Raw genomic sequence first — 107,485 nt, forward strand, 5'->3', positions numbered from 1 at the left:
GTAACATAAACCTTTAATATTTCGCATACAAACATTTATTTATCATATTAATTATCTCCAAATGAAAAAAAGTGGTATATTTATTAGAAAAGGTACAACTTGCACATTGACTGCAATCAAACTCCGATCTTTTGGTGTGGCAGGCAAGAATTTTACCACTAATGCACCAAACCAAAAACACACCACATTAAGCATTCACTGCTCAGTTCAGTCCTGCATCAGATTATTTGAAAAAATAAAAAGGTGTTGGGCATTATCATGCAGTGTAATGCAGCATATGCTGTACTTTGTGCTGTGGTGCATTATGCCTCGAGCATTCTGAGTGGCTCCATCTGTAAGTTCAGTAAAAAAGGCAGATTCCTCAAAATAGTCTTTAAACAAATACAAGTTATTAAACATACAATTCTTTAAACACATACAATCCCCCATACACACCATAATTAATCCAGGCAATACTGCAATTTGTGGACTCACTAAAGGCAAAAATACAGAACTGTCCTGTTTACACTGTATTTTTCATTAGGTGCTGTAAACTATGATTTGATTTCAAGACAAATTTGGCAGAAAAATATGCACCACAGCTATTTATGACGAATTCTAGGACATCTGTTTGCCAACTGTAAAATGTTTGGAATAGTTTGGAAATTCAATTCTGAGTGACCTGAATGCATCATGTCAAAATTATTTTCCAATAAAGTATAAATTATACACCTCTCCATCAAATAATCAGCCCCATGCAGGTCTAGCTTGTTCAGCCACAAGTCTTGTAGCCACATACAGTATGAGAGAGTGTCCCCTGTTCTGCCTGTAGAGGTTATACCAGGGATGGTCAGTGCCATGACAAATTCATAAAAAAGAGAGAAAGGTCATTTTCAGAACTTAAGTTTCCAAGTACAGAGAAAAATATATTTGAAGTCGATTGATTATTAAATAATAAAATCATTTATGACATCTTTGTTCAAGCTTTGTTCTTAATCAAAGGTTTGATGCAATTGTTGTTCCACTATGGACAAACTGTCCACTTCATAGTAAAGGGACAAATGGACAGTTTGTCAGTAGTTTTACACTAAGAAAAATAGGAACCATAATCATCATTGTTCTATAAAAGAAAACTCTAACATTGTTTTAAAACTCTAACCCTACATTTTTTTCTTTTTAACAAATGTTATTCTTCTATTAAATACTTATTCTTACCCTACAGCTGATCTCATAATTCAGTAGAAACTTTCAAGTATTTAAAACATTCAAAGTAGCTGTAGACTCAAAGGTTCATTTGTTTGAAAATTAAGGGAAAAGGTCAGAGGAATAGTCAGCAATGGTTTTCTGAAGTGTCATTCTGATAATTATGTTCTTGGTGTTCCAGGGTTTTCAGCAGTTGCCATTTTAGCACGACAGTGTATTCAATTTATGTTTTGACTAGTTGCCATGGAGAGGTGTTTGGAAGTAATGGAGTCAGAATAATGTCCTTGCAGTGATTCAGTATTCTCTCATTTAATAGTTATTTTCTAAATGCCTCGCATCTTCTTCTGCACAGTATATAGCAATAATCAAATATTCTCCCCTGAGCTTTGACTAGTCACAAATTAGATGATACAGTATAAGATACCAATGTCAGAGAAAGACAACGTGTTAACAGCATTAGGTAGATGAGGAAATTGCGAACAATTATGTATTCCAAACAGTGAATACATATCTGCCATTTATGATATGAAGGGTATGACAGTGACAATTTTGTTTCTACAGCAAAGCAGTTAAAAGTCTAATCATCTCTTCTACTAATACTCAATAATAAAATTGTACCTTACTTTACATCTGACCAAATGGTCTGAAGGAAATATACAAGTAGTTAGAAGGAAAGATACAAGTCCTGAAATTGCATCGAAGGCTAGTAACAAGAATAGCCTTTTGTTTCTGGAGTGGTAAAAGCTCTTCTTTAGTAGGCAATTTGAAATTATTTTAGAAAGCGGATTGTGGACTCAGAGAATAATGCCTTTTCATCTTGTCATGTCACAGCAACAGACATGGCTTTGACTTCAAATAAGTGTTATCATGTCCATTTGCTCAGGTACATTTCCATAATAATCTCTTACTCAGATTTCCATAAACCTAATGTATTTGAATCTTTAAATACATTAACTACTAACAAATGTTTCAGTGAGGTAAAGATTTTGATAATGATTTAGTAATAAGTCATATACATACATATTTTGTTTTTCTCTTTTTATCTATCTTTTTCTCTATTTATCTTTGTTTCATTTTCTTTATATTTTGTCTTTTTTGTGAGACAGTCGGTCTCGTCTTTCAGGATGCCCACATTATCGCTTTTCCTCAACATTGGAAAGAGGGTTTGAATACGCTGTGAAACTACATCATAAAAACATGTGATGGGGATTCCATTTATTGTATCACTATTCATTTCCTTAAAAACTACTAAAATAGTAGTCTGGCTCAGATACTGTACATGTACACATTACATACAATCAAAGGACAAATGCAAGCTCAGACCAAACAGAAGTATTCCAGAAACAGTCTCCTCTTCCTTGCTCTGATATGTGCCCTATCAAACAGATCACATCAAACACTTGGAATTTCTTGAGGCTTTGAGAAGGTGTCAGATAAGGCCTGAAACAGCTTTTTAATTAGATGACAGTTTCATCCATCTACCAGTTTTGTCTCTTTTGCCCAGGGCTATGACTGCATTGTAACCCCCTGTAGACCACATATTGCATATCTGTAACAAAAAATTCTGAAGAAAAGGTCCCCTGCTATTTAAGAAGGAGATATTGAAAATAGAAGTCAAATTAGATATAAATTTTGGGTATACTTGACCCATGAGGAAATAGACACAATTCTAAAAGGGATGTCAGCCAAATGCACCTGAAATCTTCTCATTTGTAATCTATATCTGCTATCTCCACTGTAAACTACTAAGGTCTTTTGTAAACTTTTTTTATTATAAGCATAGCTGCTTTGTGTGCATGTATTATGTTATGAAAGAAGCCATGTCTCAGAGAAAGAATTAATGTCTGGATAGAGTTTTTGTAAGAGTGTCAGAGGGAGACTTAATATTGTGTAAAGTCTGAGAGAGACTTATGTTTTGGAAGCCAGTAAGCAGCTTAGTTGCCTGGCAGTGTTGGTAGAGAGGGACTGAAGAAGTCATTCAGTAGCTTAAAGAAGAGCATGGGCTTTTCTTCTGGTTTCTTTTTTGAATTCCCTACACTGGTTTATAAACATTGGCTATGTGGGTCTGTTTTCCTGAGAGCCAACTTTAAGAAAGATCACTTGCTAGGGTACCCCAACCCCTATTGTGTCCCAGAATGAGAATACAAATAACTGAATGTAGAAAAGTGGTATTTATTAGTCTTAGAAAGTGTAGAACAGCCAAACTATTTTATTGTATAGTGTCTGCCAAATCATCCTCTTTCTGTGCCTGCCAATTCATACTCTTTATGCAACTTGGTGTTGGACACAACAGTTGGTGGGTATGATTGAACTGTGAATATTGTTTGAATACAATGTGTATAACTTTAGTATGTCAGATGTTTGTTTAATTGCACATGTGTATAAACAGTAGTGCTGTTTTTTTTCACAAAGATACCAGGTATGTTTACTATCTCACATTATTCGCAAACCTACTAAATAATTGTGTTGTGTATCAAAGCAGATAAATTGCAGGTGCATTTTAAACCCCTCAAAAGTTGAAGGATGAAAAGCCCTTTTATATATCCTTGTTTATGTATATAAAACCTAAATGCAATTTATAATTACTGTGTACAGCATTTCACATGTGTGACATGAAGAAGTGATGAAGACAAAGTGACAACTGAAAATTTGACACAAGTACTACAGGTATGTATTACTTTTTATAAAGCTGAAAGTGCTAACCACAGTACTGGCAAAAATCTTGAAAATTGTAATAAACCATTAATGTTTAAACAAGAGCTTTGGTAACCCTTTGTAGTTTTGCAGCATTACCAAGTGTCTGCATTTTTCCAATGAGTTACATTAGTGCAGCTTGCAGGCTGTGGAAGGTTATGGTCAGTTCTCCCCATGTTACACTAATCTAAATAAAACCCATCACTGTAGTATTCTAAGAATGATAGCTTAAAGCACATTATAAAATGGTTCTAAAGATGGATTCTCATTGGTGATGTCATTTGAAAAATCATTGTTTGCATCTGTCATGGACTGAGATATGTGACAGCTGATAATTAACCAGTGACCTTAAGAAGAGAAAATACACTCTAAAGAACAATGTGGGATGCAAAAAAGCAAGCAATGTCCCATTGAAAACCATAGTGTTTGTTATGTCTGTCTGACTACACCGAAGATATCTTGGTTGAACTGTACACTCTGAAATCGCACATTCTGTTCTGATTATGTTCACTCCCTGACCATTCATTGAAATACACAGTCACAAACCCATTATTCTTTTTTTATTATGTAGGGTGTTCAGAAGAGGAAAGAAATGAGTCATACAGTAATAGGCCTTTCTTTTTTTTTTTTGACGATAATGTATACCATATAATTCATCCATTTTTGTGTTTCGTCTTACGCAATACAGGGTTACGGAGGAGCCAGAGCCTATCCCAGCAATCAACAGGCGCAAGGCAGGATACCATTGCAGGGCATGTAAACACACAAACATCCACACACTCACAGAAGTGTTAATTTTCCTAGAAGCCAATTAACCTACCAGTATGTCTTTAAAGGGAGGAATCAGAAGTGCCTGGAGAAAACTCTCAAGGACATGGGAAGAACATACTATACAAACCCCATCCAGATAGCACTCCAGAGCTAGCTGGCTATATCTTATCTTAGATATTTTATTTAAAAAATATGTAAAATATTAACCAAAGACCAACTTAAATTATCATGCCAGGAATTACCCTTTTAGAGATCTGAACAGTTCACATACCTGTAAATCAATCAGATCTTTTGTAAGTGGTTTAATTGTCATGCCTTTTTTAAAAAAGCATGAATGACAAATGCAGACAGAAAAACACTAGAATGCTGTATCCTAAACAAACTGAAAAAACCTGAGCAAGAAACAAAACAGCCAAGCACATTTGAACAAAAAAACATTCTGTCATGTATTTCCATGACAGATAGGGGGACAGAAATTAATGGCTATGGATTTGTTCTTTTTTTAACTTTAGCAACTCTGTAATGTCTTTAAAAGAACATGTAATTACTGATAATAACATGAGTATGGAGCGGTAAAAGAGATAATGTTTTTTTTGAAAAAGCATTATTATCCAAGAAATCACCACAAGCAAAGATTTGTTTGATAAATTATGTATATGTTCTCCCCCTGTGGTGTCTCACAATTGTGTCGCTGTGACATTTGATGTGCTTTTCAATGACAGATAGCAGGATCATCAAAAACAAGCAAACAAGCCAGGCAGCTCCTTCAGTCTATTATTCAGTCCTCTGGTAAGTCCTTCACCCTGAGACATCAGGCTGACCAGGAATGGATCTTTATACAGCCATTTAAATTTCCTCTTCAGAACAAACGGTGGCTCAGCATTGAATCTGCTGAGCTGCCAGCTGGCTATGCTGTGGCTGTAGAAAGGGATCTGATTAATGAGGATGACGTCAGGGATGCTTAATTAGCAAACTCCTCATCAAGAAATAATTGGTTTGCTGTGGTCCACAACGAAAGCAAATTGCCAAATTTATATTTAAGGCTGGCTGGCTTTGTTGGACTTTGTAGTTTCAATCTTAGAAAACAAGGTTCCCAAAATGTAGTAGAGTGAGAGGTGTGTTCCAGTATCTTGAGAGAGACAAAGATTTGAAAAGCATAGAACAAGAAAAAAAGAAAGCATAGAACCACCACTCAGATTGCTACTGTAGATCACTATACTGGGGGATTCATCTTAGAAGATAAGATCACTTTATTAGGCATATACAATTTCTTGCATTAGGAATTTGTCTTTTCATATACCCCAGCTTGCTCTCCATGAGGCACACAGACAGGGAGAGAGAAGCTTGGGGTCAGAGCACAAAGTCAGCCATTGACACAGCACCCCTAGAGCAGCTGGGGTTAAGGGCCTTGCTCAGGGGCCCAACAGAGTAGGATTCCTCTGCCAGCCACAGGATTTGAACGGCAACCTTCCAGCCACAGGCGCAGGTCCTTAGCCACAGAGCCACTGCTCCATCTGAAGATCATACTGTACAAGTGAGCACAGTGAGACCAAAAAAGCTGCAAGCCTGTTCTAGAGTTTGTGTGAAAATGAAATTATAAGTGGGTATAACTATGAGTTGACTATGAAACTAGGAATGGGAATGAATTATTCCTATCAGAAGTTACATGTCCAGTTAAAAGGAGGAAGTGTGTCATCTTGGCTTGGAGCTTCAAATGTTGGGTCAAGGTGTTGACCAGAGACCAGCATTAAATACTAGAAGTAAAAGTAAAAACTGGTACTTTGCCCGCAATTCCTATACGACAACAGCCAATGTCTGGCTTTGTATGACAAACATTTTCTTCTGAATGAAGAATGGACATTATAAATAGTTAATGAAAAACTAGAAGATAAGTAGTACTAAGGCTGGGGGGATTTAAATCTAAGCACAGAATGCAAATCCATACATTAAGAGTTAAGGAAGTCCATAACTAGTTAAAATAATGAATGGCGTGTTTAAATTCTTTAGCCCATAACAGTACAAGATCCAGGCACAGATGGCAGAACCACCTTAGCTGAACAAGGACAGCAACTCATTCGGTCGGTTTAAGAATGAATCATGCAGTGTCTGAACTGGGTTTTGATCTCACCATTGTGATGGTATGCTACTGTACTGTATGCTGTGCATGTGCCACTGAAAGATTCTCTTTGAATGTCCTTGTCTTCTGAATACATGTACTGTACATACAGCCCTAATCTTAACCCTATCCTAATCCTGACCTTAAGCATACCAAAACCAGTCAGTGTGCGGAATGCAGGAAGTATATGTGCTTACTTCTAAAGAGTTTGTAAGTGGATTTACTGGCTACTTGTAAGTCACTGACTGAAGGCTGAAAATATATTTTTATTTTATATATATAATATTTTATATACAATATTGTAATACACTTGGATTGTCATTATAACAAATACTTGACAATTAAGTACCTAAATAAAGAAGAGGGAACCCTGTACAGTAGTGTAACTTTACCAATCACTGATAAATAAATCTTGCATTCTTTAGATTTCTTTTTAATTCCTTTCGGCAAAAATGTTATAATCTATTTTTTTTTGCAAATATGTGTATTATACACCAGTCATAACATACAATACATATTATTGCATTATCCCAGCAGCTATATCACCCTGCAAGTCACCACTGGCAAGCTACTGCTACTAAGCAGGTGTGAGTGTGGTCAGTATCAGGATGGGAGACCTTCTGAGAAAGCCAATGTTGCTGCTGGAAGAGGTGTTAGTGGGGACAATACTGCAAGAAGGTGCTGTCCTTCGGATAAGACATAAAATTGAGGTCCTGGCTCTCTGTGGCATTACTCAAAAAGGGTAGGGGTGTATCCCTGGAGTCCTGGCCAAATTTCCCATGGACTTTTACCAGTTATGGCCTCCTAATAATCCCCATCTATGAATTGGCTTCATCATTCTGTTCTCCCCACTGATAGCTGATGTGTGGTGAGCGTTTTGGTGCACTATGGCTACCCTCGCATCATCCAGGTGGGTGCTGCACATTGGTGGTTGTGGAGGGTAGGTCCCCATTACCTGTAAAGAGCTGTGAGTGGATTGTCCAGAAAAGCACTATGTAAGTGTAAGGAAGTATTATTATTACATTTTCCATTTGCCAATCAAAACAGTTCACATTAGGAAGACAAAAAGCACCTTGGACAATTAATTTTGAAAAGCATTTACATTTGAGGCATTAAAATGTACAGCACGTCAGCAGATGTGTAATTTCATGGCTCTTTTTCTTGTCAGAACAGAAAATGTCAGAGGAAAATTATAAGAAAAACATCCCCCGCATACTAATTAACCTGAATTGAGAATAGGAAATGTATTGCAGGGAAATCAAAAGGTCATCATCAGGAAAACTCAGAAAATAGGGAGACAATACTCTGGACAAGTGTGTAAAGCCATTCAAAACCTCATTTCTTTCAAATGTGGAAGCTTCAATTTGTTCTGTTTCACTCCTTCTGTTGCTGTTCAGTGACTTTCTATTTATTTTAATTCATTCCTTAGAACAGCACTGCAGTGTAGACGCAAGCCAAAAACTTGGATTATCAAGTGAACCCAGAACATAAATGCTGAACATTTTACTGACACCACTTACCAGAGTAGAAGTGGAACGTTAGAAATAAACCTTCCAGCATTAAAGCTACAAATGAAGAAAATTCAATGTTATTTAGATCACTAAGGATTGAGGCTCAAGGACTGTTTGAAATTAATGTTAGAACTGTTAAGTCTGTGCTTGTTTATTTTAACGCTTAAAAGGTATAAATCTCAAGCAGCAATGTGATAGGATATGATCATTTATAGATAGTGTGTAAAAACAGTCTGGAAAGGCATTTAACTGAAATGAATTAGGTAAAATTACGGTTACAATAACTGTATCTGATATCTTTAAAGAACCCCTGTCTTTATAGTCCTTCAGCCATTCTGTTGGAAAATGTATTGAAGGCTTTTACGAAAGATATATGTTCACAGACCTCTCTGTCTTAGTCATTGGTAAGGACTATGACAGTAACTACTTTGGATTTCTGTTGGTTTTTGAAATTGATATTTACTCTTTAACCATTACCACTAACTTTGAGATTTCTTGTGGACATTTCAGTTTTTCTGTGCATTTTGACTGAAATGCACCACATGTGCTCCTTCTTAATCCACCACATGGCATTATCATTAATCCTCTTTCTTATCGCAGGCACTTATATCTTAAAATCCTGCTTAAGGCCTTGAAAGGACTAGGAAGTAGCAGCAAAAACGATTGTAGATTAGAGACCAGAAAAAGGTTAGCATGAAAAAGTTAATGGCCATTTAGGAATCAGATGAGATTAAGTACTTGCAAAACAGAAGTTTTAAAACATAAATGCTGAGGTCTATAACTACCTGCTGTAACTGTATTTTATTTGTGATATGATACAGGTTTGAGCTGCTGCTTCTGTTTTCGTACTACTGTACAATATGAACAAGCATAGCACAGGATAATACAAAAACTTTAAAGCTTAAATAAAGGACTGAAATAGACTCCTTCTTCCTGTACTTCTCACAGTTCTTCCTCCTTCCCCCACAATCCATACTACCATTCTCTCAATCAAGCATTGTGTCAATATTAATCAATGCCCGCTATATAGGTTAGCATCCTGTACCCCATAAATTCAAAATATCTACCAATCACAGAAAGGAGTCACAAACAAAAGGCCTATCCACTGCTTGCCCTACTCTGAGCAGGCTCTGTCCTTGACAGCTGGCCTATTGTGGGCCACACAGCTGCCTAATTTATTTCACCTAGATGGTTCAATAACTAATCTCAGTTCTCCAGGGTGATTTGAACTAGCAGCCGCTATTTAAACCTCTCCCACTATAAACAGAAAGACATTTCTGTAAGAATTCAGCTGGCACTTGGACTTAATCTGTTCTTCACAGTCCCCCCAGAAATGCACCAAGACAACAGGATTTAAATGCAGCATCTATTTTAATGTGGGAACATTTGTTTTTCAAAGTGAACAAAAAAAGATCTATTTTTCTTAGTGTCTGTAATGTTATTACTTTGAAAAACACAATTTGACCGATTATTTCTGCTGAAAATTGTGTACTTAAAAAGGGTAGTTAAACTGGATTGAAAAATAAAAATAATTAGGACACCTTATTTTTAAATGAATAATAAATTAGTGGATAGTGGATAAGGTCAATATTGCTCCGAGCAAAAGAAAGCAATGTCTATGGTTCAACAGGGCAACCACATGTAAGTTTTGTTTAATACTGAAATCTGTGGCAAGTACAGTAAAATCCTCTTTTGTGTTTAATTGAGTTCATAATGAGCCACTGGAAAGCTAGCAGCTTGTAGTATCACAGACTATAAACAGATGGATTTACCAGGTGCTTGTGTAAGGAATGTCTTTATAAGTGTGCTGTACTGTATGTAGTTTATATAACATTTAGTTTTGCTAAATAAAATTTTAAACAAGAAGATATGATCTTTTTCACTATGTTTTAGTTCTTTTTTACTTCAACAGAAACAGCAAAATGTTTTCTTATTTCTTGGACTGCTAATCCTGATACAATCCTGTCTATTTTTTCCATCAGCAGATATCGGAAATATTGAACGAAACAATACTATTTGAATATTGTGATATGTTTGTGTCACACAGACAATATGATCACAGCAATAATAACCAAAAGATCAAATTAAAACAATTTCACCCAAGGGACTGCAGGATGAAACAGAAAACTTGTATTGAAGAATCAAGGTTTCACAATTCAGTTTCAGATCTCTGGTATTCTGGCCTGCTTCCCTCTAGAGCTGTGGTCTCTTCAATAAAGCTGTAATCCTCTGCTGCGATGTGCTGTAGAACAAGCCCTTGTTACAGTTTACACTTCTTTACTCCTGGACTGAAAGATGAAGCCCCCCCAGCTGTCTTAATGTCATAAATGTTCACCAGTAGGCCTTTGCAGCTTTTGGAAGAGGGGATACAAAAAAAAACACTTCATTGAATCAGAAACAGCAAATTAAATTCAAAATGGAGTACTTAGGAAAGAATACAGAGTGCAGAATGTTTTTGTGTCGCTTCCTTTGTGTGGAATAAATCACAAGTGCCAATTATCTGTGGACACGTACTGGTAATTAACAACCAGGTTGCTGGCCAGAGGAAGCTGTGTGTTCTTGCTGTTCTGCCTGGCCTAACATCAACAAAGAAGGCACGTCTGGAGTGCTTCAGGCCGGGGCCTCAGGGAAGGCAGATGGTGCCCAGAAGCTACGCCAATATTAGCATAAGAATGGGAGGCTGGAGGGGGAACGGAAGGACTCAGGTTGGTTTTCTGAAGCCTTTCCCCCAATTCTATTACTGGCCTTGCCCTCACCAAATGAGACCTAGTCCCACCACAAGAGCATGTGTAGCCTGTAGTCAATTTAACAACAATGACAGACATGGTGTCAGTCTGTCGACACGTGCTGTATACATACAATTCATTAAAAATCAGGGCAGGAACAAAACGCACTAAACGACTCATAAGATTTTATGCACAGCTGCTTTTTATCAAAATGGCTTGTCTTAATGTGCAGAGACCTGATATATTTAAAGTCATACAGGCCTAATAGCTTTACTAGAGGCAAATAAATAAAATCATCCACCCATTATCAGCAAGCTGCTTATTTCCTATTAGGGTCATGGCAACAAGGAGCCTATCCCAGGATTATAGGGCATAAGGCAGGTCTACCACCTGGGTGTCAATACACTGCAGGGTGTGTACACACACAAGCAAACCAATAAATACTAATAAAACTGAAGAGCTTGATTATGTATCAAAACCTCTGATTTAAAATTTCACAAATCTGCTTGTGAGGTGAACTAGGGCTTGTGTGAGTCATACTGAAGCAGTATCCCAGCTGCCTTTATCATTCAAGAGCTACATTTTTATTTGTAGCACTTTATGTGACAAAAGCCAAAAAAATGGCATGGCCAAACCAGTGCTATCATTTATTATTACACACTTCTGAATCTGAGCTAGCAATACTAACATTTCTTGACTGTTGGCATCACTCCTCCCATTCTCAGTGGGCAAGGCAAGCACACCTAGAGTCTCAGGCATATATTATACTAATCACAAAATCCTCCACCTCTAGCTGTTAACATGCTGTATACTGTAGCTCAGTACTTAATTGCAGCCACTACCTCTGATATCACTGAACAATTATTAGTGCTGTGATCTGCCCACAGCAAAGTCTTCCACAGCAGAAAAGTAATGAATATCCTGTAAAAGTAATGAACAACCTTATTTTGTTCTGTTGCTAATTATGCTTACAGAGGAAGGAAGCATTTAGTACTCTGTATGATCAAAGCAAACACATATAACACAGAGCTTAGCTAAAGAAATGTTATATATAAGCTGAAAAAAGTTTTATTAGTATGGAAGCATGTTATGTCTTAAACCAACTTCTCATACAGTATATTTAGCAATAATCATTAATAATTATTCAGATTTGGTCTCATGTAATGAAATGAGGAATGTATGCATACCTAGAGGTATTAAAATTCAACATTAGCATTAGAACCTATAGTGTGTGTTGCATTTTTGCTTCCCGGTATATAAAGGAAATGATGGTTATTATGGAAGGTTTTAATTGTCCTCATATAGACCAGGAAAAGACATCTAGGACTTCAACAGCTTCAACAAAGTCCCTTTCTTACACAGGTTGTTAAAAAACTAGCAGAACTGCCTGTATTATCTAATCTTTTCAAACTGGTGAGATAAATCACTAGGGAACTTGATCATAATAAGGTATATTGTTCTAGGTAATTCTGAAGTATATTGTGGGACCAGGCCTGGTAGAGCAGTGGTAAGCATTGCTACTTCGTAGTCCTGGGTTCAATTCTGGACCTTGGGTGATGCTGTCTATGTTGTGTAGTTTGTATGTCCGTGTGGGTTTCTTCCAGCCCAAAGAGATTATGGTAGGTTAGTAGGCTTCTGGGAAAATTGGCCCCGGTATTAGTGTGTGCGTGTTTTGTCTGTGTGTGCTCTGGTGTTCTGTCCAGGGTGTAGCCCACCTTGTGCTAGTTGCTTGCCAGGATAGGCTCAGCCTCCCTCACAAACCTACATTGGAAGAAGCAGTTATAAAACAGATGAATGATTAAACTTGGTGACTGCTGCCCAAATTACAGTTGCAGCAAAATTATTTTATGTCTTTTTATGTCTTAGTCATTGTTTGATTAGGTTGTTATAACTGAATTGGCTGTGTCAAACTTAATGGTACTGATCAATTACTTCTTCTGATCATTAAGATGTGTTATTCAATGCCAATTGCCCATTACACTTTGTTAAACCCAGACAGTATCATGCAGTCATTGTACTTTTGCCATACAGCTACACTGTATATGTAGTGGTGTGCATCAGGGGTATGTTTTGAGCCCTCTATATCTTATCCTTTAGGTAAATACTTCAAAAGCATACTTTTGATTGTCATTTCTCTCACAACACTTAAATTTACCTTATTGTCTAAGACAGATACTCAAAACTGCAGTTTCCTTACCTTACATCATGCTACCAATATACAGTATATTCAAACATTTTGAGTTACTGTAAATATTGATCAAACAGACATTCTGGTAGGTGGCTCTCTACATCAGATTTCTAAATTGAAAGCTCTGAGGTTTTCACTTCCTAATATTCCAATTTACTGCAAATGCTCTAATCAAAAACCTTCATCTGGTCTGCTTTTTATTCTACTCTGAGCTTTTAATCTCTTATTGGGAATACAACACTAAAATAAAGCATCTTTTTGAGTCAGATCCTGCCTCTCTGTGTCTCATGCTGAGAAACTTGTTAATGCCCTTGCTTTATTCTTAGACAGATAGTAGCATTTTGACGTCTCAAGACAAAAAAAACTGGAAGACTCCAGTTTGTGCAAAACAGTGTGCTAGTGTCCTCACAAATCTAATTCAGTTTCCTGTGCCACCCCTTACTGTATCGCTAACTGAAATCTAGGGAGGATTTATTTTTCTGGCTTACATTTAGCTCCACAAACCAGGTTGAAAATTATAGGTGTACTTTTCTGTCTATGCACAGACTTGCTTTTATTTGTCTACCCTTTTTATTTTGTTTTCTTTTTTATTTCATGTATTCTTTAACAGCAGCTTTACAATGCAAGCCATGAAAAGGCTTTTATTTTTTATGAATAATGAATGGGTGATTAACAGAATGATTACAGCTGACACTTAGTAAGAGAAAAGAAGGTACAGGTACTCTAAAATTAGAAAAGCCAAAAGAGGGATAAAAAAGAACTTTAGAAGGTTAAAATAAATAATTATGCATTTGACAATATTTTTTCCAATACAAAAAGATAATGAATGGTAAAGGATTAAGTAAAATGTTTCATAGATAATACTGGGAATTTTTTTGAAGAAGATAGGGAAATGACTTAAGCACTGAGTTTACAATATAGATTGGTCAAGAATAGAACTGACAATACAGTATGTCCCAGCCTGAGAAAAGACAAACTTCTACATCACATAGTGTTAGTGTAAGAGAGGCAGAACTGCTACAAGTACTAGAAGCACTTACACAAGTCTTGCTAGTCTGATGTTCTACTAATTGTGCTAAATGAAATAAGAACTGTTATTTATACACTATTAACAAAATTATCCCAACAGGCACTCAGAAAATAGTAGTACGATGTGACAGGAAAATCTCCCATGTACAGTACCTGTAGCAGCCATCCACAAAAGGGCAGTAAACAAACCTAGAAATTATAGACCAACACTTCTTACTTCTGCAATAGGTATGATAATAAAATGATAATTAGAAGTTGGAAGATTACCTATTTTGCAATAGGATTTATAGCATATGTTGATATTGTAACTATCCCTCCTTAATTCCTCCTGAGCAATACTTCAAGGCCCACTGGAGCTGCTAAGTGCACCTGGTGATCGGGGTCAGGCCTGGTGCGTGTTTCATATGCAAACTCAGATATGCTAATAAATGAGGAGACACGGATTAAAGAAACAATATTCCAGTGGATGGCTTCTCTTTAGTGTACACTTGCTGCATATTATTATATATTCCAGAAATTATTTATTATATAATATTTGTTGACTGTTGTTATGAGGACTTGGTACCTCCAGTACAGCATATTCTGTGTTTGATTGGGTTTTCAATATGAACATGCTCTTAAAATCTAATTGTTAATCTCATCATAAAAATATTGAATTCAGACATATTAAAATGACTTCCATCCATCTACACATCTTCTAACCAACCCAATAGGATCCAATAGGGTCGTGGGGGAGCCAGGGCCTATCCAGGCAAGCCACAGGTGCAAGACAGGATACACCCTGGATGGGATGCCAGTCCATCCATCACAGTAAAACTGACTTGTGGCAGTGAAATATCTTTAATATTCAATATTATTTTAAAAATATCAAATACGATCTAAAAAATATCAGGATTCTGTAACATATGTGTAGCTTTTGTTGAAAGGTAGAGTTTAAAATATGACTCCTAATTAGGATTAGCAAACCAGGAATTTGTGATGTCTAAATTAGGACCATAAAAATACCTAATGAAATACTGTTCATCAGCCTGTTTCAAATGCTTAAGAATTGATTACTGTTCTTGCAAGTAATACTTAGTTTACTGTTCCCTTCTCTAAAAAAATATCCTTATTTTGAATATTCTATAATTTATATATATATTAATTTTGCCATTTATCTTGTTCTATTTGCTTATTTTGTTTGAGTATTTGACAAGGTTAAATTTGTTGTTGACTGTGCTGGCTACAATTTTCTATTGGTCTTTTATTTGCCAGATACTGTATACTGTAGGACATCTGCAATCCTTTTTAAAAGTGACTGTTCTGTAAAAAGAATGCCATATAATAAAGACAGATAGACTAATTTGACTTTGCACTAACAGTTAAGTAAGTTTTAATATTACGGGAACATGACAGAAGGTGTGGGAAGGAGCTGGGAAGCCTGCTGAGAAGGAGGACGTGCCCACTAATGACACAGAAAGAGGCTGCCCTCTTCAGGCTCCTGGAAGTCATGACTAAATTGTCTGCGGCACCTTTTTCCATCCGATTTGAAAAATGTAATTAATAAAGGTTCTCCTGATTCAACAGTCCTTGGTACTTTTATCCTTACACTCAGTACATCATTAGTAATCTGTTCTCTGTAATTGAAAACATTATAACAAACCAGATTAAATTGGGTGCAAATCAACTTGAAACTTGAAACATCAACTGTTGTACTTTTAAAGGGAGCACCACATATAGTCTCTGCTTATAGAACAGCTTGTGTATCAAACATATTTCAGAAAGTTCAGAATGTTATCATTATGAAAGTGACTGTACTATATACAAGAACATAAGAAATGTTACAGATGGGCCATGCAGCCCATCTAGCTTGTTTGGTTTGAAGTAGCAAACTGATCTGAGGGTCTCATCCAGTCTTCAGTGGATCATCATCTTTCTACATAGCTGCATAGTTTGCTCCAGACTCACACAATCCTTTATGTAATAAAATGCGTTTTTAAATCCACTTCTCTTTGGTTTAAATTCTTGTACTCTGGACCATGTTTTCAATGTCTTTGAAGATTTTGATCTCTTGGATCAGGTTTGTCGTCTTCCCTGTTTGTGAGTAAAAACATTCAGTTCTTCTAGCTATGCAGGGTAGGACATTCCTTTAGGGCCCTAGATCGTAATGCTGGAATGAAAAATCCAGTCTTTATCCTCCCTTCTCTGGACTGATCAAAAAGCAGCAACATGTAACATGGTGGCCACAATTACACACTATATATTTTTGTATGATACTATATGAAAGTGTTGCAGGAAAAAGGTAATAAACTTAACACTATCGTGTTTAATGCTGCATTTAATAATTGATTCAAACACATCAATTAATTCAATACTTACAAAACTATTGGCAGTAGTAAATGTACATGACAAACATGGGCTATATTCCTGTACAATTAAATTAGGAACTATTAAAGTGAAACATTTTCAAATTAATTTCTATGATGATTTCCAAAATCTGAAACTATGGGATGAGAAAAAAAAAATAGGAGGGTTTGGGGAATTCTAAGCGGATGATGGACTAGACGGATGATGGACTAGACCTCCCCCTTTCCTTCTTACACTCTCAGGGGACAGTCAGGCAGCCCTTTCCCCTCTACCTCCGTTTCATGAACCTCTGGCATCTCTGCCTCTTCCAAAACCCATAAAAGAGGAAGATATGGGAGGTCCACCTCTTTTTGGCAGAACATGGAGCCAAAGATAATTCCTCATGTCCCTCCTCTAGAGGTTCAGACCAAGGCTCATCATCATCTGCTTCTGACCCCTGTGAAGAGGAATGCTTCCTCACATCTGGAGCCACAAGGCAGCTCCTTCTGCATAAAATATTGCCTGACTAAAGCCATCTCTTCACTCAGCTTCTACATGCCTTGCATGGCTAGTTCCAGCTGGCTCTTTGACTCTGCAATCAAGCTCTTAAGGGGTGCAACCACTTCACACTTGGTTATTTTAACTTTTAACTTGAATTTCTGCAATCAGCTATCCTGTTCTGTGTCTTTGGAGATCTGAGGGAACCGAATCTGAAAAACCTTCTTCATCTCCATCTGTCATTGTCTGAGATGCTGCCCCTCAACATCATTTGAAGTCTGACGAGAACACAATTTCCTTGTGCACTGTTTGTTTTGTTTTTTTGGTGAATACAATTTTTCCAGACAACATTGTGGTTCGCCATTTTTTTCATTCAATTTTGTCTTTCATTTGGAAAATCTCTTACTCAAGGGTAAGACTCTTCAGCCATGAGCTGGCTCGGTTGTGACTGAAGACCCTCTACTTGTGTCCTCTTCTGCTGGGTGCACTAGACAAGCTGACCAGAGTTCAGTCAAGGAAGTCATCTCTTGCCTGTCCTTTTCCAGCTCTGCTTGGTGTGTGTCAGAACTACTCTAGTATTTCCTCAGTTCTTTGCTCACTGCATTCAGACATTTCTACAATGCATGATTGCTCTCAGCCTGGCTGGATTGCAGTTGGCAAATCTCTCAAAGTCAGCCCTTTATTCTCTTGTCTCTTCCTCTCGTGCTTATAAATCTGCAGGGCCTCACTCTTCTCAATCAGCCCGGTGCATTCTTGACAAAGTTTGCTCAGCAATTTGCTTGGCCAGGGGATCTATTAGTACTACCACCTCTCTCAGTACTCCTCGGAACCATAGAGTCTTATTTTCTGCATCTCTCATTTTGGTACCTGTGCGGATATTTTATCTTTACCCTGTTTCAGTTTATCAGGAGAAACGACTGATCCTACTTCCTACGTTTCCTACATCTCCTCATGCCCCGAACGGGGGGCAAACTCTTTCCTACAGTAGCCTCAGGCACAGTCTGTTATTTCTTTTCTCTTTTTCTTTCCTTTAGAAGGAAATTCTTGAGCCTCGGGCATCGCCATCATCAGGCCCATGCTCTGAACTTCTCCTGTTTCTGACTGCATTTTCTTTTCCCCGTTTTCTTTCCTTGGTTTTCTGCTGGAGGGCATTTTTTTAAGCTTTAGACTAGATGTTATATTGGTTTGGATAGCTGGCAGTGGAGAAACATCAATACTACATGATGTCGCTGTGCTTTCTGTGACGTGCTTTTACTTCTGTTGCAACAATGCATTAGTCTCTGCTTTACCAACAGGGTTTAATTAATTGTCTGCTGATTCAGGGTGCACTTGCAGCAGTTTAATCAGATCCCCCTAAATATATATTTTTTGCTCTCCAAAAATTATTTGTACTGTTATCTTCAGCCCCTAGAGGGCACTGTACAACAAGACCACAATGCATTCTTCACCTTATTGGTACTCCCATAATATGTGACATGCATAAGTTCCATAATAGATATTTTTAAATAGGGCGAGACTCTGTACAGTAGATGCACAGATGCAGCCATTAGGGAAACAATGTTGTTCTTTATTATTGTATTATGCAAAAATCAAAACCATTTCTTCTTTCATCCTCTCTACTAAGAGGTTTTCTACTAATATCTAACATAGTTTACAGTTGTAAGAAAGGTTGCCATTTTGCCAGATGCTTTCAACAGTGAAGCCTGTGTCCTTTACAAGATGACTGTAGTCAACAGTGTATTGTCTCAACCATGACTCATGTGTTTGGATAAACTAATAAAAAACATGAAGTACGTGAAGGAGATAAATCCTTGAAACTGGCACCTTTGGAGATTCACTAATACTTACATTCACCTTATCTAGCAAAGAGGAAAAAGCATTTGTTGAATAGATCCTCTCAGCACACTTCATCTACGTCAATTACCAATATCTGAGCAATGCATTTACATTAAAGTTATGGTAATCTTATTTTGTTAGCTACCAATCAGATTAACAGAAAAAAATTCATACCATTTGACCCCATACCATTATTAAAATAAAGAAATTATGTTCAGTTCATTGACACCCTTTTCTTTATGTGCACTTAAGAACTGTTGACATGAAATTGTCTTTAAGCTAGACTTGGTGAACTGAGTTTACATTGTGAATGCAGTTAAGTCACCCTAGATAAGGTGTCTGTTAGGCATATAATGAAATTACCAATAGTGCGAGGTTCCTAGTAAACTCCATTGAAGTAAAAATATTCCACCTTGCTGCATACAACAAAACAGCACCATATGCCTACATTTAGTCATGACCAACATTTAAGACTTACATATACAGCTGCATAATAGTACAATGTTTTATATTATCCAGAGCAATTGGAGAATTCCTCACAAAACAAAATCTATGTCAAGCTTGCCACTCAAACATGGGATACTATGGTGTTTACTGAATAGAATTACAAGTACAAAAACTACTTCAGGCACATGATCAGCTTTACTGTGGGAAACTCCCAAAACAGAGAAGGATTCTATTACAGCATAAGGTTGTATTGAACATTTGTAAAGGGCTTGCATTTTTTGGATCATAAACATTTGACACTAATGATGTACTTATTCAGACTAATGACTAATAAATTGCAGGCTTGATCTGAGTGTATCCTCTGTGGGACTTCAAACATGGAGAAATATTCCTAACAGCTTTAAATGTGCATTTCAAGAATACATCAACGAGAAAATGACTATACTCTCTTCCAATCCTAGGTGGCTCTAACACTGTTAAATTCATTACAGGAAGGCATTTGCACCTCAAATCTCAGGTCAAGCACAAACCACAGCACATGCAGCCAGAATGACTGCCCAACGGAAGCAATATTTCAGAGATGAAACTGAAATTCTCTTGAGGTACATACTGCAGGACTCACCTCCTTTTTTATACTGTATATTCTTGTGTAGCATTACACCGACCAAACATTTTATCATTTGCTAGAGACCTACTTAATCAGTCAAAACTGCATGCGGGTTGGAGTGGCTGTCTGGTTAAGCTGCCACTTCAGAAAGTGTCTCCTGCAATTTCCAGCAGCAATTGAAGCATCATATAACAACCATTGCAATCAGTGTATCATTGGAATTCAAGTACTGTATTTCCTAACTTCCTATTTATACAGAAAAAATAATGTGTATAATTTCATATGATAGATTTCCTGTTTATGTCCCTGCTGTATGTATTTGCTTGTACTGTAATGTATGTAAATAGTAACCTTTCCCTGGTTGCAGATGTAAATATGCCTTATCTTTATTACCATATACCATTTTCTAACCACTTCATCCAATTCAGGGTAGTGGGGGAGCTGAAGCCTATGTCTGCAAGGAAGACAACGGGAGGCCAATCCATCGCAAGGCGCACACAAACACAAATACACACACACTCACACCAGGGCCAATTTTCCCACAAGCCAAGCTTTTCAGACTGTGTGAGGAAACCAGAGCACCTGGAGGAAACCCACACGAGCATACGGAGAACATACAGAACAAACTCCATGTAGTTAGCACCCCAGGAATTGAATCCAGGGCCCCAGAACCGCAAGGCAGCAATGCTAACCACTGCACCATGGTGCAATGATCAAAACTAAAGTAGGGAACTGACTTCAGCTGGGTAAAGCTAGTGTGGCAAATGGCAACTGCAGTGAAAACTGTCAAAAAAGGCTTTCGTTTTAGTATGGACTAAAAATGTAGCTTTCCAAGTGTTCTACCAATAAGGAAAAAAGTAAGAGGTCCCACAACATATGATTTGATCCTGCAAACTAATTAGATTTTGAGAGTGATAGATTTTTCTAACAAAAAGTTAAAGTGTAATTAATAACATAAAATACATTTTAGAAGTGAAAAGAGTTTATAGAAAAACGCATTCAACAGCTAAACAAAGACTGTTAGAATTGAGTTAACAAAAAAATAAAATAAAGTTTCTGACAGTTAAACAGATTCAAATAAAAACCGCCCCTTTTCATAATAAAATAAAATGAACAGTAGGCGGCTTACAACGGTATTTTGTGCGCACCAGAAATATAAACCTGCATTAATACCAAACTCACATGTCAAACGGTCATTTAAAAAGTAAAAATGCAATACCCTCAGTTTCAAATTTAGAAAAGCTACGTTTACTATAACAACTACTGCTATATATCATCCCACCCCCTGCTGCTACGGTCACCTGAAGCCTGATTGATGACTTCCGCCAGCGTATTTGCGTCAGGACGCCCTGGCAGTGTGTGTCTGTGCTCGACGCCATGGCGTCTGGCTCTCATTGGCTCTGCAGATTGGGGCGGACGATTTGAAAGTGGCGGGCGGTTGAAGTCTATTATACAGGAGCGTACGGGATTTAGGGAATTAAGAATAACAATCTTTTTAGCAAAGGTATTCATTCCAGGTGCTTGTCTCTAGATGTTTCAGGAGAATCATTTTTGATGGTCTTTTTATGGACGGTCTGAAGATTTTTCGGGAAGGGAACATCAAAGTCCGGGCTGAGTTTTAAAAAAAAGATCTCTTTTGGCAGGGCAAAGTTTAAAGTAGAGGAGGTAAGGTAAAACTCCGGAAAGGAAAGATGCTGGAATATCTATCAAATCGAACAGAATTTTAATGAACATATAGCTCTACATTTTGGACTGAAGTAACCTGGAAAAAAAAAGATGTTTCGAAGCTTGAATAGTTTAAAGTTTATAGTTTGCGACGTGTTAAGGCGCTGGGTATAGAAACAAAAGAACATCACATCTGACATTTGTACTAAAGATTTTTGTGTAACTCGACAGTGCTTATTTTGTGAATCCGTGTTTGCAGTAATGTTCTGTTGGGGAAGAAATAATCACTTTATAGCTCTTTTTTTTTCAAGCTTGTTTTTACCGTTTCCTTGTCACTGAGTCAGCTGAGATCTCAAAAGCACTAAGGCCTGTAGCGCCTGATTGCTTTTATGGGAAGACTTTATAGATATGCTTTTTTTATTCCTGTACGACAGAAAGCACGTAAGGCATTTAAAATGCGTCTTAGAAAGACGATAATCTCACCATTGGATTACTAATCTAAAACGACTAATGACAACGAATCTAAAACAAGCTGCATAATTTGCTTGAATGTCTGGGGCATAAATAAAGGCGTTTCCGCGTGAGGCCATTATTTGTTATGCAGCAGTGTAATGCATGATCCTATCAAATGTCTGTTATTAAACATCGGGTTTTATTGCAATGAAATCTTAAAAAAACTCGCTTCTAGTTGCAAATGTGTTAAGTGTTGTTCTCTTCCTGATGACTTCAGGTCCAGATGTACTTCTTCTGGGTAAGAGGTTTTACACACCTCTTTGTTCGCTTCTTCAATAGAGATATCATGTGCGCAAGTTCTTTTAAAAAGAAACGTTTTTCTTTTAATTCGTTAAAGCCACTTAATGTGCCTTAATGAAAACTTTGCAATTATTATACCCGGCCTTAATACTGTAGTTTTTAATCAGTGGAAGTAACCAGTTAGCCAGACGTTGAATGACATTTTGTAAATGTTTTAGTGTCTGATGACGCTGCTTTTTAGCTTTCAGTCTGTGCAATCAAAGTTATTTCAAAATAAAGATTGTAAGCTGAATTAAAAATAACCCGTCCTTGTTGTTGCTCCACATGGGCTCCAGGATGACAAGAGAAGATGAGAAGGTCATCCTTGTGCGGGTGGCACTGCGCTGTCGGCCGTTGGTTCCCAAGGAAATTAATGAGGGCTGCCAGTCCTGCCTCACCTTTGTGCCTGGAGAACCCCAGGTAGGTTTATAAATTAAAAGTTCTAAAATATGTTTCAGTATATGTGACTTGTACCTTGTGGAAAATTGACTGCCCCTCTGGTAAATGTTAAGTTGAGAGATGGTTCAGGTACTGTAAATGATTTTGGGTAGCGCTTATGACTCTTTAGAATCAATTTGTACCGATTGTGGTTTTCTTCTAAAACATTGTTCATGATTTCCAGTAGTGGGGAAAAAAATGAGCTTTTTGTATTTGGTCAGGATGGTTATAAGAAAAACCATGTTGCTGCTGTAAGTGGACCTCCGCTGTAGGTGGCACCCTTTTCTGTGGCCCAGAATTTCCAAAAACCTATGCCTCTGGTGGATACTGAACGACAATGGTTCCCAATATCTGTCTTGGGTGACAGCTGTCTGCTGTTTTTCCATTCTAGTTGTGTTGTAAATCTCATTTAAACTGTTAAATGACCAAATGATCTGCATGCTTTTTAAACTTTTCTGCACTCAGGTTCAAAAGTACTGTACTGTACTCCAAAGATACTATTTCCAACAACTTCAGCATACAAAACATTAAGCAGTCTCTCCTCATCTCATTATTTCTAACCAGCTGGCTTTTAATACATGACCAATGTATGAGGTACATACATGATTGTACATTCCCGTATTGCGGGGGGAATTGCAATGTATAGAACACCCACAATTAGCTTTTTTTTTCTCCCTGCAAATGTCCTGTTTCATTTCAGGTACTGCACCTGAATGAGGACAGTTCTGAAACTTGGAAATTGGTACAGAGTTATTACCAAATCTTACTGATCTTTAAAAACTGATAGCAGTTAAAAATGAAAATTGGTTCGCCTGTGGTTAAGAACTCGGGCAAAAACCGGATGAGTGATCCACCAGAACTAAAGCTGGGCACCTCTGCCTCTGGAGTTGCCATCCTTCCAATGAAACGTTAAAAACAAGGTCCTAACATCTTGATTGTTCAAGATCCTTTGGCACTCTTTGTAAGAGAATGAACATAAATTCTAGGTCATAGCTGAATCTTGCACATTGTCTTTTTGCACAAATTTCATACTTCCAGGTCATTATGCGCTTGTTTGCTCAGAAGTCTGAATAACAAATTGTAGAAAAAGATGCAGCCATTGCAGCAAAAGAATTTCGGGAAGTGGGTACAGTTATGCAGTGTCTATGATGTGGTACTATAAGTACTTATTCTTTCCTTCCTTTTTCATTTAGGTGATTGTTGGTAATGACAAGGCATTCACATATGACTATGTTTTTGACCCCGTTACGGAACAAGAAGAGGTCTTCAATGCTACCGTTTCCCCTCTTTTGACTGGTCTGTTCAAAGGTAAATGGTTTTGTAGAAATGCCAGCAATGGTTTTGCTGTGCTACCGGAGCAAAGTATTAGGACACAGTGATAATAGAAATTATTCAACTGCATCCTTATCATTTGTCTTATACAGTATAGAAAGCGTGGTTATTATTTTACTTACGATTGTTTTATTTTTACAGCATTCTTAATATGCCAGGGAAAATGGTACTCTGTTGGAAGTTAAAAATAAAAAAATCATTAATTTATTCCATCCAAAGTAGGTTTTGAAAATTCCTTTATATCTGCACTGTGTATGTAAACTAGCTTCAGAAAATGTTGTGTGCTTTTGAGGGTATTTGTTGGTACCATTTGCGAGAGCCTTAAGAAAAAAAACTTCTGTTCCCTTCAGGTTATAACGCCACAGTGCTGGCATATGGGCAGACAGGGTCTGGGAAGACTTTCTCCATGGGAGGCACATACACCTCTGCCCAGGAGAACGAGCCCACAGTGGGAGTCATACCAAGAGTCATCAAGAGGATCTTCCAGGAGAAGGAAAAGAGACAGGGCAGCGAGTTCGTCCTTAGTGTCTCCTACCTGGAGGTGAGATGGGCAATTGTCTGTCTTGTTACAATCTGTCGTTACAATTGCCTGAAATCAACAAATACTTTGTTTTTAGTCACATGATCCTTATATAACATTTGTGAACAATAAGACTTTTTTCTATTCTGCCATTGGCTTTGAGGATGATTTAAGATGTTGATGGTAGCTGTATTTTATTTCTCTGTGGCTTGTCTATCTTGTCCATTTGACCCCCTGACTGTCTTAAGGTCTTTATAGATTTGTTTAGTTATTTTGGAGATTTTACCTGTTTGTGAATTATGGGAACAATAATTCAACATTGCACAACATTGTTCTGCAACCCATAATTATACAGGGTTCATAGGGAAAAGGAAATTTGCTCCTTACTTGTTCTGTTACTAATACATTGAGATCTTACAAAAACTGTATCAAAGCTGCAAAATGAAATAACTTTGTGAGATGTCTTGTATTGCACTGTAAGATTATCTGCGATACTGTTATTAAGTGTTTTATCTCTTGGTATTTTAGATCTATAATGAGGAAATTCTGGACCTGCTTTGTAATTCCAAAGAAAAACCTACCATAAGCATCCGAGAGGATCCTAAAGAAGGAATAAAGGTGAACCCCTGCTTATGGAAACTTATGCTTTTTAAAAAGTAACGCTAAAAATAAAGTATTTTACTATGTGATTACTTTAGGTTTTCTTGTGTATGTCTTAAGTCTTTGTCCCTTTTTATTTTTGGGTGTATGGAAGCTTTATGATTAATGAATATCAGGAGTCAAAGCAGTGTTATAATAAATCATGCTGTAGGTTTTTGGAGAAAACTGTTAACAGCATTTAGTAGCTATCTTAATAAAACAGGGCTCTACATTACCTGTGCATGTTACTAATTGATGCTGTTTTTCTTTTTAAAAAAAGTGGCACCTTTTTGATTTTTCCATTCTTTAGATTGTGGGGCTAACGGAGAAGGAAGTTTTCAGTGCCCTGGAGATGGTGGGCTGTCTGGAGCATGGAAACGCTGCTCGTACGGTTGCCTCCACTGCCATGAACTCTGCTTCGTCTCGCTCCCACGCCATTTTCACCATCACCGTGCATCAGCGGAAGAAATCAGACAAGTAAGGGAAAGAGACCATGGCCCTAGCTCAACATTTTATAAAGATTTAATAATTCCTTACACGTATATAGTGCTTTTCTGGACACTCCAGTCAAAGCGCTTTACAGGTAATGGGGACTCCCCTCTACCATCACCACCAATGTGCAGCACCCACCTGAATGATGCAACGGCAGCCATAGTGTGCCAGTACGCTCACAAGACATTAGCTCTCAGTGGGGAGAACAGAATGATGAAGCCAATTCATAGATGGGGATTATTAAGGCCATCATTTGTAAGGGCCAGGGGGAAATTTGGCCAGGACTCCAGGGTAACACCCCTACTCGTTTCAAGAAACGCCCTGGCATTTTTAAAGAGTCAGGACCTCAGTTTTATCTCATCCGAAGGATGATGGCTTTTTACAGTATAGTGTCCCCGTCACTATCCTGGGTTATTAGGACTCTCTCAGTCCACAGGATGAGCACCCCGTTGCTGGCCCCACTAACACCATCTTCCAGCAGCAACCCTAGTTTTTCTCAGGGCAGGTACTGGCCAGGCTCACACCTGCTGAGCTTCAGTGGGTTATCAGTTGTGAGTTTCAGGGTGATATGGCTGCTGGCTTTTAAAAGTATCCATTCTTTTCTTTTTATCTAGTATGAGCTTAACATTATTCAGGAATAAAAATATTAATAGGTGGATGGTAGTGTTATTCACAAGGCTGTATTCTCCAATGTGGTCGGGCATTTTTTTTGCCCATTCGTGTCTGGTTTGTGAGCTCCAGAATCTTCCTAGGACCTACAGCTGGTTTCATAAATTACTTTCCAGGCCAAAGATATTTTAGTTTTAGCAGTTTGGAAGTAATTTGAGTTTGGCAGTGGTGGTATTTTTCTCTCTCGCTCTTCTAGAAGTGATTCCATCACATCTAAGTTGCACCTGGTGGATTTGGCTGGCTCCGAGAGACAAAAGAAAACGAAAGCCGAAGGGGATCGTCTGAAGGAGGGTAGGTTTCTGTTTGAATGGGGGATTAAATGGAGAGCGCTGCTGAGAGATGGGCGTTCTTAAAGCGCTCGATTGGCATTGCTTAATGGCGCTCTTTGTTTCAGGAATCAATATTAACCGGGGTTTGCTGTCATTGGGGAATGTGATCAGTGCCCTTGGAGATGAAAGTAAGAAGGGAAGCTTTGTCCCCTACAGAGACTCCAAGCTAACCCGGCTTTTACAGGGTAGGTGCCTATTTGCGATACTTAATAAAATATATATATATAACTTAAACATTCTCTTTTGTAAAATTTATCATCATGTACTGAATTATTTTTTTAATATAGGAGTTGAAAACCTTATCTGTTTTACTCTTGAGAATGGGTTTGTACTGACTGTCCTACTACACCGACTGTACTTAAAGTATGCATTAAAATCTAAAATTACTTTTTGGAGTACAGTTATACAGTTGTCCTGCTGAAGTAACTGCCTCACTTTGTGAAAAGTGTTTTCACAAAGTTTTTGTGATTTTTTTTTATTTCCCCCACAAAAAATGTGCCTCAACTGTAAAATTTCTAGACTCTTTGGGTGGAAATAGCCACACTCTGATGATAGCATGTGTGAGCCCAGCTGATTCGAATATGGAGGAGACGATAAACACCCTGCGGTATGCAGACCGTGCACGGAAGATCAAGAACAAGCCAATTGTCAATATTGATCCAAGAGCTGCTGAGCTGCAGCATCTTAAACAGCAGGTAGGAGCTCTGACTCCAGTATTGAGGTTACTGATTGAGTGCCCTTTAATCAGCACTTGGATAGCATGAATGTTTGCCGTTATAATTACTTTGCCTTTTACTGGATAAAAGAAATGGTATATTTCAAAAGAATATATGTATTGCATTGCATGACTCTGGACAAATAACTACATTTCAGAGTCATTAGTAGACTTATGTTCCAATATGTAATTGTTATTGAAGAAAGAACAATAAGCATTCTTAAATTTTAAGAATTTGATTCTTACATTTCTGAAAGTTATTCCCCTCAGTTGAAGGTATAATTGAATGTTAAATGCTTTAACGTGTGACTGATCTTCCTTTAGGTCCAAGAACTGCAAGTGATGCTACTTCATGCACGTGGAGGAGTTGCACCAGTGCTTAGTGGGTAAGAATAATGGTTTCCAGTTGTGAGCATTCGAGAGAGGTTTATGTCCTAAAATGAATACTGGTTTGAGTTCTACCCTCACACCTCTTGCTATGAACATATTGGAATTAGAGACATTACTGATGCATTCTTGATTTTCAAGGTACTTCATTTCTGTGCTAGAATGACATTGCCTTCCCCTCTGCCAACAGGTATCTCTCTCTGTGTAATAACCATATTAAGCTTGTGTTCCAGCATATCTTTTATTTTCCTTTTAGATTATTCATAAAATGTCTATAATTGGGACTTTGGCACATCAGAAGGATTGATAGAATTCTGAAGTAAGAACACACAGACTTTATGTAGTCAATTCTTTCATATCTCCTATGTGCAGCTGTGAGCTCAGTGTCCCCTCTGTCCCTTCCCCACTTCCAGACCGGAACCAGCAGGGAACGTGAAAGAAATATTGGAGAAGAACCGCTGTTTGCAAGAAGAAAACAACAAGCTGAGCCGAGAGCTGAGTGAGGCTGTGGGACAGACAGCTCAGATGTTTGAAAGAATCATTATGGTGAGGCATCTTCCAGTAGGATATGTGGTGTGATGTATTTGTATGAATGTTTTGATAAAGATAACTGCTTACCATCAGAGCTGCAAATAAGAATCTGTCCAAGCAGCTTGGTGTAAAGAATCCCATGAAATGGTATTGCTTGAATTTCCCTAGGGAACAGGTAAGGCTTTTAAAGATATTTAAAATAAAAGCTTTACTATTTTCTAGTCATGGGTAGTAGTTGGCAGATACTTAAAACTTGACTAACTGAAGTGTCCGACTGTTTTCTTATTGATAATTCTAACCTTCCACACGACTATACTTACATCTATACATACAACTACTACAGTGTGGTGTCTAGTACTTTAATAAAACTAATTTAAAAGGCATTGCAGTTATGTAACCTAGAACTTCATGTATCTTAATTACTAGTGTTGGTTTGTGTTTTCATTCTATTTGACCATAAAACTAGCCGAAGTATCTAGACCGATGCAGACACAGGATGCAAGCTGGAATTTTCCTGGATAGTAAAAAGTGATTTTGTGTTGCCTAATAGAGAAAGGCCCTCTGGTTAGTAAATGGTTGGATAATAAAGCTCTATTCTGCTCTTTATTGAGTAATCATGATAGTTGCCTGACTCTCTTTACTTGTTTTACACTATAATGAGGAGATGTTTAAATGTACAATTTTACCCTAATCTGTAGATCTGCACATAAGTGCTATAGTAAATGTTGAAGTACTTCAGTTGGTTAAAACTAGTTAATTGGCCATTTATATTACAAGTATATTCACATTAAGTTTTTTATGAACTGTCGCTTTCACTTACTTACAGTAAATCTTATTTGGCTGCAGCTTTTATCCAAAGCAACCTACATTTACACCCATTTATACAACTGGGTATTTTACAGGAACCTTTTTTGTACTGTACTTTGCTCAAAGATGTGACAATCCAGACTCACCTGGGATTCGAACCTGTGATTTTCGGTCCAGAACTGACCACTTCTTAAGACTAATATAAAATGTAACTTGAGAATCCTTCAGTTGTGCTGTTGTGAGGAGTCCCGTGTGTACTAATTTGATTAATTGGGATTTAATTTAACTCTTTCCCATAGACGGAGCATGCAAACGAGAAACTGCAAACCAAGCTTGAGGAGCTTAGGCAGCATGCTGCGTAAGTATAGAGCCTAAATCTGTTTGATCATCCCAAATACAGACCTTCAAGGGTGGATAATATGGAATTATGTATTTTAATCTCTGGAACACTGCAACAAGACCGGGAATTTGACAAGAATCTTATTTTTGCTTGCCTTGTTATCTAGTTTAGTTGGAATTATACTGATTTACATCGGTGTAATCGGATTAGACGCTAATAAGCACATAAGATTTACTTTACCTTATTTTATGTGAAATTTTATTACACTAAAATAAGCTGCTTCTTTCTGCTTGTTTAAGTTGTAAAATTGACCTGCAGAGGGTAGTAGAAACCCTGGAGGATCAGGAACTCAAAGAGAATATAGAGGTGATTCGAAGTCTTCAGCAGGTCATTGCACAGCTGCAGGTAAGGGCAAACGTGGGAAGGTAAAATATGCATGACTTCATGTCAGCTCGAAATGAGGAAATAGCATTTTACATTTGAATCTATAATTAATGGACTAGACAAAAAAGCCTTCATAATCATTTTGAATCATTTTATTGGCAACTTTGTAGTAGATGCAAATCAAACTTCACACTGCTTTTTTGCAGCAAAAGCCTGTCAGTATCTGACATTAAATTAGCAGTATGTTGTAGCGCACGGTAGTCCCTTTGATGATGATGTTAATTGTGCTTTCAAGAACTTTTAAATCCATAGTGCTATTGTGCTCGGAATTCTCAGCCCTGTTTATTTTCAAAGCCTTCAGTTGTCTAGAAACCAGAATAACTCCGCTATGTGCTTTTGCAACTGAGCCTTAAAGGGATTCTCAAAAATACAAAACCCATATGGTTACAAAGTGGTGCCATATTTTAGGTGCTTTAATTTGTTTTTTGTTCTGAAACAAGCTGGAACAGAGTGTTGTGCATTAATGCTTTGTTTTTCCTTGCAATATGAAAAAGGCATACAATATGTAAATTCTCAATTGATATATGTATATTTACATACATTTAAATGGATTTTCTATAAATCATAATCATAATGGTCCTGTCCAGTGAATCAGTCTACTAAACTATTTTACACCTTGCCCAGTTAATAAAGAGAACAACTCTGCTTGTGCGGGGTAATGTTTAAGTCTGCTCACAGGGCCTGCATGTTTTTTACTTTTGTCTTGCTTTGTGATATCTCACTAATAATGATGTTGGCGTCTTTCCAGGATGAAAGTGCCGGGATAGCAGCTTCAATTGAGGCTATTGCCACTCAGGAGTGTTCCTCCCCATCTGAAAATGAAAAACAAGGTCCCTCAGAAGAGGCTCAGAGCAAAAGTCCCACTGATTGCTCAACATCAGTGAGTACACCTATAGTCAGCAGCTCATTATAAGTTAAATTCGTTTGTGTTGTATTTTCTGCTTATTACTTAAGCTAAAAGTTTAACAGAATTTTTTAAAGTTGTGTTTTGTACATTTTTGAGTAGTACTACTGAACTAAATTTAAAACTTTTTTCAAAATTAATTGGGCAATTGTTAAAATGTTGTGTTAATAACAGGAAGTAAATTAATGTGAAAACTGAGTGTTAAATTTATAGGTTTAGATCACAGTGATTTGATTAGGGGCGGAGGCGGAGCGGTGGCTCTGTGGCTCAGGATCTGTGCCTGTGACTGGAAGGTTGTCGATTCAAATCCGCAGCCGCCAGAGGAATCCTATTCCGTTGGGCCCCTGAGCAAGGCCCTTAACCCCAACTGCTCCAGGGGCGCTGTGCAATAGCTGACCCTGTGCTCTGACCCCAGGCTTCTCTCCCTGTCTGTGTGTCTGTGTCTCATGGAGAGCAATCTGGGGTATGCGTAAAGACAAATTCCTAATGCAAGAAATTGTATAGGGCTAATAAAGCAACATTATTATTAGGTTTTTATTACAGGTTGCATTATATGGTGGTTAAAATTATAAGCTTAAGATACTATGATTCCTATTTAATTATCACTAAACAACCTAGAACAAATTATTTCTATCTAGTTTAATTTGAAAGGGTTAATAGCCACAGTTCCGGATGGTGACTTGGTCTTAATCCTAAATCTCACTCTTGATTTGTCAGATTGAGAGCTACTTAGATACCAACTCATTTGCTGACTCGTTTGACATTTGCTGAGTTGCAAACTGTTTTTTTCACAACCCTTCAAATTTTCTTAAACCTTTACTGATTTGTTTTGATTTTGTTGGATTTTTCCCATTATATGAATTTTAAGGTTCCTCTCTGCCTTTTGAACTTCTAGTAGACATGGGGAAGGGACAACTTTACACTTCCCCAGTGGCTGATGTGATTGTTTCTAAAATCACCACAAGGGGTCTATTCTATTTCATCTCACTCTGGCTTTCTTCTCTCTTCTGAAATGAATCCTTTACAAGTTATCTTTAGTCCTGGTTTTTAATATGCAGCCTAAGGCCATGCTTTGCTTTTCTAAAATAATGTATAATATATTTTAAAATTGCTCTTGGAGTGGTATGCAACACCATACTAGCAGTTCCAGATAAAGATCACTCCTGCCCCTTTCTGTTACTCAAGCATTCATGGTGTACGCTCTACCTACATGCACATATTGAGAGTGTCCTGTGATTTTTAGTTTGGGTGTATGTCACTTATGTGAGTTAGGTGTGACTGATAATCATTAATCTGAGAAGGAGCAGTGGAAGGCTTAGTGGCACAATTTTTAGGCATGACGTTGTATGTACAGTGCAACCAAAATCTTTTTTATGAGGCTGACTACAGACTGGGATGCGCTTGGCTGCTTTCTTTTTCGGACTTTGCTCTTACAGAAAGATTAGATTACATTTTTCTACTGCAAGAACTGACAGAGAGATAGGGTCACAAAACTAAGACAAACTTCAATTTTAACATTTTCCCAAGATGAAGGCTTAGGTTGGTTGTTCACGTTTGTTTGTCAACAATTTTTGCTTTTCATAGTGTCTAATTCATCATATTTAATTAATCATGTCACTGTAAACACCATATTGGCATTTTCTGTGTTTTGAGTGAATTCTAAGATACTGAAAATCTTAGTCTGGAATACCTTTCCAATTGGGTTGACATAAATTTCTCGCTTATTTGAACATACTCAAACCAGTTTTTTTCACTGTATTTTCAAATAAGGGCACTAAAAGGATAAAACAAAGTTATGTATTTCATAAAGACATTGTCCGTAAAAGCTGCTACTGCGTGTTTGTGTATCTTATTGTTTTTTTAGACATCTGCTACTCAAAGCAAATACATTTTATTCATTTTTGCCTTTTCAGATCCAAAAAGCAGATGATAAACGTTCATCTGAAGCTTTCACAACCCAACATGCCCTGCGACAGGCACAGATGTCAAAGGAGCTGATTGAGCTGAACAAAGTGCTGGCTCTGAAGGAGGCCTTTGTCAAGAAAATGTGCCAGAATGACAGCCACCTGGAGCCTATCCAGACCGAATACCAGGTAGGAAATTAGCATGGTGATGTAAGTCAATCAGAAATAGTCACTCCGACCTACTTTGACTTAACTGCTGTTAAGATCCAATGTTAGTGTGACAGCTGGGATTCACAAATATTAAAAATAAAACTTTTTTTCATTATGAATGAAAATGAAAATAGCTCTGGGCAAAATTGTAATAACATAAAGAATGAATGTTTGGGTGAATGCCAAATTAGCATGCAAGCCAATAGCGTTTATGCTAAGTGTACAGTTTCCTAGACCACATCTCAAATACTTCATATATTTTGGTTCTCCATTTGACAAAAAAAAGGGTTACAAAGGCTTACAGAAAGTCCAGAAAAGAGCAACAAGACTTATACCAAGGTTTAATGAGATGAGTTATGAGGATGGATTAAAGGGAACAGAATGAAAGAATTAAAGATTAAAAGATGTCTAAGTAGATTGTTTTTTTTTTTTCTGTTTAGAATTTTGAAGACTTAAACTATGTTATTTCAAGTTAAGTGAAGAAAATATAAGGAAAAAACTGGAAGCTTCACAATGCAGTTGCTTCAGTTTTCAAATGCTGATTTTTTTTATATGGTTATCTATACATGGGATTCATGACCTTGAGGCACGGTGTTTTTGTGGAGGAGACTGATATTTAAAATTTTCTTAGTCTGTAGCAAGGGTTGGCAACCTTTCTGACTGGGTGTGCTAAAAGCGAACTTATTCATTTCTGTTTATGGATCTGTGTGCTATTGATGCGTTGTAATATCAATAATAATCCTACATAGTTTAATTCAAAGTATATAATATTAAAATATATAAAATTAAAACTTGAAGATCTACAGTATATCTTACCATTGAGTTTAATCCTTGCCATTGTTTTTCACTGCTGAGTTCACCCTTAACTATGAGGTCCATAAGTCTGAGAATTGTAATTTAATTAGCTGCATTTCAAAATCCTTTACATCCATCGAACCTGTCAAATGTCACTGGTATAAAAAAAAAGGTCTGGTTTAATCAGGTAAGAAACCATTGGGCCAAAACATTGGAAATCCTGGAATCTGACAAAATTCTAATGAATGTTCTTGCAACACTATGTGCGATATTTGGTGGTTTTTCATGATGTTGGAAATAGCAGAAAGTCAAGGATTAACTGCTTTGCTGTGCTTGGATTTTAGGCAGCAAAGTTCTTGTCAAATTCCTTTTGAGTCACAGTGTTGCAAGTACTGCTCAGTGTGGCCCAGCTACACAAATTTCTTTAAGCTCAAATTTTGGTGCCATTTCACTTGTTTCTTCACTGGTATAGCAGACAAAGGTCTGTCCATTATTCTGTTGATGTGATAAACCAATGAACACCCAAACAACTGAGAAAATCTCATATATAAAGTTATATATTTTTTGTTGCTGTGGCCCACTTGATTGACTCAGCCTTGTTCGCCTCATACTTGAAATGCTTCTCATGCTTTGTCTGAAAATGTCGTTAGTCAATCATGTGACCAAACAACTTATTCTTTGTCAAACAAATCTGTTTTCAACAACAAGAGAGCTAAAATAGACATCTAACATTGCTTTCTGTGGAATCACTATTTTGTCCAAAACGGAACAAGTAATTTTTTTCATGCTGAAAAGAGAAGAAAAAACAACGTTCACGCCACGGAGTCTTCAGGTGTGAGCAAAATGTCCATTTGTCAGTTGTCCAAAATGTTTGGCTTGATGGTGGCATACATCCTGCAAATGAAGATAGGTTGGTGCCTCTAAAAGTAATGCAGTAAATGATTTAATTCTTATTGCTACAAGAAAGTGCTTTCCTTGTCAAAATGAATGGAGTATTTTCTTTCTAATATGCATCTCTTGTTCATGGGACATTTCACAGGAAAACATAAAGTCCCTCCAGGCTGATGTTGGATTTTTGCAAAAGGAAAAAGAGGATCTCATTCTGGCTCTCCATTCTGCAAAAAAGGACACTAACCAAGCCAAGTAAGTCTTAAGGTTCATCAACAAAAAAAGCACACCAGTGAAGCTAAAGTGAAAATGAACAATATACTTAATACTGTTCTTGGATGTTGCTGAGATAAGTTAGGAATATGACTCAAGCTGAGCTTATTCTTTCCATTATTTAAAAAGCAGCAATCAGAAGTCACTTCTACCTTTTTTTTTTATATGTGGTTCCATGTAATTCACGTTGTATGCAAACCAGAAATTTGAGTTTTTCTTTTTGCCCTTTTTTTAAGTATTTAAAATAGAACTCCTGTTCTGTCTGGTAAAATGTAGTACTTTGGAGTTCCTTTCTCAGTTAATATAGAGTCGTTGATGATGACTTGTAACTAATGAGTGTGATAGGGGTTGCCATTAATTTTTTTGACACTGAGGAAATGTCTCCTCTAGGCTCAGCGAGCAGCGCAGGAAGCGGCTGCAAGAGCTGGAAAGCCAGCTGTCTGACTTGAAGAAGAAGCTACTGGAACAGTCCAAGCTGCTGAAGCTCAAAGAGTCATCTGTGCGCAATGTGGCGAAACTAAACCAGGAGATCCAGGTAACACACGCTTGTCTGTCTTTATTGCGTCTTTAAACTAGGCTACCATAGTAGTTGTTAGATCAGGTTCAATAAAAGTTCTATAGAATAGTCATCATTGTACTACACACATTAAAAGAGTGCAGTTTTCTTAAGAAGATCAATTGCTGGTGGTTGCTTTCTGTAATCAATGATCATATCTTTGGTTTGCTACACATTAAGTTGAAGGAAGGCTTTAATACACCATTCAGTAAAATGGTCCAGCATGGGTCCATGATTAGTGTCGACGCCTTGGGGGAGACTGACAATGACAACAGCTAAACTTCATGCTGTGTCTGCCCTCAAGAGGGCTTCTAGAGCTGAGTATAAAGAATGCAGGATGGAACACAGCACATAGCCCTGAGGGGCTGCTGTGGAAGAACAAGGCTGGCCTGATATAAAACCATTTACCTAGACTGACTTCTTAGAAGTCTGAGTGAACGTTTTTTTTAAAAAAAGTTTTCAAGATGTAAAGTTACCTATTGCACAACTGTTTTCTGTGAATCCCTTTTGGGCTTCATTAACTATAGAATCTAATGAAGCACAAGTGCAGGATTTAGAGATAAGATCACTTTATTGGCCATATACAATTTCTTGTATTAGGAATTTGTCTTTTTGCATACCACAACTTGCTCTCCTTGAGACACAGACAGGGAGAGAAGCTTGGGGTCAGAGCGCAGGGTCAGCCATTTATACGGCGCCCCTGGAGCAGTTGGGGTTAAGGGCCTTGCTCAGGGGCCCAACAGAGTAGGATTCCTCTGCCAGCCGCGGGATACAAACCGGCAACCTTCCAGCCACAGGCGCATCTACTATTACGCTATAGAAGACTCTGCAGACGATCCCTGAACATCCTTTCCAGAAGAAGAATATTCCAGTTCGGAATGCCACCAATCTCTGTGTAAAGACGTAAAACCTTTGATTCTCTGCAGGCAATGAAAGCTCAAAGAGTGCAGCTCATGAGACAGATGAAGGAGGATTCGGAGAAGTTCCGCCAGTGGAAGCAGAAGAAAGATAAGGAAGTGATGCAGCTTAAGGAGAAGGTGAGGCTGAGGAATTCCTACTCTGATCTAGATATCTCATCACATCCTGGTTTCTACACATAAATATTTCAGGTTGTCTGCTAAAACGCAAGATTTCCCCTGGTATTCTTATTTTTGCTGAATTAATGCTTTGTTGTCTATGATATTCATGTCCAGAGAAATAAAAACAACTAAATTTTCCAGTATTTAAAATTTATTCTAAATTTATCCAGTATTCTTATTGAGGAAAAAAAATAGCTTTTCTTATTTTTAAAGGCTTTTATTCTCAAATATTTTGAGCATTTGGAAGTGTTTGATTTTTGTCCTTTATATTTTGATTCTCACTCTGCAGGACCGCAAAAGGCAGTATGAGATGCTAAAGCTGGAGAGAGACTTTCAGAAACAAGCCAGTGTTTTAAGGCGCAAGACCGAGGAGGTGAGAGTTTTGTGTACTCCTGCATGAGTGTGCTGAAATTCACTTAAATATATAGATCTTTACATCTTATATCTGAATCTACTTATGTGTTTAATTAAATGTCTGTGCTGCTGCTACAAAGCTTTGTCATTTTCCTGATAACTTTGAGTTTGTTGCCATCATAAGTCATAAAATTCTAAACAAAGTTGTGAATATTAATAATTCTTATTTATAATCACCACTTATTTTGTCTTATAAACACTAGTATCAAGTAGCCAGTTCTGTTATTTTTAAATCAGACTCCTCTGACCTGCCCATTTTAACACATAAGCTACCATGCCAAAAAGCCACAAGCATCCTTTTGTCTGTTGCAGACAGCCAACAGAGCCCTGGTAGACTAATCCCAAACCTTCCCCTGGTGGTGCTCAGCTGATTGTGCTTCAAACTCCACCTGTTTGAAGTGACCCAGGCTTGAACCCACAATGCCTGGATCATAGAGATTAACTTGCTCCCTGGCCAGTGCCTTTACCAGTTGAGCTACCCAGGACCTCCCTGCACCATGGTTTCAAATTTTGATCACATGGTTACAACAGTTATTTGCGAATAGATACCTTGTTCCCTCACCTAACGCAGCCCACTAGAAGACACAACTTTAAGTTATTTTACAATTCTTTAATGGTGCCCTTTTTATGCAAGTTTGCTCTGCTTAACTTTTGAAGGTTTCGTGGATTTTTCAGTATGAACTCCTTAAAATATTGCAGAGAATAATAAGTAATTTCTTAATCTACAAATGTATTAAATATTTTTAAGAACTGTTCTTTTTACATTTACACCTGGGGAAAAATGAAATTAAAGGAACTACTGTTCTACAGGGTTCTTTAACATTGGTTGAGGCTATACTAGTTTCTAGGCTAGGCTATACTAGCTGCCTGTTAGTAGTGTTTTGTTTTTGGTAATTGTTGATGTCTTTTGGGTTTAGGCAGCTGCAGCAAACAAACGCCTGAAGGATGCCTTGCTGAAGAGGAGTGAGGCTGCAGAGAAACGAAAAGAGAATCAACACCGGGGAATGGAGGGAATGGCTGGAAGAGTAAAGGTAATTTTCAAGGCTAAACCCTTAAGAAAGGCCAAACTTAGGGTTTCTGAGACTCTGGAAATTGCTATGAAAATCCATGATACAGAAATAATATATGTGCTGAGCAGCACAAACTCTTATGTCTAACACGGCTCAATTAGCTTCATAAATGGTACATTGTAGGAAGGGAATATTTAAATTTGTACTAGCTGTGCTCATGGCAGTAGATAAAGCATAAGAACAAGATGTTATAAAAATATATAAAGAAAAGGGAAAAAAGAAGGGCTTTCATATTGCTTTGGACATGTAAAGTATTTTGAATAAATTCTCTTTAAATGCTTCGGTTTAGCATTGTATGCTTCCAAACTTTCAAAATACAGCTGACTGTGTAGAATAGTATTGTCTGGCTCTGACGCTGCCGGCTGTGACCTTTTGTGACAGAGCTGGCTTCAGAACGAGGTGGAGGTGCTGGTGAGCACCGAGGAGGCCCGCCGCCATCTCCGTGACCTGCTGGAGGACAGGAAGATCTTGGCTGAGGAGATCTCTCAACTTAAACAGCAGATGGAGGCAGGGGAACGTCCAGCTGCCAAAGTCCGGGTAAGTGCCTCTCCTTTGTTACGATGTGCTCAGGCTTGTATATCATTTTGGTTTCCCTAAACTTTGAAGAGAAATGTTTTTAAGATAGGTGCATGTATTCTTGCTTAGTTTGACTAATTTAGAATCGGTCAAGTCTTTGATTCTGGTCCTGTTCAAGAATTTGCACTCCAATTTGTATAACCTAAATGATGTACGTGTGTAAAGTCCATGAACATTGAGTCCCTTATGCACAGAGTGCACAGTCCTTTCAGGCGGTTGTACTGATGTTTGTTTTTCCTGCAGCGACGTACTTTTACAACAGCTGAGTTGGCGAACCAGAGCGAACTGGAGGCCTCTCTTGGGAAGCAAGTGGAAAACCTGGAGACAGAGATGGCGCTCAGGTAAGGTTCAACATGTGCCTGCACAACTGAGGGAAAAAGTAGAGAGAAAAGACAACATGTTATAGGTCTATGTCCCAAATTGCATCTATCATCTCTTTAAACCTCTCAGGAGCGCACAGATTGCTGACCTGCAGCAGAAGGTGCTTGACGCAGACCATGAGGAGAGAGTAAAGCAGCGCTGGGAGACGATTACCACTATACTGGAGGCCAAGTGTGCCCTCAAATTCTTGATGGGAGAGGTGAGGCTATAGACCGCTTCCTTTTTTCACTGCAAAAAGGGTTACGCAATTAAACCTGTGCAATATTTCCATCCTTCTACAGTGAATTATACCCTAGTTTTTTGGCTGGAAAACAAAGGTTATACTTTTTGCATAAACTGGAAATTGCACAGAAACGAGGAGAGGGTGAGGGGATAGCAGTGTGTCTTCAGCTTCTCAACCCCACAAGCTACTGTAAAGTTAACCTCACAAAATCTGATTACATTTTTCTACAGCTATACATAAGCATAAGATACTTGTGCAGGTCTGGAAAGGTATAGAATTAAAAGTGACTGATTTCCAGGCCTGGAAAAGTTTGGAATGAGTATGCAAATCTTGGTATCAAAATAATGCTGACCAAATGAAGTTCACTACACACAAATATATTGGTGTTAAAAAAAAAAATACACATGACCTAACCTCCACTGTGCTTCAGAAATTGGCTTCCCGAAAAACGTTGAGCTATTATTCATTTGAGACAGCAATTGGCTGGGTATGAGAATGTGGCTCAGCCAAGACAACCCGGGTAACAATGGCAAAAAAGTAATGCTACCTAACAGGAAGAAATGTCATAATGACCTGGATAACTTTGTCCAATAGGAACAATTTTAGCAATCTCGTTTCGCATAGATATCTGGGAAAATATATTTAGCCATAACTAGGAACATGAGTGGATTAGAAAACCTGTCATAGACATTTGTCATCAAAAATCACAATGTAAAATGCAATCTATAGCTATATTCTGGCTATAGTCTTCTATCAGATCATGTTAAAGACATCTTAGCCTTTAAGTGGAGCAAATTCTAGTACTGTGGCGCAAAATTCTGACATAATGTTGCAAATTTGCAAGTAAAAGATTTCAGTAATAAAGTAAGATACAGTATGTCTGCGCAAATAGTATTCTACATCAACTTGTGTATGCATTGATAAATTGTAATATTATGCACCATTACCCACAATATCTAAGCCAAAGGGAGTTTGTTTTCTTACACTGTTCTGTTAGTTTTCTGGGCAAAGCAGCAGATGGTAAACTGATGGATAAACACATTTGGATTTTCATTCTGTGTTTATTAATAATTTGAGATTTTATTCCTTAAAATGGGCAATTAGTCACTAGGAAAATTTCAACTAAGCATGCTCATGTTTAACAGAAAGACAAAAGTTATAAATGTATCTTTAAAACCTAAAAATCTTCCTGGAAAAGGTTTTGAATTTGTCTATGGGAAAACGGCAAGCAGCCTGAAGCAAAAGAGTATTTAAAAAAATTTACATGTCTGTGCTTGCGTCTTATCTTGTTTCAAAATTCATCGATAACCAGGGAAAATAAATTACAAAGTCATGGGTGATTTACACAAGACAATGCCCACTGGCCTGAGTACTTATAATATACCTGATGTACATAAGGATCAATATCAATAATGGTATACAGTACATAGAGTTTAAATTCATGACTTGGGCCATTAAAAGGTCTTCCTGCAAATAGTGTGTATGTCTTTGCTTGTCTTTGTAATGAAGACTGGATTTTCTGTCTGCAGCTTGTTTCAGCCAAAGTGAGCACTTCAAAGCTGGAAAGTGATCTGAAGCAAGAGAAGACCAACTACACAGACCTCCAGAGAGCTCTCTGTGATGAGAGGAAAGTAATGTCTGATATGCAGATGGAGCACCAGAGCCATTTAATAGAGCTGGAGCAGGCTCACCAAGAGAAAGTAAGCTTGTCAGTTCTTACCTGGATTTCAAAATGAGCTTTGCAAACGCTAGCTGTGCTTTATCACACTGCAATAAGTCTTATGCTAGTTAATGGGTTGAGGCCTTGACTAGGTTAAAGACTATCAAACTAGTAAGCAAAAGTATCAAACCTGACACTACTTTATGATTTTGAAACTCATGATTCTTAAAAAGATGTTTTATTCTGTTTGGAGTAAACATTTAATTCAGTAAATATAAGTTGTAAGAAACGTGTTTTTGTTTAATTGGTTTTGAAATTCCATTAAATTAAACACGGAAACGTCTAATCTGGTATATGTTGCATTCAATGAAAGGTAAAATGGTTTGCTGATTTACTTGCGTTTTCTAGTTATCCCATTTCCACCGTTTATATGAATGAAAATTGGGGTTGACATACAACAAGCGTTTGAACGTATAGATTTAAAAAAAAAAAATTAAAACTGTTTAGATGAAAATCATGAGCCTTTATTGATGCATTGCTACTGCATGAACCCCAGTGATTCCCTTCTTTTGTCCCAGGTTCTTTATCTGCTTAGCCAATTACAAAATAAGTCCAAAGTTGCAGAGGAGAAGGAGGAAGAGTCTGCTAGAGAGAAGGAGCTGCTCCAGCGGTTAAAATTTCAGGTGAATTTCAAGATTGCTCAATTTGGTGGTCTTCTGTGTGCCGATTAAAAATGAAGTTAATATTACAAGGGGCACCTACAGTGTGTATAGAAAAAAATGGTCCTGAAAGATTAAACCAGATTTTTAAAAATGTTATCCTTTAGTCACATGCTGGATTATGGTTATGGATTCATGTTTTTTCTACAGGAGAGTTTCCCCTTTAAGCTGGATTTGTTAATAGATCCAGTTTACAGATACAAAATGCTTTTCTGGACTTGTGCCTTAAACTGTATTGATATTCAGTATCACACTCATTTGCAGATATTTTTTTTAATTTGCAGAATGGTTTATTTTTGGTTTGTTTACTATAGGAGGAAGAAATTGAGAAAATGAAGGAGCTCAGTGAAAAGAATCAGAAGCTCATGGAGGAGAATGAACTTTACAAGCAGGTGTGGCCTATGGAAGGGATGTTGCATGGCTATTAAGTGTTGTTAACCATGTTTAATCATAAGTCCAATCAGTCTTGGGTCTTTGGAAAGCCTTTAAATAACCTGATCTGGTCCCCTGTCATCTTTACTCAGTCGATATTAATCTAACCTTTAAGTGTTCAGTATCCTTAAGTTAACACCAAATCTTAGCAGAATCCAATGTATTAGAAGCACAGTAAGGTGAGCTATTAAGTCGTGTCTTATTTCTTTCATCTACAATTTAAGTTTATTTTGCTTTTCTTTTGTCTTGTGATCCACAGAAATTTGCCCTGCTGCAGGTAACCAGTGGCAAGAAAATGACAAGCAAGGTGACAGTAGCAGATCAGTCCCCAGACTCTTCCTTTGAGTATGTCCCTCCTAAGGTATGATTTGCAGAAACTCATTTTGATTTATTGCCCAATTAGTTTCAATCATTGAGTATCCCTACTTATACAATTTGAAAGTTGTTTTTTCTGTCAAGCCATGTCATACAAACGTGTATCAAAAATCGTGTAAAGATTTTGTTGCATGGAGAATTATTACTGCTCTTTGATTCCTAAATGTGGGTAGAGCATGCAGTGTGCTGGTTCTGTAGTGTTCCACCTGCCTTTTAAAAAGCACTGTAAATCTTTTTTCTCCTGTAGCCCAAGGTTCGGCGGTTCACTACAGCAAAGGCTGCCACGTTGGCTCCTCCTGTTAATCTGGAAGACCTGGTCTGCTTCTCCGATTCTGAGGAAGATGAAAATGATGAGTGGGTCCCAGAGAAACCTCCCACCAAAAACATCAAGAAAAACGCAGGGGTGAGATAGCAGTCTGGTGCTGTGTTGGTATAATGGATATTAAGTTATAAAGTTTCTTGGAAAGGACTTGTCAAAAACAAGTAGCAGCACCATCTGTTAACTTTCTATTTTTTAGTATCATGTTAAGCTGAACAGGCACAATTAAAATGGATTTTTTACCCCCAAAGTCACTTAATGAATACGCTAAATTCTTTGTATCAAATAAATAGGCAGGTGGAAAGAGATGGAGTGGTTTAAAATTTTAAAAAGGCAGATTCCAAGTATTTAAAGAAGTGGTATCAGGATTATTGAGCAACATGTTAAATTCTAGTAGAAAGAAAGCTGCTGTGATACATTTCATGGTTCTGGTGACAAAGCTGCTCTACCATGTAAAGGCATAAGTAATAGGTTTATTCCATGCTGAAAAAAAGAAAGAAAACGCAACGTTTCGGCTGTGGAGCTTTCTTCAGGTGTGAGCTCAGGTGAGAAGGCTCCACGGCTGAGACATTGTTTTCTTCTTTTTTTTCAGCATGGAACAAACCTATTACTTATGCCTTTGCAGCTTACGCATGCTGACGCAGCTACTGTACCCACCTGAACATGTAAAGGCATGTCAAATGAAGCAGACTTCTGACCTTGTTTGCAAAATGTGCCTCTTGTGTAGTGCTCCTGTAAGGGACGCTGTGGGAACAAACTGTGTGGCTGCCGGAAAGGACAGGTGAACTGCGGCGAGAACTGCCAGTGTGATCCTCAAAAGTGCCGAAACATGGAGACGGCTTCAACGGACAATGTAAGTGTACTCATTGATGGGATTTCTTTTCAAAACATCAAGCTTCCAGCAGCAACACATGTATATGTATGTATATTTTTATACAGTAGACTCATTTATAATTTGAATTCAGTCTATGTTACGGTCATGACGATTTCATTTATTTTCAATTTATGACTTACGTATGTGCTTTAAAAATCTTTGCTGTCATTCCATAGTCTTGCGTGGATAATTAGTGTCATAGGTTATAAGGCCCCTAAATGTCAGAGTAAGTGCTTATATTCATTGTGTCTTAAGGAAAACGAGCATTACTGTTTTCATTGTACACTGAAGTTAAGTCTTTTTTGCCAAAAATGTATTATAATCTGTGAATGTACTGTTTTTGTAAAGGACACTACTGAAAAAGAAGACACTTCTAGGGATTCTGAATCATCCTTCAAACCACAGGATCCAACAGCCATTAGCCCTGGAGACTCCACCTTTTTCAGACCCCCATCTATCACACCAACTAAGAAGGTAGCCTGAGAATTTTCATCTTAGTGTTCATGAAGTAGCCAGTTAAAGTGTCTAATGCTTCTTACCTCTGGTTACCAAGCCAGTAAGCTTGGATGATTTAATGATATGCCCCCAACATAAACTATTTTCTCATGTTATATTTGATTAAAATTACATATACCTAATTTTCATGTGAAGGAGCTAGGAAGCTAAGATGATGAGCTTGAAAGAAGTTTTTGGGTCAGTTAAGACATCGCTCATGAAAGTTTGTTGAGCACTAGGCTCAGAGATTGTCCTGTGTTGCTGCAGGTGCTCATGGAGATTGGCGACATGGGTCAACTTGTGCCGAACTTGAAGCTGGAGAGGAAGCCCCCTGCCGGGGAGGAGGATGACATTGACAGGAGCACGGCCAGCATCCTGAAGAAAAAGAAACGGGTTCTTAGCACCAACAGCAGTTTCTTCTCAGGTTGCACACCAATTCGAGAGGAGTTTTGAAAGCCTTCATCTCCTTTGCACCCCAGCCTGTAGTCTACTGGTTTGTGGGCCCCATGGGGGGTAGCTCTGTGTTGTGGTTTTTATACTTTGTCGTCTTTTGTTATTAAAAAATAAAGTATAATTCTAACTGTTTTATTAGATTTTCTTTTAATTGTTTTTTTTTATTTTAAAAACAATGTACTACTTTGTCAAATCAAGCTTTTGAAAGAGGGACATTGGTTTCCCATCGATGTCGAGTGATCTGTGTTTCAATATTACAGGTGCTGAAGTGCACAAGATGACAAGTCTAGCAATACTCAGAGTACTTGAAGTAGATGTAAATAGCTAGTCTGTAAATACATTTTGTCTTCAAATATTTCAGTTTTTGTCTTTGTGTTTAACTTACTAATCTGAATGCTGTTTATTCATTGAGACCTCCTAGTACCGTTTAATAAAAGATCATTTTTAACATCTGTGGTGTAGAGGATGTTGGCACTGGGCAATTTCTCAAGTTATGGGGTAGAGATTACAGATCTAATAAGGCCATATTATTGAAGTGTTTTTAAGACACCAACATGTGACTATGTAAAGGAGGGGTGCAGGAAGCTATCACACACATTTCCATTACTTTTGTCCCCTACATCACCTGTTACTTTTTTTAATACTAAGCTTAACACTTGAGTTCATCGTTTTCTAAATGCTTAAGGGAACAACATCGACCGCATTAGCTATCACCACTGTGAGCAAAGCATATAAAGAACTTCAAGTAGGTAGCTGTGTCAGCAAGGTTTATTCAATGCTCAAAAGAGAACGTTGTGGCTGTGGAGCCTTCTTCAGATGTGTCCTTTGGGTAAAAATAATGCAAGAACACCTGCTTCAGTCAGCTAAAGGCTTGGCAAAAAATCACATTCTAGCAGAACAAGTATCCAAAGCCAAAGCTACACTAGAGCAACTATAGTAGATGTCTGAGTGGTAATTGACTAGTTTAACGGGAAGAAAAGTCTTAAAATCCAGCTCCAAGTAGATTATCAATGGCTTTTGAGTATGGTTTTGTAATGCTTATGCTGCAGGCTGTTAAGACCTTTGGCACTTTTTATAAGTCATTCATGCAGTCATACAATCTCAACCTGCATTCTGAAACTCCTTAGCTCCTGTGTGTTTTACATTTTCATGGGTGTTCCCTCTAGCTAGTATTGTTAGATTTTTTACATTGGTGGGAAATTGGGGGGGGTAACTTCACTATCCAGCAGACAAGGTAGAAAAGAGAAATTGCCAGTTAAATTAAGGGGGAGTGTTGGATTGCTCCAATTGTGCAAGCTCCGAGTGAAATCTAGCCAAGACATGTGTTAACAATTTCTCATCCTAATAAGGGATCTCTTGTATATTTTGTAATTGTTTTAAGTTTTTTGGATCACAGCATTTTGGGTTTTAAATAAAGGCACACTCCAATTATGTTATTCTGTATTCATACATTTTTGACTAAATGTCATTTCTCTGAATTTTTATGACTTTGTTGTGTTTAGTTCTATTAGACTTGGCAATTTACAAACCATGCCAGGTTTGACTTTTATCACTTTCATGATGTTCCATTTTTTTCCAAACAGCAGTGATTGACAATATGGTATGCTTTTTCTAACGGCACTTGAAATTTCAAAGCTATGTGCTTTTTCCATTAATGCATGTGCTTATTATAGGAAATGGAATATATATAGCGCTTATTCAAAACATTAACCTAATTTCAAATACATGTTTCATTATAAATTTATGCAGTGTTCTTTCTTGGAAAAATGAGGTATGCAAATAAAATCTAAAAATTTTCTCATATAAAATGTTCCCTGCTGGGCAGTTGCCACAGTTCTATAAATTGGTTGTCCTGGCTGTATTCCAGCACTGATAATTTCACTGCCTCTGTATTTGGACTCTACAGGGTTTTCACACAGTCCAGGGTGCATGGAAAGGGGAGAGAACAGTGAAGCTGTTTGTTATGAGGGTTTATAAAATAAAAGGAACATTTATCCGATTGTTTTTCTTCAAGCTTGCCCCCTTTCCAGTCCTGTACAAGTCACATGTTTAATGGAGATTAATAGTCTCCAAAACACTGTTGAGTAGTATTGCATTTTTGGTGTGAATGTTGTTTCAAATAATTCTTTGTTTTCATTGGTGAGCCTGAAGGTGGTGGTTTATTGTGCATTGCATTACTGCTCTTTTTGACCCAAGTCCAGATTTACAGACTAATCTAGATAAGCATAAATGCTTCTCACACTGTTGTTAATTAAAATAAATTTGGGGGAATAATGAACTGAATACTTAGTACTTAATGTGTCTTGGAGATGCTACCTCTGGTTTTCAGGTGTTGCTGTTATGCATTGCAATTTCTGTGTTGCTAGGTGATGGACTTTAGTGATGGTTTTTCTGCATCATGGACTCCCTTATGAAGCACCTATAGCATCATAGTGCAAAATAGCAATTTTGAAATAAAACGTAGTGTGCTCCACATGATTTTGGCAGGGAAGATTTTCATAAAATCTGATATATTTCTTGAAACGGTATTTCTTAAAGCAGGGTTCTCTAATCTCCAATCCCGTTATTTTTATAGGTCACCCTAGATCCGGGATGAGCTGATTAATCTTCACACTTGTCTAGTGCTTTTCTGGACACTCCACTCAAAATACTTTACAGGTAATGGAGACTCCACTCCCCCAATACCAATGTGTGGCTCCCACCTAGAAGATGCGATGGATGCCAAAGTGCACCAGTACGCTCACCACACATCAGCTATCAGCGTGGAGGAAAACAGTAACAAAGCCAATTCATAGATAGGGACTATTAAGAGGCCATGATAAAGGCCAGGGGAAAATTTGGCTAGGACATCAGGTTAACACCCTGACTCTTTTCAAGAAACAGACTGGGATTTTTAATGACCACACAGAGTCATGACCTTGATTATGGATGTCGTCCAAAGGATGGTGTCTTTTTTACAGTATGGTGTTCCCATCATCATAATACCTCTTCCAACAGCAACTTTAGCTTTCCTTGGAGGCCTCTCATCCAGGTACTGGCCAGGCTTATGTCTGCTTAGCATCAGTGGGGTGCCTGTTGTGAATTATAGGGTGATATACAGTAGCTGCTGGCAGGTGTAATTTAATCTAGATTTAAATAACACCTAGATCAACTGTTATTTGAAGGTTAGGAACACTTGTTTAAGAAATAAATCAATTGAGCAAGCAATGTTTCAATGAAGGAAGCACTGGCTCTTGAGAACTGAAGGATATTCTGATTTTTGTTTCACATATTCTCTAAATGATTTTATTGAATACACTGCCTGTTTAATTGATCATAATTAAATTGTTCCACTAAACCCTGTAGACTGAGGCTTTCACGCATCTGGGTAGGAGACTCCTGCCTTAAAGTATTTCTATGCCTTCAGTACTTGATAAAGGTTAGGTCAGTGACATAAGCAAAAATAAAATTGACTCCCGTGTATTTCACTATATTCCAATCCTGCAAAAGAAAGAGTTGTATAACACAAGGAAGAGTGATTTTCATTCCTAAATGGCTTCCCACAAGTTGCTGAAGACTTGGATGATTTTACCTATTCTGTATATTCTTGTGATGAATTCCTGTACTTTTAAACTCCTGTTTGTATTTCAGATATGTTGCTCCTAGAAATATGTTTATTTCCAAAATAATAGCAGTAATAATGTACATTTATGTGAAGTTCATTTGTTGTTAAAAATCTATTAATAATAGCAATGAAACCTAAACATGTAGGACACTGGGCCAAGTTAGATATCCCAAGCTACAGAAGGTTCAGGAGTGCAATTTGCTTCTAAACTTTTCAGTCAAGTTAATGCGGCAGTTTTTCGTTTCCCCAGCCCAAGCTTTTAATTAATTTCTGCCATTACATGGTCTGTTGTGTCACGTCTATCTTTGGCTGAATGCAGTCCATTGTCAGGCAGGCTGCAGAGCTTCCAGATTGTTCCTCTATATGAAAATATGGGCTTTCAGAATGTGCCAAGAGGGTGTCAATGAAAAAGCAGCATATTGCAGTTCTCCTATTCCAGATCTTTACCTGCCCTAAACATCTTCCATGCAATATGCGATCAGTGTCCTCACAGATCTCCATGCATATATTCAGTAGTAAAATAACTTTTTGCACACCCAAACACCTGATATCACCATCTCTGGATTTATGTCCATACCTAAGAGTAATTTCACTCTGACTGTAACCCTATTAAATTGAATTGCTTGCCTTTTTAATGTATTATTCTTAAAATATGTAATATATCAGAGTAATTTAACTACTGGCTTGAGCATACAAACCTAATCCTTAATCAGATTAAGTGGGGAATTATATAACAGTTCAGAATCTGATTTCTATGACCTAAAGTTTTCGTGGCAGAAATGACGTTTGTATTGTAGCTTCCCCCACCCTCCCCTCCCATTTTCTTCCCATATCCGGTTGTGCAATTTTCAGAGACAAGAATGCAGATTTCACGACACTTCAACACAGCTGGAACATGCAGTCCCAACAGTGTCCGACTGCTGCATGTGTTTACAGCCTTTGCTGTCCTCTAGAGGCGGGATTCAGTTTTGAGAAAGTTCAGTCCATCAGCATTGCATTTACAAAAAAATACATTCCTCAATAGGCGCTGATTCACGTAACCCTGCCTGCTGAGACCTCTAAGGGACATTCATTAGCTACAAATAAAATAGTGCACTTGAGGCTTGTCATAATGCGGATCCTAGGTAACCAATCATAAATTGCCTATGCAAATAGGCTCAATAAACTTATCAAGAAGGTTGGCTCTGTGTTGGGGCTGAGCCTTGACCCCCTGGAGGTGGTGGCTGAGAGGAGAATGCTGACCAAGCTCACAGCCATCATGAACAACGCCTCTCATCCGCTTCATGGGACTGTTATTAGGCAGTGGAGCACTTTTAGCAACAGACTGCTCCAGCTATGGTGTTCAAGGGAACGTTTCAGCAGGTCTTTCCTCCCGGTGGCTGTCAGGGTGTATAACGCTGCCCTAGACTAGGACTTTAGCCCTTCATTTGCTCATCTACGGCCAGCATGTTGCACCATTGTATTTTTTTTGGACACTCAATCTGTATATACCTATGCACATTTTGCACATATTTTATTGTTTTTACAGTGACATTGAGCATATTTTGCAGATTTTTGTATTTATTTAATATTTATTTTGTATTACTGTACGTATTTTAATTTTTCATCTATTCTGATGTCTGTTTTTGCTCATCTTGGGCTGGGCTGCTGTAACACATCAATTTCCCTTTGGGATCAATGAAGTCTTATCTATCTATAAAGATGTACTGAAAATGTCTCTATCAGCCACATTGTCACAGTGTACAGGTTTAATTGAGCAAGTCAAGGCAGTAACACCATCGAGAATACTGTTTTTCAGTCTTGGAATAATTTCACTACCTTCGAATTATCAGACCGTTCAATTATGAGACCTTACAAGGGTTTTTACTACTGTAAGCTGGTAGTCCCCAGAAGTGTTTTGAGGAACGGCAAGAAAGTTAACAACCTTTGATCTTTGTACAATAGCAAAGAAAATAACACGAGGTGTTCGGCATTTTGTGAAGTCAGGTTTTTTATTTTTAGTTCCTGTTAAATCAGGTGTTAAACTCCCATTAACTGTGCTCACTCAGTGTACCGATAAATGACTATTAAATATAAAATTGTTAAAATATACAGTAGTTGCAGTTTCTGAATAACTGTTTTCACTGGTTTAATAAAAGGAACATGAGTACTGAATGAGAAGATCATCTTTCAACTGAGAGTGGACATGGAAAAGCGAATCCTGATAAAGACCTCTCCACTGGACAAATGTGATGTATAGGGTTTCAGAACCGATGCTGTGTGATCTAGTATGTCAGGTGCTAATATTTTTGTTTTATTGAAATGACAGATATTACTGCTAAATGGTGTTTAATATATATCAATCCATTTTGAATGTATACAAAAAGCTGAATAGAGGTAACATACAGTACATACAACTACAACAGATACAATGAAGAGAAAAGGCATAGAACAACATTGTTCCAAACATCTCTTATAATGTGATGTACAGTACTTTATTCTGGATTTTTTTTCCAGTAGAAATTATTTTTTCAAGAAATCTCAAGATGTTTTGTGGAAAAATGTGATACTGTACATCTGTTTGAAATGGCATGTACGCAATCATTAACTTGTTTAGAATCTATGGTATTTGAATCAGGTATAGGTTATTTATGTAGTTAAACTTTGTGCTAATGGGTGGCATGGTGGTACAATGATAGCATTGCTGCCTTGTAGCACTATGGTCCTAGGTTCCAATGTTGGGGTGTGTATGGAGTTTGAAAGTTCTCCTCAAGTTTGTGTGGGTTTCCTCCAGGTGCTCTGTTTTCCTCCCACAATCCAAAGACATACCGGTAGGTTATTTGACTTCTGAGAAAATTGTGTGTCAGGATAGGCAGTATTGTATTGGATTAGCAAATAAAAGGATGTTGTGCCAGTGTTTGGTCATATGGGCTTTTAAAAGTTATGCACTCTTGACAAATTATTTGTCAAGTAAAAACTCTTGATCTTATCGTTTGTTATGTGAGCTCTATGAAAATCACTGTTAAATATGCTCTGTGGAAATGTACTGATATCGATATCAGTCAAAATGAGCATAAAATCTGTGTCATATACAGTATGTGGTGTTAATTAATGCATCTATTACTACTAAGTAAATAGTGTACTGGATTGCCCCCTTGTTTATTTTAATGTTATATTTTTAATGAGGTCATTTAATGAGAGATTATTGTGATAGATATCTATATGTGTCAGAGGATTATTTATAGAAATGTTATCATTTTTGCTTAGCCTACTGAAGCTAAGCAGGTGTGAGCCTGGTCAGTACCTGGATGGAGACCTCCTGGGAAAGCTAAGGTTGCTGCTGGAAGCTGTGTTAGTGGAGCTAGTAGGGGGTGCTTACCCCACAGTTTGTGTGGGTCCTAATGCCCCAGTATAGTGACAGGGACACTACACTGTAAAAAGGCACCGACCCTCTGTGGTCATTAAAAATCCCAGGGCATTTCTCAAAAAGAGTAGGGGTGTTACCTCGGCATCCTGGCCAAATTTCATTGGCCTTAACCAGTCATTGCCTCCTAATAATCCTCCTCTATGATTCAACTATGTTCTCCTCCCTACTGATTGTTGATCTGTGGTGAGAGTTCTGGTGCACTGTGGCTGCCGTCACATCATCCAGGTGGGGCTGCACATTGGTGGTGGTGGAGGGGAGTCCCCATTACCTGTAAAACACTTTGAGTGTCTAGAAAACCCCTATATAAGTGTAAGGAATTATTATTATAAATTTAATGTATAGTAAATCTAATAATTAGCATATCTGTCAGAATGCTTGTGTTATTACTTGCCCCTAATAACCAAAATTAAAATCCCCTACTGCAGTTTGAATTTGTTTAGTGTAATTGTACATGTTCTTTGTTTTTGTTTTTGTTTTCTGTATTGGTTCTTCTATTTTTAGTAAATCAATGTGATCTGGCCAAATATAATGAAATACGAAGTGATATCTTTGACAAGGTTTATTTTTTGTTCTTTAAAAAGCTTTTGTTTTGCAACCAATTGGCACATGCTTAGACAGATGGCTTTAGTTAGTTTGGATGCCAAGGAAGACATTTTTGCCTGTAAGCCATAGAAATTCTTACAAACTTTGTGAGGTTTGATAAATAAAAAGTATTGCTTTATTAATAGACAGATGTATGCTAAAGTATGTAATGTAAAGCTAGCTTGTCATAAATACATTAGTTTGTCATCGTGGTGGAGAGAATATTTAGATTTGTGACGTGAATCTTGTGTCACCTCAAACAGACTGCAACAGGTCTTGAAAGTTAGGAAGACAGTCATGAAGTCCTAAAGATGATGCCAAGTATTTGCTGAAGCACTGCATGGAGACTCCATAATCTCTAAGAGTTATGTTTTAATTGTTTTATGGCAAACTGGAACTGGCAAGGCTACATGGCAGATGACTGGCTGTAAGAGGAATCTATCCTGATGGTATGGAAAGAGAATCATTCCTCTTTGCCCTTGAAAAGGACTGAGTATTGATCACAAGAAGGAAAGCCAATCTAACTGCAAACATCTGTTGGTTCATAATGATGTTTCAGTTCAGGATGACATTCACTCTTACAAAAGCAGACTGCTCGAGAGACAAAAATATTATCGTGAGATACTGGTCTGCAACACTGTATGATTTTAATATCAGTTTATACTGTACCAGGGATGAGACTGGAAATTGTGTTGTATCCATCAGCTCATCTGTACTTTCTAGTATAAATGCACAGCTGGTCCCTGCTCCACTGGATGGGAGGAGAATATTAACTCACTCTATCAAGTCCATGACAGAGAGCTAGACCCATGTACATCTGCTGTGGCACACAATGAAAAATGAAAAACAAAGACACAATTTCCTTACACTGTCTTGGCATTGTATACTATTTATTAACATTAACTACAGACAAGACTTTATTAATTGTTTAGGATCTCGATGTTCATTTTAAATACTACACATCATAAGGTATCTAAAGGTTTTGTGTGTTTTCTCTCACCTAGAAGATTTGTTTCCTGTGGCCCCTAACTTAAGGCTTGTAAAATCTCAATTAGCTCAACTCCACGCACAAGTAGTCTCTGTGGAAAATAACCAAACACCAAGAGTCCAGTTTTCTTTTAAGCAGATCTGCTGTTCTCAATCGGGATGTGAAAAAAAAAGTTGGCAGAACGTTTTCCCCTGACTTTTTTTCTTTCCTGCTGCCTCTTGACTGTATTTCACAGATGAGATTAGAGAGCGCCAGGAAGGAATATTTAGTTGTGCCTTACTGACAAGCCCTTTACTCATCCGAGTCAATTTGGGTCGGTTTTGGTCGAGAGTAGTCAGATGTCCCAGTCGAAACGTTGTTTTCTGAAGTATTTTTTTTAAGTTAACATTTCTTCTCCTTTTGTTAGGTGCTACTTCTTTTTTATTAAAAGACATATTCGTATACTCTTCGGGAACATTTTTCTCTCTTATCATGTGAGCTGAGTTTTGGAAATTTGAGAATCTGACAAAAAATCGAGAATAGCTCACGGACTCTTACGTGCGAAACTGTGCTGAAAAAAATTGGGAATTGGTACTTCATTGGCGTGTTGGGAAATAAGGCACTGCTTAAAAAAAAGTTTTGGTAAGTTTTCTTTTAAACCACTTAATACGCATATAGTACAAATAACCTTGCGTATTACTTTTGTTCTTCTAATATATTATTGCATTTGATTAATTTCACTGTCACCTGTAGCGCTAAAATGTTTTATTTTGTATATATGTCATCTATTTTAAAAAAGTATGATGATTATGATTTTTAAATAATTAAAAGTTCAGAACATCATAACACTATTTTAAGAATCAATGCGAATTCCTATTAAATGAACATATGTAAGACCTGTAGTTTGCTCTAAAAACTTTGATTTAAATATGATTAAGTGCAATCTGGGCTATTACTGCTTAAACACTTTAATGTACTTATATTGACGTTGCCTTTATCTTTAAAAACACAAATCTTACATTGACTTCAAGCAATACACAAATATATTGTAAAATAATAAACCTAGTTTTTATTGGTTGTATATTTTTAAAATTAAACTTTAATGATGATGCAAACTCATGTTATCTTTCGTCATTGTGAATAACAATAGTCAACAAATCATTTGCCGAATCTGTAAACGTCGTCGACCAGAGCCCAGTTCATGAGTTATTGTTATCATGCTGCTGTTGTACTCCAGAATAAACGGAATATAGAAGTCATCTTACCTTTTATTTTATTTTATTATAATTTTATTTCTCGCTATTCTTCAAAAACTATGTTTAAATTTATTTTTTGTGTGTGTGTGTACATAAAAGTTTGACCATTTACGTGACTAATATAACAACAATAGCAATGACAGTTTATTAAATTACGATATTGTGTGCCTTAAGAGATGGAAGGCGCACGAGTTTTATTCTCTTGAACTGTCAGAATGACACTCTAATTGCACGAATCCTTATACAATTGTCTGTAATGTTTAAAGAGCACCGTGAATAGCAGATTTGCTTAATGTGTGATAATGGGTTAATCCTAATGAAAAACGTGCCTTTCCTAATATAGCGTAAGACTCTTTCAATTTTAAAGTTTATTTTTGTATTTTTAAACTTAGTTGTTTAGATAGGAAACATTAATTTATTATGTATTATTTCTTTGTCCTTTGAGAAAATAGAAAGTCAATTGCATAAGGACACATTTTACTAATTAGAGATACTTCAAGATTAGATGTGTAAGGGCCTGAAAATATAACCGCGAAAATATTAGATTCCTACTCAAAAAGCGTCCAACAACAAACACATCTGAACAATAGTTTCTTAGAAATATGGGAAAATGAGCACATGCCCTTACAACGTTAACGTTTTTTATGTTACTGTACAGTATATGTCAGGCATACGAAAGCGTTCAACATTTTATTACGAATTTATCCATCTCCTACCATTTTGTAAACTGAAATCTTTTGCATACATCCTTGTTTCATGTCAAAGACAGCAAAGCTTTTTAGATGTGCAGGAGGTGTGCTAGGAACACTGAGTAGCAATAAAAACGGGGATAAAAGTGTTTTGTATTGAGCCATTATCATGAGTACACAAGGTATAAAAAGTACTGCCAAATAAATATCCTGGTATCCATATGAAATTCTCTTCAGGAGAAGTGGGGGATTGGATCATTTTGAAGACGATTTGTAATTGTATAGACAGTAGAAATGGAAGACCCCATTTAAACAGGACTGTACTCCATTCAGGAAACAAAAATACTCAAGAAGGAGCACAGAGAGCTGCTGAAAAAACAATCAGGCAGATTTCATGTTAGAATTTAAGAAAGAAAATCAAAGATTCTAAGATCATATTTTTACCTAATCCAATTAGCATCGCTGGGACTGATGTTGTGGTGTTGGTCTGGAAATAAATTATGATTTTGTCTTGGGTGGAAGTTTTTCTTGGAAGAGTTGGTTTCCAGTTGTAAGCCATGTTGGAGCAAAAAGATTGGTGACAGCGTTGGTAATTAAGTAAAGAAGCATGAGGGAATGGTATAAATATAAATATAACAAGCCCCTAAAATACAAAAAGAATAGACTCAAGTCTCCACTTCTTAAAATAGGAAAACACATATTTGGCATGACAGTCTTTTTTTCTAAAAAGAAAATACTGAGTCTACAGTATAGAAATCTTCACTTGACACCATTATAATTATTCAGTCCTTTTTTGAAATTACTAACTTACAGTTAGGTTTATTTGTTGGATCCTTTTTAGTAAATTCATTGAATAGTCTAAGACATAAGATGGCAAGGTTTTCATTTTCCACTGAAACTACTGTGTCCTCCTGCAGAACCATGTACTGTACCAATCAAATTGAGCTCAGCAGTGTAGCAGAGGTACTTCTAACAGGGTGTATTAATGAGGAGGATTCCCTACTGCCATTCCCTACGCAATGGGAAATTTTGTAGAGCCAAATAAAATTCTAGGATGCTTGTGAGAGATGGTAGGAAATCACAGTTCCAGGCAAAAATTGTGCAAATACAGGCAGAAATGTAAATTCTACAAAGAAGTGAGCCAGTCCGATATCAAACCCTAAACCCTGTATTTATGTCATCACCACTCCCACAACCTTTATTTTAAATCTGAAAGCAAATCTATATTTTATCACTTAAAGTATCTAAAAGGTGTTAACAACAAAAAAAGAAGATGGAGGTGTAGTACTGTACGTGCAGATGCGACTGTTATACTGTAGAAGGGATTACTGTTGCCTGTATGAATGATCCCTGTATGAAATTATTCAAAAAATAATCCTTTGATTGCCACACTAGTTATTATGCTACATGTTAATCCCTATAATTAGACCTCTCTTTTGAATACGAATTTGCAAATGTTCTTTCTGTTCTGTGTCTTAAGCTTAAGTCTTAAGGAGGACTCGTTTTTAACTAAGAAGTACACACATTAATCTTGAGATCAGTACAAAGTGAGTCAAATTGTGAATGCTGCTTGACTTTATTTCAAATGAGCATGTCATAAAGACTAAGCACAAATGTTTGAAGGATTCCAGATTGGCACGTCCCACATGGCTAGCATATGGATATGACACAAAGATGTATAAAGTCACCTGCCAATGTGATTCATCTTGCAGTCCAAGAGGTTAACTTGTAAAATCCAAGGAAACAACTCCTTTAGTCTGATGGTCCCTAAACTCTGGGATACGTATTTCAAGCAGTATTACTTTTTTTATAAAGTAAGCTTAAGATTGCAAGTTGTTTTGGTCTTGGGTATAAAGAGAAAACGAGCATGAACAGTACAGTTTATGCTATTATGTAGATGGTCTTCGACTGTTGGATATGACTACTTTTAATTTGAAAATTAAAAACTAATGAATATATCTTTCAAATGTACATGTTAAATGAATTAAATATGTTATGTTGATTACTACCACATGGTCCTAATTGCTCTAAATATGTTCTGTTTTTGTAGTGTTTGGTTTTGGATTCTGTTTACATAAATGTTTTTTGAAGTAACTTGCCATGATTGGAATGAGGCATTAATAAATGAAATGTCTGGCTGTTTTAATACGTTCAAAATGAATTAGGATTCTTACCAAACATAAAAGCTGTTTGCTGGAAATAAATAGCTGCTAATAATAATAGTAATAGTACTTTTATAAGAGTAAGCACAATAACCATAAAGTCATCAGAGCTGTTCATCTGTGGTGTAAAGGAGAGTGTGAGGATATGAGAATTCTTAATTGCTGTTAAATCAGGCAGGTTAGTGATGTGTACAAGGAGACAATTTTGTGTCTGGGTCTCATACTGCTAAGCCAGATAACATCATAGGTATTGAACCATGCTTCACATAATTGTTCACTCTTCAGACATTGTAATTGTGCTTTTTTCTGCAGCTCATTCTATTGTTTATTTTTCTGTGCATTCTGTTTGTGTCAAAGTTATAATTTGACTCATACATTCCTGGCCTGTACCTGCTTACATCTTCGTGAGTGTCTTAGTTAAAGTTAGTTAGGTTTACCTTTGTTCTGAACAGTTTCCACACCAAGAACGGTAACCTCTGTGACTCACTGTACTTTATCAAAGTTCTCTTCAAAAACATTCCTTAATGTCTGAATTTGTCTTCCCCTCATGGTTGCACTGTTTAAATTAATTCTATATACTGTATATTATATTGGTAAATGTAATATTCAAAGTTTAGTTTGTTTTTTCCTATGATGATGAGGCTGTAAAAGTTTCCCTTTCAAGCTACTGTAAATGTTCATAAAGCAAAGGGTAGTCTATACAAATATGTAGTTGAGGACCCTATTTTTAGAAGGGTCTTAGTTGCCTTAAGAGGATATTAGCTAGACAAGGTGGTTAATGAATGTAATTGTACAAAAACTTCCACTGCTCTATTTTTTAATCAAGAGCTGGCACATAGCATTTGAAGTAATGAGCTGTTTAGAAGATTTAAATGATGGACTACAAAGTAATCTATAATCCTCCTATAACACCAGCCACGTGAAAAATAATGTTAAAAGATTATAGTAATTTACACAAACGTTGATAAATCTGTGTCTTTTGAACATTATTCCAAGCTGTTCAGTGCTTCTCATTCGAGCTTGAGGTAAAAACGTAAATATTAGTCTGTCTAGGGAGTGACTGGATTACAATTAAAATAATGGAACTTGAAGAGACAGGCAAAGTTCCAGGGCATGGATTTGCTGCATATTAAATATTACATTGTTTGTAGTTGATTTAAATTGATCCCAAATTAAGGATAATAGGCATTTTAAATAGTTACTTTTATGGCAATTATACTATTGCAAAAGCACATCATTAAAGTGCTGGATCATAATGGACTAGACATAGCATATCTAAAGATTGCCTCAAACTAAACATTTTAGTGACACATTTTAGCAGTGCACTGGAACACTTAAAACTCCACTGCAAAATGTTGTGCACTTTTTCAAATTGCTTTTCTTTTTAAATCCCCATCAGTCTCCTGGGATTGCAGTTGGCTCATCAATCAGAGAAAGGAGAAAGGACTGTGCAGATCCACCTCCTTAATGTGCACTTATCAAGTTATCCACCTTTTTTCACATTGTAAGCACTAACTACAGCAGAGTTACATTGAACATAATGTTGTGGCTGTCGCTGATAACACTGTGGTATCCTTGGCGCCTAGCTAACCACAGGGCAGGGCCGATCCTGGTTCTGGAGGGCTGGTGTGTCTGTAAGTTTTCATTCCAGCTCATCTTTTAACGACTTACATCAATTCATTATTGTTTGAAGGTCTTGGGGACTTAGAAAACCTGCAGACACACTGGCTCTCTGCTACTAGGATTGGAGAAGCATGCCATAGGGGTCACTCTTGTACAGAAACCCTTTGGCCAACACCCACAGACTGGAGGGATTCCACACTCCAAACGTAGTGACAGACCACCCAAACACACCCATGGGATCAGTTGATGTGCTTCATTTTGTGTCCCAGGGGTCAGAAATCACTGTCACACCCGACATTCCTCCCCTAGAGGGCGCTCCACTACTCCTGTCATTAGTCCCGAGATTGTTGCTATGTTCCCCAGGTGTGGCCTGTCATGTGTACTGCTATTTAAAGTTTAGCTTCTCCAGTCCTTGGGGCTCAACATTAGGGTTCGGATGTCGCGGGGCCCGCCTAGCACCGGGATATCCTTCGTCCGTCTCCTGAGGGCATAGGCCTCATCCCCGACACCTCCCGTTTCCCGAGCCCAGGGTCTGGAGGAGCTCACCCTGTAATCTTAGGACCTCCATGTTTTGTGTGTGTTCATGTTTTCCCCCTTCCCAGGGATTTTAACCTTGTCGCGTCAGAGGATGGATTAATGACACAGACTGTCACTGTTATTTTGTGCACCATTAAACCCCTGTGTGTTTTCCCATACCACGCCTCCTGTTTTCTCCAGCTCTTACTGCATCACATAGGGTCTACTAAAAACCCCGACACAGACTGCAGACCCTGTCGTAAACAATCACCTTTTTGTGTGCAAATTTGGGTGGTCTGTCACTGTTTGGCCTGCGGAAATTAGTCAGTTGTGCACCTTCAGTTGAAGAACCCCAGTTCAGTAATCAGTAAATGGGCAAAAGTGACACCTGTGACTTCCCAGGCACCTACCAGTGTGTCTTGATATTAGTAAGAGACATGCTGTTCTTCCTATCAGTGCTAAGACTGCTGTAGAGCTCTGTGGAGCTTTCTGGATTTCAAAACACGAATGGTTCAAAAAGGTGAGCTTTCTACCCATGCTCACTCATGCTATGAGAATAATTCTGAGATAAAGAGACAATTGGAAATTAGGCAGGTTTTAGAGTAAGCTCAGAAGCTGTGGTGCTTTTTTGAGTTCATATAAATTCCAGTACTGCACTTCAGTTTCAGTGAAACTGTTTAGCTCAATTTACTGTATATTTTCTTAGCAGTAATTTCTCTTGCTACATTTATGCCTTTGAAATATTAACAGTTATTTATTTTCAGAAAATGGAAAGTTTGAAAGTTATTTTGCCTGTGTCATTTTAAAGAATTTTGCTTTTTCTGTCACAGGAAACATTTGATACTGAATCCTGAGATGTCAAGGAACATGGCACAGCAGTGGAGATTTGAAGACTTTGTTGTGATCCTGATGTGGATGTTGTTTCTAACAGTCATTGAAGGAGTCAGATCGGACTCTCTCAAACGTAAGAAGTGTTTCATTACATCATTCCTAATGCATTTAAAACACAGCAGCTGTATATGCGTTGTCCTTAAATGGAATTTTTAATGGTAGTTGTACCTCAAGCCATGATAATTTATGCTAGGCAGATACAACACATATTAAATGCAATTTCTTCCCTTTGCATAATTTTTATAGTGCAGTGCTCAATCAAGATAATTCATTAGTGAGGATACTGCATATGACTAATATCTTTCTTTTTATATTGTCACAAACCATGTGTATGGGATAAAGTGGTTACAAAATGGATGGATGTCTATATTTATACGACTCTTAACTCGTTTTATCAATTTTAACTCAACTCAAATGCCAAACCAGTGTTTTTTAGGAGAACACACCACTTGAGTTCAGTATTTTATTATCCCAAGGAACAATCTTACTCAAAATAATTGAATAAAATATAAATAACACTATGGGTCCAATGAGATACTTATTTAAAAATTGATTTTCTGCATTTTCATTGTGATTCCATATACTGTATATTTCAGCACTGATCTAAAATGTTATTACAGTGAATGAGGGGCAAAAATAAAACTTTCAGTGAGGAGCTGTCAACATCCAGGCTGGAAACGAACAAATACATTATACATTATTTCTATGTTGAAAAGAATTGAAAACAGAGAGCCTCTAAAAAGAAATTTTGAGAAGGGGGAAAGTGTGATTCATGTTTAAGGATAATCTTGGCTACTGATGTTTTTCTGGGAGAAGAAATTCTGTTTTCTAGGATTGCATCCAGGATGCAAAGGTCAGTGTAATTATGGCCAAAAAAAGTAAAATAGGTACTATTGGCTTGGAAAGATGTTGGATCCTCAGTGCTTTGACATGTTCCCAGAAATGGTCAGGCAGTCATATTCCCATTCTATCAATATACAGTAAATATCTGGGCACAAGAGATGAATCCATACATGATCCTCTCTGTTAGCTAGCCTAGTGCGGATGGCGGTTGTGGGTGGTTAAGAAAACTGTGGAAAAATAAAAATGGTAAAACTGTCTCATCTTCCAGCATCTTTTTGATGTTTTTGACAGGTACAAAAAATAATTCAGCCATGGTTCGTTTGACATTGACACCTTTCATAAGAGTGGGAGTCCATTATCCTGGCTGAAGTCCAGGTGTAACACTATGTGATTCCACATGCCACCATTTGTGTGAGAATTTGATAATCGTAATGGCATGCCTGTTTCTTTGTTTGAGCAAATGCCATCTTTCAGAATATTGCCTGTGCTTGATTCTGACTGATTATGATGTTTTTGTCTAGATTTCTCTAAGTTAAGGCAGGTGGGGGCAGCACAGTGGTTAACATTGCTGCTTTGCAGGATGGGGGCCCTGGATTCAGTTGTAGATGGACTTAGGGTGCTATCTGCATGGAGTTATTCTGCAGTTATGGAGTACTGTATGTTCTCCCTGTTTTTGAAAGGGTTTCCTCTGGATACTCCAGTTTCTTCCCACAGTACAAAGACATATTGGTTGGTTGATTGACTTCTGGGAAACTTGGCCCTGGTGTGAGGATGTACATGTCTGTGTTTGTCTGTGTGCTCCCTGTGATCGACACGCATGCAACAAGCAAGCAAGTACAGTGTGTGCCATATTCTAAGAAATGATACCTGGACACCTACTTGTTGTATTCATTCATTGTCTTTACTTGAAATTCACACTTGAAACTTATGAATTTAATGGATTAACAAAATATCCAAACAGCCGTTAGGCTATTTCTTAAATATTTTGTTCAGGAAAAGAGAGAGAGAACATTTCTGAAAGTCATGTGTCTTAATACAAATCATTTTTCAGATAGAAATTGCTCACTCACTAATGTTTAGTCAGTGAGAGAGGTGATTAATTTTAAACGGGAAAGTTAAGGAGAATTGTCCAAGCATTTTCACTAAATGAGTCTGGATATGGTGTGGAGAGAGGCTGATATCTATACTAATTGTAAAGTGCACTTTGGTTTGTTTAGCATTCAGCGGTTTTGATCTGCAGAACTTTTTTAAATTCCAAAACGGAGGAGCAGTCCTGCAGTCTCTCCAACTGGCTGCATGTACAGTACTATAGTCTTGTATTGTACATTTGTGTGTTTATTTCTTGGACAGGGTTTACTGTAGAAACTGAGAGCATTTATATTCATGCTGTGTATGAAATGCGCTTAATTCTGGAAGCCAAAACCAACAGTTCCATCAATTTTCAACATAAGTGATCTAAAATGAAATACTTTAAACACAAAAAAGCACTAGGATGAGACACATCTATTTCTTTCTCTTTTTGAAACATAGATTGTTAGGTATAATTTTGTACATAGTTAAAGTATTTGTTTTTATTATAACTAATACAGTGGTTACCTGCTAATGATCTATTATCCATTCATCCATTTTTTAACTTCTTCATCTAATTCGCTGGGGAGCCAGAACCTCAGTCTCAGCAAGCAATGGATACAAGGCAGGCTATACCATGGAAGTGACACCAGTCCTTCACTGGGCACACACACAGAAAAGGGACAGTTTTCCCAGAAGCCAATTAACCTACCAGTACAGTATGTCTTTGGACCGGGGGTGGAAACCAGAGCACCAGGAGGAAATCCACACCAGATAGCACATCAGGAGTTAAACCCAGGGCATCACCCAGGAGATATTATACTATATAAAAATATGTTGGAAAATATAAAAGAGCTGTCAGGTAATCTGTTTTCTTCTCATTTGATGTCCAAATCTTTTCCTTTTTGAAATGCGTTCAGTATGATTTGCAATAGTTAAACATTAATCAGCCAGGCATCTTGCTCAGACCTAATCATTAATTATTTTTAAAATGTGTACGGTGGCAGGTGTCACCTGAAGAAGGCTCTACAGCTGAAACGTTGGGCTTCTCCTTTCTGTTTTTCAGCTTGGCGTTAACTTTTACTTATTTGATTATTTCACTGTTATTTCAGTTTAACAAAATTAAAAGGTCTATTTTAAAAGGCTTCAAGATAAAATTACAATAGTAATCTTCATCATATTACCTTTTGTAATGATTGTATAAAATAAAATACATTTGTAGCTCTTTTGCACATGCTGGTGCTCGGAGGCCCTTGATATAATATAAACACCCTATCTTCTGAACCCTATCTTCTATTGAAAGGAGACAAACCAGACAAAATTCCCTCTCTATCTTTTTAGAGTCCGACTCATTCTGTGTATTTCAAGAGAAGAAATACAAAGTAGGAGAGAGATGGCACCCATATTTGGAGCCTTATGGATTTGTGTACTGTATTAACTGTCTTTGCGCTGAGGTAATATACTTATTATTCGTCTCTTACTATTGTCTGTATTGTCTGTATTGTATTATACATTCAGTACTTCCAGTATCAGTTATTCTAAAGTTCTAAAGAATACAATTATATATGACATAATTAAAAAATAATATGTGTTTCACATATTGTTGGGAGACTGCACAGTTTAATTCTTTTTGTTGTCAGAGGACTGAGTATGTTATTTATGTACTGTATACAATGCACTGGATTAATGATAGCATAGCAAGTTTTATGAATATAAAACTATTTGTGACCTGACCTTTTTCGATAAAAAGAAAAATGGCTTATATAAGTTATAAAGTATACTTCCATAGTCCAAAGGTATTTGATTATAAGATTTATTAGTGTGGTCATAATCTGCAGAAGCGCTTTAGTTTTACCCCAGCCTCCTGGCAGAGTTCTTGGTCTTAATATTGATGTCAGATACTGTACATCTTGCCTGACAGAGTGGCAATGTGCTGTGTAATCGTGTGAAATGCCCACCTCTTCAGTGTGCCAGTCCGGTGCCAGTTCCTCAGCAATGCTGTCACCGATGCCCTGGTAAGTGCTTTTCACTTACATTTTAATCAATGAGGATAAAAAGTCTGCCAAGCAACCTGATGTTTAAAGGGACTGAAGGGTTTGACTCTAATCACCTCTCTAAGGTAACTGGGCTTTTACTGAAAGAGTAAAACACCACACAAGGAGTACCTGAATTTATTATATTTGGGTTCACTTAGTGAAAAAAAGCTAGTGGCTTTGATCCCTCTATTACCCTTTACTGGCATAAAGGCACATCTCTCTTGTTGTTTTTTTAACTGTCCAAAATTCCCATTGGTTTCTAGAATCCACATTACGCATTCTGAACCTGTACAAATGATAACTTTCCTTTTTAAACTGCACTCAGCCACACCCGTTCCATCAAAAGCAGCATGATACATTTTTATGAATTAGTGTAAGAGAAAATTATCTTTTTATTTTGGAGTTATTAATATTTGCTTTTACTAGAAATGTAATAAAGAGCTAAACTTTGATTTAGAGGAGAATGGGTCAAGAAGAAGTCATTGAAACAGCAACACAACAGTTCCTGTTTCTTAAAGAGTTGAATAGAAATTTGCATAATTGTTTTTAATGGTCCTTAAATACACTGTAAAGTATGTTAGATAAATGTATATTTCTGCAAAATAAATAATGGTGTTCGCGTATCATGTTTAGTATGCTTTCCATAAGGATAAAACTGTAACAAGAAGACAGTATAAAGGTTCTACAGATTTGTTACATACTTTATTTATAATATGCACTGCTATGCAAAATTCAAAACATTTTTGTTCAGCCATATTTATAACAAAGTTGTTACAGTAACAAAAACACTAGTGGAGGCTCTGAGTAAATTGTTGATATTCATAACACATATTGCTCCTGATTATGTCTTAGATATCTCATACTATCACACAGCAGTGTATTTTAATTCTAAACATTGATTTAAAATAGGTATCTTAAATGTATACACATATCATGCTTAGATTGCAATAGTATTTTTCATGTTCGTGAAAAATAAATCTTTAAAAATTAGAATACCTGTCTAGATGGCTGGAGAGGGACCTTATTTGGGAGTTTCTCACATTTGCCTTACAGCTCTTTATTAGGTGTGTTCCACATATGGTACACTGTATGGCCACTGCCATTGCGGTTTGTTTCCAGAAGCTTCTCCAGCTCCACTGGTGACCAAAGTGAGTGGGAAGCCCTGTGACTACAATGGAGTGACCTACCAGCATGGGGAGGTCTTTGTGGCTGAGGGTCTGTTCCCAAATCGGCAGGCCAACCAGTGCTCGCAGTGTAGCTGTTCGGTGAGTGAACGTAGCAGAAATATGGCAGAGCCAGAGTTTGTACATAAACTACTAGATACTGTAAATACTTTAAAAGCAGAAAAACACTGTGAATTCTCAAGCTGGCAGTTTGCAGTATTTCTGGAAAACAACTCTTAACCTTTTATCATTTATTGTTGAGTCTCATTGGTCATAAACTGCCGTACTGACAAGAAATAGTGCCTCTGAATATTCAGTCTATATCTCAATTAAATAGTGTTTGTATTTGTTCCACATGTTGTCTGGAGTCGTACACAATGTTCTTACATTTATATAATCATTAGAGTGGTATTAAATCAGCAGAACTGTGCATTTATAACCATCTGTACAAAATGCCAACGGAGCTACTATTTGCTTCTTTCTGAGATCATTAAACTGAACAGTGAGTTTTCAGCAGAAGAACGTACGGTAGGTTTTGTTCAGAAGAGCTGCACCAGCCCAGCATGCGGCACCGAGAAAAGGAGAAGCTATTGAGAAAGGAAGTCTTTCTGGAGAGCCTCGTTTAACACATTTGAATGAAATTCAATTTCAGGAAGGCAATGTGTACTGCAGGCTCAGGACCTGCCCAAAGCTGACCTGCTCTCTCCCCATCTCTGTTCCTGACTCCTGCTGCCCAGTTTGTAAAGGTGAGAAGAAATTATAATTCCACTGATTTATTTTTCAGGATGCTAACTTATAAGTCCCTATTATTAGTATTAATATTCCCTTTTGATTTTTTAAGATGCACTAAATATGCTCTTCATCTTACACATGCATTATACATTTTAAAATTTAGAACCAGTTGTTATTTTTACTACACTACATTACTTACAGTCCTGAAGCCTCCATATTTACATATTATTAAAGGGAACAAATCCCCATTTATATTTAGTTTCTCTATACGTTGTGACTTTGTCCTGTCTTTAGCCCGACTTTTACATGTTTCAACCTTAAATGTTAGAGCTCTCTCACACTCATTTAGGAATATTACCCATTTTAGATTAAATGGATATTTTAAAATGAGAAAAGCCCATATAGATAGTAATTTATCCCAAAATAAACTAAATCATGATTAATTAAGAGTTAAAATGTGATGGTATCTCCCAGCAGAAAATATTTAGGTGAAGAGGGCAGCACAGTGGTTAGCCTTACTTCCGTGCAGTGCTGGAGCCCTGGGTTCAATTCTTGGTACATTATGCTGTCTGTGAGGAGTTTGTATGTTCTCCCTATGTGTACATGGGTTTTTACCAGTTGCTCTGCTTTGCTCCCACAGTCAAAAGACCTACTGGTAGGTTAACTGTGATCAACTGGTGTCCCATCCAGGGTGTATCCTGCCTTGTGTCCATTGCTTGCCAGATACCTTGTTATTCTGGTTAAAGAGGTTAGAAAATGGCCTGTTCTAACCCTGTTTTGGTTAAAGAGGTTAGAAAATGGACAGATGTATAGACAAACGATAAAGATGTCCCATTTCTTCTGAAGAAGATGTTCTTTGCATTCAGGTGATGGGGATTCCTCATGGGACCAGTCCGATGGAGATGCATTTCGACAGCCAGCAAACAGAGAAGCAGTATGTAGACTTCCTACACAATTTGGGATTTCTGTTCATTAACTACAGGTTCCTCCAGGAGTCCCAGCACAGTCAAAGAAACAATATGTACAGCCAATAGAGGCTAATGTCTTCTGCCATAGGAGAAAACAGAATAATTTCAGGCACAGTTTGTATTATACTGTATATAAATACAAGACTGCAGCTGTTAGAAATACAGAAGTCTGCAGTACAACAGACCACTTTTTGCTTAGGGAAAAGGTTTGTCTCTGTTTTTCTTGTGTTAAAAACATTTTCTAAAGTAGACACAAGTATGAGGCACAGACTAGCCAACTTTCTACTTAATGTACTGTTTCTCTTGATTTATACCAATTGTTGTAAAAGACAGAAAAAGACTATTTAAAATATATCATGAAAAAAACCTGAGGTTTACTTCTGAAATCAAACAGAATCTCATACTGGAAAAGTAGAATTTATTAAATAACATAACTCAGAAATGGGAATCACAAAGTACAAAAGCATAATTCATCCTCCCAATATACCTTAAGTAGAATTATTCTTTTTGTGTATATATGTAATTTTATCTGATGCACTCTCTGTAGAACAGGCATGTACAACAAAGGTGTCCCAGTGTCTGAAGTGTCAAACATTCTTTCAGAGGCACTCCTATCACCGTCCTCAGTATGAACTGCTGCCTGTGAAGTCCCTGTCGAATCTGCCTCGCCTGCCTAGCTTCAGGGCTCACAGGGGGCTGATGTCAGACACCCAGCAGACATCTGGAACTATTGTTCAGATTGTCATCAACAACAAAAACAAGCACAACAGAGGTCAGTGCTCAAGAACCTTGTCCTTTGGATCTCCTGCTTCTGTTGTGGCATCAGCAAGGCTGCAGTGTACATGATGCCAGCTCCAGTTTCAGCCCTTTATTGAGTTTAATACCACAAAACTAGAAATACAGTATCGTCTCAGTTAGGACCCAGTTAAAATCTCCTGACAATTCTAAAAAAATAAACACGTCCACATGTTTTTAATGTGACATTCATCACAGTGGTTTTTATGAGAGGTTACAGTGTATGATGAATCATTGTTTTAACTTTAAATTAAAATGATATTTTTGGATTCTTTTTAACTTAAAGACAAGACTGAAGCTGTTGAAAATAAAGACATTTTGCTTAGTAAAAAAGTTTGCCTCTGTTTTCCTTAGGTTTTCCTCTGTGTTAAAACCATTTTTTAAAGTAGACTCAAGTGTGAGGCACAGAGTAGCCAACTTTCTGTTTGATGTGCTGTTTCCCTTGATTTATACCAGTTTGTTGCAAAAGACAGAAAGAAAGGTATTTAAAATATATCATAAAAAAACTTCGTTTACTTCTTGACAGATTGAAAATAATGAATATGTCCAATGTTTTTAATGCAGCATTTCTCACAGTGGTTTTTATGAGAGGTTTCAGTGTATGACAAAGAATTGATTTAACTTTAAATGAAATGGATGCTTCTCAACTTAAACACAAGACTGAAGATGTTGGCAATGCACCAGACCACATTTTACTTGGGGAAAAGTTTTGCCTTTGTTTTCCTTATGTTTAAACCATTTTTTAAAAGTAGACATAAGTGTGAGGCACATTGAAGCCAGCTTTCCGTTTAATGTGAGTTTCATTTTATTTATACTAGTTTGCTGTAAAAGACAGAAAAAAGTTAATTTATATATGAAAAAAATAAGTTTACTTCTTGACAAATCTAATATAATGAACTGTCAATATAATTAATTCATTATAATAAATGTAATGAATACTAATACAATTTCCACATGTTTTATGTTAGGTTTATCACAGTGGTCTTTGTGAGTTGTTACAATGTGTTGAATATGTGTTGAATAATTATTTTTACTTTAAATTAAAATAATATTTTCTGGATGCTTAAGTATTCTGGACGCTTCAAATGTGAAACATAAGAGTATATAGTGTTATTTTTTTATAACAATAGCTTAAGCTGTGAATATTTTTTATTTTAATTGACGTGTATTTGACATGCTAAAGCTAATACCACTGTGAGTTGTGCACTGCTCAGTATATATCAAAAATAAACAAATGAAAAACAAAAGAATTTATCCGGGGTAAAATGCAGCCCTAATGCGAAAAAAAGTTTATTCGGTGATTTAGATGTTTATAGGGAACAGATAATTTTGATTAAGACACTCATTTTAATAATAATATTATATATTAATAACATTATTAAAACATATCAGTGCTAAAGTCTGATACACAAGGGAAATTAGTCTGTCCCATTTTGCAAAACAAAATGATCCTGTACTGTAATGCAATTGACACCAGTTTTATAATGCATTATACAGGTATTTTTTTTCCTAAGCAACCAACAATTAGTCACAATATGTCTACTGCAGCATTCCTCATTCTGCTTTGCTTTGTCCAGTGTGTGTTTCCAATGGGAAGACATACTCTCATGGAGAATCTTGGCACCCGGTCCTACGGTCCTTTGGTGTAATGGAGTGTGTCCTGTGTACCTGTAATGTAACAAGACAGGAGTGCAGGAAACTTCACTGCCCAGACCTGTATCCCTGCAAATACCCCCAAAAGATTGATGGCAAGTGCTGCAAGGTTTGTCAAGGTAGATTTTTAATATTTTTTTATGGACATCACATACTCTTCTTTCAAGAATCCTTAGATTCTCTGTTTTAATATGTGCTTGCAAAAAGAAAAACCCTTGTGAGTTTCCATTTTCAGCTTGTCTGTTTTAAAACTGACATGATGCAAACTTCTTGTTTTTGGAGGGGATTATATACAGTATGTAGCTCACAAATATGTCCATTCAATACTTGAGTTTTTTATTAATAGATGTAAGGACTTTATGAGTTGTAAAAATGATAAATTTATAATGTCATAATACTTTGGAAAATTATATTTAAAATCAATTGCTTACTGTAGGTACAGTACATCACTAAACAGGGCATTTTAAAATTAAGCAAGCTTTAAAGTCTGACTATGCCAAGAACGTAAAGTAAGTTTACATGGCTCCAATACAAAAAAAAATCATAGTGATTTTTCTTACTCAACAAACCTGCTCCTGTGAGGTCATTTAAAGAGCATACAGAAATACACAAGTGTACCATTTAAAAACACATGGTACATCTGCTCCTACATCTTTGCAACTTTAGAACACGTGGATTTTAAAAATGTGCATTTTATTTTTAAAACGTCACTTTTATTGTTGCAATTTCATGAGGAAGCATATGGAAATATTTTCTTTGAAAATGTGCAATTTTATGCTTATTTGAAAACGTCTTTACTTAATGTTAATATAAATGTACAGGTATATACATGTGCTTGCCAAAACTTTAGGTCACATAAATAGGCCCTCCTAATGTGTGGCAAAGTGTTTACAGTTTACAGGAGCTACCATCACCATTGCTCAACAGAATGATCTCCAGATTTCAGTCCTACAGCAAATCTATTGAACATTGGATTTCTCTCACACATTGTGTCATCAAAAGATGATCCTGGTTCAGTAATAGGATGAGTTTGGGTGTTAATTACTGTTAAAAAACTATATTTTAATTACTACAATACCTTTTAAAGCCTTGTGAATTACATTTAAGTACATATTGTACAGTACTTAGTCCTTGCAGAAGTCCAATCTATTAATTCTTTGGAGGTTAACCAGTGAATGTATTTGTAAATTTGATTGCATTCTGATTGTTTGGCTTTAACATATTGGCTTACTACTCTTTTAGAAGTTGGAGTATATAATATATATGGAAAAAATGAATATATGAAATTTAATCAAGGCTTTTTAGTTTTCAATCTAGAGTATTTAATTTAATCAAAGAAGCAAATACAATCTTTCCGCTGCTTACATGACTTAATAAACGTGGGTAACTAGCTCTTACTGGATTACTACATACAGCATATCAGACTCCAAGATACAGAAGTGCTGGAGATGAGATACAGCCAATAAAGCCAAGCACTGTTATGCGTCAGTGCTTGGACATAGAATATAAATCAGTATAATGAAACAAGCTACCATGGAAAATTTGGCATTTGTCTACTCATTTCATCTGCAAGTGTAAGAGGTGGCTAATGTTGCCAAGCACAGCAGGTCAGATCTGCAAATGTATGAAACAGAATGAACAGATCTCTCTGAATTCAGAATTTTTCATTTATTAATAAGATAAGTTTAAATATCAAATGTTTTCGTACTTGCAAGTATCTTAAAATGTGCTTTAATACACCAGGCTACAAGTTGAATTTTTTGTCTTTATCTGTTAATCTGTAATATTCACCTATAAAATATTTTTTCGGTGGCTAAATCATGCTTTATTGTGCAATTAACACTGCCCATTGTGGTCTTCTGCAGAAGCCAAAACATAAACAGAATCAAAGGAATCAATAGTCCTTTGATATGTTTGAGTACGTTCAGTGCACACGTAAGTAACTACAAGAGCTGGAGATCACTGGAGATCACTGGAGGTCACTGGGGATTCTTTCAATATAAGGCTAAAGATCTTTTTGAACAACATTCATACCTGCTACTTAAGTTGAAGATGAAAATATTTCAGTATTGTCATGCGATCTCTATAATTTTTTGTTGTTGTTGCTGTAATCTCAACAGATGAAGAGATCACACTCAAGAGAGATGAAAGCAAGGAGTATTTCTGTGGTGAAGAGACCCTTCCAGTGTATGAAGCTTTAGTAACTGAGGAAGGAAGTACCATGAGAAAAATTGCACTGGAGACAGAGCAGCCACCTGAGGTAGAACTACATATATGGACAATTGTTAAAGGTAGTAAATCTGTTATTCACCAAGTCTTTCTTGTGTCGTCAAGATTATTGTTAATTGGATAGAAAATGTAATGTTCTAAAAATCTGAAAACATTTTATGGGAGAGAATAAACACCTCACTAGGTTTTGAGGTTAGCAAGGTTGCCAACTGGAATAAAGCATTATATTTCTATGGAATCTTTCATCACCAGCCAGTAACAGTGGGTGCATCAGAAAAATGTTCAATACATCAAATGTATACTTACAGATTTTTTCCAATAAACATTAAGTATATCTTACATATATTAGAAACTCTCCTATAAAGGTAGCTAGTTTGATTCAATATTCAAGTGCTCCAAATTCAGTTTTTACATCAGTTGCACTGTAACGAATTAACACATTAATCACTATCATTGTTGTCTTTATAAATGACAAAAAAAGCATCTTTAGCAACCAGACTGGGTTACATGAAAATGAGGAATCTTTTATATATAGCATGAAGTAATAGTATCACTATAAATCCTATCTGGCATTCTGTTTCAGTCTGAGGCAGGCCAACTAAAGTAAGGGCCGTAATTACACATGATCGGCCACTAGAGGCCACTGCCAGGCCTCTAATCCTTGTAAATAGTCTCACAGTAGGTGATAATTAAGTAAGCGTTTAGATAAGTGGTGAAGGGCACACATTCTCACATGCGGTTAGGTGAGATTTTGCTTGGTATTTAAATGGATTACCAAGCACTAATGAGGGTTTGTGGGGTTTTTTACTTTGTTAGAGTTCTTGCTTTCTGTTTGTCCTGGAAAGACCTACAGTATATTACAGCCTCTTGGACTTTTCATGGTCATTGTGTGTTTTTTTTTGTGTGCAGACACTCAGGACCACCCTGCTTCAGGGTAGGGTCTGTGTCACAGTTATAAATCCCATTATTATGCTTCATGGTTTTCAGATGTATGTAATGGAAGACAGACTGGTGAGCAAAAGCATAATTCACAGTGATTTCAAGCCCTGCATGTCAGAGTCTCAGAAACAGAGCATGCCTTGAAATAAAATACCGGGCCAGTCTAAATTAGTTTTACACAGTCATAAAACTTGGAACGTAAGAGTAGATTACAAAGATCTCAGTTGATTAATAAGCTTTGAACAATGTATTCATGGGGTTGATGTAACTGGTTTTCTTCTCTTCTGATTCATCTCTATGGGAATGTGTCACCTGTCTTTAGGTGTGTGTACTGTATATATTTGTGCCTTTCTCTCACATCATATTCCTGTGCTCTGCAATGCAATATCATAATTCCAAAAACTAGCATTTTCACATTTTTGTGCTCTTTAAATCTTAATTTCATGTCACAATCCCAGATATATAGACAATAGTCAATGGTCATGCTCATACTCATACTGATACTGCCTATACTGTTGTGCCATGCAGGTTCCATCTGTACTATCAACCGTTCATTTTTTATGCAGTTAATTGAAAAGGGCAAGACAGCTGCTCTTGACTGGATAAACCAGTAATGATACTCATGTTCAAAAAGCAGATTTACCCGTATGATCCAGCTGTCACCAGTTTGAGCCTGAGCCATGTCAGGTAAACTGTAGTTTGACCAGGATGACAAAAATAATGATGTACAATTTACAGGGTGCCACCAGTGTTGGGCAGGCTTTTGTAAATTAACGTTTCTTGGGCTTTACATACAGCACATCCTAGGGCATTCTGGGTGTCTGCATGCTTACAGTGATGTCTAAAGATATGACACTACACCAGCTGGCGCTAACCCTTCTGCAAGGTACAGAAAACCTTGCAATGTGTTGCTTAATGTCTAGAACAAGTGTGCCCCGGATTTTCCTCTGCAATGCAAGCCATGTTGCAGTAAAGATGTGATAAAAAAACAAGTTTCCAATTTGGGTGGGTATAATCAATTCAGTTACATGACATAGTAAGTACATGCACACACTTACCTGTACAGTATATCTAGGAATCGTATAGTACCATGGAGAAAAGCTGTTCTTACTGTAGAACGTACTGTATACATCAACACCCTACTTCATGAAAATATGAATCTATGTTTTGTTTCTTCAATACAGGTCTTCTGCATAATTTTCACATTGAGAAGATTTCAAAAAAAGATTTCCACAAACAGAGTGACTTCAAGCCCTTGACGAAGACCACACAAAGTATGTCCACATTGCCCTTCCCTGATAAGACTGATAATTCTTTATGCCGCATGTGGCACAAAAAATCTTGCTTGTCATATGGCCTGTTGAATCTTTACTAAGAAGCAGTTCAATACATCAGCAGTAATGTTCAGGGAAACGGCCATGTAGAAAATTCATGAGTTTCACAGTTAGAATATCTCTTTTCACAAAGTAGTGAAGGAAATATTCAACTTGTTGTGTAAACTCTTACTCTTACTCTTACTTACTCTTCTCTTACTGTATATCTCCTCTTTAGACTGTGAATTGTAACCAAAATTATTTCTTCCATTACATCAGCACAACCTAAAACCAACCAAAATGTTAATCTATATACAGGTACCTACTGTATATACAGGTATCTCTAAAATGTTCAACTAATTCTGTAGAAGATAAACATTTGTATAGCAGACTTTTCATATTATGTTGAGAAGATCGTTTGTTCTTTCACACTGACTCTAAAGTGCATTCTGCACCACTGCAGTAGTTACTCTATGTAAGTAACCTCCAAACACAGCACATTGGTTAGCAGAAGCAATTTGTATCTAAAGTACCAGATAAGCATTTTACAAAATCAGGTCCCTGTGGGTTTTGACATGCTTACCACTAATGTGAACCCTTGCACAAGTCTTTTACAATGACGGTTAAATTATTTGGAGTAAACGAAGACCTTTTAAAAACAAAAAATGATTGTTCTTACCAAAGGACAGGGTCTAATCTACAGACTAACAGTCCAAATCAAACAATCCATGAAGAATAAACCATTAAAACAGCCTTTTTCATCTCAATCAAAAGCTCACAAATAGTCTGTTAATTTAAGAAATGTGTCTATGGACATCAAGTAGGGAAGACATTTATTTTTAGGCAAATAGCTGCTAGTGTCATTAACACATGTCCTCACATATTCAAATATTTGTAAACAATATGAAAATTCACATGGAAACAGATGCATAACCATAACATTTTTTCATCTCTAAGGCAGTATTTAACCAATTGGATATTTTCCAGGCCGCTGGAAGATTTTCCATGAAGGGGAGGCCCAGATCAGTCAGATGTGCACCTTGCGTACCTGCCGGACTGAACTGGAGGACCTGGTGAAGGTCTTGTTCCTGGACAAGCCAGAGAAAGGACACTGCTGAGAGTGGAAACCTCAGCTCCCACAGACGCAGAGCGTTAGCAGTAGTGACAGATCCCTGCTATTGGCTGGACTGTGTGGCTTGTTGAGGACTTGTACAGAGCCTGTAACCAAACAAGGGTAACAAAAAATGTTATTTGAAGTGCATGACAAATGGAGATTGATAGAAAAGGGAACTTGATTGTGCCCTGTATTTGAACACGTTTGCTTTTTGTTTCATGCAAAGGTATTTTCAAATCTCCAGCTGCTGAAGACATTATCAGTTAAAATCGTCAGTTCCATACATAGTCATGTAAAAGCACCACTTGCTTATGTAGTTAAAGTGTCTTTCCAATTCAGGAAGAAATGATTTCATTTGTAAGTTTTATTATTCTCTTTGAAACTGAAAAGATAAATGCCATCTTGCCAGCATTCTCAAAACCAGTTTAGAAATACGTGTAGATGGAAAAGAATGAGATATGAGTATTTCTGCTCAGCTCTTGATCCTGCATGTATGATACTACCCTGCATTTTGGGTAGTGAGGAAACGTTAAAATGTTGATTATAACCCATTACTGATTCACAAAGCCAGTTGATTTCAAAGTAGATCTAAATGTTTTCAGCAAGTGGAAGATACTTTCAAACTAAGTCTTCAGAAGTTATCACCTGAAGAAATATTGTTACTTAGCATCAGTATGATGATGTGCAGATAGCAAAATGTTTGTGTTTTTACAGCATGGTCATCTTTAACACATAAAATGCCTTGTTACTCTCATTACATTTCATAAAAATCTGAATAACCCAAGAATGGTATCTGGTGAGAGAAGACTGTCATAGATGTGGTTCAGCAATCCATCCCAGGTTTGTTGTAAGACCCTATGCAAGGCGGTAGAATCTCGAAAGAGACAGGGGTCGGACTTCAGGGAAGACACACAAGGGTTTATTAGTGATGTTAGTGAACAGTGACAGTACGTGAACAGGTGCACAAGGGAATAATCAAAGGCAACCAAGTCCAGGCAGGTCCACACAAAGGTCAGAGCATAGTCCAAAACTCCGATACCCAGAGATCCATCCAGAGACAAGGACAAGGCTAAAATCCCCAGGAAGGGGGAACACAAACACAAACACAGAACATTGAGGGATCATGGGGTGACATCCTCCAGGCCCTGGGCTCAGAGATCAGGGATGTCAGGGATGAGGCCTATGCCCTCAGGCAAGCCATAGCCTGGTAGTAGGTGGGCCTGTAGACATTCACAGTCCATTGCTGAGCCCTGAGCCCTGGAGGCACTGGGGTTATATAGGGAAAGACAAACAAGGCACACTGGACGAACATATAAACAATCACGGAATTAATGACAAGAGAGTAGTGGAGGGATGTCAACCATGACAGAGACTATTGGACTAATCCAGTTTATTTAGGCATCCCACAACCCTTTGTGTAAAATAAATGTATATTGTTCCTAGTTTTAAACTTACCTCATCACTATTTCTTTTTGATTCCTCTGGTCAGTGCTTCACCCTGAAACAATCTGTTCTGTTGACTTTTTCTGTGCTTTATAGACTGTTAAACATCTGCATCATGTTCTTTTATCATCTTCTTCATTAAGAACGAAATAATTTGTTTATTTTCATTAATAACCTCTGTGTAAATCATTTTGATTCCAGAAATGAAGAGACTCAGTCATCTTTGGATCTATTCCAAAAAAGCAGTAATGTGTACAGTATAATGTGGCAATTAAAATCAAATACATTTTAGGTGAGGTATTACTAATGAATTGATTACTTCACTTTACTTAACATTAAATCTAGCAATGCCTTTCATGTTCTTTCCCAAACTGATGTAGAGTATAGGGGATAGTGAGGAGTCAACATAAACACCCGAATCCTCTTCACAGATTCTTCAGTGTGCCCCCTGTTACATTTATAATAGAGGTTTATGACACCTTCTGTTGCATTTGTTTTTTTCAGCCTTTGCTCTACAGTGGTTGCTCTACAGACACCCCTTTTATTCATTGGATACTTGTTTGGTGGCTGTACAATGATCTACAGTAGATCATTAATATAAATCAGAAACTGGACCTGAAACCCTATAGCAGGAGGGCATATTGATTTTTCTAGAATTGGCAAAATGATGTGGGACAAAATACTAGAAAAATGCAGTCAATATTGGACACATTTGGAAAGTATGGGAAAAGTAATAACAAAAATAAACTCTGGAGGGTTTTAATAATAATCCTATAATAAGTAGATTTAATGTTTTCTTGAATAACAATAGCCTCTTTTATTTTGCTGGGCTTTGATGCTTTAATAGTAAGTAGGCTGTATTGTAATTTTTGTTTTTGTATCTAAGACTAAGCTGAACTTGCCACTGTTTCTTTGTTTCTCTTGGCAGAGCAATGATATAACACAAAACAATGGAATTACAGCAAATAATGTAATAATGCTTTTTTATTGCATCCATTTTGCATCCTCTTATTTGTGGAGAATACTTTATTTAAATTGTGATTTAGTGCTGCTTAATAAGCAACGGCATATGAGTATACTGGTGAAACTGTCTGATTGCATTCCAGACACATAGCATGTGGCTGTTCTACTAAATTGGTATCTTAATCCTTTGCTGAAGAAGATAAAAGTCAGACTATGGTGCACTAAGCTTTTACTGTTTCTGGGGTTTTTTTTGCTACAAAAAGTGTCCCATATTTACTAAAGCTTCAAAAACATTGTAGTGAATCACAGGTAAAGGATCCAATGTTACATATGCTGTAAATAAAAGATCTTTAACGAGTAAAGCATTTAGCCCGGAAAAATATCTATGCAGCCATTAAAGGCAAACCAAAGCATGACTGTAGTTTGTAAATGTTTTATTTTTGTCATTGTTACCTTTCTAGGGCATGCTGTGTTTTGCATCAATGATGTATTTTTAAATTATCCTTCTAATATTCTGTACTTCTGTTGTTTGATTTTTTATGTTAAATGGAAAAGATACTATAGATGTAGAAAAATCTGCTTTGGTTGTTTTAATAAATTCCATCTTATTCCACACTATTAGTATTTCTCCAAATTTTTAGCTTGGTTTTGTTGAAGACTTATAAAACTTACACACTGTCACGTTCATAAACCCCTCCTCTTAAGGACGCTCCAGCCCTTCCTTGATTTTTACTCATCTCCCGCACCTGCTCCCTGTTCCAGCCCCCTTTTCGGTCCACCTTAAAAGCCAGACACTCACTCTATTCCGGGCTCTGCATTGGTTCCTGTACCAGGCGAGTCCGGGACCTGGAAGCGCCTGGTCCCGTCAAGTTTTTAGTTCCTGTTCCCGTGCCAGTCCCGACCTGGTTCCTGTTTTTAATCCCGTTTGACTTGGATAGACCGCCCGGCTTTGGACTTTTGCCTCATCTCGGATTCCCCCTTGGACTCACTTCTGGACTGTTTGCCTCGGCCACACCTCCCCTGAACCATGGACACGCCCCCTGTTTTCATTCCCGACTCCCGCATGCCTTTTTCCCTGTGTTTTCCTTACTCTACCCCAGATTGTGTCATCTGCATAGGGTCCTGAAAGAATGATTTTGTTACACACACTCGTATCCAAGTACTTGCAATGATTTCAAATCATAAAGCCCATTATGTCATAGTCTTCAAGTCATAGCCTGTACTTGAAATTTTTAAAAAGTTGCAATGGATCTATTGCAAACATTTTGACTAATATATTGTGTGTTGACTGTTTGGTGCTGTTAGTTGAGCTTACTTCTTTTGAGGATGTAAAAATTATTTATAATGAACATATGTCTAGTAAGTCCATAAGGTGAAAACATTATAGGAGATGCGTGATTAATTTATCTCAAGTGAACGGATATTATATCACCTCCATTACTAAAACACCAGGACAGAGAGATATAAATAATTTCCGAATGTATTAAATCCCTCCTAACAAGATGAGTAAAATCAAGACAATCAACTTCCGTTTGTAGTGAAGTAATGCTTTGAATTTACTGCAAAAGTGAGAAATTGGAACAGTATATTGCAAAAGTATTTTTATCAGTACTGGGAACCAATAACAAATTTATCACAATGTGCTAATACAAATGGCTAAAGGACTAGAAAGATACTGATACTAACACAGTAAAAATACAATAATTCTTGTTATTGTTAACCTCACCTAATTAAATATAATTCCTACATTTGAATATTAGTTACTGTATAGTTGAATATTAGATACTGTCATGAAATAAACATAATCAAACATGTTTGGAATAATAATTATTGAAGGTTATAATGTGAACATTGAATCTTTGCTCATCCTTCCCAGTACTCTAACTAGACTGTTCTATGGAGAGTTTAAAAGTCTCACTGTGTGACAGCTGAAGCAGAATTCCTCACAGCTGTCTTTCACTGGCTTGTTGCCAAGTATATCCAATTGGCACTGGAAAACAAATCTTCAGGAACTGAAGTAATGCCACTTAGATTTTCTATTCAGTGGCTTTCCAACAATTTGTACACAAGCTCTGACCCGGGTTCGGCCACAAGTGAGACATACTGTAGGTGGGAAGAAACTCAGACGGTTCACTCACCCTGGTGATAGTTGGTGCACTGAATATATAGTATATTTATTGATTGAGTCACTCAAGTACCCCTATGATCATGTACTATACTTCTGTGTTGGTGTACATATAGATTTATACTTCTATAAATCTGACACTGACATTTCATCCATTCATCCATTCATCCATTTCCAAACACTTAATCCAATACAGAGTCACAGAGGAGCTGGAGCTAGTTCAGGCAAGCAACAGATGTAAGGTGAAATCACCCTGTATGGGAGATCTGTTCATCACAGGACACTCACAGACAAAAACACACACTCACCAAGGGCAATTTTCCCAGATGCCAATTAACCTACCAGTATGTCTTTGTACAAACTGTAACAGAATGGTTGAACCTACCTTGAGCACATTGGAGAACTTTGTATTAAGGGTACATAAGCTAATTTAGACCACTAATAAGGTCGATTTAGACATATAGGATTTGAGTAATAAATAAGTGACAAAAAAGTTAAAATGTCTCACATATATTCCAGTCTTTACATGAGAGAGTCTTTGAGGGCTGTGAAGAGTATTCAAGTTCATGGAAGGCAAATGTTTTGCTTTTCATTTTACTAGCCTCCTCTTTCTCATGTGATATGTGTAAATTTGCTATAAACTGCAAAATCTTTTTTATTAGCATTAGAAAAAACAAGTAATAAGATGAAGGGGTGCTGAATAATAATAAATATACTGTCCAAAAAACATAGATTAGTATTTTCCTAGGCAGACACTAAAAACACAGCTGTTCCAATTACCTGCTTACATTGGATTTTTACAATATGTGCATATTATTCTTCAAGAATAAGTTAATATTATTTACCTTGGAAATTGTATGGTTCTGGTAGTGATTTTGTTTTTGCTTTAAAAATCTTTTTCACCATTTTCCAGAAAACATAATTGCTTTCCTATGTTTGAGTAAAGGAACAGCACGTGTGTTCCAAAATTAAAATAATTCTATTCAGAAATAGCCCAACATTGGTTGGTATCAAGTAAGCTATTCCGTAGCAGCCACTTGAAAAGCTACATATCACTATGCGTATTGAAGAGAAAGTAAAACAAAATAGCTCCTATATTTATAATTGTATGTTAAAATTGGTTAAAATTAGGTCTCATTTAGAAGATTGTGCACATTTCTGGTCACCGTGTTCCCAAAAAGATATTTCTGCTATCAGTCCTCAGAAGAGATACTAGATGCATTCAGTGGCTTAAGGGAATGTAAGAGAATGAGCAGAGTATGAGGGGACATGACACAACTATTCAAAAATCTCAAAAGCATTGAAAAATCCTCAAAGGCAGTGGACTACCTCAGAATCAAAAGTGTAGGACACAAATGGAAACTAGATGGAAGTACCTATAAAACCAAGGGCAAGAGACGGTTCTTTATCTAAAAACTTGGGGGATATGGAACAGGTTAAGCAGTCATGTGGTATATTTCCAGGTCTTGCATTCTGCCAGGGCTCAGCATTGACGTTCGGATGTCCTGAGACCCGCCTAGCACCAGGTTGCCCCACGTCCGCTACCTGAGGGCATAGGTTTCTGTACGGCATTCCTGAACTCTTTGCATTACGAGCCCTTTTTTCGACCCCGCGAGCGGCGCCTTTTGTTTTTCCGCAGTTTTTTCTTGTTCTCTGGGCTGTTTTTTCTTTCTCAGTTCCTCTATTCTAATCGCTGGATATCTCTCCGAGCATCTGTGTCTGTGAGCGGGTTTTCGTACCTGGCTCTCCTCAGGTTGTTCATTCCGATATCAGTGATTGAATGTGGAGCTGGCTTTCCTATTCTTATTGCTGGATATCACTCCGAGCTTCTGTGTCTGGAGCGGGTTTTCGTGCCTGGCTCTTCCTGGTCTTGCTCTCTCTGATATCAGTGATAGAATGGTAAGCTTTCTGCCGTTCCTCCATTCTTATTGCTGGATATCACTCCGAGCTTCTGTGTCTGGAGCGGGTTTTCGTGCCTGGCTCTTTCTGGTCTTGCTCTCTCCGATATCAGCGTTTGAATGTGAACGTGCCTATTGCCCAGTCTGCGGTATTTTTCCCCGGGGTTTTTGTGGTTTTTTCATGTTTTTGCCTTTTTGTTTTGATTTTTTTTCTTCCTGGTTTCCCCTCCTTTTTGTCCACCCCTGCTCCCTGTGTCTCGGAACTTCCTACCTGTTTTTGGTTCCTATCTGTTTTTGTGGTTTGTCTCCCTGGTCTTTCCCAGGTCTTTCTCTGTTGTGTTTGTGCTTGTGTACTTTTTTGTTTTAAGTCTCCGGAGCTCTACTCGACCCCCCCTTCCTCCACCCAATAAAGGTTTCTACCCCGGAGGAGGGGGTAGCTCTCAGCCGTGGACTCCCGGAGGTTTCCTTTCAGTTTAATGAGGTTTTTCCTCCCCCCAGTGCTGTGCAGCTTATTTATTTGTATGGGCGTCAGGAGCCGCCCATGAAGGGGGGGGTACTGTCACGCCCTCTGTAGCCAGAGGGCGCTCCTTCTCTGTCCTGTCCCTAGTTTCTGGTCTGCTGTCCTTCCGGTCTCTCTCTTTCCCTTGGGCTATATATTTCCGGGTCTTGCATTCTGCCAGGGCTCAGCATTGACGTTCGGATGTCCTGAGACCCGCCTAGCACCAGGTCGCCCCACGTCCGCTACCTGAGGGCATAGGTTTCTATACGGCATTCCTGAACTCTTTGCATTACGAGCCCGGGCCTTTTTCCCGTCTCGCCGCTACGCATATGGGTCTTTTTCCGCTCTCCTGCTGCCCTCGGGTAGTTCCTTTGGACGTCGTGACAGAAGCAGATCCAGGAAACACCTGGATAAGATCCTTGAATCAATAAGCTACTAACTACCAAAAGGGTCAGATGGGTCAGATGTTTGTAACCTTTCTTGAGTTTTTTATGTTCCTAATGCTGCCTTGTCATTGCATGGTGACATTTCAAGGACAGTTATTTTTATGCCAGAAGTATCTAACAAGCATTACTTTGCTCCTTAAGCTGATAAAAATAAAATTATTTTACTTTGTTTATCGTTCTTTAAATTAATCTTTCTGTTGCATATACACTGTCTCCAGAATTTGCCAGAAATCCAATTGAAACATTCAGCCAAACTACCTTAACTTAAGGTATCTTCCAAGTAAGGGTTGTGAATTACCCTTTTTTATATGCCTTGTATCCCTCCTCAGATAAGAACTGGAATAGTTCAATGAAACCTAAGAACTTTATAGTTTCTTTTTCCAGTCTGGAAGCTGTATTAGTTCTCCTTAGCAACAAATTGACATTTTCCAGTTTGGCTGTTCCATACAAAAAGGCAGTTAGCTTGATGCTATATTTTAGCTATTATGTTTATGTTTTTAATCATGGTTTGGTTATTCTTTGCCCTTCTATTCACTGTAATCTTTGAATAATTATTTGCATATTGCTACAAATGAAACTGTGTCTAAACTGACTGTACTACTCATGAAAAAACAGATTTAAACATTGGTTTGGCTTTTCAAAAAAGTTTAGAAGACAGGCAGTTTATTGGCAGTTAAAATACAGCCAGAAAACCTAAATGTATATGATTAATTTCTGATATTCCCCCACTGTTTATCTCTTTGCTGATATCGGGTTTATGAACTGACATAAGTCTTTTAAGTTAAGTTTTAAGTTATATCTCTAAAGTTATAAGCTCTAATAGAATGCTTGACTTCAAGCATATTATAGTACTGACTAGCAGCGATTAGATCACATTGAAAGGCTACATCATACTACAGGATTATTATGGTTGGGTGAATAGCAGCCACCTTGACTGTGAATGCTTATATTGGATGAGTGAGTTAAGCCTACATTAGTGACTTCACAAGTAACATAATCAAAAGAAGCTGGCTGCCAATCACATCTTAAAATCTGTTGAATCAAAGTCCTGTAAGGAGGCTTTATTTTGTCTGGATAAGGAGAAACATGGATTTAAACAAACTGATCCAATTTAGTCTTCTTTCTTTGGCAGTTCACCAAAAAAAGAAAGTTTTCTTGACCTGGGATTAAAAATGAAAGAGGACTAAAAACACAAATCACAGTAATTTATTCAAAATGCATTTTGTGCTCTTTTTTCATGTGTTACTAATTAATAACTAACAAACAGACAGCCTTGGAATAAGAATATCTGACACATTGTAGGGGAGTTGGTTGCAAACAGCATGAAAACCATGGTGAAAGTGTCACTTCTCTCATGACCATCAATCAGGCATCAATAGTCAAGTACAGTACATTAAATATATTATCCTTCTTTGCTGTTACCGGGGTATGCTTATTTCTGGCCCCTGGTACACAAGAAATCACAGATACTCTACTGTACTTGACTCCAAGGATATATTACAGCCGTCTCCTTACCCTTGTGCTAAGGCTTACAGTGTACGGAGGGGCTTGTGTAAGTGCTAAGCAGGTATTCTTTCATAGCTTTTTGAAAAATGAGTATATATTTTTTAGAATGCATAGTCCCCTAATGGTGCACAGTCTGTGGAAGCAGATCAGAAGACAGTAATTTTTCTGGGAGGGATGTGACTTGTCAATCAAAGGTAAAGTACTACAACTGAAGAGGGAAAGCAAATGGAAATTTTTGATGTTCCAGACAAAGAAAGTATAACCCCCCAATCCCCACTCTTACACATGTTGGCACATTAACACTTATTCCATATATCAAACAGTTTTTGTCGCTACATATTTGAAAATCCATTGATTAAAACTGAGAAACCTGCTTGCGTAACCCATCTTTCCCAAATTCCCTCTCTTTAAACATTTGATGGAAGTATTTATTTACCACAAACTTAACAAATTTGATTGGTACTACCTCATCCATCACTTTGACACTACATGAAAGCCAAAGGAAAAAGAACTAAATCAGTTTAATGGCACAATGAAGTGGTCCATAAATGTGCTTTTATGGCACGTGGACAGTTTTGCACGTAAAAAAAAATATTGTACACTTACAATAAAATTACCTTACCAGCAACGCTTGCCCATTTACTAATACATATGAAGATGAGATAAGAATAAAGCAAAAAAAAAGAAAAAGAAAAGTTAAATATTAAAATATTTTAAGTGACATATATGATATGTTGTGTTATTGTTCAACAAAACCAATTTCATTTGAACCACACAACCAACATATTCTATTCAGTAAATGTCTCCTATTTACTGTACATAACTAAAAATGGATTCTATTTTCAGATGTCTAGCCCATGTATCCATGGAGGGCACTCTGTTATGCCATATTAGGATATCAGAAAGAAAAGCTCCATTATTTTACAAGTTGCATGAGTTGCTTGCTGTTTTTTGGGACATGTGTTTCTTTTCTTTTCTATGTAACAGGGCAATGTTACATAGATATACTTACTTGTAGTTGCCTTAAATGAAACTCACTATACTTGTAGGTATTAACCAAACGTTACCATTTTAACTTTTACATCACATGTGTACAGTCTCCTATTTACTGTACATAACTAAAAATGTATTCTGTTTTCGTCTTGTGTGAAAAAAATCTTGGGACTCGTTGGTATTCATTGTCTGTTGTGAACTGTTAAGACTATAATGGAAAATATTATTGGGAAATGAGTGTAACAGAAAATATTTTAATTTTAGTAAACATCCTATCACAGTTCCCAACAAATAATGAAGTCACACCATGCACAATCTTCCACTTTGAAATGGATGTTGTTTTTTTTTTACCAATTATTATTTTAAATATGAAAGTCACACTGGACATGTTAAAGAATTAAGTTCATTTTGATGTTGACACTGACATTAAACAATATTCAACCAGAATATTATCACAGACCTGGACTTCACTGTATTTTGATATTCAATAGAATGCAGTTTGTTATTTATAATTCTTTTTGTTATATTTTGTATCACATATTACCTTGAAATGCTCTTATTTGATTCAATTATTGTATATAGGGATGAGAGGAGCTTTGAAGTTCAAGACTGCAAGAATGTGAAACAGTGTTGACTTTCTTCATCATAATGAAGAGGTTTCTCAAACAAATTGCATCCCATTTCATTCAAACGTTATCTCACATTGTTTTGTCCTCTAACGCATTCTTTCCTTTTACCACGGATTAGAATTTGTAAAAGGGCAAATTTTCCAGAGGATTACCGGTATTGGCCATGTCCGTTCTTCAAAAGCTGCCTCCAACAATCAATGTACTGTATTACTTCCGAGAAACAAGGGCTGGAAGACTAAAGTAATAATAAAGTATTTTCCACGAGTCTCACATTACACAGGCTGCTTCAGGACTGGTCAAAGGCCTGTACCACCCAAGAAAAGCCGTTTCGAGAATATTTGAGAAATTCTGTGTTTTTAGTATGATTCTCAACTATCCTATCAAGTATCTTAGCCCGCTGTACCATTGAAGCATTGTGGATGTACATTCTCACCAAAAATAATATAGAAAAATATAATTCTATATATTACACTTTTTCCCATAGTTATGTTTCTGATGTGCAATATCAACATGGAATGGAAAAAGAGATACAGACAAGGCAGGGATCTGAACAGAATTAAATGTGCTCCTGTCTTGGAATTTGGACAAGGTTCTTAATCTCTTTCTATGCTGGTATATATACTGGTATACAGGAGTACAAGTGATGCAACTCAGTTTGGAGAGAAGTAACTATGACAATGTATTGTCAAATGAAACTGAACACCAGATTTATTTATTTTTTTAATTTACACTAAAGGAAGTCATGTACATGGTACATGAGTGCTGAAAAGCTGCCCATCATTACTTCACAGTGCTGCGAGAGGAGACATTGAAACATGACAGAGGAACAAATGAAGATGACTCCAGGTGAAGAATCCCTTGAGCTGTGATCCATCCACAAAGAAGTTTTGATGCGGAAAGCATGACTAATTGCCTAATCAAGGTTGGAGAACCCACGTAAGGCTTTGTCATTTCTTTTGAAAGCATTAAAACTACGACCTGTTATCAATGTAGGTTGTGAAAGATTTCTGTTATGTTTTAGCCACAAAATCTCAGCTCATAAAATCACCAGTAGAGAGCTGTTTGATCACTTCCACACTGGTCCTATTGATTAGGACCCCTAAACAAAACTTGACCGGAGCAGTGAAACATTCACCCCCAGAGATGTTCCACAACATAGCCTTGGATGGCAGGATTAAAACCAGTATCTTCTGGAGTTCAAGAGGTGTACTGCTAATTGATTATATACTACATTGACCTACAGTTACTAGTCCATAATATGTTGACTTGATAACCCATCTGCATGAAGTCAGAGCTGCACAGGCAAGAGTCGTCAGTCAGCATGGTATCTTTGAGCCATTGAATCATCCACCCTATAGCTTAGACTTGAAGTAACTATTTGTTCTGACTTTGGAATGGTGAGCTGCATAATTCAGACAGTAGAGTTATTTGCAGGAAGTTGGAAACTTAAATGACAGCTGGTGCATTGAGATAAAAAGTAATTACATTAAAAAACAAAGCAGAATTTTTTCTTAATATAAACCATAGTTTAAATTTTTTTTTTGAATATACAGTAGGGGAACTGTTTCTTTAGTTCTGTGTTTGCAGGAATTCTGTTCTTTCAAGGCTGTCATTTTCTCTTTCCATCATATCCTGTTTCTTTGACTGAAAAACAAATATGTCATGTCAAACTCTAAATGGAGAAAGTCAATGCACAAATCTCATGCAAGAACTGACTAATATGCCAAAAGTACAGTTTCCATGCAACCAAAAACAAACGGTCCAAGTCTATCCATCTCATAATTATAAATGGTATTCAGTCTTGCTGACTGCTATTCTACAGGATTAATGACACTTTGATTTGGAGACATTCTTTGATGGAATTATTTATACTTTCCTGATCATTATACCCCAAATCAGATGGAAATTTTAATCTTTGTAAAAGCAAAGTCTTCTTTTCCCATTATAATCCTACAGGGTAAAAATTACAAAAAATAAAAACTAAACTAGCATATTATTTTTTGGAATCGGATCCAAATTCCATTAAATCCAAAATAATTCCATTTGTGGAAGACACTATTTATATGAAATCCATTCAGAGGTAAAATCTTCTTGGAAGTAATTCTAAAATACAGAGCAAGACATTTCTAAAAGCAGTATTTTTAAAAGGATTGTAAAAAACAAACATTTTCATTCCATTTTTCCCTTCTTCATTTCACTAAAAATAATTTCTTTGGGATAGAAAACATATGGAATATTTCTATAGCCATAGTTTCCATGTGCCAAACATTTTGAACTTTTGTTGAACAATGTTAGAATAAAGCACGTTGAGGAGAGAGCTCACTTTTTCTTACCCATCAGATAAGAAAACAATCAAGCTTAAGTGTCTCTGTAGCCATACAGACTGTGTCTCCTGGATTGCATGTACAGTAATCTGGGGATCAGGGAAGCCACCAGATAGATAAGTACACAATAAGAAATATCAAAAGCTCAGAGGATTAAGAAAACATATAATCTCATTCCGCCATTGACAGATTTTATGTAATGTTAGAAATTTAAGTGTCACTACCTCCAGCTACATAGCACAAACTTCATTGCCCATAAAAATCCTGTATGACAGAAACTCCCTCAATCAACTAAAGTACTAAGGTGAGAAGCAAAGTTTAAAACTGACTGGCATGCCATCCAGGGTGTATCCTGCCTTGTGCCAGTTGCTTGATACAATAGGCTCTGGCTTCCCAGTGATCCTAAATAGGATGAAGCAGTTAGAAAATGGATGGATGATTTCAAACCCAGACCTCCCCACCACACCCTGTTGGTATTCCAACAGGATATCCTTGTAACAGTTGTGTTATATTGATATTACTCAGACATTAGTTATTTCCTTCTACAATGTAAGGCATGCTATCAATATCTTCTTTAGCATAGTATATACTGTACCTGTTCTAAATACTCATTCTAAATACTTGGCATGTTCTTTGCATTGACTATGATTTCTCCATTAAGTCTTAAAAGATTGTACTTTATCCTTCAGTGTTCAGTGTTATTTCACTATTGTATTACTAGAAGAACTGCTTTGTGTGCAATGTGGGGAAGATTTAAAAAGTTATATTGTTAAAGTAACCAAATTCGGTCTTGAGTAGAGGGGAATGTGAGGGGCTTTGATATAAGTATTCACAAGCCTGAAAGGTATTGACAACATGATCAAATGAACCCATGTTCAACAATGAAACAATGATCTCACAAGTGGAAGTTAAGAATAAATTAATTTAGGAGTAAGAACAAGGAAAATTAAGTGGCTTGTAGTTGAAGCTGTTTACCTGGGGACATTAAAAATGGCAGAATGAGATCCTTTTATTAATGACCTGAATTCAACCAAACAAGCAGGCTGGGTCTAATGAGTTTGTCTCCTCTAGTTTGTAACCTTTTTATGTTCGAATGATTCTTACCAGGATTTCTGTTTATCTCAGCACTAGAGAGTTTATACATTAAATACAGTGTATTTTACATACTGTATAACTTTTCAACAGAAGAATGCTTCACAGGGAGCCCATCAGACAGTTGACATCACAATGTTCTTCACAAAGTGCATCGGCATCAAACTCAAATTACTGCAAATGCCATGCTGGTATCAAAACAGAAATCAAAACAAATACAACATGTTATGTTGTATACAACATACAATCTCACACTACCTCACTTTTGTTTGTTTGCTATAGTTTGTTTTGTTCTAAGATCAAAACAGCAACTGGGGTCATGCTCTCTGAATCGTGCACATTATTGAGAAGAGCAATTATTATGGGGCAAATGTAATTACATGACAAGTGATTCAAATGTGAATTGCTACCAACTACCAGTTGAATAGTTTGTGCTTTTTTTTTTGAGTGTGTAGCAGCAGATCCCAGATTTAAACTGTAATCTATGAAACATCTTTATGTACATCTGTACATCTGTACTGTTCCAACAAGCATCTCATAATGTGAGACACTCTAGAGAAGGCAGGAGATGGGGGGTCTGAGTGTGTTGGGGGGCATATATAATCTTTTACTGAAAAACTGATAGTAATGTTTTATTCTGTCAAGAGTGTAAAAGTTACAAGTGATTGTAAATGTTATGGACTTTAGCATAATACCAAACAATGATCACCGTCAGATTCATCTATCAGTTCTCCTCTAAATGCAGGGAAAAAAAAACTTTTGAATTGATGGCAAGGAATCACACTGAATTCAAAATGTTTTCCTTGGCATCTTCGAAACAATGCCTCTGATATTTAGTCAGTTTTATGTATGAGTTCCAGAATTTTACAATCCTTTAGGTATTGTGAGCAGCTATTTTACAGTTTTAGCAATTTTAGCATTTACCTTAAAAGGTATTAAAACCATTCTAAACATTAACCACAATCAGGCTCTATTCCATGCCAAATCACTGGTCCGTTTCTCCTTACAAATAAACTTTTAAGCCTCGGAAGATTACAACTTTCATTACAACCATGTAATGCGTTAGAGTACATAGCCAAATCTCAGATGATAAATAACGTTTGTGAATGGTTTTAACACAAAAGTCACCATTGTTAAAAAAAATAAATATGGAGGCCAACTTAAATGACTGATATTTAGTACTTAGCAGTAGGGAATATTACGGTTCTAACCATTATAATAAAAGATTAAAATTGCTACAAATCAGAGAAAGGCAACAGATCTACCAAAGATGAATGGAAGCTGATGCTGTACCCTTTGAAACACTGCATGTGTCTGCTGACTGCAAAAATCTCTAGGCCTCAAAAACTGCAAGGGTAGTATGTATGGGTGGCACTCATCCCTGCAACACATTTATTCCAAATACATTAACCGTACCTCAGTTATTAGTGTCTGACCTCCTTCACTGCTAGCACAAAATAATGTTTTAGATTTTATTGCTGACCCCATTTAAAAGGTCAAGTTAGGCTATCGAAAGCAATTAAACTTTATTATAAATTAAGGTTAGTTCCCAGATACATTAGCTTGTCTTTCATGATGGCACTGTAGCAGCTTTTTGTCGGTGACGTTTTTTTTCCAGCAAAAAAGGGTTAAAACTAAAAGGAGTGGAACATCCTTCCTATGCCAACATCTTCTATTTTATAACTTTAATTACATGCTTGCAAAAAGTGGCGGGAGGCTGGACTGGTTTTGAGGACTAGAGTGTTAGAGTTTAATTATCAGGCGTGAACAAAGAAGCCCTGTGTCAGCAATCAGTAAAATATGGGGGCGGCTGCTTTTCCTGAGATGCTTCTATTCCAAGGAAAGGCTCAGTCATTAAAGATTTTCTGCTCGTGAGAGCTTTTTTGAACCTGGAGCATGTGCTTTTTTTTCTCCCCATTCGCAATTCTATCCCAAACAACAGCTGCGTTTCTGAGCGGCCCGCAGAGTTTTATCTCCGGGGCTGAACGAAGTGGAACAAAAGAGCCCTTGCTCATTTGGGGCCTGCCGGTGTTGTGTCAAGCGTATGATGTAGATGCATATCTTAATGAGCGTTGGGCCCCTGAAACGACGAGGGCTGCTTTCTAACTTTTGTGCAGCTCAGTGAAGACCCATCGGTGGAGTTGAAGGGACGTGTCAGACCTGTAAATGAGCCACAGCTTTGTCAAAGGGAGCACAGCGGCTGAACCATAAAGAAGTGCGCAGCCGATGGTCTAAGGGGAAGCATGCTTGATTCACAGAGGGTATCATCTGTCTGATATCACATGAAGTTCAGGCTCCTGGTCAGGTTACCTCCTGTCTCCTTGTGAATAAGGCGATTATGGCTCAGGTGAAGGGGTCTGATTCCTTAAAGTCTGGAAACAGGAAAAAGCCCGCTGCTCATTTTGATTAAGCATCAATCAAAATGTGCAAAAAAAGTTCAGGCTAAGGAAGAAGGTTTGGAACATTTATGCTTTTAAATAATCTGTGAAGAAAACAATTAGATTTAAGACGGTAACTGTTGTGTCTTGTTACAAAATGGATCACGTTCTCCATATTTTGGTTCCCTCTATGCACAGCAAAACATTCTTCTACACATTTTCTTAACACTCAGATTTTAGAAAATAATTCACTGCAAAAAAGCAGAAAAATATTTTTTCTTTTAAGCTTTCAGGTACACTCAATTACTTAGCTTCCCTTACACCATGTGTAAACATAGTATTTTTTTAAAGTAAAAAAGTATGGATGATATTTAGTAGTGATTATTAGACGTCAGTCTATCTTGTAAGGAAACGTCTCATAAAAGTGTAATTAAATCCTTCTTCAATTAAGTATACAAATAAATATCTTTTTTGAGGTAAGAAATTAGGATACAAAAATAAAAAGGGATATAGATTGCAGTAAATAACCAAAGAAAAATGAACACAGGCAGAAGTCAAATTTTTATAGATGTGCTTCTAGTTTTACCTTAACACAGCATCAAAATGTGGTACATTTAAATGTGAAAATAGAAAAATAGAAGACTCTTGTCAATCCAATTTCAAGAAAACATGCAAGACAAACTCCACCTTTATGACTATTATTCCAAAAGACATATTGTATACACAGGTGTTCATAACATTTGTCAAAGAGCAATATGTTTTAGATCTATGGATCTACAGTATGTTTTCTATGGTTAAAGTTGGGGTTAGTGGGGTTAGTCTGATTTAGGTTTATGGTTATTATTATTATCTCTTTTGGATGAATTGTCATGGCTGAATGTTGTGATACCATGTTATAAAGCCACAAAGAATGTACTATAAAGCAGGTTTCATAAAGGCTAATCCAAAAGGAAGCATGCACTTCCTCAAAGTTTGTTGACAAAAATTGGTGGTTTAGGTGTATATGAAACATGCTGAAACTGTTGTACCACATCAAATGCATTTACTATACCGTATGTATGAAAACAAGTCTTATTTTTACCAATTGCATATTTTTACTTCACACACCATTTCTGTTTATAATAATACCTGAAATTAAATTTATATGTGATAAAATTTTCCTTTCAATCTTTTTTGGCTAGGATTATTGTGGAAGATGGAGGAAGCTCTGTATGTTTTCTTTGCGGGTTCACTTTCCTGAAGTGAATGGCCTGATATCCAGTGCCATTGTGGTTATCATTAAATTGCAAGGCATTGTGCTGCCATTGATCTTGTAGATTTCAGCACAGATTTAGTGAAGTAAATTAGAAAGCCGCTTAGAGTAAATTATAAGAGGTTTCTGTTGAGCTCACTCACTAGGCCAGACTGTTAATTCATGCCAGACAGGAGGAAAAGCAGCCAATTGGTCAGCAATCACACACGATAACAACAGTTCAAATTTTGTTCCAAAGTAGTTGCATAACAGACACCTGTGCTGCAAAAAACTAATTACAATCGTAATCATGGACATTTCAGTGAATTGTGAATGATTCTTTGGTCTGGTTGAATAAATACTGAAAATACAGCACTGCGCAAAGTACAGTCTTTGTGAACTGTTGTCTGTGCATTTTCCTCATTTACAAGTTGGCCCCCAAATTTCCCACAATGAAGCTTTTGACAGGCACTTGGAGGATACTTTATAGATTCTTTTGTGAGCCAGCCATCTCAGCTGGCCAAAGAAGAAGAGTAAATTGGCCACCTAACTTGAGCCTAGACAACAGTGGCTTTTTCAGTTTAGATCTTATCCCCAGTCATTTTACATTAAAATAAAATCATCTTAAGCTTTGTAAAAATCCCACTAGAATTCAAATTCTAGGATTTGAAATTAATGTTCTTGTAGTTTGATACATTTATATGACCTTAAAATACGAAATGAATACTAGCAAAATTCTTGTGCAGGTCACAATCTATCAAAATACTAACATATGGAGTTAGAGATCATATATGGATTTTTTACAGCAAAATAAACATGGAAAATACTGACAGAGATATATACGGCCTTATTTTGGTATCCTGTAACGAAACAAGGCAATTCACAATAAACAATTAACAAAATGGTGTCCCGTACACCTGCAAACCTTCTCCAGAGATCTAACAAGACTGCAACAGCAATACAAGGAGATAGGAGGGCTGTCCCGGGTTATTTCAGCTCTCTAAATCCAAGCAAGCATGGTGAACAATTCACACCAGAACCAATTTACCCAGAAGCCAATTAACCTACAAATGTGTTTTGACTGTGGAAGGAAACAGGAGTGCACTGATGAAACCCACACAAACATTAGGAGAACATATACTGTATATTTCATGCAGATAGTAACCCTGGTTCAGCATTGGACCCAAGGCCTCAGTGCTGCAAGGCAGCAATGCTAACCACTGTACCATCATGCCACCCCATCAATAACATGCTCATTTCAAGTTTTTGCACCGTTTAAACAAGTAAACATTTCATAAAGGTGCACTAGACACCAGATCATGCTATAGTATGTGTTCAAGAAAGTTAGATCAGAATGTAATAGTGTTTCCAGTTCTTGTCATTGTGATTCAACGAAGAAACAGCCCCGAGCAGTGTTGAAATGTTACCGTACATTAGTAACAAAGTAAAGACCTGCAGAGTCAAGTCTCAGGAATGCAGACAACTTCACTGTTGTCACAGCTGTATTTGTTTATGACGGATGGGTGGAAATTCAGCTTTACGCTAATGTTCGTGAGGCTTCCCAGCACTTCGATGGGTGGCAGATTTAAAAATGGAAATCTCTAATCCGTATTTGCCAACTATTGCATACAAAACAAATGCTTACTGGGGAAAGTGGTACAGAGGAAAACTACAATGCTTTTCGAAAAGACATAGCTGGAGTTCCAGATCATTATGTCGGTAGACACTCTCTATAACAATTATAGGTGAGATTTTCCATCAACATGAACTGCACTTTTAGGAGAAACACTGGCCTATATCTAAGCTAACTATTAATAAGATGTCAAAAAACAACTGCATTTAGATAGTGGGGAATAAATAGTGGGTTTTTAGTAATTGATCTGAAGAGCTCCCGCTATGACTTGTAACTTAACTTAGTGTTTAGCATTACTTCCTAGCAGAGCTGCAGCCCTGCACCTGGGATGATATCTTCCTGTGTTCATGTGGATTTTCTCTGATTACCACACAAATACTGGTAGATTTATTAGCTTCTGCAAAAGTGGACTGGTGTGAGTGTGTGTGTGTGTGTGTGTGTGTGCTCTGCAATGGCATCCTGTCCAGTGTGTATTCTACCTTGAGTGTATTCTATGCTTGCTGGGATAGGTTCAGGCTCCCTTGTGACCCTGTATTGGATAAAGAGGTTTAGAAAATGGGTGGATGGATTTGAACACTAATGGGCCTTATCATGATGTATTCATATTTCCTGTCTTTTTTTTCAAATCTTTATGTGTTTTATTTGTTTTTGTTGTTAGTGACTTTTTGTATGATTTATATTTAATACTGTACAAGGCATTTGTCGGGCAATTATCAGGTAAATTTCAAGCACCCTTTTTTAAAACCGCAGCCATATTTCTGCCCTACATTTTTTCTATTTGTCTTAAAGTTAAGATATTTAAAATTGGATTGTTTCAAAAGTTTTTTTCAGCATAATCACTTCTTCTAACTCTGGATTAATGCTAATTACCTTTCCAGAGCAATACTCAAAGTGTATGCACTCAGTTATGCCAGTGTCTCCACTCTTATAATTACAGTACAAACATTAACATGGGAGCAAATTTAAAATTTTGGTAAAAAAAATCATATATCTTGGAAGTGAAATTGTTCTGAGTCTCCTTCATAAATATAAAGTAGCAGTTCAGTAAGGAGCAGGTCTAATTACTACCAATTACTTCTCAACCAAGGTCTCAGATATCTGTGTCCTCAGGTGTCTAGAAGGACTAAGCTGGGCCTGTTAACACTTGCGTAATCAAGGGGGACCCATAAATCGATCATCTGCTTTCTACCACCACCATTGCATAACGAATCTCTTTACATTATAAACTTTTTTATAGACTTGTAAACCCACCATGTGGTACCCAAAGCGGCCCAGTTATACGTGAAGTCTCACTGTCATCAGCTTTCACTGACTTACCCCGTTTTGTTTTTAAGGCCAATTAAGAAAACACGGGTCTGTTTTCAGATCTTATAAACAAGGTGGTAGCCAGCTGTGCAAAGAAAGAATAAAAACCAAACAGCCAGTTTCATATTCCGTCTTGAGAAGTGTGCATATTTCCATGCTGTACTCATACTAAATTGATATGTGAAACAGGTATATCATTTAGGCTATGGGCTTTCAAAGCATTGTTATGTATACTTTTCAGTAATTAGACTTAAAAGGCTTTCCATACTGCCCCAGAGAAGATTCAATTATATTTATTTAGCCATTATTCACCATAAAGCTGAATTAATCCTGAAATATGATCATAGGTCAAACAAATGTTTAACTATGATACAGTAGGTGTAGAATAATGTTACAATGTTTTTTAGAGTATTCCCAATGTAATGCATTCAAATTTGGATAGGAATAGGATGCTTTTTATATTCAGAGACATATATGGTTTTGCATTTATTTTATGCGATTTTAATAACCTCAAGAAAGGCTACTCTCCACGGTCAGATTCTCTGCACCAGAAGCAAATGTGCATTCGACACGGACATGGGAACTGACATCTACAGGCATTCAGTTCTCTTTACACTTCTGGGCAAATAAAATTCTAATTTCAGACCACACAATATTGTTTTTGTTGCTAAGATGTTTGGGATGTTTTCAGATACAAGGTAGATTTGTGAGAAATGATACTACTTAAATTAAAAATACTTATTTTTGCACCACATTTGTGATACCACATTAGGAAATATTGGAAATTAATGAACATATTACACATTTCTTTCAGTGGCATACTTATAACTGCTGTTCATTAATACAAAGATACTCATTCAAATGCCAGGCTTTAGGAAAGAGAGAGTGGGTTATATGGCATTTTCAATAGGAAACACTTAGGCTGTCGTTTTTTTTTTTCATTGTAAAAAAATAATTTATTGTTACATTTACAAACCATATGAAAAATACTAAAGAAGAGCATTAAAATGTTGCCATTTTCAAAAACATTTGCTAGCAGCTGTCAATTTGAGACACCCAATAGAAGTGAGCTTAAGAACCTGAGTTTTCGAAACACCCAAAATTAAAATCAAATCAAATACCAATAAAGCATGATAAAACCATATCAGTTTGAACCAATGAGATAACAAGAAGAATCCATTGAAATATTCATTTTACTCAAACTCTTTTCATAATCCAGGAGACAACCTTGGACACATTGAAGCATGCATTTTTGAAGAGTGTCAGAGAAGAGACTTAATTACTTGCAGATAGGGTTAAGAAAGACAAAACAAAGTGTGAAAATGGGACTACAGAGATTATCTTCCAAAACAGGCCTTCGAATGGATGTTTTATTCCAGATCTTTCCAAACTCGTAGTTCCATAGTTTACCTTACCTAATGATGATGGCAATGACCATTTGGCCTGTGTCATTTCACAAGGTTTCAGTATCTTTTTCTAGAAAGAATAATTCCTTTAATATATTTTCTAATGCCTCCATACTTCTTGGCTGCCGACTCAAACGACTCAAAACCAAAAACAACCAAGGGGTTCAAGAGGAGAAAACAGTGAAAAAAGATAAACTGGTTACATCCCTCTCCAGACTTCAGTACAATTATACAAGTTGTATGTTGAAGGAAAATGTGAAGTCTCCAAGAATTGGGCAGGTCAAACTGGCTGCAGCAAAGCCTTGGCAATGTGTCTCCAATTATCATATAAAGAGTTTAGTGAGCTCAATGGTTGCAGACTTCATGCGCTTATTGTCTCAAAGGAATATGCAACTGAACACTGACTTTTACACTCTGAAATTTACTTAAAGTAAATTTCAAAGATATTTAAAGTATGGTCACAAATTATGTTTTTGTTCTAACGTGATCAAATGTATGCATATAATTACACCAAAATAATTAGTTTTGTATTGTACTTATCATGTATATTAATTTCTTGATAGCAAGAAAAAAATGCTTGACTGCACAGCCAAAATAATTGTTTGTGGGACATTTTCTGTTTGTGTATTACTCTTGGAAGACATTGTATATCTAAATAAATGTGTAAAAAACAAAAAAACTTGAAGTCCTTTTCTATAAAGCTAATATTATTTATGCTTTTATAAGTACTAAAGATAAAAATCTAAATAAGACTGTTAATAATCTTTGCATAATGTAGCTCTGGTGCTCAATTTTGATTTTATCCTGCCACAAACCAGAACTGCTGGCTCAAAATGGCTGCCATTCATCACCTACAATAGGTGAGTGCTACACATTAATTAAAGAGAATGTAATGGATAAATGGGTCACCTCCTATATTAATTAACTTTTGATAGGCATACAGTATACATGTATGATGATATAGGATGAGCCAAAGTGAAATATCACAGCTTTAGGTTACTTTAATACCTGCTGGGCTTTTTCTAAAAGTGTTGAGTGGTGAGTGTTTCACTGTTCAGATACTCTCAGCTGTTCTCACTCCAAAGAGATTATCTAAAAACAAGTTTGGAAATCTGGACTTTATGGTTTTATGAAGAGCTAGTTCTCATTGACGTGAATAAGTTGGACGTGCTCCAGGGCTTGCTTTCTTGTGATCCCCCTTTGCCCAAGATCAAATGCTGCTGATTGTAAATTAATTAAAAGCAAAGCTGCCAATGTTCAGTGAATAAACAATGAATTTGTAAAGCTTCTAATCAAATTGCTGTCAAAGCTAACAAGTTCTGGTTTCCTGAGCCTTTACATAATGGCCCCTCGTTGACCCATATTTAGACATTCTTAAGCATCACAATGAAAATTATGTACATTTATTTTCCAAATCCCTGAAAGCACAAACCAATGAAATAAACAAAGAACATGTCATTAAATTTAGAGAGCTCAAATAATGTCCAAAGACACCAAAAAGACATTTTTTGAAACTGTTCAGTTTGCTTTTTTTTTCAGATTACTTAAGTGGTTGTTAAAAGGCAACAAAACATAATACATTTTATAACCTCTGCCAGGTATAATACTCTATTATATGAGTTTAGTGAGCTCAATGGTTGCAGACTTCAGTTGCTTATTGTCTCAAAGGGATATGCAACTGAACACTGACTTTTACACTCATAAATCTACTTGAAGCAAATTTAAAAGATATGGTCACTGACCATCACAGGGTTGAGAACAAATTATGTTTTTTTTCTAAGATGATCAAATGTATATAATTATCAATGCATTCAACGTATGAATTGAAATGATCACATAGAATATGCCAAGTACTTTTCTTATTCAACACATTTTTGTGAAATCACTTGGAGCTAAATTTTTATAACTGTAAGGCCTGTACCATTATTATGTCCAGTTTCAAAGTATTAAATTAGAGACCAATGCAGTAAAGAGAGGTTTAACTCTTTAAAAAGTCTTTAAATAAATTAAAGCTTGGGCATCATGGTAGTGCAGTGGTTAGCATTGCTGTCCACCAAATATGAAACTCTGTTTTCTGTCTGGGGCACTATCTGTGTGGAGTTTGCATGGTCTCCGAATGGTCACATTGATTTCCTCTTGAAGCTCTAGCTTTCTCCCACAATCCAAAGATCCATAAAGGTAGGTTAATTAGCTTCTGGGAAAATTGAATTGGTTTGAGTTTGTGGGTGTTTATGTCTCTGTGAGCCCTGCAATGGATATTCAGATGTGTCCTGCTTTGTGCCCATTACTTCCCTATGACCCTGAACTGGATTAATCAATTAGAAAATGGATGGATGATTAAAGTTTAACTTCTGTGTTTCAATCTAAATCCCTACAAACAGAGCTAGCGGAGATATGTTTTTCATAAAGGTTTACCTCACACTTAAAGGATTTTCAGTACCTTCAGCACAGCAGCAGTTGAATAAGAAACTGCTTATGTCAGTCATTTCATATTCAAGCTACAGTATAGTGCATACAGTAGCATAGATTCAATGATCACAGGCATCTGGCAAAATGGAATTGTTCATTTGGAAATTGTCTTTCAAAAACAGTTTTTTACCTTGAAGGAGTCTGTAATTTAGAAGTTCAGTAAAGACACAGGGAGTAAAACCCTTCATTATTTGGAGATATTACCAAATATGCTAAGGTTTAAAATTCCATTTAAAGAGGCTCTTGGGCTTTTTCTATTCTCAAATAAATCCATTCCAGGCCTATTCAGTTTACTATGGCCAGGGTTGCATACAACAAAATCATCATAAAAAAGTCATGGAGTCCTGTAAAAAAGAGATCTTTAACAAATCATGAAAAAATATTTTCTCCTAATCATTAGTTTATAAAGCAAACGTTTAAATGCCCACCCAAGATTTTAAAAATTACTTTTAGAAATACTATTTTGTAGTATTTGGATAAAGAGGCCCTCTTGAAATCTTGTTAATTTGAGTTTTAAGCCTTATGGGAGCTACAACCTCTTGATATAGGTTTGGTGATTTCAACACCCCTCTTCACAGTTAAGTAAGTTTCAGACTTCAAACTTTATTAATCCTTGGCGTCCCTCATTTCAGCATTTTTTGACACTCAGGGCATGGAAGCTGAACAAACCAACTTGTATAAACTCCAGACACCTTTAGCGCTGCTGTCAATTAGCCTGCAATTATCTGTATGTTGTTAAAAAAAGAAAAAAAAAAGAGTAAAATCTGAAATTCAGACATAAAACTGATTCAGTCTGAATAGATAAGAAATGATCAAAAGTGCGATATAATCACAGCATAAACAATTCATACTATTCACTGTGTATGACTGCAACCTACTCACACACTTTTCAGAAACAGTAACAAAATGACAAGAAGTTTTTAAATAAGGCATTGGGGGTCATTTGAAAATGTCAAGGACACTTTTCTCATAATTCCAAAAAGATATTCTCTTTCATTTATGTGGTTTAGAGTAGTTTAGATATACCATGAGCACATCAGGTGACTCCATATGAATGTTTAGTATTTGAGCTGTCATACTTTCCAAAAATGTAGGTCATTTAAAAATACTTTAAATTTGCCTGTCATTTACTTTTTAAGCATGACGACCACATTTTATTCTACTTTTAAGTGAAACAACATAAGTCCTTTAAGAGATCATCCATTTTCTAATTGCTTTATCCAAGACAGGGCTGTGGGCAGCCATAGCCTATCTCAGCAAGCAATGGGCACAAAGCAGGATACTACCTGGATGGGATATTAGTCATTGCAGGGCACAGACAAACAAAAAACACACACATACACACTCAAGGCCAATTTTCCAAGAAGTCAATTAACCTATTAAGAGATCAGGTCACACAAAATACTACCTTAAATGCATTTCCTTCAAAATGGTAAACATAGCCACCATGTAATAAAAATGGTTTTCATGTTGAAATCAGCCTGTTAAGATGTGTAAAAGAAAACTTTTCAAATATATAAATAAGAAAAGAAAAAAAGGAAAGCAAAAACAAAGTTCTTTATGGACATGATTAGCTAAACAGTCCAACTTCCATATAATGTAATGAATGTATTTGTCTTGTCAGTCAACAGTTTCTTAGTTACATCCAGAAAGGTACTTTTAAGGAAAGCAATCAAATGATACTACATTTTCAAGAAAGTATTGTTATGGTAGGTTTCTGAATCCATACATCATAGCCTAAATTAAACTAACCTTACACAATTAGTAAGGTGAAACTGCATTGAGCTGATGCTTACAAACCTTGGCTGGGACGTCTTGCAAATGTTAGCTTGTCTATATACTTTCATCACTGTGTGGCAAATCCGAAACACTTCATGAACAATGATGCAATAGAAAGCTCTAAAAGCTTCTGTGGAAAGAAAAGACTCTAGCAGGCCTCTCTAAGACCTGTCTACATAACTGTGTGATGACTTGAACAGATTCCTAGCATTTTCAATTAAAATTGCACACATTGCATGCAACTACACATGGGATCTCTTTCGCAAGAGCTCAATAACAATCCCTTGGGCACTTGATTCCCACCACTAATAGGTAAAAAACCTTACTGATTGGATTCCAAAATAAACACTTGTTAATTCAGCAGTTGTTGCAGTCTGGTAGGAAAAATATTCCTGCTAAACTGTTGGCCTTAATCGTGTAAATTGCATTATATCACACTTGCTACTAACTTAAGCTTTCTCTTTTTCATATCACTGATATGGTTTGGCTAACTAAATGCAGTTGTTATATTCATCGGTAATTTTTATTCATTGGAAAAATGGATTCTGTAGAAATCTACACTTCTAAAAATTGAAGGTTCTTTATGAAAATGCTTTCACTTGTAGGTATTGAAATTTGCATTCACGTTATTGTTTTCTTTTCATTTTACTTTCTTTACTCTCCAAGAGCTACATGTGGCCCTGCTCTGTTGTGCATTGTTTCTACACTTGCTTTGTTAGCGTGTGTGAGATGAAAGGCTGATGCACACCCTTCTTACATGACCTCAGAAAGGTCTTTTGGATTCATTATTATTCACTTTTACCTGTGTTCTCCCAGAACAAAGAGCAATTTCTTTCATTTTTACTGTCATTTTAAAACCTTGTGAATTTAAACTATATATTGCGTATAGGTTTTTGTTTTGTGTGACACCAGTTTTGGATCCATACTGTTGTCCTTGTCTCTTGTCTCACCATTTTGTGCTGGGTTACAAACTCTGACACTCCTCTAGTTTAAATGTAGGCTTACTTATCCATCAAGAGAAGGGGGGATGGATCTTAGGGTATTTTAACATGGTACTTATGAACAGAACTCTACAGAACTATTACAGAACTCTATTTTAGTCTTTGTAGAGTAACCTACTGTATGTGTCTGTATACATCTTGAGGTAAGTGCAGGCCTGTTGTTTTGAAACTCCTAGGAGGAAGTTGATTTGTTTTTGTATGTTTGTCTTTCATCCACCCAGGTTGATGCATGAAAGCCAGAGCCACAGCATATCCTGGCAAGCAACGGGCACAAGTCAGAATACAACCTGGACTTTATGCCAATCTACTGCAGGGCACACATAGATACAAACACAGACTTGCACAGACTCACACCAGGGAAAAATACCCAGAAACCAATTAACCTATAGTACCAGTATGTCTTATGACTGGGGGAGGAAACCAGAGGACCTGGAGGAAACCGGGTACAGGCAAACCTCGCAAATACAGGGAGACCATACAAACTCCAAACAGATAGAACCCAAGGCATTGAAGCTATGGTCCCAGTGCTGTGAGGCAGCAATGCAAACCACTGCAAAACTGTGCCACCCATATTTTTCATACTCTATTGTAAATATTTTTTCTGCACAAGAACAGTTTTTTTCACTATTCCATATCTGCCCTATATTTGTTATGGCTTCTGAGTCCACCCCTGGTCTTACTGCCAGGTGATTTAGTCACAATATACTAGTTATCTTGCAGTTCCTCAATAAAGTCTGGGTGGTAATGCCCAACAATGCTTTACCAGTCTATTCAGCTTGCTGATCACTCATCTGCAATCCATCCTTTCTTCTTTCACTGCCTCTTCTTACCTGCTGCTCTTGTTTTTGCTGCTCTGCTCATTCTCTTGTACCCCTGTGGTGGAAACAAATGACTAAATCCAAAATACATCAGGAAAGCTCCAAGAAGCCATCAGATACCCCACCACTTTCTCAAAATTGTTATCTTGTTTTGTGTATAATATAATATAGTATTTCAGGGTTATGTTAATTTCTGAACATTTGTTTTCAATTCCACTGTGCGATTCAATGTTTGCATTATCCCTTTTTAACATTTCAGGAATTGTTCAATTCCCCACCTGAAGAGGGCTTAACAGCGATAACGCTGTGCTTTTTCCTACTTTGTAGTGTGGAATTAACCTTTAATTTTTTAGAATGTTAGTCACCATGAATTACAGCAACAGCTAAATATATTATATCAACTACTATAAATAATAGCAACAGTAATAATAAACTGCCTTAAAAACTAGTCATGGAAACAATATTCAGTTACATAAATGCATTCTGCCTTTGGAAGACAACGTGTGGTGAGCTTGAGGAGGATGAGAGAGGACACCATACAGACCATCCTCAGATCTCAGCCCTTCTGAAAACCATTGGAACTGGAAGAAAATGCATTTGAATTCCAAGAATCAAATCTTTGCCCTTATGACATCCTCACCAGCAGGTGATCCTTCAAAAGCATGGGATTAGGCTGCAAATACCTTAGAACTTTGTGGAATACATGCCATGTCACATTCCAGTTGATTCTGCAGTTCGGGATCCTAATATATTTGCCAGTGAGTATTTATTTCCCAGAATTTGCAAATGCTACACTGATGAGAGTGGAGCAAGTGACTGAAGCTGCACAGAAAAGGGTTGTTTGCATGGAAGCTGTCCATAGTGCTGTGATAAGGTTGCCTAACAGGGAGGAATCATAGATTTGTGACCTCTGCTGGTAAATACTAATAATGCACCTAGATTGTTAAGAAACTGTGTCCATAAACAAGTACAATACCTTACAAGAGGCTTTAGGTCTGTCTATGTGTGTGTAGAACTCGCTATAACATACAACTTAGCCAAGATTAATGTTGGGAAATTGCATCTAATACTGGAGACCAGAAAACAAACCTTTGGTGTCCACATTGTGTTTGGTGTCCACATTGTGAACACTTGTTCAGAACTCAGTGAGCATCAGATGAATCACTTGAATTTTCTTCGCAGAGAAATGTAATCCCTCCCAGACGCTGGGTATAAAAAACGTTTCTAGTCCCATATGTACAATATGCTTTGTCAAGGGGGCATTGTGAACACCTCTTCAAACAGGTGTTGGTCATGTCCAGATGTGATTATCTTTAGGAAACAGGTTTTTTCTTGTTTTTCCACTATTCTAAACAAGCATATTTTTGCTCTTCCTGAATACTGTTGCTAAATAACAGACACTGATCATGGCCTCTCACAGCAATAGAAAAAAAATTGGTTGGCTGCTCTCTCTGTAGTTGACAGAATGATGGTATTGTGACAGGAGCCTATATATTCCCTCCTCTTGCATCACTATTCCTCTCCTATCCTGAAATAAATTCTACAGTACAGCACTGTCCTGTGCTCGGACCCACGGTGCTGGGCATATACAGTAGGTCTGCAGCTGACACAGACAAATCTTACTGTTCACTGCTCCTCAGGGATCCTTTGGGTGAAAACTTTGAGGTGGTACAACCAACGCTGGTTGTGAGATAACAGGCTGGTGGAGGGTGCTGTTCTATTTTTATTTTGTTTTGTTTTTTTAAATGTGAAAATAATGAAAAAATGGTTCACCAAAACAGATCATAATAACTTAAGAAAAGTTGCAAGAGAATGTGGGTTATTTGGTCCACCTTGTACATTTAATAGCTTACTACTTAAGTGAATCCACCCATCATTTCTTGAAGGAGCCCAGAATATGGGCCTCAAGCACTTGGCTGGGAATTTTGTCTGAGAACAACTGTGCACTAAAAAAGCTTTTCCTAACCTCCATCCAAAGAATTCCCTTTTACTTCCAAAGTTATGATCCAGTGTTCTCCTTTTGCTATTGAGTCTGAAGTCCCCTTAGGGTTTTCTATACTTGGATCAAATTTCCTGATTCTTGTTTCTCGGGACTGAAGAGATTTAGTTCCTTTCACCTGTCTATATACAGTATGACAGTCTGACATAATCAGGGTTGTCTTATGGTTCTTCCATGAACCCTTTCTAAGGCTATTATTGTATAGCAGTATTTTTGCCACCAGAACACAATACAATATTCTAAATCAGCTTTCCCACAGGACTTGGCCTGTTGTGAGTTCCCAGTTCCAAAGTTTCCTAATTTTTATAAATCTCTTTTTTACCAAAATGTTAAATCTCCATTTCATCTAGCTTCCCTTGACTTTGTATCAGTAGCATTCCTTAAAACATTCTAACCCAATGTTTACAAGCTAAATTTCTGTTGTTGAATTGTCAACCTGAAATATTTTTATGTCATTTGTTCCTGTATAGACCATAACAACTGAATCCACCAACAATGTTTAGGACCCTAAGAGTCTCACATTCTCACTACTTCCCTTTTACTGGAGGAAGAGGTCTCCTGGGTGCCCTGGTGCCCATCAGTCATCCCAGATTCTTCTAGACTGTTGGTGCCCAGATCGTTCCAATAAGAGCTGGAAGAGGTTGGAGACAAAAATCTCTAGAATCGTAGCCCCTGTGCAGTGTGCATACCCTTCCCAACTATCTCTACCTCTATGGGCTGAATCCCACAGAATTTGTGTCACAGCTGTTGGGAAGTCAGAGCCTACACCAGCAAACAACAAGCACAAGGCAGGATACACACTGGACGGGACACATCACATGGCACACACTGATACAGACACACACCACAGTCAATTTTCCCAGTTGCCAACTAACCTACCAGTTTGTCTTTGGAGGAAACTAGAGCACTCAAGAGAAACCTATGCAAACACAGGGGGGAACATGCAAACTCCACGCGGACAGCATACCAGGACTTGAACCAAGGGCCCCAGCACTGTGAAGGAGCAAAATTAGCTACTGCGCTACCTTGCCACCCCTTTTAAGGGCCAGAAAAAATTCAATTAAATATTTAATTTACAGATCAAAAATTGTTTAATGAACAAAGGTTTTTGGGATAAAATATGTTTATTCATAATAGAGAAACTAAACATAAGAGAGAGAAAGCAATATAAACCAAAGCATTTCTACTGTTTGTCATTCTCAAACAATGAGTCACTGTGTCAATTTTAGCAATAAGAAGGCCAGTGAATATTGAATATTTGTGTAATAAGCATGTCTATATCTTTGCTCAACAGCACATTTTAGGAGTCTGTGCTTCCAACAGTAAACATTAAGACTAGTCAAACACTGCCACCTACTGTAGCATCCCTCAAAAATTCTACAGCCTTGTATATGAGAACTATCTTCATCAGAAACATTCAGTAACTTTTCTTGCATGATATCTACAAATGAGAAGATTACTACTATAAGTTTCTGTGTTCAACAAAGGTGTATGAAAATGGATTGCTCTCCATACTGTTTAAAATAGCCTTGATTCATAAGAAAAGGTACAATTGTTGGATAAGTAATAAATGTGTGAATTGCATAAAATACTTATATCCCTATTACATATATATTAAATATAGTGTAATGAAATATTAAACCTATTCTTAAATTTAATGAAAGTAAAACATAAACTATAAATACAAAATGGGTAGCATTTTAAGAGGGAGGTTTTTTCCATCACCTTCACCAACCTTGAGATGATTTAGTGTCAACAAGAGCTTGAAATTTTCTGAAGTTATTCCTCTTATTTGCCGTTGGCAGGTTTAAAATTCTCTGTAAAACTAAACTCTTTAACAATTATGTAAGACATTATATTTTACAATCCCATTTTTCAGAGCACTTTTTTTATAAAAACTCACATGTTCAATTCAATAATTATATAATTGTTATACAGTTGAGTTTCACAGAGAATTTTAAACCTGCCAATGGCAAAATTGAGGAATAACTTCATATATGTAGCAAACACCGAAATGACTAACATTGAACCGAACTAAAAATCATTGTGTATGTAACAATGACAATGATACTATCAGACAGGAAAAATACAAATGTTGTTCATTACTGTTAGTTTCATTGCATCCCACACAAGGAAATATAAAGTGAATGCAGCAAAGCTATAACTAGCAAGTAAACCATGGCTGATTTGAAAAACTAGCTTATCTGAGAGGCCTGATTACAATTAAACAAACGCAAAGATGCTGAAGGGGTATGTTAAGCCTCCACACCAAATGTGTGTCATTCAAAAAATAAAAGCTGTGACTTTATGACTACTATAATAAAATAATAATTATACATTTACATGGTACTTTTCATTTAGAAGGGAAT

The 107,485-nt window shown here is 37.0% G+C and overlaps 2 protein-coding genes across 3 annotated transcripts; both read left to right on the top strand.

Moving 5' to 3' along the window:
• Nucleotides 1–21,388: 21,388 nt before the first annotated feature.
• kif4 (kinesin family member 4) lies at nt 21,389–44,648 on the top strand. The gene is made up of 31 exons (XM_088925577.1): nt 21,389–21,595; nt 22,684–22,807; nt 24,019–24,133; nt 24,508–24,698; nt 25,206–25,295; nt 25,627–25,793; nt 26,674–26,768; nt 26,872–26,991; nt 27,326–27,501; nt 27,846–27,907; nt 28,322–28,454; nt 29,546–29,604; nt 29,886–29,991; nt 30,779–30,910; nt 32,848–33,027; nt 34,883–34,986; nt 35,395–35,539; nt 36,487–36,597; nt 36,929–37,012; nt 37,971–38,084; nt 38,505–38,660; nt 38,943–39,040; nt 39,150–39,279; nt 40,833–41,003; nt 41,542–41,646; nt 41,997–42,074; nt 42,374–42,475; nt 42,737–42,892; nt 43,536–43,661; nt 44,031–44,156; nt 44,445–44,648. The coding sequence occupies exons 2-31, from the start codon at nt 22,685–22,687 to the stop codon at nt 44,628–44,630; spliced, it is 3,741 nt and encodes a 1,246-aa protein (XP_088781703.1). The 5' UTR covers nt 21,389–21,595; nt 22,684; the 3' UTR covers nt 44,631–44,648.
• Nucleotides 44,649–53,436: 8,788 nt separating this feature from the next.
• Nucleotides 53,437–78,195, top strand: LOC148828516 (chordin-like protein 1). Of its 2 annotated transcripts, none has more exons than XM_088924480.1 (12): nt 53,437–53,831; nt 60,266–60,399; nt 63,579–63,691; nt 64,159–64,252; nt 65,393–65,538; nt 66,089–66,182; nt 67,035–67,102; nt 67,740–67,908; nt 69,509–69,703; nt 71,705–71,875; nt 73,937–74,026; nt 75,053–78,195. In XM_088924480.1, exons 2-12 carry the CDS (start codon nt 60,291–60,293, stop codon nt 75,181–75,183), a joined length of 1,380 nt encoding a protein of 459 aa, XP_088780606.1. In that variant the 5' UTR covers nt 53,437–53,831; nt 60,266–60,290; the 3' UTR covers nt 75,184–78,195. The 2 variants fall into 2 exon arrangements, with proteins under 2 accessions (XP_088780606.1, XP_088780607.1); XM_088924481.1 differs by having other exon boundaries at nt 53,747–53,831; nt 65,396–65,538.
• Nucleotides 78,196–107,485: the final 29,290 nt, after the last annotated feature.

This window comes from Atractosteus spatula, chromosome 9 (genome assembly GCF_055471065.1).
Source record: "Atractosteus spatula isolate fAtrSpa1 chromosome 9, fAtrSpa1.hap1, whole genome shotgun sequence".
NCBI classification, from domain to species: Eukaryota; Metazoa; Chordata; class Actinopteri; order Semionotiformes; family Lepisosteidae; genus Atractosteus; species Atractosteus spatula.

Excerpts from the sequence above, each read along its gene's own strand:
- kif4 (XM_088925577.1), top strand. The coding sequence starts at position 22,685 with ATGACAAGAGAAGATGAGAAGGTCATCCTTGTGCGGGTGGCACTGCGC. Across the intron at positions 33,028-34,882 it reads CTATCCAGACCGAATACCAG|GAAAACATAAAGTCCCTCCA; the intron begins GTAGGAAATTAG and ends GACATTTCACAG. Across the intron at positions 39,041-39,149 it reads GAGACAGAGATGGCGCTCAG|GAGCGCACAGATTGCTGACC; the intron begins GTAAGGTTCAAC and ends TAAACCTCTCAG.
- LOC148828516 (XM_088924480.1), top strand. The coding sequence starts at position 60,291 with ATGTCAAGGAACATGGCACAGCAGTGGAGATTTGAAGACTTTGTTGTG. Across the intron at positions 60,400-63,578 it reads CAGATCGGACTCTCTCAAAC|AGTCCGACTCATTCTGTGTA; the intron begins GTAAGAAGTGTT and ends CTATCTTTTTAG. Across the intron at positions 71,876-73,936 it reads TATATGGACAATTGTTAAAG|GTCTTCTGCATAATTTTCAC; the intron begins GTAGTAAATCTG and ends TCTTCAATACAG.